At 35.2% G+C, this 130,965-nt stretch overlaps 4 protein-coding genes, 6 long non-coding RNA genes and 2 pseudogenes across 10 annotated transcripts; 11 read left to right on the top strand and 1 right to left on the bottom strand.

Annotated features, from left to right (window-relative positions):
• Positions 1-10,388: 10,388 nt before the first annotated feature.
• Positions 10,389-20,331, top strand: LOC137741824 (probable leucine-rich repeat receptor-like serine/threonine-protein kinase At3g14840). Its single transcript, XM_068481540.1, has 24 exons — positions 10,389-10,699; positions 11,082-11,259; positions 12,790-12,861; positions 13,010-13,078; positions 13,357-13,428; positions 13,531-13,602; positions 13,751-13,822; positions 13,934-14,005; positions 14,093-14,164; positions 14,250-14,321; positions 14,404-14,475; positions 14,691-14,762; positions 15,114-15,167; positions 15,795-15,854; positions 15,941-15,976; positions 16,116-16,156; positions 16,261-16,649; positions 16,820-17,015; positions 17,548-17,709; positions 18,060-18,178; positions 18,301-18,511; positions 18,629-18,866; positions 19,145-19,295; positions 19,434-20,331. The coding sequence occupies exons 1-24, from the start codon at positions 10,597-10,599 to the stop codon at positions 19,827-19,829; spliced, it is 3,051 nt and encodes a 1,016-aa protein (XP_068337641.1). The 5' UTR covers positions 10,389-10,596; the 3' UTR covers positions 19,830-20,331.
• Positions 20,332-22,640: 2,309 nt separating this feature from the next.
• Positions 22,641-51,763, top strand: LOC137741890 (probable leucine-rich repeat receptor-like serine/threonine-protein kinase At3g14840; annotated as a pseudogene).
• Positions 38,027-38,726, bottom strand: LOC137741830 (uncharacterized). Its single transcript, XR_011069339.1, has 3 exons — positions 38,662-38,726; positions 38,456-38,572; positions 38,027-38,132 (listed from the first exon to the last, which is right to left on the bottom strand). It is a non-coding gene; the product is annotated as an uncharacterized lncRNA (long non-coding RNA).
• Positions 51,764-54,121: 2,358 nt separating the features above from the next.
• On the top strand, positions 54,122-71,455 carry LOC137741887 (probable leucine-rich repeat receptor-like serine/threonine-protein kinase At3g14840; annotated as a pseudogene).
• Positions 71,456-82,710: 11,255 nt separating this feature from the next.
• On the top strand, positions 82,711-83,466 carry LOC137741838 (uncharacterized). Its single transcript, XR_011069347.1, has 3 exons — positions 82,711-82,764; positions 82,919-82,987; positions 83,273-83,466. It is a non-coding gene; the product is annotated as an uncharacterized lncRNA (long non-coding RNA).
• Positions 83,467-83,481: 15 nt separating this feature from the next.
• On the top strand, positions 83,482-84,223 carry LOC137741837 (uncharacterized). Its single transcript, XR_011069346.1, has 4 exons — positions 83,482-83,504; positions 83,652-83,723; positions 83,835-84,065; positions 84,151-84,223. It is a non-coding gene; the product is annotated as an uncharacterized lncRNA (long non-coding RNA).
• An 82-nt stretch (positions 84,224-84,305) lies between these two features.
• Positions 84,306-87,726, top strand: LOC137741886 (probable leucine-rich repeat receptor-like serine/threonine-protein kinase At3g14840). The gene is made up of 8 exons (XM_068481587.1): positions 84,306-84,376; positions 84,593-84,664; positions 85,049-85,105; positions 85,736-85,795; positions 85,882-85,917; positions 86,056-86,096; positions 86,200-86,585; positions 86,741-87,726. Exons 1-8 carry the CDS (start codon positions 84,306-84,308, stop codon positions 86,954-86,956), a joined length of 939 nt encoding a protein of 312 aa, XP_068337688.1. The 3' UTR covers positions 86,957-87,726.
• A 6,450-nt stretch (positions 87,727-94,176) lies between these two features.
• On the top strand, positions 94,177-95,024 carry LOC137741836 (uncharacterized). Its single transcript, XR_011069345.1, has 3 exons — positions 94,177-94,212; positions 94,568-94,686; positions 94,814-95,024. It is a non-coding gene; the product is annotated as an uncharacterized lncRNA (long non-coding RNA).
• Positions 95,025-95,136: 112 nt separating this feature from the next.
• Positions 95,137-96,569, top strand: LOC137741885 (probable leucine-rich repeat receptor-like serine/threonine-protein kinase At3g14840; the record flags this gene model as incomplete). Its single annotated transcript, XM_068481586.1, has 3 exons — positions 95,137-95,381; positions 95,659-95,809; positions 95,948-96,569. Coding segments are annotated over 3 exons (792 nt in total), but the record flags the coding sequence as incomplete, so codon positions are not given.
• Positions 96,570-109,073: 12,504 nt separating this feature from the next.
• On the top strand, positions 109,074-120,318 carry LOC137741825 (probable leucine-rich repeat receptor-like serine/threonine-protein kinase At3g14840). The gene is made up of 24 exons (XM_068481541.1): positions 109,074-109,389; positions 109,767-109,947; positions 111,540-111,611; positions 111,759-111,827; positions 112,106-112,177; positions 112,280-112,351; positions 112,499-112,570; positions 112,682-112,753; positions 112,841-112,912; positions 112,998-113,069; positions 113,154-113,225; positions 113,441-113,512; positions 113,897-113,953; positions 114,624-114,683; positions 114,770-114,805; positions 114,944-114,984; positions 115,088-115,473; positions 115,629-115,824; positions 117,824-117,964; positions 118,320-118,438; positions 118,565-118,775; positions 118,893-119,130; positions 119,408-119,558; positions 119,697-120,318. Exons 1-24 carry the CDS (start codon positions 109,287-109,289, stop codon positions 120,090-120,092), a joined length of 3,033 nt encoding a protein of 1,010 aa, XP_068337642.1. The 5' UTR covers positions 109,074-109,286; the 3' UTR covers positions 120,093-120,318.
• Positions 120,319-122,170: 1,852 nt separating this feature from the next.
• Positions 122,171-123,584, top strand: LOC137741833 (uncharacterized). The gene is made up of 4 exons (XR_011069341.1): positions 122,171-122,294; positions 122,406-122,809; positions 122,944-123,100; positions 123,293-123,584. It is a non-coding gene; the product is annotated as an uncharacterized lncRNA (long non-coding RNA).
• Positions 123,585-124,761: 1,177 nt separating this feature from the next.
• LOC137741829 (uncharacterized) lies at positions 124,762-126,228 on the top strand. The gene is made up of 4 exons (XR_011069338.1): positions 124,762-124,951; positions 125,160-125,272; positions 125,599-125,709; positions 125,903-126,228. It is a non-coding gene; the product is annotated as an uncharacterized lncRNA (long non-coding RNA).
• Positions 126,229-130,965: the final 4,737 nt, after the last annotated feature.

The following is a 130,965-nucleotide window of genomic DNA, read 5'->3' as shown; positions in this document are numbered from 1 at the left end:
TGTGTACTCTTATGAGAGAATCGTTAAGAGAAGAGACACTGCATGTGCTTATAAGTAAGTTGGGTTACTTCTGTGAGATGGTCTCGGAACCTGATGATTGTGGACTTCTTGGATCTCAGCGGAATAGGGCTTGTAAGCCTATAATGTATGACCAACATTAGCATGGTCTGTTAAGGGTAGAACAATTATATTGAGTTCAAAATACATATGGCCTGCTCTAATAAGTTAGGATATAAAGGGAATTTTAACGAAAAGCTCTTGGTACTGTTCATTTTAACGAAAAACCACATTTTTACACTAAAAAGTCAATCCTAATACTATTCACTTTACCCTTTATTTTATCATTATTGTTAAAACTCAAAGTTTTCAAACTTTTTTCATTAGTTTTCCTTATTTTATATCCTGACAGAGATGTGCCCTCGTAATCATATGAAGTCAGTTTAATGTAATTATATAATTGATCATTACAATTGTGGATAATTACGAAAGAGTATAATAAATATACACTGAGTTACGCATAGTCCTAAATCAGTACTTAGTCCTGAAAATGCCAATAAGACAGACCAGAAGATTCAACTTCTCGTCGTCGTCATATCAGATTAACCTATTAAACCACCGTTACCAACACCTCCACAATTTGCAGAGAAATTCCCAATGAATGCTTAAACAAAACAGATCCATCAAGGATCTTACCATGTAAGGTAGACCAACCGCAAATATGTTGAAAGAACAAAATCAATGACAAAATCCAGCGTATCAGAAGGTAAATTTGGAAAGTTTCTGACCAAACTCGCCTGATCCAAAGCCCTATAACCTAGGGAGAAGACAAAACCTTGCAAAAGAGGCAATGAAGAACAAGCCTAGCACAAGAAGGCTAGGGGGTAAAATTTTATATAGAAGAAATTAATATTTTAATGAACAATGCATGATTATATTTTTTACCATCTCCAACTGAGGGCCAAATGGTCATAGGGCTCGTTTTAGCACTGTCACAAAAAAACGGTCTCTAACTGAGGGCCAAGGGGCCATAGTATGGAATGTGAAGAATTGAAATAAAATGAGGTAATATAATATGAAATTGTGAAAAATATGTAAGAAATAATGTAGGAAAAAAAAGAGTGGGCTGGACAAAGCGAAAAGAACAAGAAAAAAAAAAAAAAAAGTAAGTGGGCTAGCCAGCAGGCTAGCTGGTCTAAGGTCATCCGGTTGGCTCTTTGGCCTTTTTTTTGTCCCTTGTGGGCCATAAGTTCTTTGACTTAGCCTTCGATTAGAGATGATTTTCGGACTATTTTCGATCCTTTGATTCTCTAGATCCTTCAGTGGAGATGGTCTAAGGTCATCCTAGTTAACCCGTTTTGCTCTTTGGTCTGAAGTTTCCCTTTAATTTCTTGCTCTATGATTCCATCCCTGTCATCACTGGAAAGTAATTTTGGCTTTTGGGAATAAAGTTAGAAAATTCACAGGTTTAGAATTACGGGGATGAATTTAAAATGTGTGAATCTGTCAGACGATCACATGGCTCTTTACGCAAGTTAAATATGATTCTATTATTATTATTTCTTGGCATGATAATTTACTTGTGATATTTGTTGGATTAATTCCCAGTTATGGCATCCCATAACTCCTATCCCAGGTGTCAGCTCAAAACCGTCGGCTTGACCTGCGGATTCAATTCGAAGTCAAAAACATCATGCTTCAACGCATTAACTGGTTGATTTGGAGACCAAAGATGTTGGACCAAAAGGGCAAGGATTGTCTGCCTTTTCATTTTCAGTATTTTTCAGTACTTTTCTGTTTTATGTGGTTACGGTTAAATCATGTTAATATTTTATATTATTTTTTTATAAAGATAATAAGACAACAATAAATAGTAATATAAAATATTAATATGACTTAATCATGATCACACAAATAAAAAGACATAGGAAAGCACCGAAAGTGAGAGGACATATAATCCTTGTCCGGACCAAAAAGTTGTTAATGATGGAAAACAGATGAAAGCTGTAACCTTTTATGTGGTCTAGGCAAACAACTTTTCGTAGGTACGTGTTTGCATGCAGACATGAGAATAAAATAATTAATTGCTGGTGACTAGAAACAGTGTTCTACCACAAGTACGGATTTATTTCATCAAAATTACCAGATCAAGGAATTCATTTAGGTCTTTGAAATTTTATCTAACGAAAAAAAATTATTACATCTTTTAAGAAATCAAAACAGGTGAATCATTAAATGAAATTTTAAAAGCTTAAATTACTTAATTCGATAACCTTGATAGAAGATATCCGAATATGATCACTTTTCCAAAAGTACCATGGAAAATGAAAGGACGAAAAATTCCATGATGAAAAGTATTCATGCTCCTGAGTGGATGCTGACCTGGGATTTTCCACACGTAATATTGTTTGGAGAAAACTGCACGCATCCGAGTTATTTCCACATGCATTCATTGCATTCGTACAGGTTTAGATCCTATATCACGATATAAAAGCAAACAAAGAAACAAATCAAAGTTAAAAAGTGTAAACGAATAATTGCAGAAAAATATCCCAAAATCGTGTGGTACATTACAATAAAACAAAAAAGAAGTTATCGTGACATTCCATTCTTACAAAATTTTCAAATCGATTATTTTGTATATATCGTAACAGACAATTTCAACGTTTATAGTCGAAAAGAATAGTCATAATAAGTTTTTTCAAACCAGAAGATATCTCTTTATAAACCAAAAGGGTAATGCTAGGGAGACCAAAATTTTAAACCAAATTTACAAACCAAATGATATATCATCAATAAAAAATAAGCATGTTAATCGACGTATAATTAATAATCCAATTATCTACAACCACATCATTTGGTTTGCAAATTTAGTTTAAAATACATATGACTTGCTCTAATAAGTCAGGATATAAAGGGAACTTTAACGAAAAGCTCTCAGTACTGTTCACTTTAACGAAAAACTACATTTTTACACTAAAAAGTAAATTTTGGTACTATTCAATTTACCCTTTATTTTGTCTTTATCATTAAAACTCAAAATTTTCAAATTTTTTTTGTTAGTTTTCTTTATTTTATATCCTGATAGAGATGTGCCTTCGTAATCATATGAGGTCAGTTTAATGTAATTATATAACTGATCATTACAATTGTGGATAATTACAAAAGAGTATAATAAATATGGATGTGCCTTCGTAATCATATGAGGTCTGTTTAATGTAATTATATAATTGATCATTACAATTGTGGATAATTACAAAAGAGTATAATAAATATGGAGGCAGACTCTCTGCCCTCCCATTTCCAATGCCCACCTATACCCTCTTGTTTATGTGGTCATGGTTAAGTCACGTCAATATTTTATATTATTATTCATTTTTATCTTATTATCTCTATAAAAAAAATAATATAAAATATTAACGTGAGTTAACCGTGATCACACAAAACAGAAGGGCACGAAAAATGGGAGGACAGAGAATCTTCCTCCAATAAATATACACTGAGTTGCACATAGTCCTAAATCAGTACTTAGTCCTGAAAACGCCAATAAGACAGACCAGAAGATTCAACTTCTCGTCCTTGTCATATCAGATCAGCTTATTAAGCCACCGTTACCAACACCTCCACAATTTGCAGAGAAATTCCCATGTAACAAAACAGATCCATCAAGGATCTTACCATGTAAGGTAGACCAACCGCAAATATGTTGAAAGAACAAAATCAATGACAAAATCCAGCGTATCAGAAGGTAAATTTGGAAAGTTTCTGACCAAACTCGCCTGATCCAAAGCCCTATAACCTAGGGAGAAGACAAAACCTTGCAAAAGAGGCAATGAAGAACAAGCCTAGCACAAGAAGGCTAGGGAGTAAAAGCTCTCCACATAAATACGGGAGACAGGCCCTATAGACCTAGGGCTCCTTGTCAAAATTAGGCTTGGGTGAGTGGTTTTTCGAAGGGACAAGGATTGTTTGCCCTTCCACTTTCGGTGTCTTTCCGTGCTTTTCTGTTTTGTGTGGTCACGGTTAAGCCACGTCAACATTTTATATTATTTTTTTATAGAGATAATAAGACAAAAATAAATAGTAATATAAAATGTTGACGTGACTTAACCGTGACCACACAAACAGGAGGGCACGGGAGGGCACCGAAAGTGGGAGGGTAGACGATCCTTGTCCTTTTTGAAGGGATTGAACATTGAAGCACAGATGGTCATGAAATTATCATAAAATTTTATATGGAAGAGATTAGAAAAACGTTATATGAGCATCACAAAAACATGTGAGAGTCGAGAGTAATCCTTACTTGGTTTAAGTCATTTACAAAATTTTTTTACATGTCTTTTACAATGCTTATACGGTGGTTTTGTAATCTCTCATATCTAGCATTTTATAATTCATTTTTTACTAATTTGGTCTTTAAGTTCACAGGGCTAGAATCTTTCCCCCAAACATAGCTCAAAGGACTCACACCCTCCAAAATATAGACAACAATACAACAATTGACATAAGTATTTGTGTTGTAGTGAATTATTATCACATGCGCTGATGCAGATATTAATATGTAGATAAATTATGGGAAGTGAATTCTATATGCTTCTTTTCGTTGCACTCTCTTTTCATTTTTTTTTATTTTTTATATTTGAATTGAATTTAGAAGAATTCAGAAAACAAAGTAGCCCAAAAATGATCTATGTGAAAATTATTTCTATAAACTCTGTACACATACGCACACAAAACAATTAATGACGTTCCATACCAAGTTATACAGTCAACCAACTGATAAACTGGAAAAAAATGATTATAATGATCGCATCCAATTCCTATCAATGACTTTATACTTGGAGAACTAAATATTAATAGTATATACAAATTATCTTAGTATTGTTTTTTTTTGTAGGATCGTATATGTTTTTAATTATAATTTTTTTTTTAAATTTTTTTACGATGATGATATATGAATGATGAATTGAAATATAGGTGATTCAGATCTTTGAAAAAAAAATTATGAAATGAAAACCACAAAAAGTTGTGTCAAAATACACACACACACACATTTAAGGATGTGTAGCACTAGGTATACATGGCATTAGGTATATTTATTTTTTTCATATTAATAAATTTCCTTCGTACCTCGAAGTTTTCTTAAAAAAAAAAAAAAAAAAAAAGGGCAGAAGGCCACTTGTGATGAGTGCTTAATTCTAAAATTTAGTATTTCTCTCAAACATTTGACTATTACTTTATTCATGGAATGCTGATCAAAGTACAATTAAATTGTATCACTTAGAATCATAACTCTTGGCTTATAGTATGAAAACAAAAATACAGAACATTTGTATATTGCTTGCAAGCAATTAGCTTCAGTTGGTCAACTCCGGCAACTTGATTAAGAAAGCATGTACATAGAGCTGCGCAATTACCATGTCCACATATCCTGATCAGGAAATTTCTCATGCTTGACTTAGTTGAAAATAGCAGATAAGTCAAGAGTGTATTTTAAATTACTGTTACTTAATTATTTTAATTACCAGTGGGTGTACTTTAAATTATGCTTGATTAATTATTCTAAATTTCATAATCATGGAAAACTAATAGCTTATTATATACTGTTGTCAAAATCGTGAGTTCGGCTGTTGGAAAGGTTTTTTAATTAAGCTGACTATGAGCTGCAAATAATATGCGTTTGCCACAAATCGGTGTATTGAGCAAATAATACTAGTTATTTCAACAACAAAAAAACAGTTACAACTAATTATTTTTTATCGTCGTTTGTTAGTTACAAATATAGTTCAGGTCCCGTGACCTCGTAATATTTTTATGAAAATTTTCATTTCCTTTGTCAACTAAAAAAAAAAAGCTCTTTGTTTTTGTTGTTAAAAAACGGCTTTCCAATATTATAGAATTCCCACTTGATCAAACAATTGAGATAATTATTCAACAAAAAAACAAAAAAAAAAAAAACAATTGCGATAATTATAATCCATCCATATCAACTATTTGCAGTTTTACTTGAAAAAAATTATTCCACATACGTCTCAGTCATCCATTTATGATCACATGACTAAAATTTCACATACGTCTCAATCAACCATTTATGTAAAAATTGACTAAAATGGAAAATTCTCATATATTAAAATCTTTAAATTGGATCCTTATGAAAGAGTGTCACCTGGGTGTGTGTGCATATCTTTAGCTGCAACTGGCCGGCCACCGGTATCGGTCAAAAAACCTACTAGAATTTGTCTTTGATTAGTATTTTGCATGGACTATGTTCGAGAGAGCTCCCAAACTTGACCTCGGCAGGCGTTCACTGTTTACTGTTTACATAGTCCATACAAATTTTTGTGCTGATTATCTGAACTACATATTAATAAAACTCTCATTGTCAACTAAAAGTTTATGAAATTATCATTCTAACCCTTTAATTAAAACTGAATATTTATAAGAAATGTGGGCAGTAATATAATTTCACACAACCATTTTTTTTTTCTTTTCAAAATCTCACCTATATGTGATTCTAACATATTTTTAATTAAAAAATAAAAAATAAAACTATCTCCCCATCCCACGCTCTCTCTCCGTCTTTCCCTCTCTCCTTCCATTTTAAATACAAAAAATACAAAATTTTCACACATTTTGTGTGTGACTATATGCTAGTATTCCACAATATGATCCAATACTTTTTGGTAATTTAGGTCATGATAATTAATTCAATAACTCCCGCCTTATACCTATATAGCGAAAGTAATATAAGGGGCAGATTTGTGTCACCATATTTCTACACAACTTTTGATACTTGTTTTTGTGGGGTTCATTTCGTAATGTATTTCAAGGATCCAAACTGTCTATCTTTTAAGTTTTTCTTCAAATATCATGTCTACGAAAAATCACCTAAATATGAAATCATATGATCGTTGAATATCTTAACAGTTTTATATTTGGTTAATTTTTTTGCAAAGAATGATCTATGAATAATTTTTTTTAAAATAAACAGTTCAGATCGTTAAAAGTACTTTACGTAGTGGAAGCCACAAAACGGTTGTCAAAAATTGTGTAAAAAATGGTGTCACAAATTCAGTCCAAATATATATGTTATAGTTTTTATTTGATAATGAATATCTACCCTTTTAATTACATTTTATTTTATGTAGTATGTAAGAATGATTATGCTATTTACACACTTCTTTTTATTTTTTACACACTTATTAATTTTTATCATTCGATGTTCTTCAATTAATTCGATCTAATGGCAGAAAGTTAAAAAAGTGTATAAAAAATAAAATAAACGTGTGTAAATAACAAACCCCATCTGAGAAACCATTAACGGACTGGTCTGTAATTCTAAATTTACAAGTTTTTACTCCCAAAATGAGGCAGAGCTTCGTAATTTTCAATTTTTTAAGTTTCTGATTGACTTGGGGCTGCGGTACGTACGGAATACAGTGCTTGATCTCAGCTGAATAGTCAATTGATCGTATTCATTCACCAACCAATCAACCTTTGCTTTTGATTGAGTGTTAGTGAAGAAGTCCAAGTCCAATAAGATTAATTTCGAACGACATTTTTGGATCAGATTTCTCTGCTCTCTCAATTCTCATACATTTCTATTCTTTTTTATTTGTGTGATCACAATTAAATAAAATTAATATTTTATATTATTATTATTTTTTATCTTATTATTTCTATAAAAAATTTAATATAAAATGTTAATATAATTTAATCGTGATCACACAAAACAGAAGAGGATAAAAGTGTATGGACGGGAACGGCAGAAAAGCCAGATCCCATTTATTTAGCCTTCTGTCACTCTGTGCCATTCATTTGCTCGATGTAGACGTGCACTTAATTTCATGCACGGTTTTTTTTTAAGTTTTTCTTTTTTATTTCTTTTATAACATTATGTAAGTGTCGGATTGTCTGAACAAAATGACTTTTTTCTTTAATTTATTGTGTCGCTGGTTTAAATGCTCTGATCTTTATAGTGTAATTTAGATTATTAATAAAAGGATTGATTGTAATAAAAATATATATATATATATATATATATATATATATTCTCAAAACGGAAAAAGGGTTATTTTTTTCGTTTTCAGATGGCGTTGGACACAATTTATTTCTTAGAAACTTGACATGAACAGCACTGTTAAGCTAATAGATAAATTTGAGACACAAATATGGATTTCTTTTCTAATAAGTTCATCACTTAGACATTCTAAATAATTAACATTTAAATAGGTGGCCAAATTATATCCTAAAAATATTGATTGTATTAAATACATGTAAATATTGTAGTCAAATTCATATTTTTATCACAGATGATCCTTGAAATTGATAAACACATCAAAATGATATCCGAAATTGAAAATTGATCAAAGTCATCTATAAATATGGAGATTGTTGTTGGTGGCTGAGTTCAAGGAAGAAGGAGAAGATGAGAGCAATTCCGCCCCTAAAAAAATGCACTAGCACCCAGCCTATTTAATTCACTCGATGAACAGTGATAGACCCCAATGAACAGTAACAGGCCAAATGCATCTCCACCCCTAACAAAAAATAGCCTAATCAATTTTATTAAAGTATTATTTTTTTATTATAAAATAATAAAAAAAATAATTTTATTTTTAATTTCTGACTTTATAAAATAATAATATTAATAATAATATTATTATTAGTAAAAGGGTTCTTCAGATCCATGGGACCAAATTGCCAGCTGCAGATTCCTTCCACACCTCTTCCTTGTCCCCACCGCCATCCACCCCTACACTTCCCCTTCCAATCCCACCATCGTCGCCTTCTTGTCCTTCAAATCCCAAGCATACCTCAACAACAAGCTCCACTACACCCTCAACGAGCTTCGACTACTGAATCTCCACACCAAATCCCACACCGTTGTCCTCCCGTCCTTCTCCTTCTATGGCTCTTTTTCCCTTCGTCAACCTGCGTCATGTAGGCCGTCCCATGGGTCTGTCGATTCTGGGCCGATCTTTTGCCTAGCTTGGGCTGGAGGGTTTTAGCTGGGTGTCGGGCTATCAAGCCCCAGTGGAACTGCTCTGAGGATTTTTAGTTTGTTGTTTTTCTTCTTTTTACCTTTTTAAACGTTTGAAACACTTTCTTTAGTCCATGTGTCATCATATTATTGATGTGCATAATCTTATGTATGTCACATCAGCTCATAAATTTTTTTTTTTAACAGAATTCAGACAGAAGACGACATTGATTTGCAACACACATATTTAGAGACGATAATATTCAATTTTCAACTTCAGATATCATTTTGATGTGGTGGGTGTAAGATCCCACATCGACCAACGAAAAGGGAGTGATGTGCCTTATATGTACATGTTCCCTTCCCTATAGCACGAGACCTTTTGGGAACTCACTAGCTTCGAATTCCATCAAAACTTCGAAGTTAAGCGAGTTTGGGTTAGAGCAATCCCAGGATGGGTGACCCACTAGGAAGTTGCTCGTGAGTTCCCAGAAACAAAACCGTGATGAAATGGTAAGTCCAAAGCGGACAATATCATGCTACGACGGAGTCGGTCTGGGATGTGACAGAATGGTATCAGAGCCACTATGCCATTAAGTACGAATGTGCCAGCGAGGATGCGGGGCCGGTCTGGGATGTGATAGAATGGTATCAGAGCTACTCTATCGTTCGATACGGATGTGCTGGCGAGGACACCAGGTTCCCCTTAAGTGGGGTGGATTGTAAGATCCCACATTGACCAACGGAGATGGGATGATGTGCCTTATATGTACATGCTCCATTCCCTATAGCATGAGGCCTTTTGGGAACTCACTGGCTTCGGATTCTATCGGAACTTTGAAGTTAAGCGAGTTTGGGCGAGAGCAATCCCATGATGGGTGACCCACTGGGAAGTTGCTCGTGAGTTCCTAGAAACAAAACCGTGAGGGAATAGTAAACCCAAAACGAACAATATCGTGCTACGGCGGAGCCAGTCTGGGATGTGACAATGGGTCAGTTTCAGAAACCACTTATAATAAAATTTTAATATAATATAATAACGTAAGTTTAACAAGTCACTACCCGTGAAACCAGTCTTTTTAACATGTTACTAAAATGTCTATCTATTGTCAAACGATAATATAATTATATTAAATTTAACTAAATTATGGCAAGCGGAATTCAAACTTGGTGCATGATAAAACACAATGACGTAACTAGCTTGGCTAAACTCAAATCTTCTATTTTAAATTAATTCTTTTACAAGTAATTTATGTAAATGTATCTTTAATTATATAAATAATTAAATAAAAATAAATAGAGTAAGTGGTTGGGAATAATTTTTTTTCCTTTCTTGTTTGGTCTTTGGTTTTAAGGGCAAGTAAGGTAAGACAAGTCATTGACTTCTGTTTCTGTCCTTCGAGGTCCACTCCTTCCCTCCTCTCAAGTGAATAAAAAGCTGTAATTCAGACTCATTCTCCTCACAAATCTTTCTTTCTTCGCTACTCTCACAAATTTTCAGACATACAATCCAACAAAGTCCAAAACCTCTCAATATATTCCATCCAGCTAGCTGCGCAAACTGATCCTTTTGTCTCTGGTTTTCTCTTCAAATGTGAAAGACTTTGCCTAGAAAAATGATGACTATGTTCTTCCCTCGACTTCTTCCTCATTCTCTTTTCTTTGTAGCTTGCTTTGTAACTTTTGCCTTTGGAGCTGCTCGATTGCCAAATGATGAAGGTACGAGTAATTCACCTCAATATCTCTATGTCAAATATCTTCCTTTGTTTCATTCTATAAATGATAGTTTTAAGTTTGTTTGATAATTTTTTAATTTTCAATTCTTTTTGAGTTTTCAAAATTTGGTTTGGGTTGATTTTGATTCTTAGTTTACATTCTTCCGAGAAGTGAAAACAGTTACCAAGGAACTAAAAATTAAAAATTAAAAATTAAAATGGTTATCAAATGAACCTTAGGGAAACAGATATTTGCGTAAACTTGGTAGAAACTTTCAATCATATGAGGTGCACTCTGTAGTTCTGGTCTATGCATCAAATTTATTTTTTTACTATTTTGTTGAGCACGATGTTAATTTGTTGCCTTTTATTTTGCGTATATGCAGTGCAAACTTTGGAAGCCATAGCAAAGACATTGGGGAAGAAGGGCTGGGATTTCAGTGGAGACCCAGATCCATGCAGCGGCCAACTTCCATGGACTAATTCAAGCGCAGGTGAAGGATTTGAGAATGCCATCAACTGTACCTGCTCCGACAAAAACTCCGTCTGCCATATTACCAGCATGTAAACCTCTCTCTCTCTCTCTCTCTCTCTCTCAAAAACAAACATTTAATATATTATTATATTAAAAAAAAATCGTTTTATTTATTTATTTATGACCCCACGTCTATTTACTATAAGTATCAATCAAATTCACTAAATGTCCCCAAACCTAACCCCATGCCCATGAAACCTTCTAAATAAAGTAGGAATTATAAGGCCTAGTGTGGGCCTCAGCGAGTTGTCTATTGGCAACTTGGCACGTCGTATTCACTCAATCAACCTTATGTCGGCCAAGTAGCTAGGAGAGATTTTTTAATGCTTTGAGAATACGGTCCGGTACATTAAGTATTATAATATAAGTAGTTAGATACATGAAATTTTTTTTTACCACTTGAATTATAACACTTAGTATATCGAACATTTTTCCTAACACATTGAAAATTTTGCCTAGGTTCGTGGCGTAAAAATTTTGAAGCTCTTATTGTGTATGTGAAGTAAGTAAATGTTGCTACTGTTTAGAGATATGAAAAGTGACTAGTGCTCATCTTTTTCTCTTCGTGCACATTGTTAAATTCTGTTTTTGACGAAACAAGGGGCATGAATAAAAATAAATTGAATCAAATTTCTTAGAACTATAAACTATTCTTGACGTGCAAGTCAGGATTGAAAATTTCGATTTCGACCAATTCAGTTTTTGTTGGAACAAAATTATGATGAAAATTGGTATACATCTTAAAATTCCCAAATGGGCTTTGGCCGCCTTACACTAGAACGGGCTTAGCCGTCCGTACACTAGTTGGGTTTCCATCTCCCAATACTTTACCCCTCCAGATTTTTTATTTTTTCTTCAACCCGCAACCAATTGGAAGTTTTTCTTGATCTAATAAGAACTTCTTGTGCCTTGAAATTCAAGAAAATGCAAAATGACTAATCTATTTCTCTTATTGAATGAACAATGAAACATTCAACCCTACCATGTACAGCAATTCAACTTATCTGCAAAATCGAGTTATGGGATGTGGCCAATTTGCTCAATTTCTATAACAATGTGTTTCTGATCTGGTTATGAGCCAGCATAGATGCTCCATGGCATGCTGAGTTGTTAGGACTTGGTATTACCGCTGTGCTGTATTTAGGCTTGATTCTTGCATACTTGATCAACGTATAATTGTACATAGTCACCATGATTCTTGCATACTTATTATACACATACAACTTTGTATCGACCAAGTTATTAGTCACAAAGTTAATGAAAGAATGATTCACAGTGTGCTTGTAACAAATACACATTTACCGTTTGTGTAATTCCTCAAGTTTTATTCTTTCTAAAGAACATTGGACATTTTCCTTCGGTTCTAAAGAAGAAAACCAGTTCCTTCTTCCTATTTAATTCCCCGACCAAAAGTAAGCATTTTCTATGATAAATTAGTGTTTTACCTGTTTGGTCTCATTTCTGTGGCAGCTTTTCCTTTTAGTCACAATATAGATGCGTAATGGATATCTGTTAATTTGCAATTAATCTTTGAAACTCTGTTTTCCAATGAAACACAGAGTTCAAAAAGCCCAAGATTTGCAAGGAACACTCCCAGTAGAGCTGGTAAATCTCACCTATCTTCAAGTAATGTAAGCACATTTTAACCCCTCCAAGTTTACATTATTTAAAATAAAATAACTACGTGTCATGTAAATGGTTTATTCTAATTTCATATTTAGCTTACCTTTATTTATGTTGTTAATGAGACAATAACTGGTTTCTTTCTTTCTCCTTCAGCGACCTCACCCGCAACTACCTGAGCGGTACCATCCCTCCAGAATGGAGCTCTCTTCCACTTCTGAACATGTACTGTCTTCTCTCAAACTGCATGCATTTTTGTGTTTGATGTTCATGTCATGTTCTTATTGCTTTATTTGGTCACTCCAATGTTCTTCAGCCATTTCTTTCTTAAACTATGAATCTACTACATTGGGTTTTGTTCATGATGATGGGCTTCCGTGGTCATGAGGCATTTGAATCATAAATATTGAATCGAACACATGAGGGTGTATTGACGAACATGTTAATGTTATTGATCCACTTGCTTGATAAAAGTGATCTTAAGACTACAGTTTTTGATGCAGATCCCTTCTTGGAAATCGTTTGACAGGTTCTATCCCCAAAGAGCTCGGAAAAATCACCACTCTGCAGAGTTTGTGAGTGTTGATTGCGCATTTGTTTCTTGCTTACCCCATTTGATTCTATGATGATCCTAAATGATGTTTTTTTAATCAATGGAATTGAATTTGTTTGTATAGGGATATCAGTTTCAATAATTTCTCTGGACCTCTCCCTCGGGAGCTTGGATCTTGGGCCAACATAAAAAGAATGTAAGATCCCTATTCAAATTTTACCGTGTTAAAAAGTATTTGGTTTATTTGGAATTTTCTTTCTTGTAGACAAATTCTGGATGTTTTCACCAGTAAATCATCTACTTCTTTATCATTGATATAATTGTTATATCTATTTCATACTTAGGCTGCTTTCCTCAAACAACTTTTCTGGGGAGTTGCCAGAAACATTTGCAATGCTTACCACAATAAAGGACTTGTAAGCTTCTGTGGTTCTTTCTTCTTAAAGGTTTCCTGATCACTTGTACATTCTTTTTACTGCTTTCTGATACTAATTCGTAGTATTTTCCCTTTTCTAATCATTATGCAGTCGGGTTAGTGACAGTCACTTTTCCGGGCAGATACCTGATTTTATTAAGAACTGGACAAATCTTGAAAAACTGTGAGTGTTTTTCTTTTGTGTGTCATCTTTCTGCTATTTGATTCTGAATTTTATCTCTAACTCATATGTTATGACTCGTTGAAACAGAGTGATTCAGGCTAGCGGTTTGACAGGGCCAATTCCTTCTGGCATTTCTCTTTTGACAAAGTTAACTGACTTGTTAGTATATCCCGTCTCTATTTTTAAATACAAAACGATTAGCGAAATGCGTAGTTTATGTTCATGGGCCAATTTTAACATGCAGGAGAATCACTGACTTGAGTGGACCTGAATCACCCATTCCTTCGCTTGATAAGATGAAAAACATGAAGACACTGTGAGTTAATGGTTCCATGACACACAATTTCTGTCCGTACCAGAAGTCTTCTGTAAACTCAAAGCTTTGGTGTCTGTTGCAGGATGTTGAGGAATTGCAACCTTACTGGACAGCTACCTCCATATCTTGGGCAAATGACTAAATTGAAAACTTTGTAAGTACAAATGTATTCGTCCCTATTTTTTCCGACTTCAGAAAAAAAAAATTCTTCTAGATGTGATTCTACTAATTTAAGGATTGTTAAATTGACTTAGACGATGTTGGAGGGACATTATGTTTCTGTATTTATTAAGAGAACATCTCTTTCAGATGACATTTCCCTCTCTGCAGAGAGCATATCTAAACTGCATTTGCTATTTGTTTGTGCAGAGACCTCAGCTTTAACCAGCTGACCGGAGAAATTCCAAGCAGCTTCGCTAGTCTAGCAAAAGCGGATTATATGTACGCAATTGGAATGACCAATCTAGTCTTTCTTATATGAAATTCACTCAGACATTCTTCAATGGTTTTGTTACACCCCAGCCTGACAAGCTGGAAGTATTTCCAATCACAATTACTATAATTATGAGTCACGGGTTAAACTGCAATAAAACTTAGTTTATTCATTAGAGTCATTACTACTCATGCAATTGACTGACACAAGGTGATCACCCTTAGATGTGTCTTTCAGATGGAAGTAATGATCTAATGCACCCAGAGTTCGCAAACTCAAATTTTCAAACCTTTACAAAGAAATTCCTAAGAACAAACCCTATATTCTTTACTGAGTTTTTCTGTATTCATTATTTTTAGATTCTTAACTGGAAACTTACTGACTGGACCTGAACCTGCTGGGCTGGAAAACGTGTAAGCTTCTCTTCCAAATGTTACTCTTTTGTTACTAAGGAAATTTATGCTGTTTTTTTTACTAAGATGGATATAAAACTATTATATCAAAAACTTCATTCGAACCATGTTAATGCCTACCTCTTTCTCCTCACCCTTGTTTCCTTTTGTTCTCACATACTACATCTGGACAAGAATTTGTTAGTGCTTCTTTGATTCTGGTTTATGAAACCTCAATGAATAAGAGGATTGGAGAAGATGATTAATACTGAAAATGAAAGGATGAAGAAAATCACACAGAGAATGTATGTCCTCGCTGCTCTGCAGAATGCAGCAGAGGAAAATCCTTCTTAATTCGACATTCTCTCACTCTCTCTCTGTCTCACACACAAGTCGTGCAAAGAGAATATTACCATTAGCGAAACACAGCTGGATCCTTAGACATCACAAAGTTATCTCAGCCACACATCTAACTATTTTCTAGGATCATCACACATGGCATTATTTGCCTTACATCTTTGAACCTCACACTTGGCAATATTACAACTCAAGTGAATACACAATTAAGCTATTAACTTATTTCACTTATTCTAATCAGCTAGAGAATTACAATTCAATAGAATTTGCATCATAGCTCTTTTTGTGCAGTGATCTTTCATATAACAACCTCGCCATAGGGGATGGAAGTTGTAAATCACGAGGCGGCATGTAAGAATGTCTTCATTAGCTTGAAGTTAATCTGTTTGTGTTATGTGGAGAAAAGCTTAACTTTTCATTTGTGTTAATTTCTGCAGTAACTTGTTTGCAAGCTCGTCAAAAGGCAATAGTTCGTAAGTTCAAATTAATTGTCTCAAAGCATGCACGTATAAATTTACTTCGGTTTCCAAAGGTGTATTCTGTACTATTTTTTTTCAACTTCTTCTCATTTATGATTGCTGACATTTTCTGTACCCTGAATTACTCTATCAGGAGAACTGTTTCATGTTTCACAACTGCACAGTGTCCATCATGTAGGCCGAGTTTCTACACAAATGATTACCTTTCTCTTTTCGGTTCATTCTTTTTTAGTTTTCATCCTCAACTCCTACTAATCTCCACTTTCTTTTTTTCATAGATTTGCACTACTCTCTCCGTATAAATTGTGGTGGGAATGAATTTACTATCCCTGGAGAGACAAATACATCATATGATGGTGATACAGATTTAGCTGGACCTTCATCATTTTACCAGAGCACAAGAAATTGGGCATTAAGCAGCACTGGTTACTTCCCTGATGACGACAAAGATACGGACACCCTTATAGCTAATAATAAAACCAGACTCTATATGGCCAATCCTCAACTGTACATGAACGCACGCCTTTCTCCCATCTCTCTAACTTACTTTGGGTTTTGTCTGAGAAATGGAAACTACACTGTAAACCTCCATTTTGCAGAGATAATGTTTGAAAATGGCCGAACATATAAAAGCACGGGAAGGCGCATATTCAATATTTACATTCAGGTAACTAATTGCATCCACTTCCATGTATACCAGTAAATTATTCTAATTTTCAACAAGCATTGTTTATATTTTGGTCCATTTGGATGTTAACTTTCACATTTATGATCATGAAATGTTAAGCAACTAAATTAGTGTGTGTGTGTGTGTATATATATATATATATATTGCAGGAAAAACTAGTGAAGAAGGACTTCAATATCATGGATGAAGCCCATGAGTTTGGTGATGTAGTCATAAAGAGCTTTACTGCTCTTGTAACTAATAATACATTGGAGATTCGTTTATATTGGGCTGGGAAAGGGACGACAGGCATCCCTGTTAGAGGAGTCTATGGTCCACTTATTTCAGCTATTTCAGTAGACCCAAGTAAGTTTTCACTGATCTGAGCTTCGTCTAATTACTATGCTTCGACCATATGCATTGATATATCTACTAAATTAAGAGATCCGACTTCAGTTCTGCAAGGTTCTTCTTCTTCAATATTTCCTTTCCCTTGTATTTTTGCATAAATGCTTCTATTTTTTTTTGTGTTTTACATAGTTTGAGCCAAGAGTTGAAGAAATACTCTCTTAAATTTTCTTATCGCATAATATGCCGTTTTTTTTTTTCTAGGTGACAGGTTTGCGCTTTTAAATACGACAAAATTCAACTTCAAGGATTTTTAACTATTTACATGAAAACTAACCATTTCACTTGAGGAAACATATAATATTTACAACCATCCAAAGAAAGTTGGTTCGAGGGATTACTTCATTTACTCTCTACTTCTTTAAGGATGCCCCAAAGACCGGGTTCAATCTTCTGTTTACGTGTGCATTAAATAGTTGGTTGAATAATCCACTCTCATATCAATTACATTTACATTTATTCTAATTTAAGCTAATCTTTCTTTTGGCAGACTTTGATCCCCCGCCAGAACCTAGCACATCAACTGGTGGAGGTGGCGTGCCTGTAGGTGCCATGGTTGGAATTGTGGTTGGAGGAGTCTTCATTGCACTACTGATATTTGGTATTCTTTGGAAGAGAGGCCTCCTAGGACAACAAAAGACACTGGAGGATGGTATTAGTTTGCAGTTTATCCTTTTATACTGGTTTTTCCTTTTTTGTTTCTGCATTAGTTTTTCTTATCGAACTTTTTTATTAACTAAGAACAATATTTATGCTATTTTGTATGGTTCACATGCATATTGACGTGCACACACAATGACAGTAATTATTTGGATATTGAGCTTGCACTTTGATGTTGCTATAATGTATTTATCGTCCAAACTCATGATGCAGAGTGTCTGCCTATAGATCCAGTTACTAGTTGAGTTCAAGAATCAGGCACAAAATATTAAGAACTACGAATTCTATCCTTCTGAAAGTTTTCTTAGACACAATATCTTATGAGTTTTACTTGTTATGCAGATTTGAAGGGTGTGGACTTGCAAACTGGTAAATTTACCTTCAAGCAGCTCAAAGATGCCACAAGCAACTTTGACAAAACCAATAAGATTGGTGAAGGTGGTTTTGGATCTGTTTATAAGGTATTCTTTGGAGCCAATATTTATTTATGTATTACATTTTTTTCTAATTTGATACTGTCTGTCCTAATGAAAGTTAATTTGCTCCATAATGATGCGAATTAGACTATCTTTCTCAAATGCAGGGCATTCTAGCAGATGGCACCGTAATAGCTGTTAAGCAGCTTTCTTCCAAATCAAAGCAAGGGAATCGTGAATTTGTTAATGAGATTGGCATGATTTCTGCTCTACAACACCCTCATCTTGTCAAGCTCCATGGATGTTGTATTGAAGGAAATCAACTATTGCTTGTTTATGAGTACCTGGAAAATAATAGCGTCGCTCATGCTTTGTTCAGTAAATATCAGTCTCGTTTGCCAAAAGTTCATTTCATTCATACAGTGGGCATAAAAGATCTTCTACACTAAAAATATGTCCTTTACAACTAACTTTGTTTAATTTGGCAAATTGAAGGGGAAAAAGAAAGTCATTTGAAGTTGGATTGGCCAACAAGGCACAAGATTTGTATTGGTACAGCAAGAGGTTTGGCTTATCTTCATGAGGAATCAAGATTGAAGGTAGTTCATAGAGACATCAAGGCTACTAATGTTCTGCTTGATAAAAATCTTAACCCGAAAATATCTGACTTTGGATTGGCCAAGCTGGATGATGAGGATAATACACACATTAGCACTCGTATCGCTGGAACTTAGTGAGTCCCTACACCTTTATTTATCTTCTTATTCTCTTGTTTTAATCTTATTCCACCCTGAAAAAAAGAAGATAGAGCAAAAGGAAAGTCTCTAACTTACATAATTTTCAACCTAACCAAATCCTTCTTGTTCAAGAAATTTGAAGGGCAAATTTGTTCTTTCAATATAGTTGTATTACTGATTATCTCTCTAACTATTGGAAGTATTCAGTTAGCAATATTTTTACTAATTATTTTAGCTCAATATGGGTTTATGATATGATTTCATGATATTCCAGTGGATATATGGCACCCGAATATGCAATGCGGGGTTATCTGACTGATAAAGCAGATGTCTATAGTTTTGGTATTCTCGTATTGGAAATTGTTAGCGGGAGAAACAACACAACTTACCGGAAAAAGGAAGAAAGCTTTTATCTTCTTGATTGGGTAACATGAATCTATTGCTTCCTAATTTAACTTCAAATTTTCTTAATATGCCTTATATGTGTGAAAGTACATTTGAATCGATGAAGTTTAATCCAAGGACAGAATTTATGTTGCTTTTGTTACTTCCATTTTTTGTAGGCACGACTTCTAAAAGATCAAGGGAATTTGATGGACCTAGTTGATCCAAGGTTGGGATCAGACTTTAATAAAGAGGAGATGATTGTTGCAATCAATGTGGCTCTCCTTTGTTGCAATGTTACTTCGACAATTAGGCCTACCATGTCTTCGGTTGTGAGCATGCTCGAAGGAAAGGTTGTTGTTCAGGAGTCGGTCTCGAATCCAAATGCCAAGAGTATTGAGATCGATGCAATGAGGAAACATTTTCAATCTAGTTTCGGAAGGGGCACGAGTGAGAAACAGATAGAAACGGGGTCAATTGAAGGGCCATGGACTGCTTCGTCTGCGTCTGCTCACGATTTGTATCCGGTCAATCCTAATTCAGATTACTGGGAGAACAGAACCGAGAGAACTTGAGTTGCACAGTTATCAGTTTGACTCAACCTTAGCACTCTCAAACATATCAACTAATAAATCATTTGTATTTCCTCTATAACTATTTGTTGGTGTGAATCAACCATATAGTTTAGGAATGTGATCACGTGATTGATTCCTTGTATAATTGGGTTCTTATTTCCTATTTTATAGGACCTCTTGTACCACGATCATTGGGCATGGTACTAAGAGGAGAGGGTTATAATATGTGGATGATGTGGTACCTGGCTGAGTCAACCAAGTCCGTAGTGGTCACAGTAACAAGATCAAGCAAATTTGGCTATGACATCGTCTACTAGGACATGCATCCTTTGGTTATTTAAAAAAATTACTTCTATCTTTATTTAATGGAATTACTTTTGTCTTTATTTACTTGCGTTTCAGACTCTAATGTTCAGTGTAATGATTGCATTATGACAAAAAGTCATCGTACTTCTTATCATTTGAGTTTCAATAAAAGAACAGTGCCTTTTGAGTTACTTCATTCAGATGTTTGGGGCCTTCACCAATAGCGACGCACCATGGTATTCGTTAGTATGTTACTTTTTTCGATGATTGCACCATAATGACTTGGCTCTATATTATGAAACAAAAGAGTGATGTTGGGCAAATCTTTCAACAATTTTATCGCATGATTGGAAGTCAAATTTCTCTTCTGTCTTATCAAAGTTTTTCAAACTAATAATGGTGGAAAATATCTTAATTCGAAGCTACCACAATTTTTCACAACGCACAACATACTTCATGAGACTACTTGTCCTCAAACTCCCCAACAAAACAATGTGGAAGAACGCAAGAACAGACATATCTTGGAAACTACACGAGCTCTTCTCATTAAGGCTCATGCCATTCCTGCTTATTGGGTAGATGCAGTTACGTATTTCGTTTATCTCCTTAATCGAATGCCTTCTCGAGTTCATGACTTTCGAACTCCCATGGAAGTCTTGACAGATCACGTTACTTTACCATCCTCTCCAATTATCACCTCGCATATTTGGGTGTGTGGCCTAAGTGTATCTTTACAAGAATCAATGAAGTAAATTGAATTTGTGTGCCATTCATTGTGTCTTTTTGAAGTTTAATAGCCAACAAAAGGAATACTGGTGCTACCATCCACCCACTAAACAATTTTATGTCACCATGACGTCATGTTTTCCGAAACAGAGATGTTCTTCATCACTGATCAAACCCATTCTACCCTTCAGGGGGAGTTGCGTAGTACAAATGAAGAATACAGTGGGTTTGATGTCCTACTTGAACGGGAAAGCTCAGGTAGCCCATCTGATGGATCTGGGCCCAACAACAATTCTGGAGAGACTGAGATGGCAGATTGAGATTTCAGCAATAATTCAGGCTGAGTTTCAAGAGCAGTGGGCCATGACATCAGTTCATGCAAGCCAGCATGCAGCCCAGTAAGAAATGGGCCACGATACCACTAGTCAAACAGGCCAAATTCCAATGGCCTCTGACCTTGACTCACGTGACACACCTAAGCAACAATATGCAATGTGCCTACACAATTTATGCAGGCAGAAGAAATTAATCGGTCTTCGAGCGATACTGAGACCATGCAAATGAAAAATAACCCTCATCCTTCTCCACCAGTACACGCTTATATCCATGCAAATATTTAAGAGGTACGTTCTCACACTTCAGGTATGGTTGAAAATTCTTATATTTTACCCCTAGGCAATATCGTGGGAAACTACCTGATAGGTTTTCTCTTGATGGAAAAGTGAGATGTGTGATTGCACAGTATGTGTCCACTTATCAAGCAGGCAGAAGAAATTAATTGGTCTTTGAGCGGTACCGCAGAAGAAATTAATTGGTCTTTGAGCGGTACCGAGACCATGCAAATGAAAAATAACCCTCATGCTTCTCCGCCAGTACACGCTTATATCCTTGCAGATATTTAAGAGGTATGTTCTCACACTTCGGGTATGGTTGAAAATTCTTATAATTTACCCATAGGCAAAATCGTTGGAAACTACTTGATAGGTTTTCTCCTGATGGAAAATTGAGATGTGTGATTGCACAATATGTGTCCACTTATCAACTATAACCCAAGTACCAAGCTTTGGTGAATCAAATGGTTGAGATTAAAATTCCAACAAAAATGGAAGAGGCCTTGCAAGATCCTCGTTGGACAGAAGCCATGGAAGTATAAATGGAAGCTTTACAGAAGAATGGAATGTGGAATGTGGTACCACTACCACGAGGGAAGAGAATGGTGGGATATAACTGGGTATTCACCATAAAGCACAAAGTAGATGGATCGATTGATAGATCAAGGCAAGATTGGTAGTAAAAAGGTACACGCAGACATTTGGGGTTGACTACTAGGAAAGTTTTGCCACTGTAGAAAAAATGAATATTATTCGAGTTCTTTTGTCCTTAATTGTTTACTTAGATTGGTTGTTGAAACAGTTTGATGTGAAAAATACTTTTTTACATAGAGACCTAGAAGAAGTAAACATGGATTTTTCACCGGGACATGAAGTGCCAAATAGAGCAGGAAAAGTGTGTAGACTTTGAAAGGCTTTCTTTGGACTAAAACAGTCACCAAGAGCGTGGTTTGGAAGATTCACCGAAGCAATGAAGAAGTATGGCTATAGACAGGGAAATGCATATCACACCCTGTTTATCAAACGCATGGGAGGTAAAGTTACTTTATTGATAATCTATGTGGATCATATGGTAGTCACCGGTGACGATACAGAATAGGTACAAAGGTTGTAGGAGTATCTCTCTTTAGATTTTGAGATGAAAGATCTAGGGGGCTTGAAAGACTTCATGGGCATTGAAGTTACTCGTTCTTGTGATGGTATTTATTTGTCTCAGCGGAAGTATGTTCTTGATCTTCTTTCTAAAATTGGAATGTTGGCTTGTAAACCAGTGGAAACTCCTATTGTGCAGAACGATCATCTGGAAATCTACCAGGATCAAATTCCTACCAATAAAGAAAGATATCAAAGATTGGTAGGACGGTTGATTTATGTGTCGCTTACACGGCAAGATATTGCTTATGCAATTAGTATTGTTAATCGGTTTATGCATTCTCCTAATGAAGATCACATGGCAATTATGATGCGTATACTGAGTTATCTTAAAGGAGCACCAGGTAGAAGATTACTCTTCAAGAAGCATGAACATATGAAGGTAAATGGGTATACTGATGCTGATTGGGCAGGAAACATTACTGATCGTCGCTTTACATCAGGCTACTTTACATTCATGGTAGGAATTCTAGTAACTTGGAAGAGCAAGAAGCAAAATATGGTGGCTAGATCCACGGCAACAAAGGAGTATAGGGGGATGGTACATGGAAGCTGTGAATTGTTATGGCTCAAGATTCTCTTTAATGAGATCAGGTTTAAACCTCAGGGGGGGTTATGTTGTTATACTATTACAATCAAGTAGCTAGGGAAATAACCAATAATCCAGTGCAACATGACCGTACAAAGCATGTGGAGGTAAATAGACACTTCATCAAAGAAATTAGGGTTAAACTCTGTTTACTACTCTTATGTTTCATGGTTTTCAACATTTAGTACATCAAGTTTTTTTCATCCCAGAGTCATACCTAAAGTGTTAATTTTGGGACAGTCTTATACATCCGTTAGTCAAACGGTTAGTTCTCCTGTTAAGTGATGATGTGGCGCCCATGTGGACAATGATTGGGTGCCATGTGTCATTAAAATATTAAAATAATTAATTAAAAAAAAATCATCCCTTCTCCCCCTGCCCCCAACCTAGAAAAAGAAGGGAAAAAAAAAAAAAAAAACCGAATCTGCAACCCAGAAGAAGGAGGAGGAAGAAGAAGAAGAAAAAAAAAAACAACAGAAAAACCGAATCTGCAACCCAGAAGAAGAAGAAGAAGAAGAAGGAAAAAAAATAAAAAAAACAGCAGCCCAAACCCAGTTCGTCCCCCCTCACCCCACGTTTCGAATCTGCAACCCAGAAGAAGAAAATGAAGAAGAAGAAGAAGAAAAAGAAGAAGAAAAAAAAAAAAAAAAAAAAAAAACAGAATCTGCAACCCAGAAGAAGAAGAAGAAAAAAACAGCAACCCAAACCCAGCTCCTCCCCCCTCCCCGGGCCCCCGGCGGCCCACTTGCCTTCCCCCCTTCCTTGCAATCGCGAACGCGAACCCAGACCATGAACTAGGTTTTTTTTTTCCTTCTTCTTCTGGGTTCTTGTTCTTGGGTTGGGGGCGCGAGGGGAAGAAGGGATGGGGTTTTTTTTTATAATTTTTTTAATTTTTATAATTTAATTAATTATTTTAATATTTTTTTAATGACACGTGGCGCCCAGTCATTGTCTACGTGGGCGCCACGTTATCATTTAACGGGAGAACTAACAGTTTGACCAACGGATGTATGAGACTATCCCAAAATTAACACTTTAGGTATGACTTTGAGATGAAAAAAACTTGATGTACCAAATGTTGAAAACCACAAAACATGAGGGTAGTAAACAGAGTTTAACCCAAGAAATTAAATCCTTAAAACAGACAATCAAGAAATTAAATCACATATCAGCTTCATCCAAATACAAAAATTAATTGAACAAGAATTTAAATAAAGCAATGAATCAACTTCTTCCTCTTACGATGAAGAACCAAGAGAAAACAACCATGAAGAAAATGATAAAGGTTCAACCAAAAATTTAATCTTAAGTTTACTTAACAAAATTAGAATCAGAAAATGGTATTCAAAAGTTAAAATAAGCATTGAAGATTTTCAGTTAGAAATAATTGACCTAATCGATTTAGGAGCAGATTTGAGTTGTATTCAGGAATGAATAATTCCAACCAAATACTTTCACAAATCAACTGAAATCCTTAGTGCAGCCAATCATTCCCCAATGCAATTAAATTATGAAATACCAAAAGCACGCATTTGTCAAGACAATGTTTATTTTAAAACGTCATTTGTTTTGATTAAAAAGTATCAGACCATATCATTTTGGGGCTTCCTTTTATAGCCCTACTGTATCATTTTATAGTACACTATGATAGAATTTCTACCATTGCTATGGGTCAAGAAGTAAAATTTAAGTTCTTTTATAGAACAAAACTCAAAAATATAAACTAGAAAAACAATATTTAAAAAACAATCAACGTAATTGAAAGAAAAATACAACATATCAGTTATTTAAAAGAATAAATAAATTACAAAAGAATTGAAGAACAATTAAACAATAGACACTTACAACAAAGAATTAATTCTTTTCAACAAAAACTTGTTGGAGAAATATGTTCAGACATTCCTAATACCTTTTGGCACAGGAAACAACATATAGTCAAACTTCCTTACATCAAAAACTTCGATGAAAGGAAAATACCCACAAAAGCTAGACCAATCCAAATGAGTCAAGAAACTATGAAATTTTGTAAAAATGAAATTACTAAATTACTCAATAAAGGAATAATTAGGAAAAGTAAGTCACCTTGGTCATGCCTTGTTTTTTATGTCTAGAAAAATGCTGAATTAGAATGAGGTGCTCCAAGATTAATCATTAATTATAAACCATTGAATGAAGTCTTAGAATGGATAAGGTATCTAGTCCTCAATAAAAGAGATTTAATAAAAAGATTAAGTCAAGCAGTAATCTTTTCAAAATTTGACATGAAATTGGGCTTCTGGCAAATTCAAATTCATGAAGATGATAAATACAAAACAACATTTGTCACTCCCTTCGGCCATTCGGAATGGAATGTAGTGTCATTCGGCCTGAAAAACGCACCCAATGAATTTCAAAACATAATGAATGAAATATTCGACCAATACAGTCACTTTTCCATTGTCTACGTAGATGATGTTCTCATTTATTCAAAGTCAATTGATGAATATTAGAAACATTTAAACATGTTCACCAAAATAATTAAGTCAAGCATATTAGTTTCATCCACAAAAATAAAATTGTTCCATACCAACATAAGATTTTTAGGATACAACATCCATCAGTCAACAATCTAACCCATAGACAGAGTCATCCAGTTTGCAGATAAATTCCCAGACGAAATCGCTGAAAAAACCCAACTTCAGAGATTTCTAGGATTGTTAAATTATGTTGCAGAATTCTACCCAAAATTGAGAAAACAATTCAAACCATTATTTGATAGGCTCAAGACTAATCCCCCATCTTGGTCTCTTATTCATACTTCCATAGTCAAACAAATCAAATCTCATGTCAAAACATTACCCTGTCTTGGTATTTCTATAGCCAACTCATTAAAAATTGTTGAAACTGATGCCTCTGATATTGGTTATGGGGGTATTCTTAAACAGTCAACTCATCATGATTCTTCTGAACAAATTGTTCGGTTTCATTCAGAAGTCTAGAATCCAGTTCAAAGTAATTATAATACTATTAAAAAATAAATACTATCTATAGTACTATGCATATCAAAATTTCAAGATGATTTGTTAAACCAAATTTTTTTAGTAATAGTCGATTGCAAAAGCGCAAAACATGTTTTACAAAAAGATGTTCAAAACATGGCATCAAAACAAATTTTTGCACGATGGCAGTTAATATTAAGTATTTTTTATTTCGAAGTCAAATACGTAAAAGGCAGTCAAAATTGCATTCTTGATTTCCTAACAAGAGAGTTTCTGCAGAGAAAAAAAGTCAGGATGAAGTCCTAATCAAATGAGGCTTCCTGCCTCTTTCAACCTAATAAAAAAAGAATCAGGCCTTGTACCTTACTCAGCTAGCAGTTCAGTAAACCGTTTCACTCCTTTAGGTTCTACCGTAGGGAATTTTCGACCAAATTATCAGTCAACCTTAGTCAAACCTTATGATCCCATCAAAACCTTTGTAAAACCATCTCAACTAATGATCAACAGTCAAACCTCCCCTTACATTCCAAAATCATCTAGTGAATATTTGTTCAGTTACCCTCCAAATCTTATTCCAAACCTAACACCAGCAAAGTAGCCAAATTATGGTTTCTCCCAAATTTCTACTACTAACCAGAAGAGTCATACAAAACCCTTGGATTTTACAAAAGCATTATCTTTGGAACCGAGTTAATGACCATTAAGCCTATCACCAGTCACACAGATGAAAACATCCTTTATCATAATTTACACATTGGAAAAATCATGTCAGAAAAGAAAATCCCTCTTTTACAAACACAAGTCCCTTCACACCCAACCATCCAATATTCAATACAATTATTATAATTACATCAATGCATGGACCAACATTTTACTCTATCAGAAAGATGATTTTAGTCACTCATGATTTATCAACTTTGACAAGAAATTTCAACCAATATTCCCATCTTGGTTATCCAAGTGGTGGTCAGTTCATGACCTAACAACCAGTCTCATCCCAGAATCGCTCATGCACAGAATCAACAATTTTCAGTCAAGGTTTAAGATGAGTTAGTTTAACAAGAAAATACATATTCTTTTAATTTTCATGGCCAAATATAAAGTTCCATGGATTTTAAAATAGGGGTATGAAGCAGATAATGAAGAAGTCCATAAAGTCAGATCAGTTAAATGGTGGGATAAATTCAACCAACAAAGAATCATTGAACAAGTTCTTAGTGAATTTCCCATTAAACCACAACCAGTTATCGAAACACAGTTATCATCAGACATCTCTCCATCCTCCTTAATCAAAGGAAAGTCAATGTCTTCCAAGTCATCAAAATCAAAGCACAAAACTGCAGAAATTAAAGACCTTGGACATAAACTTTTCGCTCAAGAGGCATAGTTACAGTCACAAGCAGCCTAGTTACAATTACAGTTAAAATCTGAAGACGTAGAAGATGAAACTTCCTCCGAATCTTCAGATGCATCTTCACAGCATCCAGTAAAGTCAATTAGTCAAAGCACCAGGTAGGCTAACTACCAAGATTCTCAAGACCCCTTTGCATAAAGCCATGTGAATCATCAAGTCAAGCCATGTGAACACAGTAAGTCACTATGTCAGTCACCATGTGAAAATTCAGTCATCATTTGAAGTCACCATGTGAAGCATTCAGTCATTATTTGCACGAAAAAGCAAGGATCCAATCAGTTAGCAAGAATCACTCATCACGTTCTACAGTAAAAGCATCAATTATTCCTACAAGTTCACTATTCATCAATAGAAAAAGCAAGTCATCTTCTATCCCGTGCTTCAACAGTAAAGAACTCAATCATTCAAGTCTTATTTTCCAAGTCTATAGAAGGCAGACTTTAAAGACAAAGAAACCAAGTTAATTTCCACATCTTTTCCTCAGTTCAAATTTTCTTTGAGTTTGCACTGTATTCAAAGAAATCAAATATTGTAAACACTTTCATTCTAGAAAAAAGAATAAGGATGCCTACAAGCACCACCATCCAGTTCTTTCAGTAAATTTTGTCAGTCAATTGTAAGTCATCAAGTAAGTTTTGCAATAAAACTTATTTTCAAATTATATCTCCATCATTATTTTAAATTCATTATTTCTAGTATTAATATTTTTATAACAACTGATTTCAATTGGTATAGAATCCTCGATCACGATTTAATGAATTGACTAAGAGTGAGGATTTTATGCCAATTGAAATAAATTGTTATGAAAATATTCATAATGGAAATAGTGATTTGACTAAGAATGAGGATAAATTCAACCAAATGGTGGGGTAAATTCAACCAACAAAGAATCATTAAACAGACTCTTAGTGAATTTCTCATTGAACCATAACCAGTTATCGAAACACAGTCATTATCAGACATCTTTGCATCCTCCTCACTCAAAGGCAAGTCAAAGTCTTCCAAGTCATTAAAATCAAAGCACAAAGCTACCAAAAATTAAGGACCTTAGACAGAAACTTCTCGCTCAAGCGGCACAGTTACATTCACAAGCAGCCAAGTTACAATTACAGTTAAAATCTGAAGACGAAGAAGATGAAACTTCCTCTGAATCTTCAAATGCATCTTCGCAGCAACTAGTAAAGCCAATTAGTCAAAGCACCAGATGGGCCGACTACCAAGGTTCTCAAGACTCTTTTGCATAAAGCTATGTGAATCATCAAGTCAAGCCATATGAACACAGTAAGTCACTATGTGAAAATTCAATCACCATTTGAAACATTCAATCATTATTAGCATGGAAAAGCAAGGATCCAATCAGTCATCAAGAATCACTCAGCACATTCTATAGTAAAAGTAGCAATTATTCCTACAAGTTTACTATTCATCAACAGTAAAGGAAAGTCATCTTCCATCCTGTGCTTCAACAATAAAGAACTCAATCACTCAAGTCTCATTTTCCAAGTCATAAAAGGAAGACTCTAAAGACAAAAAAAGCAAGTTAATTTCCACATCTTTTCCTCAGTTCAAATTTTCTTTGAGTTCACACTGTATTCAAAGAAAACAAATATTGTAAACACTTTCATTCTAGAAAAAAGAAGAAGGATGCATATGAGCACCACCATCCAGTTCTTTAAAAAAAATTTGTCAGTTAATTGCAAGTCATCAAGTAAGTTTTGTAATAAAACTTATTTTAAAATTATATCTCCATCATTATTTTAAATTCGTTATTTCCATTATGAATATTTTCCTAATAACTTATTTCAATTGGCATAGAATCCTCATTCTCAGTCAATTCATTAATATCTTAAATTCAAAGTAAATACTGATGAAGACTTCATGTCTTTCGTTTTATTCATTTACCACAATTGGTTCCATTGTTTATGTTATAGTTTTTATTTATAATGAATATCTATCCTTTTAATTGCATTTTATTTTCAGTAGTATTTAAGAAATTGTGTGCTATCCACATAAGTTTTATTCATATGCCAACCAACCGAGCTTTGCTTTTGATTGGGTGAAAGTGAAGAAGTCAAAGTCGTGTAAGATTAATTTCGAACTACATTTATTTAGCCTTCTGTCACGCCGTGCTAGTCATTTGCTCTAGCTAAATGTAGACATGCACTTAATTTCGTGCACGACTTTTTTTTAAAAGTTTTTCCTTTTTTTTTTTTGAGAAACTTTGGTGGTACAAGATAATTTTATTGATATCAAAAAAAAAAGTTATACTTAGTCAAGGAAGACATAAACCTTACTCTCATAAAACAATAAAACTAAAATACAAGAAAAGAGGGAGGACATAAATCTTACCATTCTTGAAAAAGAAAATACAGGAAAAGAGGGGGAATATAAATCTTACCTCTCTTAGAAAAGAAAATACAAGTAATAGAGGAGGACATTGAGTCAATTCCATCTAAAATAAAGCCTAAAAAGTTACTTGCCAGATAAGCTGCAAAATAGAAAGGAAAACCCAACAGGATTAGGTAAAAAAGAAAATCACACATCAAGAAGAGAAGATAAACATGTAAGCCGGCATGCCTAAGAAGTTTGAATGCAGAAAATGAAGAATCTCTATAGGAGAAGTTGCATGCCAAACAAGAGAAGACGAGAGAAGCCCTAAATTGGCTAATTTTAAGGGTCTGATTGTCTGATGAATATGACTTTTCTCTTTAATCTATTGTGTCTTCAGTTAATACATTTCGGTCTTCCTAGTGTGGCTTAGATTATTAATAATAACATCGATTGTAATAAAATAAAAAAAAAATCTCAAAACAGAAAAAGGGTTATATTTTTCGTTTTCAGATGGTGTTGGACACAATTTATTTCTTAACAACTTGACATGAACATCACTGTTAAGCTAATAGATAAATTTGAGACACAAACATGGATTTCTTTTCTAATAAGTTCATCACTTAGACATTCTACATAATTAACATTTAAATAGGCGGCCAAATTATATCTAAAGATATTGATTGTATTAAATACATGTAACTATTGTAATCAAATTTATATTTTTATCACAAATAATTCTTGAAATTGACCAACGCATCAAAATAATACCTGAAATTAAATATTATTTACGGAATTCAGACAGAATACTACATTAATTTGCAACACCTATATTTAGGAAAGATATTATTCATTTTTCAATTTCAAATATCATCTCAATTTCAGAAATCACTTATGATAAAAACTCAATATAATATAATAACTTAAGTTTAACAAGTCACTGCTCGCGAAACCAATCTTTTTAACATGTTACTAAGGTGTAAATTTAACTAAATTACGGCAAGCAAAATTCAAAATTGGTGCAGAGTAAAACACACGACGTAACTAGCTTGACTATACTCAAATATTCTATTTTAAATTAATTCTTTTACGAGTAATTTATGTAAATGTATCTTTAATTATATAAATAATTAAATAAAATAAATAGAGTAAATGGTTGGGTAATCAAAAATTTTCCTTTCTTGTTTGGTCTTTGGTTTTAAGGGCAAGTAAGGTAACACAAGTCATTGACTTCCGTTTGTGTCCTTCGAGGTCCACTCCCTCCTCCCCACAAGCGAATAAAAAGCTGCAATTCAGACTCAATTCTCCTCACAAATCTTTCTTTTACAAATTTTCATACATACAATCGAACAAATTCCAAAACCTCTCAACGTATTCCATCCAGCTAGCTGCACAAACTGATCATTTTGTCTCTGGTTTTCTCTTCAAATGTAAAAGACGTTGCATAGAAAAATGATGAATATGTTCTTCCCTTGACTTCTTCCTCATTCTCTTTTCTTTGTAGCTTCCCTTGTAACTTTTGCCTTTGGAGCTGCTTGATTGCCAAATGATGAAGGTACGAGTAATTCACCTCAATATCTCTATGTCAAATATCTTCCTTAGTTTCCTTTGTTTCATTCTATAAATGATAGTTTTAAGTTCGTTTGATAATCTTTTGTTGGGGAAAAACTTAGAGTACACAACTCTAACACAAGTGTTGGAGAGACAATACAAGTAAACAAATTACTTGTATTATACAAACAAAATATTACAACACAAACTATCAAAGACACTCTTGAGAAGCTATGACACTCACTCACTTTCTAGAGACAAACTCTAGAGCACTCACACTCTTGCAAGACTACTTACAAGGCTTCCCACTCTCTTACTTAGCTCTTCTTAATTGATTGGTTGCTTGTTGATTTGTTGATACAAATGGTGTGGATGCCTTCTCCTTTTATAGGCATGGATGGAACCTTGGAGAAGCATGGACACACCATGCTAGAGATATCTAGATAATTCCACTAACTTCCTAAGCTAGAATTATCTACACTAATCTTGCATGTTGGTGGAAACCTCACCATTCTTCTAGACTCTTCCACCAACTTAAGAAACAACATTCTAGTCATTTCTACAAAGTACTACTTTAACTTGGATAATCTAGCTAACCAACCTTAGTGAATGTTCTAGAATTCTTTATTCTAGATTTGTGTAGGTCCTTTAATGAGATGGGGTTGATTTCTTTAACATCTTTTAGTTTTCAATTTTTTAGATTTTTCAAAATTTGGTTTGGGTTGACTTCGGTTTTCAATTTACATTTTTCTGAGAAGTGAAAACAATTACCAATGAACTAAAAATTAAAAAATGAAAATTAAAATGATTATCAAATGGACCTTAGGTAAACAGATTTGTGTGAACTTAAGAGAAATTTTCAATCATATGATGCTGAGGTGCACTCTGTAGTTCTTGTCTAAGCATCAAATTTTGTTTTTACTATTTTGTTGAGCACGATGTTAATTTGTTGCATTTTATTCTGCGTATATGCAGTGCAAACTTTGAAAGACATAACAAAGACACTGGGGAAGACGGACTGGAATTTCAGTGGAGACGCAGATCCATGCAGCCGCCAACTTCCATGGACTGATCCAAGCCCACCCAAAGGATGTGAGTATGCCATCAGCTGTAATTGCTCCTATGAACACTCCACTGTCTGCCATATTACCAGCATGTAAACCTCTCTCTCTCTCTCTCTCAAAAACAAACATGCCCGAATTAGAACTGTTTTCAGGGTGTTCAGAACATGGGATGATATATCACCTGTCACTATATAAATGATGAGTCACTTGTGTTAAAAAATTAACACAATTTGAAAAATAAAACTTCCTTCAACTTATGTAACGACACGTGGTATACTTTCCGTGCACAATGAAAAGTTTCTCTACATCTCACAAGCGAATACAAATAATCTTATAGGGATTATGTGATTTAAATTGATGTGCATTTATTGGTGCCGCCCCCAACAAAAGTTTTTCCGGAATATTATTAGATCGCTGGGGATATTTTCTTCGATTAGAATTAAGTAATTAAAATGCTACTTGTTTTTCAATTAACAGGAAGGCAAATTCGGATTTGGTACGTCTTTTAAATCTAATAAGAGAAGTACCATTAGACTATCAACTAGTTAATAGAATGCTATTGGTGCTAACTTTTTTTGTTGAGACGTTTTGATATAGACGCCTTATTTTTCAATTTCGTTGATTAAACGTTTGTACTTTTTAAAATTTGATTAAACATTTTTTGTACAATTTTCTTAGAGGCATGTTTGATTATATTGCTACATTTGATTATATAGTACATTTTGTTTTCTGGTACATTTATAATTGAAACGTACCAAAAGTCGGTATGTTTGTTTTTAAATGTACCATAACTTTTAAAAAGATTTTTTTATATAACTATACGTAAAATTTTAATTAAAAATAATGAAGTTTTTTTTTTATGAAAGTATTAATGATTTTTTAATGAAAAAAGAGACTAATTAAGTATAATAACAAAAATAAAAAGTTATTTTTTAGTGATAATGATGAATTACTTAAACTAATATTTTCAATAAAGTCACGAATTTAAAATTTCTAGATTGTAAGAAATTAGTTGTTAGATAGCTTAAGTGGACATATATATTAAATAAATGCTGAGTTGACAATTGATCAAACATCTTATTCAAATTTTGTAAAAGAACAGACGTGTAATCAAAACAAGTTGAAAAAATTGGAGGAAATTCTATTTTCTTTGTTTTCAATTTATTTGACACATAACATGCACATGAGATTATTGCGTTAATAAACACCAATTTAAGTACTTAACGTGGTAAAGTGACATAAGTTGGAAAATAAATGTTGGGTAAAGTGAACAATACCAAGATTGACTTTTTAGTGTAAAAATATGGTTCGTACAACAAAGATTGTAAAAATGTTATTATCCCTCACACATGATCAAAGTTTTTGAGTTTTTATTGTATTATGACACTTAATAAATCAGATTTGTTCGAGCATAATTATTGTATTAAAAACCATTTGTATTATGACCCTTTAGTGAACCATATTTGTTTTTTTTTTTTTTTCTCGACTTAGTTAAGGGTATCCCAATGGCTTCCTAGGCCCAAGGACTAATCCCTCCGGCGCATGTGAAATGCTCCAACTGTGCATTGCAGCACAGTGCCCAAATTTTGTCCCCTGCGCACAAATTTTGTCCCCTGCGCACAAATTTTGTCCTAGCTTTGGGCGGGCGCCCGGGGGGGGGGGGGGGGGGTTAAAAATTTTAATGCTCTTATTGTATATGTAAAACAAGTAAATGTTGCTATTGTTTAGAGCTATGAAAAGTGATGATTGCTCGCATTTTTCTCTTCATGCACACTATTGATTTCTGGCCCTTGATGAATGCCATGAATAAAACCAAATTATGCAATAATCATTTTCGTAAAGCTATAAGCATTCTTGACATGCAAGTTGAATTGAAAATTTTGATTTTGACCAACTCTGTTTTGTCGGTTTACGAACAAAAATAGGAAGAAAATTGGAATGTATCTTAAAATTAGGTCGCCTTTGCTGTCCTTACATAGTTACTAACTAGCAAAAATGTTTGCGCTTCGCGGCGGGGACTTCTAGAATGATCTTGTACCATCTGATTTCTTTTGCTATTCCAATAGTTCTTTTTGGCATCATGTGCAAAACCAAATTGAATGCTAGGAAGAAAAAATGAAAACACCTGCATAAATTAAATTTGAGTAAACTGCCGATTTGTCCCCTAAACTATCATCAAACTTTCGATTTTCCCTCTGAACTTTTTAATTGGAAAATTAAGGACTTAAACTTATTTTTTTGGCCGATTTCCCCCTACCGTTAGTTTTTCATAAATTTCATCCAACTTAACGTTAATTCTTATCATGTGCAAACCACGTAACTCTCATTTGTAGACAAAAGCGTCACTTCACTAGACCTTCAGACACAAAAGCTATAGAATCACACATATTTGCGTAGGTTTATATTTTAGAAATCTAAGGTTTTCAATTATTTTAAAGAATGAAGTGACCAAACTACCCGCACATGTTGTGCACATGCTTCCATTTAATAGAAATTTGGATGGAATGAATGAAAAATTAATAGCAAGGGGCAAATCGGCTAAAAAAAATTAGTTTTAAGTCCTTAACTTTCCACTTAAAAAGTTTAGGGGGGAAATCGAAAATTGGGTGATAGTTCAGGGAGTAAATCAGCAGTTTACTCAATTAAATTTTCCATCACCCCTATATTGTAATTAAATAAAGCAAATACACAGTAATCATCTCACAATTACAGAAGTATGGGCTTTCAAATTCCACAATTATTTAACAACTACCATGCATAATTCTTAAAAAATGAGTACAAAATTAACCTCTTTTGAACAATGAAGGAAGAAAGATGAAAGCTTAAGCCAAGGAATATAACTATGTTGAACACAATTATTTGCCATTAATTACACAAATCCAATTCCATATATATAGCCAGATAGAAGCTTTATCCTAGAGAGAAACCATACCCAAATGACTATCTAATCTCTAGACTGAGTGTGAATTTAGAGCATGAAAGGGAAGTGAGTTCCTTGGTTCCCATATTGTAGAGACTAAATCTCAAAATTTTGCCAAGCATTACAGGAAACCATGGAAAGAATACAAATGACCACAAAGATGGCAAAACAATTAACCACAGGTGGTGTTTATATGCCTACTGAGAGAAAAAAGCTTTTGAAAGTGAAAAAACGTATTTATATAAAACAAGCATGTAGCTTTAGCTTAAGGTTGCACACCATCTAAAAGAGCCTTTTGTATCCATTCCAATTAGGCTTTTTAACCAAAATGGTCCATGAGATTTGCATAACACATCACTTTAGTCATTGAAATTGTTCACCATCCATTATTTTAATCATTCTGTTAAAAACTCTGTTAAGTGTTCCGAAGCTTTTGGTCGGAAGTTTGGGTAATTTTCAAAGCTTCGTAACTTAATTGTTTCTTAACCAAATTCGACCTATAATATATCAAAATGAAAATAGGAAACTATAGAACAAGATTATACCTATTTGGAAGTCCAATGGTTGTTGGAGATGATCGAAAAATAGCTTGAAAGGTAATTGTTTTGTAGAAAAATTGGAAAACTCGCTGGAAACTGATTAAACTTTAAACATTCATAACTTCTTCAATACTCAAAGAAATTGAGTGATTCAAAAACAAAAATCATACTTCTCGACGAGACAATGAGAATGATGCATTTCTCGACGGCTAACTCGCCTTAGTTTGGCCAGAAAACAGCTCGAAAGTGGCTGCATTTGTCTCGAGTTAACCGTGGTTTGGCCAAAACCCTACAAATCACCAGAGTTGAACGCCGATCACTGTCACCGATCTCCATCTCATTCCAAAGCCAAAACCCTTTTAAGAAAACCCAATTTCTGTCGCCAATCACCCTTGCTGAGTGATGATTCACATACTTCCTCATACTTGTTTATGGGTTCCTATCCAACAAAATTTCGGCTTGGTACCCAAAAACTGTATCAGCTCACGAACCCAGAGAGTTTTATCATTTTCAGAACAAAACCCACATATATTCTGAAGATTCTATAAAAGAGGAGCAAGGAGGTTTACGGAACCCAAAACGCCATTTTAATGAGCAAATGAATATCTAAATTGGGGTTAACAATTTTCAGCAATAAAAAACATGTCCTTCGATCGAAGTTGCATAAATTACAGAACTTTGGGATTAAGGAGGAATAAAATGCCCAAATTCCAATCAAGAAAAATTTAAAAAATTGTATGTAAATTTAAACTTTATCTGTAGATTGGCAGTAGCAAAAGTATACTAGATCCAACGGAAGCCACGTGAGAGAACTGGATGCCCAGCCTTTGACAAGTTATCGAGTGAGTTTAGGGATCTAGGTTTTGTGTTTGCCGTTGAATTTTGGAATGATCTGGAGAAATTTGGGTTTTAGGGTTCTAAGGATTTGAGTGAACCGAAATTGATTTGGATGAGCAACTTTTGGTTTCGATTCGCGGTGGAGCAAGGATGAAGAGGTGGAGGAGGAAGGAATGAAAGGGTGAGAAAATTTGGATAGGCAGTATTCGGTTTCGATTCGAAGTAGAGCAAGGATGAAGCGATGCGGAGGAAGGAAGCGGTGTAGACTGCAGAGAAACCTCATTAGCACGCCACGCGTTCAAAATGGTCTTTCATCTTTTTACTGTACCAACTTGAAATACAGAAAGGAGAGGGCAATTGAAGAGGGGTATTTTCGTCTTTACATTGTCGCTTATGAACAATGTTATTTCCACTGCACTTTGGTCGTATTTGGTACGCGGGACGGGACGGAACAGAGTGGGACGAGACGTTCCGTCCCACGTTTGGTGCGCCTAAAATGAGTGGAACACGCTGTTCCACGGAACAAGTTTTGGATGATTTTTTGTTCCACACCCCCACCCTGGAACGGGTTGTTCCATGTCTGTGGGACATAAATTTCCAAAATTTTAAGACAAAAATGCCCCTTGTCTTTTTCAAAATTTACATAAAAAATCATATAACAAACCCTAAAAACTATCCCTCTTCTTCTCAGCCGTCGTGTTCCTCCCTCTGCATCTTCCCTTTCCTCCTCATCTTCTTCCCTGTAGCCTCTTCACCTCTGCATCTTCCGTGTAGCAGCTCTGCGAACCTTTCTCCTCATCCTCTTCCGTAGCATCTTCAGCTCTGCATCTCCGTTCCAGGTTCGATCTGTTTTCGTGTAGCTCTCGGTCTCTCTTTCTTCGATTGTTCAAATATTTTTTATTTGTTCTCTGTTTATTTGTTCTCTTTTTATTTGTTCTCTGTTTGTGTTTGATATTTTGTATCAACTAGAGTGCAGCAAAATACTAACTGATCTTTCGAAAAAAAAAAAAAAAAATAGCTTGCAGCTGATTGTACGATAATCTCAAACTGTAAAATGTATAAAACATAAAAATATTTAGGTGGGGCTTACCACCGATGGTTGTCTAATTGGAAGCCAATCGTAGCTTCAAGCCAGGACTATATTGTCTAGTGAAATAAGATAGGTAGAAAGAAAAAACTAACCTCCAACTTCCATGTCCACCACACCCCCGAAGAGCAAAGCTCGCTTCTTATGAACACACATAGAGAACCCAGCACGAGGTCCAGGAGGCATCCCACTTTTCTTCACCTATAATATGAGTTTACAGTTACTGAAAAAAATCTCAAACTTACAAGCTGCTAAATGTAAGTTGCTATTCATCATTAAATATGCATGCAAGGAAACTAGAAATAGAGTAATCAGTGTACAAAAGCTTCAGAGTGATCAACACAAAACCACAGCATAGCTTCCACAATGTAAAACCTGCATACATGTTCTTCTACCCAAAAGTAGTATAACAGGTACTTTTACACAGCAGAATATTCAACATCCGAGTATGGGAGGGTAAGTGTCAGACAATCATGTCATGTTCCATTCACAGTAATAAAAGAAAACTGTGGCGAAGTAAGAACCTTGTTCCATTCCCAAGTCCTAGGATCAAGGGACCACAAGTCTGAATGAACAATTCCCTTCTCGGAGCCAGTTTTATCAGATGAAACTTCTTTGGAATAGCCACCATATAAGAAAATCTGCCATGTCAAAAAGAGACCACAAGGTCAAATCTTTGAGGAAGTCAAGACATGATATGCATATAATGAAATTGTTCTGAATCACTCACTTCATCTTGGTACACAAAAAACTGAAAACCACTTCGGGCACTTGGCCACAAGGAACCAGGCCTAGTTTTTTTGGCGATTTCTCATTTGGATATGGTAAATTTTTTTCTTTGGTTTCTGTTTCCGCTTTCAATCTGTCTTTCTGGACGATCAGTTTGGTCAATTTGGTGTTTCTTGGATGCCTTTGTGTTCTTGATTGTTGAGTTGTATGGTTCTGATTTTGTTTCTTGAGTAAATACATATCAATCTGTAATTTTTATTTTGTGAAATGGGGAAAAAAGGGGATTTTTGGGCATCAGGGTTTTGGTACTTTGATCTGATTTAGGTTTTCTCCTTTGAGGTGCTTTTCTTGCTTTCTGGGCAACAGGGTTGTTGTTCCTGTGGGTGTTTGCTTGAAAGATAAAGCTTTCTCCTTTCTATCTCATAGGAAAGGTAAGCAATTTGGGTTTTGTTGACTTTATCATATTTGTATGGATATTGATTTGAAGTGAGTGAGCTGGTTTTGTTAATGCCTTTAGGTCTTAGTGGATTTCAGGATTTAGCTGTTCATCGCTCGTGTTTTAGAGGTTTCAAAAGTTATAATAGGCTAGCTTTTGCACTTCTCTTGACTTTTTGTCGTCTTCGTTCGTTGAACGCGCTGTCGTGTTTGTCTTAAGTTTTAGCTTGAAGTAATCATGCCTGTAATTGGATTGTAATGACTAATGATTTTTGTCTTTGTGAACATTTCTTTCAAACATATCTTGTTTCCAGAGCTGTATTGATTTATATTTTTGTAAATATAGCAATTGGAGAAAAACAGGCCCAATCTCGTTTGCAGCTTTCCAAACCATTGATCCCCTAACTGACACTCAGACAACCCTTAGAAAGCCAAAACAGTTTCGTGATGTCATGCTTAAATCATCTGAACTATGCCTTTATCAGGAAACTAAGTGGTCTGCTTTAGTTTTGCAAAGGAAAGTTAGGAAATGAGAATGTAGAAAAAATAGGGTACACGAAAAAAATGAGGGGAGAGGACTTAATTGTTGCATGTTTGAAATCAAGTCAAACTTGATCTGTGAAGTTAGGGGAGAGGACTTCAGTTGTAATTGTAAGGGACATATACAGGATTGGATTGATAGTTATGAGGAATTTATGCTGCACAATGCTTTATGGAGGTAATGTCATATCCAATATAATCATATTACTTTGGAACCTTCATAATCAATCAAACTATATCGTTCGATTGATTGGCTTTTGGTATCCAGACTCTTGCACGGGCCAAACAGTTTTTGCAAAATATGTTCATATCTTAGTCACGTATGTGGTCTCAGTTATTCTTAATCTCTACCAACCTACTTGCCCGCTGTCTGCATTACAGTTTCTATGTTATTGTTGGCAATCAAATGCTAATAATACTCTATTTAACTTTTGAGAGGCAAGGGTTTGTGCCTCGTGGTTGTTTATTAGTCTTCTATTTTTCATTATGAGACATGACTGATCTTACTTCTACTTTCCTAATTTTTCATATTAAATGTTAGTTTGTTATTGCAGGTATATCCACTTACAACTTGCCATATTCTAGCCCTCTAATTAGTGCAGTTGGGAATTTTGTGGCACATAAATAAGGTGAGTTGCTGGTTCCCTTTTGGTAGCCAACGTTTCTTGAGGACTTCATTCCTTTTTTTCTTATGGGTAATGTTCTGTCTCTGTACATAAAAATTTGTTCTTTTGGTTTTCATCATTGCTTAACTATAATAAAATATAACATGATAGTTATATGGACTAGTATGGTCCGGTCCATACACTGGCACTGGATCATATGGCTCAATGGTTTTAGGCTAAGAAAGCAACGTCCATAAACATTATATATTATTACTTCCTTTTAATTTCAATGACTTACTTCATTAGTCTAAACCAAACCCTCCAAGTGAACTATTTTGCGTTGCATAGTTTGTTGGGCCTTGCTTTTTATTATACATTATATTATCATTATTACCAAGTCCAAGTATCTAAAATGAATTTAGCGTACGTTGATACTCCAGTCATTCATGTGTTGTTTTTTTGCATGTGAAGGTATGGATGAATATGAGACTCAATTCTTTGTTCTTTTGAACGTTTGGATTATAATGGCACAAGTCTTTACTATGAATGCACAATTGTTGAGGTATAGACAACAACAAAGGAGACAACGGGAAATAGCTAGTTTAGAGCAAGGGACATTTGTTAGACTTCATGTTAGGAGAGAGGAAATAAATCGTATCACGCGATTGAGTGATACTAACTGTTTGTGGGAGCTACGAATGGATAGGAATGCATTTGCAGTTTTATGTGATTTACTACAAACTCGTGGTGGATTGGTAGATGATGGTCATGCTTTATGAGAAAAAATGTGTTGTTGTGGATAATGACGAAATACTACAGGAGTGGGTGAAGGTAAATTTTTTTTCTTCTTATTCTTTATCAATTAGTTGCTTTGAAAGTCTTAACCTTGATTTCTTTGGGTTCTTATTGTAGAAACATCCCAATACATCTTGCAAACCAAATAAGCCATTCCCGTTGTATCCACGGCTATGTACGGTGTTTGGGAGAGACCGAGCCACGGGTAGCATTGCTGAATCAGCGGCAGATGCAATTGAAAATATGGGTTTGGAAAGTGAGGATTGTGAGACTTCTGAGATACCTCCGCTTTCACCTACCCCATCTCCTTCTGTTGCTACATCTAGTGCTTCTCAACCTGTTAGGAAGAGGAAGAGGAGCAGGAATGATGGTGATGCAAATATTGTATCTGTTATCAGTGAAGGTTGGAATAAAGCTGTTACTGAAATGAAGAAATTAGGTGAAAGTTTTACTTTTAGAGAAGCAAAAGCTAGACTACCTTCTGAGCTTCAGGCCATGGGTCTCCCATACGATCAAGTGTTAAGAATTTCAATGAAGTTAGTGAAAGATACCGATCTGATGGGTATTTGGACCACCTTGGATGACTCACAGAAGCCAGATTTCATTAAAGTGTTTATGGAGAGCCTTTGAGGTTTTAGTGTTTGTGGTTTTAGTATGGGGAACTTTATCAACTTCTAAGTGTTTTCATTATTACTTTAGCAAGACATTATTTGTTTTTTAAGTCAGGACGAATGTTTGATTTCGGATATTTCATGTTTAAGTTATGCATATTTCATTTTCTTTGTTTAAGTTCTAAATGTTTAAACCCTAAAATGTTTACGATATGCATGATCATTAAACTTATATATTTTTCAACATTTGTCATGTGCTCTTATGTGGTTTGCCTTGTTCCTGCAATGGGGAATATTTAGAGGGGTGTCCTTCTAAACAAGGCCAATTCTAATGTTTGTAGAACCTAAACTCCCTGAACAACAACCCACAATTGAAAGGACCAAAATTAGGGACTAAAAATTGAATTGGGATGTGGGTTTTGCAATTTGCACAATAAAATTTGACGGGTTTGTGGTGAAAATTCGAATGGAGGTGTAGAAAACGGGAAAAATTACAAATTTTAAAGGGGTTTGCATGTGAAACACAACATATACCTATTAAAATTTGGACCAAGAAAAACAAATAATGGATAATAGTGTTCAAATTTGAACAACTTATTAAAAAAAAATAAAAAAAAATAAAAAAAAAGAGTCATGTCCCATTCCGCCCATAAAATTGTACCAAACAACAGCGGAACATGGGTACCAAACGCTACCTTTAGTATATATAACTAACAAAGAATACCCCGCGCGATGCTGCGAGATTGAAAATCATACAAAAATTTTGTATCTATACTTGATATGTATTACATACTATCTACATACAAAAGATTTGATAGTCCTATTAAAAGTCATACAAAATCTATAATCTAATTGAAATACATACTATTTACATACGAAATCTATAATGTGACTAAGATACATACGCTTCATATATGCGTACCCCTCTTGACTTTGAACCCATTTTGCATATTTTACAAAATTTCTAGATTAAATTAAATATAAAATCCAACTTATTAATTAATATTATCAAAATCGCAAAAATAAAGAGTAAAAGGGTCGAAGGGGAGAGTAGGAGAAGAGTCAAATACTAATAAATAAAAAGAAAAAAATGAAAATAAAATCAATATTAAGATTACGTAAGTGCTGATTTGGAAATTAAAGCAAAGGCCCTTGACCTTCGATGACATATTAAATACCTACTTGAGTACAAAAATAGAAAGAAAAGAGGCATACAATATAGTAACTCTAGCTTGGGCTAATTCATTCATATACTAAGTGGCAAGCAGCTCTTTATTACAATAGTAGAAATGAGTTGAGTCCTTACATGATGACGTGGGTTCGAATCCTGTTATTGACTAATCTAACAAAATCTATCGTTTGACCAAAAAAAAAAAAAAATCATATACTAAGTGTTAAAGAGGTTAATATTTTTATTGGAACTAAGACTCTTGTTTTAAACAAAAGAAGAAAACACGAGGCAAATAGAAAAACATAAAGTGGAGTATTTACATCAGGCCAAGAATCGATAATGAGCTCTGCAATTCATTGGCTATATCTAATTCCACATCAATTTGTTCCTTCTCAGTTGGCCGCTGAAACCAACCATTCCAAATTAATTATAAGAAATCAATAGGAAGGCTAGTAATTTATTGTCAAAGTTCACTGTATATAGATTTTTTTCAGAAATAATTCACCGTATGTAGATTTCTTCAGAAATACGATAAAATACAATTACATTAAATCTAAGGGTTCAATTGCAAACTCAAGCATTTCCTTGTAAATAATAACTAATAATAACTCATGACAAAAATTTACAGAACACACAAAGTAGAAACATTAGTACATAATTAGACATGAAAATGACAGAAAATGCCGGATTAAGCCATCTAAAATTAGAATAAGTCATTCAGTACTACAGTCTGGTGGTATTCCTTTTCACTTGGAAGTGAGAGGTCTTAGATTTGAATCCCATGGATAACGAATTCGATACCAAATTAGGTTGTCTATTGTGTGGCTTAGCCAAACTCCCCATCTCCTTAATGTAAAAATACGATGTACTCAAAAACAAAAAAACAGAAAATTAATACCACCATAGCGAAATACTACAGAATAATCTAATTATTTATGCATTTGGCAAGTCAAAATAAGAAAACCGTTCGTACATTAATTAAAAAACTTGGGCAACAAATTACTTCTGTTATTTGCCAACAAATTACTTCTCTTATTCCATGGTTGGTTTTATATACGCTAGACAACAAATTACTTCTGTTATTTGCCAACTATCCTCAACCCTCAACCTTGTAATGTAAATCAAGCTGGTTTCACATCTACCAATAGAAAACCAAAATATCAATGTTTGGGAAGTTACTGTATTTGAAATGTCAGGAGTATCTGGGGTAAGTACAAAGTAGAACTTGCATCATACTTTCAAATGCTGCTTTAGCTTCTTCACTCCTTTCTTTTGTTCACGAACTTTCTCCTTGACGAACTCCTGAGATAGAACCAAAAAGGAAAATCTGTCACAACTGGTGCAAGTAAAGGGGAAGGAGGCAGAGACGAGTTACTACCATCTTTAGTACAATTTAGCTTACATTCATCCTTCAGGTCTGCAGATACTACACTGTTCTTATGAACAGTGATTCAGTTTTTTTTTCAGTTTTAGTATATATTGAATTTGTGATCCACCAGTGGGTATAAAGCCAACGTAATTCTGATATCTCTAGACCCTAGTGGGGTTTCCATTTTCCCAAATCCTTGACCCTCTAGAGTTTTAATTTTTCTTCAACCAGCTACCAATTGGAAGTTTCTCTTGGTCTAGTAAGACCTTGTTGTGCCTTGAAATTCAAGAAATGCAGAAAGACTAATCCATTTCTTTTATTGAATGACCAATGAAACATCAATTACAACCTACCATGTACCGCAATTCAAGTTAAGCTTATCTACAAAATCGAGTTCATGAGATGTGACCAATTTACTCAATTACTACAGCAATGTGTTTTTGAGCTGGCCATGAGCCAGCAATGCTGAGTTGTTAGGACTTGGTATTACTGCTGTGCTGTATTTAGGCTTGATTCTTGCATACTTGATCAACGTACATTATTTCACAGTCACCATGATTCTTTCATACTTCTTATACACGACCAACTCTGTATCGACCCAGTTATTAGTTACAAAGTCAATGAAAGAATGATTCACAGTATGCTTGTAACAAATACACATTTACCGTTTGTGTGATTCCTTAAGTTTTATTCTTTCTAAAGAACATTGGATATTTTCCTTCGATTTTAAAGTAAGAAAACCAGTTCCTTCTTCCTATTTAATTCCCTGACCAAAAGTAAGTATTTTCGGTGATAAGTAAGTGTTTTACCTGTTTGGTCACATTTATGTGGCAGCTATTCCTTTTAGTCATAGGATAGATGCGTAATGAATATCTGTTAATTTGCAACTAATCTTTGAAACCCTGTTTTCCGATGAAACACAGAATTCTAAAATCCCAAGATTTGCAAGGAACACTCCCACTAGAGCTGGTAAATCTCACCTATCTTCAAGAAATGTAAGCACATTTTTACCCCTCCAAGTTTACATTATTTAAAGTAAAAAAGAAAATAACATTGTGTCGTGTATTTGGTTTATTCTAATTTCATATATAGCTTACCTTTATGTTTGTTGTCAATGAGACAATAACTGGTTTCTTTCTTTCTCCTTCAGCGACCTCACCCGCAACTACTTGAGCGGTACCATCCCTCCAGAATGGAGCTCTCTTCCACTTGTGAACATGTTCTGCCTTCTCTCACACTGCATACATTTTTGTGTTTGATGCTCATGTCATGTTCTTGTTACTTTATTTGGTCACTCCAATATTCTTCAGCCATTTCTTTCTTAAACTATGAATCTACTACATTGGGTTTTGTTCATGATAATGAGCTTCCGTGGTCATGAGGTGTTTGAATCATAAATATTGAATCGAACACATGGCGTTCATTGCCTTTGTATTGACGAACATGTTAATGTTATTGAGCCTCTTGCTTGATAAAGGTGATCTTAAGACTATAGTTTTTGATGCAGAACCCTTTTTGGAAATCGTTTGATGGGTTCTATCCCCAAAGAGCTCGGAGACATCACCACCCTGAAGAATTTGTGAGTGTTGATTGCGCATTTGTTTCTTGCTTATCCCATTTGATTCTATGGAGATCCTTAATGATGTTTTTTCTAATCAATAGAATTGAATTTGTTTGTATAGGGACATCAGCTTCAATAATTTCTCTGGACGTCTCCCTCAGGAGCTTGGATCTTGGGCCAACATAGAAAGAATGTAAGAGTCCTATTCAAATTTTCACGTGTTAAAAAGTATTTGGTTTATTTGGAATTTTCTTTCTTGTAGACAAATTCTGGATGTTTTCACCAATAAATCATCTACTTCTTTATCATTGATATATTGTTATATCTGTTTCATACTTAGGCTAATTTCCTCCAACAACTTTACTGGGGAGTTGCCTGAAACATTTGCAATGCTTACCAAAATAAAGGACTTGTAAGCTTCTGTGGTTATTTCTTCTTAAAGGTTTCCTGAGCACTTATACAATTTTTTTTACTGCTTTCTGATACTAACTGGTAGTATTTTCCCTTTTCCAATCATTATGCAGTCGGGTAAGTGACAGTCACTTTTCCGGGCAGATACCTGATTTTATTGAGAAGTGGACAAGTCTTAAAAGACTGTGAGTGTTTTTCTTTTGTGTGTCATCTTTCTGCTATTTGATTTTGAAATTATCACTAATTGATATGTTATGACTCGTTGAAACAGATTGATTCAGGCTAGCGGTTTGACAGGGCCAATTCCTTCTGGCATTTCTCTTTTGACAAGCTTAAATGACTTGTTAGTATATCTCGTCTCTATTTATAAATACAAAATAATTAGTGAAATGCAAAGTTTATGTTCATGGTCAATTTTAACATGCAGGAGAATCACTGACTTGAGTGGACCTGAATCACCCATTCCTTTGCTCGATAAGATGAAAAACATGAAGACACTGTGAGTTAATGGTTCCATGACACAAAATTTTCGTCTGTACCAGAAGTCTTCTATAAACTCAAAGCTTTGGTGTTTCTGTTGCAGGATGTTGAGGAGTTGCAACCTTGTTGGACGGCTACCTCCATATCTTGGGCAAATGGCTAAATTGGAAACTTTGTAAGTACAAATGTATTCGTCCCTATTTTTTTCTTACTTCAGATAAAAAAATTTCTTCTAGATGTGATTCTACTAATTTAAGGATTATTAAAGTGACTTAGATGATGTTGGAGGGACATTAAGTTTCTGTATTTATTAAGAGAATATCTCTTTCAGATGACATTTCCCTCTCTGTAGAGAGCATATATAAACTGCATTTGCTATTTGTTTGTGCAGAGACCTCAGCTTTAACAAGCTGACCGGAGAAATTCCAAGCAGCTTTGCAAGTCTAGCAAAAGTGGATTATATGTAAGCAATTGGAATAACCAATCTAGTCTTTCTTATATGAAATTCACGCAGACGTTCTTCAATGGTTTTGTTACACCCAGTCTGACAAGCTGGAAGTATTTCCAATCACTATTACTGAGTCACGGGTTATACTGCAATAAAATTTAGTTTATTCATTAAAGTCATTACTACTCATGCAATTAAGTGACATAAGGTGATCACCCTTAGATGTGTCCTTCAGATGGAAGTACTGGTAACTGATCTAATGCACTCAGAGTTGGCAAACTCAAATTTCCAAACCTTTACAAAGTTCCTAAGAACAAACACTATATTCTTTACTGAGCTTTCTGTATTCATTATTTTTAGATTCTTAACTGGAAACTTGCTAACTGGACCCGTACCTACCTGGCCGAAAGACGTCGTGTAAGCTTCCTTCTGGAATTTTTTACTAAAATAGATATAAAACTATGATATAAAAACTTTATTCCAGCCATGTTGATGCCTACCTCTTTCTCCTTACCCTTATTTCCTTTTGTACTCACATACTACATATGGAAAACAATTTGCATCATAGCTCTTTTTGTGCAGTGATCTTTCATATAACAACCTCACCATAGGGGATGGAGGTTGTCTACCACCAGGCGGCATGTAAGAATGTTTTCATTAGCTTGAAGTTTCTGTTTGTCTCTTGTGGTGCAAGCTTAACTTTTCATGTGTGCTAATTTCTGCAGGAACTTGTTTGCAAGCTCGTCAAAGGACAATAGTTCGTAAGTTCAAATTAATCGTCTCAAAGCATGCACCTATAAATTTACTTCGGTTTCCAACGGTGTATTCTGTACTATTTTTTTCCAACTTCTTCTCATTTATGATTGCTGACATTTTCTGGACTCTGAATTACTCTATCAGGAGAATTGTTTCATGTTTCAGAACTGCACAATGTCCACCATGTAAGCCGAGTTTCTACACAAATGATTACCTTTCTCTTTTCGGTTCATTCTTTTTTAGTTTTCCTCCTCAACTCCTACTAATCTCCACTTTCTTTTTTCATAGATTTGTACTACTCTCTCCGTATAAATTGTGGTGGGAAAGAATTTACTGTCCCTGGAGAGACAAATACATCATATGATGGTGACACAGATTCAGCTGGACCTTCATCATTTTACCAGAGCACAACAAATTGGGCATTAAGCAACACTGGTTACTTCACTGATGACGACCAAACTACAGACAACCTTATAGTGAATAATGGAACTAGACTCTATATGGCCAATCCTCAACTGTACATGAAGGCACGCCTTTCTCCCATCTCTCTAACTTATTTTGGGTTTTGTCTGGGAAATGGAAACTACACTGTAAACCTCCATTTTGCAGAGATAATGTTTGAAAATGGCCCAACATATAAAAGCATGGGAAGGCGCATATTCGACATTTACATTCAGGTAACTAATCGCATCCACTTCCATGTATACCAGTGAATTATTCTAATTTTCAACAAGCATTGTTTATATTTTAGTCGATTTGAATGTTAACTTTCACATTTATGATCATGAAATGTTGAGCAACTAATTAGTATATATACTGCAGGGAAAACTAGTGAGGAAGGACTTCAATATCATGGATGAAGCTGATGTGTTTGGTGATGTAGTCATAAAGAACTTTACTGCTCCTGTAACTAATAATACATTGGAGATTCGTTTATATTGGGCTGGGAAAGGGACGACAGGCGTCCCTGTTAGAGGAATCTTTGGTCCACTTATTTCAGCTATTTCAGTAGACTCAAGTAAGTTTTCAATGATCTGAACTTCGTCGAATTACTATGCATCAACCATATGCATTGATATATCTACAAAATTAAGAGATCTGAATTCAGTTCTGCAAGGTTCTTCTTCAAAATTTCCTTTCCCTTGTATTTTCACAAAAATGCTTCTGTGCTTTTCTCCTGTTTTACATAGTTTGGGCCAAGAATTGAAGAAATACTCTTAAATTTTCTTATCACATAATATGCTGTTTTTTCCTAGGTGACCGGTATGCGCTTTTAAATACAACAAAATTCTACATCGAGGATGTTTAACTAATTACATGAAAACTATCCAGTTCACTTAAAGAAACATATAATATTTGCAACCATCCAAAGAAATTTTGTTCGAGGGATTACTTTATATACTATCTACTTATTTAAGGATGACCCAAAGACCACGTTCAATCTTCTGTTTCTATGTGCATTAGATAGCTGGTTGAATAATCCACTCTCATATCAATTACATTTACATTTACTATTATTTAAGCTATATTCTTTCTTCCGACAGACTTTGATCCCCCGCCAAAACCTGTAAGTGACACATCAACTGGTAGAAGTGGTGTGCTTGGAGGTGGAAGTGGCGTGCCTGTAGGTGGAAGTGGCATGCATGTAGGTGCCGTGGTTGGAATTGTGGTTGGAGGAGTCTTCATTATACTACTGATATTTGGTATTCTTTGGAAGAGAGGCCTCCTAGGGCAACAAAAGACATTGGAGGATGGTATTAATTTGCAGTTTATTGTTATACTGGTTTTTCCTTTTTGTTTCTTCATTACTTTTTCTCATCGAGCTTTTTTCGTAACTAATTAGGTACAATGTTTACACTATTTTGCATGGTTCTCCTGCATATTGATGCGCACCACAAAGACGGTAATTATTTAGATATTGAGATTTCCGGCACTTTGATGTTGCTGTAATATATTTATCGTCCAAACTCATGATGCAAAGTGTCTGCCTATAGATCAAGTTACTAGTTAAATTAATCACGCACAAAATATTAAGAACTAAGAATGCTATCGTTCTGAAAGTTTTCTTAGACACAATTCTTATGAGTTTTACTTGTCATACAGATTTGAAGGGCGTGGACCTGCAAACGGGTAAATTTACCTTCAAGCAACTCAAAGATGCCGCAAGTAACTTTAACAAAGCCAATAAGATTGGTGAAGGTGGTTTTGGTTCTGTTTATAAGGTATTCTTCGGAGCAAATAATTTATTTATTGATTACCTTTTTTTTTCTAATTTGATACTGTCCATTCTAATGAAAGTTAATTTGCTCCATAGTGATGCAAATTTGACAATCTTTCTTAAATGTAGGGCGTTCTAGGAGATGGCACCGTAATAGCTATTAAGCAGCTTTCTTCCAAATCAAAGCAAGGGAATCGTGAATTTGTTAATGAGATTGGCATGATTTCTGCTCTGCAACACCCTCATCTTGTCAAGCTCCATGGATGTTGTATTGAAGGAAATCAATTATTGCTTGTCTATGAGTATCTGAGAAAATAATAGTGTCGCTCATACTTTCTTCAATAAATATTAGTCTCGTTTGCCAAAAGTTCATTTCATCATACAGTGGCATAAAAGATCTTATGCACTAAAAATATGTCCCTTACAACTAACCTTGTTTAATTTGGTAAATTGAAGGGGCAGAAGAAAGTCATTTGAAGTTGGATTGGCCAACAAGGCACAAGATTTGTATTGGTACAACAAGAGGTTTGGCTTATCTTCATGAGGAATCAAGATTGAAGGTCGTTCATAGAGACATCAAGGCTACTAATGTTCTGCTTGATAAAAATCTTAACCCGAAAATATCTGACTTTGGATTGGCCAAGCTTGATGAAGAGGATAATACTCATATTAGCACTTGTATTGCTGGAACTTAGTGAGTCCCTAAACTTTTATTTATCTTCTTATTCTCTTGTTTTGATCTTCTTCCACCCTTAAAAAAGAAGATAGAGCAACGGAAAGTCTATAACTTACATAATTTTCAACCTAACCAAATCTTTGTTGTTCAATAAATTTCAAGGGCAGATTTGTTCTTTGAATATAGTTGTATTGATGTGTATCTCTCTAACTATTGGATTCATCTTAAGTAGTCAATTAGCAATATTTTTAATAATTATTTTAGCTAAATCTGGGTTAATGATATGATTCATGATATTGTAGTGGATACATGGCGCCCGAATATGCAATGCGGGGTTATCTGACTGATAAAGCAGATGTCTATAGTTTTGGTATTCTCGTTTTGGAAATTGTTAGCGGGAGAAACAACACAACTTACCGGAAAAAGGAAGAAAGCTTTTATCTTCTTGATTGGGTAACATGAATCTACTAGCTACTTCCTAATTTAACTTCAAATTTTCTTAATATACCTTATATGTGTGAAAGTACATTTGAATCGGTGAAGTTTGGTCCAAAGACAGAATTTATATTGCTTTTGTTACTTCCATTTTTTGTAGGCACGACTTCTAAAAAAGCATGGGAATTTGATGGACCTAGTTGATCCAAGGTTGGAATCAGACTTTAACAAAGAGGAGATGACTGTTGCAATCAATGTGGCTCTCCTTTGTTGCAATGTTACTTCGACAGCTAGGCCTACCATGTCTTCGGTTGTGAGCATGCTCGAAGGAAGGGCTGTTGTTCAAGAGTTGGTCTCGGATCCAAAAGCCGAGAGTATTGAGATCGATGCAATGAGGAAACATTTTCAATCTAGTTTGGAAGGGGCACGAGCGAGAAATGGATAGAAATGGGGTCAATTGAAGGGCCATGGACTGCTTCGTCTGCATCTGCTCACGATCTGTATCCCATCAATCCTGATTCAGATTAATGGGAGAACAGAAGCGAGAGAACTTGAGCTGCACAGTTATCAGTTTGACACAACCTTAGCACGCTCAAACATATCAGCTAATAAATTTATACTTTAATACCTAGATTGGATCAAGTGTTTCGATCAACTTCCTTCAAAATAAAAATTGATCATAATCTTGGCTGCTAAGTTTGCAACACAGGGTAGAGTTTTAGTCAGAGGAAAATGGAATATGTTATTTGGCAGCTAAATTTTGGTATTTGAATGTTTTCGTGCTTATACTGCTGAGTATAAAATAATGGCTCCTGCTGTTACTAAAATTAAAGTAATGCACTTAGTACTTGTTTGTTACTGCTTAAATTATATATATAAAGACGGGTATCATAAAAAGCTTTCAACTTCATAATTTTATTATCACAAATCGTCACTAACATTTTAAAAAGTCAGCTATGTTGAGGCAAGTTCCATCGTACTACAAATACAAAAACTTTGAAGGAGGGGAATAGAGTAAGTTGGTTGAACACTATACTATTTTGGCTACGTGGTTGTTTGTGAAGAGAGTAGGTAATGTACACCAAAATTGAAAAGGAAGGGAATACAACAAGTTGGTTGATAGAAGGAACTTAATTTAGTAAAATCGGAAATCATTTACGGAGTATTTTCTACGAAAAATATAGCTAATATATAAGGCAAGCAAGATTCAAAGAATGTGCATGAAAAGAAAAGTGATACATGACGTAAATCATTGCCTAAAAGATAAACAAATTGCCAAGTTTTCTTAAATTTAGTTTTGGAAGTTCTGAAGTTTACTTCAATTGCATTGATTTTGATTGTTGTAGAATATAGGTATATATAACTACAAGAATCCCTACTACATAGCTAATTGGTACAAAGTAATTAAGTAATCAGCCTGTGATGCTCTCCCTTATTAAGAACATCCAACTTGCCTAATAAAGATTTAAAATGTCCCTTTCCCAAAACTTTAGTGAAAATGTCGGCAAGTTGTGACATGGATGGAACATAATAACTTGTGACAACTTTTCCTTCCATGATTTTATTTCGGACATAGTGACAATCAATCTCAATGTGTTGTGTACGTTCATGGAGTATTGAATTTGCGACAATGTGAAGAGCAGCTTGATTATCACAAAACAAAGTTGCAGCCCCCTTGTTGCAAAGTTGTATATCATGAAATAGATTTTGTAGCCAAGCCAACTTGCAACAGGCTGCTGCCATGGATTCATACTCTTATTCGGCAGAGGACAAAGAGAATGTCTTTTGATGTTTGCTTTTCCATGACACAAGAGAGTCTCCAAGAAAAATATAATAATTAGTGGTGGACCGTTGAGTGGTTGGGCACCCTGCGCTATCTAAGTTAAGTATGCTTTCAACTTCAAATCATTTTCTGAAGAAAAAATAATATCTTGTTCAGGTGGCGAAATTTTTAGTTGTGACGAGAACACAAGTGGTATATCACGTGTTTTAATAGAAGTGGTGACAAATTTTATTTTTTAAGTTATTAACTTTTTAACACACATATCTCACAATTTGTATAGTAACACATGGTGTAGCATCCCGTATACCGGTCACACTGAAAAATCTCTCGTTCGGGTGTCCATTTTAAGTATCTCAAAATGTGCAATGCAGCCTCGTAGTGTGATTTTTGAGGTGCTTGCATGAATCTACTCAACAAGTGGAGCAACTATATGATATCTGGCAGGATAATAGTGGTATAAATTAGATGACCAATCAATCTCCTATATTTAGCATGATCATTGAGCATTACACCCTCATCAAAAAGCAATTTGAGATTTTTCTCAATAGAGAAAGTGCTAGGTCGTGATCCTAAAAATCCCATATCATCGAGAATATCCAACAAATATTTCCTTTGCGAAATAAAAATCTCCTTTTTTGAACTCACCACTTCTATGCTTAAAAAGTATTTTAAATTACCAAGATCTTTGATGTAGAACTTGGTATTTAAAAAATGTTTTAGGCTATTAATTGCAGTTGAATCATTTCCTGTAATCAAAATATCGTCACCATAAATAAGGAGTGCAATAGTTTAGTGAAAAGCGAATAATCTATCACTTTGGATTGAACATAATCAGCAAACCTAATAGCTTGCGAAGACTTGAAAAACCATTGTCGAAGGACTTGCTTTAAACCATAAAGCGATTTATTGAGGCGACATACCAAATTCTCTCCATGTCAGTAAAGATTAGAAGGTGGGGCCATGATTCTTGCATACTTCTTATAGACGACCAACTCTATATCGACCTAGTTATTGGTTACAAAGTCAATGAAATAATGATTCAAAATGTGCTTGTAACAAATACACATTTACCATTTGTGTAATTGGCAGCTTTTCCTTTTAGTCATAGGATAGATGCGTACTGGATATCTATTAATTTGCAACTAATCTTTGAAACCCTGTTTTCCAATGAAACACAGAATTCTAAATTCCCAAGATCTGCAAGGAACACTCCCACTAGAGCTGGTAAATCTCACCTATCTTCCAGAAATGTAAGCACATTTTTACCCCTCCAAGTTTACATTATTTAAAGTAAAAAGAAAATAACTTTATGCCGTGTATTTGGTTTATTCTAATTTCATATATAGCTTACCTTTATGTCCATTGTCAATGAGACAATAACTGGTTTCTTTCTTTCTCCTTCAGCGACCTCACCCGCAACTACCTGAGTGGTACCATCCCTCCAGAATGGAGCTCTTTTCCACTTGTGAACATGTACTGTCTTCTCTCACACTGCATACATTTTTGTGTTTGATGCTCATGTCATGTTCTTGTTACTTTATTTGGTCACTCCAATGTTCTTCAGCCATTTCTTTCTTAAACTATGAATCTACTACAGTGGGTTTTGTTCATGATAATGAGCTTACGTGGTCATGAGGTGTTTGAATCATAAATATTGAATCGAACACACGGGGTTCATTGCCTTCGTAAGGACGAACATGTTAATGTTATTGAGCCTCTTGCTTGATAAAAGTGATCATAGGACTATAGTTTTTGATGCAGAACCCTTTTTGGAAATCGTTTGACAGGTTCTATCCCCAAAGAGCTCGGAGACATCACCACCCTGAAGAGTTTGTGAGTGTGATTGCGCATTTGTTTCTTGCTTATCCCATTTGTTTCTATGGAGATCCTTAATGATGTTTTTTTAATCAATGAATTGAATTTCATTGTATAGGGACATCAGTTTCAATAATTTCTGTGGACGTCTCCCTCAGGAGCTTGGATCTTGGGCCAACATAGAAAGAATGTAAGAGTCCTATTCAAATTTTACCGTGTGAAAAAGTATTTGGTTTATTTGGAATTTTCTTTCTTATACACAAATTCTGGATGTTTTCACCAGTAAATCATCTACTTCTTTATCATTGATATATTATTATATCTGTTTCATAATTAGGCTACTTTCCTCAAACAACTTTACTGGGGAGTTGCCAGAAACATTTGCAATGCTTACCAAAATAAAGGACTTGTAAGCTTTTTTGGTAGTTTCTTCTTAAAGGTTTACCGAGCACTTAACACTTTTTTCTTTTTATTGCTTTATGATACTAACTGGTAGTATTTTCCCTTTTCCAATCAATATGCAGTCGGGTTAGTGACAGTCACTTTTCCGGGCAGATACCTGATTTTATTGAGAACTGGACAAGTCTTAAAAAACTGTGAGTGTTTTTCTTTTGTGTGTCACCTTTCTGCTATTTGACTCTGAATATTATCACTAATTAATATGTTATGACTCGTTGAAATAGATTGATTCAAGCTAGCGGTTTGGCAGGGCCAATTCCTTCTGGCATTTCTCTTTTGACAAGCTTAACTTATTTGTAAGTATATCTCGTCTTTATTTATAGAAACAAAACGATTAGCAAATATGCGAAGTTTATGTTCATAGTCAATTTTAACATGCAGGAGAATCACTGACTTGAGTGGACCTGAATCACCCATTCCTTCGCTCAATAAGATGAAAAACATGAAGACACTGAGTTAATGGTTCCATGACACAAAATTTCCGTCAGTACCGGAAGTCTTCTATAAACTCAAAGCTTTGGTGTTTCTGTTGCAGGATGTTGTGCAGTTGCAACCTTGTTGGACGGCTAGCTCCAAATCTTGGGCAAATGGCTAAATTGGAAACTTTGTAAGTACAAATGTATTCGTCCCTATTTTTTTCTGATTTCAGATAAAAAAAATTTCTTCTAGATGTGATTCTACTAACTTAAGGATTATTAAAGTGACTTAGATGATGTTGGAGGGACATTAAGTTTCTGTATTTATTAAGAGAACACCTCTTAACTGGAAACTTGCTGACTGGACCCGTACCTACCTGGCCAAAAGACGCCGGGTAAGCTTCTCTTCGAAATGCTACTTTTTAGTTTCTTAGTAACGAAATTGATGCTGTTTTTTACTAAAATTAATATAAAACTATGATATAAAAACTTCATTCCAGCCATGTTAATGCCTACCTCTTTCTGCTTACCCTTATTTCCTTTTGTATTCACTTACTGCATATGGAAAACAATTTGCATCATAGCTCTTTTTGTGCAGTGATCTTTCAAATAACAACCTCACCATAGGGGATGGAGGTTGTCTACCACCAGGCGGCATGTAAGAATGTTTTCATTAGCTTGAAGTTTATGTTTGTGTCTTGTGGTGCAAGCTTAACTTTTCATGTTTGCTAATTTCTGCAGGAACTTGTTTGCAAGCTCGTCAAAGGACAATAGTTCCTAAGTTCAAATTAATCGTCTCAAAGCATGCACCGATAAATTTACTTCGGTTTCCAACGATGTATTCTGTACTATTTTTTCCGACTTCTTCTCATTTATGATTGCTGACATTTTCTGTACCCTGAATTACTCTATCAGGAGAATTGTTTCATGTTTCAGAACTGCACAATGTCCACCATGTAGGCCGAGTTTCTACACACCTTTCTCTTTTCGGTTCATTCTGTTTTAGTTTTCCTCCTCAACTCCTACTAATCTCCACTTTCTTTTTTCATAGATTTGTACTACTCTCTCCGTATAAATTGTGGTGGGAAAGAATTTACTGTCCCTGGAGAGACAAATACATCATATGATGGTGACACAGATTCAGCTGGACCTTCATCATTTTACCAGAGCACAACAAATTGGGCATTAAGCAACACTGGTTACTTCACTGATGACGACCAAACTACGGACACCCTTATAGCTAATAATAAAACTAGACTCTATATGCCCAATCCTCAACTGTACATGAATGCACGCCTTTCTCCCATCTCTCTCACTTATTTTGGGTTTTGTCTGGGAAATGGAAACTACATTGTAAACCTCCATTTTGCAGAGATAATGTTTAGAAATGGCAGAACACATAAAAGCTTGGGAAGGCGCATATTCGATATTTACATTCAGGTAACTAATCGCATCCACTGCCATGTATACAATTGAATTATTCTAATTTTCAACAAGCATTGTTTATATTTCGGTTGATTTGAATGTTGTTGAGTTTTTAAGTGTTTGTTTGTATTATCTTTCATAGAGAAACAACAACACAAGAATACAAGATATATAGGGTAAGGTGTGATCAACACACTGATCACCCTTGAATCACTCCTACACGGCAGCTCCATAAAACAGAGAGCATAAAGAAGGTAAGGCAAAAAGTTTCTAACCACCCTAGAAGTATGGGAAAGACGATACAAGATCTAACTAGAAGTAAGGTTACAACTACACCCTAATCATCCACCTAACCAATGGCTCCGGATACCCACTCTTGACTTTTATTAGATGATATGGGATGACTGATGCTGTATATGACTGATACTGATGGCATATGGAATACCCACTCTTGACACTTCCCCTTAAGCTAGGTCCAGAATGTTGATGGAATCAAGCTTGGATAGAAGACACTTAAACTGATTTGGAGGTAATGGTTTGGTGAAAATGTCAGCTAACTGATCAGCACTTCTTGTGTAGAGAGTTTGAATCACTTAAGTTTGCACTTGAGCACGGACAAAGTGGCAATCAACCTCAATATGTTTTGTTCGTTCGTGGAACACTGGATTGGAAGCTATGTGCATTACAGCTTGATTATCACAGTACATTGACATAGGTTGCTTTGTTTGAAACCCCAAATCACTCAACAGACCCTTAAGCCATATTAATTCACATGTTATGGATGCCATCGATCTATACTCAACTTTTGCACTCGAGCTTACAATGACACTTTGCTTTTTACTCTTCCATGTTACCAGATTTCCTCCCACAAACGTGTAATAACCTGAGGTAAACTTTCGATCTATTTGGTTTCCTGCCCAATCAGCATCACAGTAACCAATAACTTGAGTGCTATCATTCCTCTTCATGAGAATTCCTCTTCCAATCGATCCTTTGAGATATCGAAGTACTCTCTTAACGAAGTTGAAGTGTTCTATTGTAGGTGCATGCATGAATTGACTAGCTAAATAAATTAACTTACCAACAACCCGTTGGTAGTAACCGATATTAGGTAGAGGTTTGCCTTCCAAGTTGAGCTTAAGCTTGCTATCAAGGGGAGTTTGAACTGGCTTGGCATCCTTCATGTTTGATTCCGTGAGAAGATCGAGGATATATTTCCTTTGGTTAAGAAATAGCCCTTTACTTGATGAGGCCATTTTTATCCCCATAAAATATTTTAACCTTCCAAGATCTTTGATGGAGAACTTCTGTTGTAAAGAGACCTTGAGGTTTGCGATTTCATCAGCATTGTCCCCAATGATTATTAAATCATCAACATAGATCAACACAACAAGTTTGCCAACCACTCATGTTCGAACAAACATGGATGAGTCTGCATGACTTCTTTGAAAACCAACTTCTTAAAAAACCGAGCTGAGCTTGGCATACTAGGCTCTTGGGGATTGTTTTAATCCATAAATGGATTTGTACAATCTCTACACCATGCCAGGCTCATTGTATTGAGGATGTCCCGGTGGAAGTTTCATGTAAACCTCTTCTTCAAGGTCACCATGTAAGAATGCATTCTTCACATCCATTTGGTATAAAGCCCATCCTTATTCACAGCAACAGACAATAACACCCTCACAATGTTCATCTTGGCAACTGGAGCGAATGTTTCCTTGTAGTCTGATAGGGATTTTACCACCTGCAAAAGTAGGGATAAAAATACTTAAAAATACTTGCAAGAGAACAAGGTAGTTGTAGTATGAACGGCTCAAGTAAGGTCGTTTTCCGTAGGGATTGAATGAATAATTTATATAAATATCAAAGCTTAATTAATTATTTGAAAACAAAGATTGGAAGAGGTTGATTTTGAATTTAAAAATAATAAAAACGAATTTAATTAAAAAGGTTACATAAATTAGCAAAGTAAAGAAAACAAAGGAAAACGTTTTGAAAACCAAATTGTAAAAGCCTAGGGTTCCGCCGTCCCCTTAACAATCCTACGTAATTCTTCTAATTCCTTATGAATTACACATGCATATTTTGAAAGTTAGGTTTTCCTAAAGTATGCCCTACTTGGAACCCCTAACATAGATCGTATATCTAACATGCAACTCGTCCGTGGCGTCCAAATCGAATGTGAACATACAAGACTCATTTTGTAAAAACCTTTTAAAAAACCATATAACTCCTAAGACGTGTCGTCCATCCTAAGTAGTTACACAGGTTAACCACAAGAAGCTTTAGTCAATTTTAGGGACAACCCTCCGCCAAAATTGCATCAAATTACTTTTCTAATTATCCTAATGGTCGCGAATCACTAAGACAAATAGATAGTTTATAGCACAATGATTAACAATCCAAAACTTGCATGCATAAATTCATAAGAAATTAAATAAAAACCACATATTCATGCTAAGGCTCAAGGCATCACCCTAGCAAACGAAACTAGTTACTAACAACCATAAAACGAAATATTATTAAAAACATGGATACAAAACACCTTAAAAATAAACTTGAATCTTCAAGGCTCTCTAAAGCCAAAGTATTGCGTTCTCCCCCTCTCACCTAATGGCTAAAAAGCCTTATTTATACGACAACAAAATACAATCCTACCTTGAAAAGGTCTTAGAAGAAAACTAGGAAACATAATTAAATGATAAAACAGAAAATAAAAGGTTTCCTATTTGAACTAGAATTCGGAGTTCTCATAAAATCACACTTTTGACTCTTTTGTAAGCCAAAGACGTCCTATTTGGTCCTAAAATGTCTCTTTTGTAAGCTAAAGACGTCCCCTACAAATCCTCAGAAGTAATCTTCCTCAAAATACGCCATCTTAACTTTCAAAATACCCAAAACGTCCAAAAACGTCAATCTGGGAAAGCTGCGCGCTGGGCCTTTATTTCATTGCCACGAGTCAAATGACTTGGTAGAAAAATCTGGAATTTTGACACACTCATCTTGAAAGGTACACGAACATCCTCCAATTAGAATCACTCCAAAATTCATCACTTTTTGTTTCAGAGGAAGTTGAATGTCCTACATTGAAAATACATAACAAAATATCAAAATTCTACCAAAATATACTAAGAATAGGGTAAAATATATAATATGAAATCGACTCATCATAGTCCACGGCATATGTTTGAGTGAATCCTCTAGCCACCATCCTACCTTTGTGCCTTTCAATCTATCCATCTGAGTGGAATTTGATCTTGTAGATCCACTTACTACCAACTGCCCTTTTTCCTGATGGAAGTCTAACTACACTCCAGGTGTTGTGATTAATGAGAGCATGAAGCTCTTCCTCCATGGCATTTCTCCACACTTCTTGATAGTTTGCTTCTTGAAATGTTTGAGGCTCGCAGTGATTGGTGATGGTGTTCAAATAGGCAGCATAAGATTTTGAAACTTTCTGGTAGGACATGAAACCATTGATTGGATGCCTTGCTGAATAAGTCACATAATCTTGAAGCCTTGTAGGAGGATGCCTAGCACGCATTGGATTTCTTTTGCCTTGAAACTGTTGTGTTTCTTTTGTTGAGCTTTCTGGCTCTTCATGAGGAGATTCTTCATTATGCATTTGTTGGTCAGGATTGTGATTACTATCTTGAGTTTCATCAACTGCAGCAGGAGAATTAAGAGGTTGTATCTCGAAAGATAGTTCCTCATTCCTTGGTAAGGGAAAAAACGCAAAACATGACTCCCCCTGTTACTGATCTTCAGACAACTTGTTGAAAAAAAAGGTTAGTTTCATCAAATCGTACATCCCTTGAAACTACAACTCTCTTTAACTCGGGACTATAGCACTTGTAACCTTTTTGAGTAGATGAGTAAGCAAGAAACATGCATTTGTTAGCCCTAGGGTCCAGTTTATCCCTATGTTGTGGTTGAATATGAATATAGCATGTGCATCCAAAGACTTTAAGATGTGACAGACTAGTCCCTTCCTTTTAACACTTCTATTGGAGATTTGAACTCCAAGACTCGACTTGGTAATCTGTTTATGATATATGCAACTGTCTTGACCCCTTGGGACCAAAATCTTTTTGGTACTTTCATGTGCAACATTAGAGCTCTTGTTTTTTCAAGTAGATCACAATTCTTTCTCTCGGCTAGACCATTTTGTTGTGGAGTACCAACACAGTTGGTTTGATGCAAAATTTCATTACTGCTTAAATATTGTTTCATGATGTGTGACATATATTCCGAGCCATTATCAGATCTCAAAGTTTGGATGTGGGAATTGAAATGATTTTTGACAAGATTATGAAAGTCTATGAATGCCTCAACAACTTCACTCTTAAGTTTCAAAAGGTATAACCAAGTAACTCTCGAGAAATCATCTATGAAAGTTACAAAGTACTTATACCCATCAAAAGATTCAAAAAATGGCCCCCATACATCTGAATGTACAAGTTCAAAAACTTGTTTAGTTCTATTTGAGGATAAACCAAAAGGTAATGTTTGAGCCCAAAATAATATTGTTGGGCCGAGTATAGGTTTATGCACGGCCCAAAGATGTTTCAAATAAACTATGGGCTACTTGGTGATCCCGAGCCATTCAACAAGGATGGTCGAGTCCTATCGCAAGAATGAGTAGTTTGCATAAGCAAAAGGGTCGAAGAAGTCCTAGTGCAATTCGGATTCTCGACCAACAATGTATATAGCCTTAAAAAGGGGGTGAGTTCAAAGTCCTAATAGGGGTAGGATTGGTCGAAGTAGAGTCAGAATAGAACAAGGAGTCCCAATCCAGATATAATTTTAACTCGATCTCAAGGAGGATTTGGTGCTATAAATACAAGACATCATGCAACAATTAGAGGACCTTCAATTCAACATATAACTGCCATACGCAAAACCTCTCAAACATCTTGAGATTTTTATTTTCTTTTTCCTGCCGGCACATCATCAGTTTGGATAAATAGCACTGTGAAGGCAACTGGCGAACACCTTCAGTTTGGATAAACAGCACTGTTGCCGTAGAATCAGTCGACCAATGAGAACCTTCAGTTTGGATAAACAGCACTGCGTCGAGGCCGACTGGTTACCTATCCAAGTCTCGATCGAGAAAGGTTTCCGAATCTTTATTGGCAGAGGTCATCTTATTAGCCTTCTCGGCGAAGTAAGGTGTTACGAGTTACGACATTCGGATCATTGAACGCCGAGTGGTTTTATGATTAGATACTCACAAGTTAGTTTCAGAGTTTGGCATTCTGACGGCCGAACCACATTCACCATCAAGACATACATCACCTTTGAATACTTATGTCCACACAGTGTGGTGTCGATTCGATGTGCTTATACTCTCACGAATATAATCACTGTGATCGAATCCGGCGCCGACGATTTGTGAACTTCGCAGAACTAACAGCCTTGTCTTCAAGCTTGAGAATCCAAAGGTAGAGATTTGTTCCTTCCTCGACCGCAGTCGCAAGATAAAGAAGTTAGCAATGCGCTTAATGCAACATCAACAAATTTTACTCCTCGGCCGACGAGTTGGCACGCCCCGCATTCAACCGAATGACGTAGTTAGCTTATTAGTTACTCGGCCTGCGCGCCACGTAGGTTTTGTAATTTTTAGGGTCAACAGGTAACCTAGTGGATTTACAAAAATGACATGTATCACACTGATCACTTCTTTACACAGATTTGGAAACAATCTTGACAAAATAAGCTCGGAATGATGAGCTAATCTTTGATGCCACAAGGTTTGGTCTTGACTTAGGTTAGACTTGACTTAAAATCCCTTGAGAAATGATGCCTCCTTGGATAGGTAATAGAGACCATCTAAGAAAAAATCTTCACCAATCTTCTTCTTGGTGACACAGTCCTGAAAAATGACAGTATAAGGGGAGAAAGTAACTGAACAGTTTAATGCACGTGTGATTTTTCCAACTGAGAAAAGTTGAAAAGGAAATGAAGGAACGTACAAAGCTTTAGAATCTATATTGTCAGACACGAGATATAGTTTTCCCATTCCTAACACTTTAGCTCCCTCCCCATTAGCAACTGAAACATGTGAAGGTGTAGGAAGTTTTTTAAAATCACGGAGCTTGTAAACTTGGTTTGTCATGTGATATGTGGCACCGGAATCTATAACCCACAAATCATGCAATTGATTTATATTTAGAGCAGTTTTGAAAGCTGCCAGTATACCTTGCAAGTTGTCTTGAGTGACCTTTTTCGAGTCAGCCAGAAAACCTACAAACTTTCCCGTCATTGCAGTTAAGTTGCCATTACTAGAGGTACCAGCTTCATCACTCCCAGAAACTTCCTTCTTCAGTTGAAGGTACGCAGCAAACTCGTTTAGAAGCACAGAACTCAACCTTTGATTTGGATTTATATCAATCTCCAATTGATTTTGATGATTGGCTCCAAGTGAGCTATCAACATCGAACTCAAGGATGGGGTTTCCATCAACCTTGAAAGAAAGCTTGAAGAATAAAGCAACGAGTATCACAGAGACAGGTTATTCCTGCTCTGATACCATGTTGAGTTTTAAGTGTTTGTATTATCTTTCATAGAGAAACAACAACACAAGAATACAAGATATATAGGGCAAGGTGTGATCAACACACTGATCACCCTTGAATCACTCCTACACAGCAGCTCCATAAAACAGGGAGTAGAAAGAAGGTAAGGCAAAAAGTTTCTAACCACCCTAGAAGTATAGGAAAGAAGATGCAAGATCTAACTAGAAGTAAGGTGACTACTACACCCTAATCATCCACCTAAACAATAGCTCTGGATACCCACTCTTGACTTTTATTAGACGATATGGGGTGACTTGTAACAACCCGTCCCGCTATTTACGTAAGAAAATGGGTATTTTTGTATTTTCACTAAGTTTGGAGGATACCTTCCTTTTTAAAATTGTTTTTGAACCTTATTTGGTGAGCCCAAGGGGCCCACCCCCTGTTTTTGTTCCCCCGGTTCCTTCCCTTTCCCTCTTCTTTTGTTTTTTTATTTTTGAAAAGTCTCTCTCTCTCTCTTTCTCTTTGTCTTCCTCTCCCTCCCTCCGAGTAGAACACACACACACACACCCATGCCCACACCTATAACTCTTTTCTAACCCCCGTGGTTGTGTTTTGGACGTCAAACCATGAAGAAACCACCTCGGAGACATTTCCCAGTTTTCCGGCGAGCACCGCCCCTTTCGAGGAAATTTCCGGCCAAACCACGGCGATTTGGCCGGCGTACGAGGTATCAATCTCTTCGTCTCGCTGAGTGCTACAACTTTCCTTTTTGTTTCACCCAATTTCATTGAGTATTGAAGAAGTTATACTCATTTGAATCTTACCCAGTTTCCGGCGACCTCAGTGACTTTCGAGGTGTTTTCCAGCCAAACCACGGCGAGTTAGACGTCGTGTGAGGTACTATTCTCTTCGTCTCTTCGAGAGCTATGATTTTTGTTTTTGAATCACTTGATTTCGTCGAGTATTAACAAAGTTATGGACGTTCGAAGTTTGTCTAAATTTCGGCCGAATTTCGGCCTTCTTCTCTGGCGTGAAACCCAGCCCAAGAAAACACCCAGGCCTTCGGGCCATCTCCCACACCCACGGGCTTAGAGCCTGTTTGGTTTCTGGCCCAATACCCTCACCCTTTCTATTTTTTTATTTTTAGTTTTGTTTCTTTTAAAAACCCAAAAGGCCTTAGGGCCTTGGTTGCAGCCCAAACCCATTTTTCCCCTTTTTAATTAGGCCTTAGGGCCTGTTAGCCCAAAACCCATCACCCTTTCTGTTGTGGGCCTTTGGGCCGTATGGGTTCAAGCCCAACCCAACCCACTTAAAAACCTAACCCAATTATCCTAACCCAAACCCTTTAGGCCAAACCCGGATCCAACCCAAGTCCAAACCCTTTAACCCAACATGGATCCAAGCCCAGACCCGTTTGACCCGTTGACCCGGACCCGGTCTGACCGGTGACCCGGTCAACGGTCAGCGTTGACTTTAATTTTACCGGTCAACGGTCAACGTTGACTTTTGAGTTTTCGTGCGGGAACCCTCCTAGGCTAATTTCGACGTTCTGAACCTGTTTCCGATGTCCGTTTTCCCAAATTCAATCGTTTGAGTAGAGTTTGACTAAATGTACCGTTTATGTGCTTAGGGGTGATTATCTGTGGCGTTTCCTTCTTCGCTAGATGGCGTGGCTTTTCGACGGCGAAGTACTGTGAATGGATCCCTTCTAAAAATGCATGTTTTGATAGTATAAATGCATACATGAAAAGCATGATTTGATAATTATGTTTTATGAAACGTTTTACGAGATAACATGCTTACTGAGGCTAATTTGAATTATTACTATTTTTCCTATAACCCATGTTCTTATAGAATATTTAATGGATGACGATATGATATTTAGAATATGTTTAGAACACTTATAGTATAGATGATGGATGACTTTATACTATGAAGTTGATTTTCAATATATGTATGTTCACTGGTTTTGTACTTACCTAGTGGTCATTTCCGCTACGGGACGTAGGGATAGATCCGGTCCGTCCCGGGCGACGGTTTGGTGTTGACATAGGGCCTGGAGTGTGTTTTCCTCTGACTGTCTGCTCAGAGACGGGGAGCCGACAAGGGGCCTGAAGTGCATTTTCCTTTGACTGTCTGCTCAGAGACGGAGAGCCGACACGGGGCCTGAAGAGTTATATCGGACATTCACTAGTGTTTATTATTTATTCGAATTATGATTTGAGACATTGCACGACATGCTAGGTTTCGGAAAACCTATGTTTATCATTATATATGTGTTTTCATAAAACCTGGGGGTTAGTATGTTGATAACTGTTTTATTATATATATATCAACTTGGTCCACTCATGTTTGTTTTGCGCCCCCTTCAGGACTTAGAATCGAGGCATACAATCCCGACGTCCAGGCACTTCCGCATCGGCATCTTCGAGTCCTCTCGGTGTAGGACCCACTCCTTTGTTTCATTCAATTTTATATTATTTTCTTCTAATGTTCTAGATTAGAGGTGTGCTCTGAACACGGTCCTTATTTGCATATTCATTATTCTTTTATATTTATAAACCTTATTTATCCTTTGTTTTCAGTATTTGCACTCAATAAATGGCTTTCGTCACCCTCAGGTGTCGGCCAGCACGTGCCTACCTTGGTATTCAGGAAATATCGGGGTCTGGGCGTGTCATGACTGATGCTGCATATGACTGATACTAATGATGCATATGGAATACCCACTCTTGACAAATGTTGACTTTCACATTTATGATCATGAAATGTTAAGCAACTAAATTAGTACACACACACACACACACACATATATATATTGCAGGGAAAACTAGTGAAGGACTTCAATATCATGGATGAAGCCCGTGTGTTTGGTGATATGAAATGTTAAGCCACTAAATTAGTACACACACACACACACACACACACACACAAACACACAAACATATATATATATATATATATATATATATATATATATGTATGTATATATTGCAGGGAAAACTAGTGAAGGACTTCAATATCATGGATGAAGCCCGTGTGTTTGGTGATGTAGTCATAAAGAACTTTACTGCTCCTATAACTAATAATACATTGGAGATTCGTTTATATTGGGCTGGGAAAGGGACGACAGACGTCCTTGTTAAAGGAATCTATGGTCTACTTATTTCAGCTATTTCAGTAGACCCAAGTAAGTTTTCATTGATCTGAATTTCGTCTAATTACTATGCGTCGACCATATGCATTGATATATCTACTAAATTAAGAGATCCGAATTCAGTTCTGCAAGGTTCTTCTTCAATATTTCCTTTCCCTTGTATTTTCACAAAAATGCTTCTGTGCTTTTCTACTGTTTTACATGGTTTGGGCCAAGACTTGAAGAAATACTCTTAAATTTTCTTATCACATAATATGCTGTTTTTTTTTTCTTTTCCAGGTGACGGGTATGCACTCTTGAATACAACAAAATTCTACTTCGAGGATTTTTAACTATTTTCACAGATTTGCACTACTCTCTCCATATAAATTGTGGTGGGAAACAATTTACTGTCCCTGGAGAGAAAGATACAGTATATGATGATGACACATTTCAAGCTGGACCTTCATCATTTTACCAGAGCAGCACAAATTGGACATTAAGCAGCACCGGTTGGTTCATTGATGTTGAACGCCCTTATGACACCTTTATAGGGACTAATGGAACTAGACTCTCTATGGCCAATCCTCAACTGTACATGAACGCACGCCTTTCTCCCATCTCTCTAACTTATTTTGGGTTTTGTCTGGGAAATGGAAACTACACTGTAGACCTCTATTTTGCAGAGATAATGTTTAGAAATGGCAAAACATATAAAAGCTTGGGAAGGCGCATATTGGACATTTACATTCAGGTAAGTATCGCATCCACTTCCATGTATACCAGTGAATTATTCTAATTTTCAACAAGCATTGTTTATATTTTGGACGATTTGATGTTAACTTTCACATTTATGATCATGAAATGTTAAGCAACTAAATTAGTATATATACGTACATATATATATATTGCAGGGAAAACTAGTGAAGAAGGACTTCAATAGCATGGATGAAGCTAGTGTGTTTGGTGATGTAGTCATAAAGAACTTTACTGCTCCTGTGACTAATAATACATTGGAGATTCGTTTCTATTGGGCCGAGAAAGGGACGACGGCCATCCCTGTTAAAGGAGTCTATGGTCCACTTATTTCTGCTATTTCAGTAGACCCAAGTTAGTTTCCACTGATCTTAGCTTCGTCTAATTACTATGCGTCGACCATATGCATTGATATATCTACTAAATTAAGAGACCCGACTTCAGTTCTGCAAGGTTCTTCTTCTTCAATATTTCCTTTCCCTTGTAATTTCACAAAAATGCTTCTGCGTGTTTCTCCTGTTTTACATGGTTTGGGCCAAGAATTGAAGAAATACTCTTAAATTTTCTTATCACATGATATGCTGTTGTTTTTTTTCCAGGTGACGGGTATGCACTCTTGAATACAACAAAATTCTACTTCGACGATTTTTAACTATTAAAACTATCCAGTTCACTTAAGGAAACATATAATATTTACAACCATCCAAAGAAAGTTTGTTCGAGGGATTACTTCATATACTATCTACTTATTTAAGGATGCTCCAAAGACCGGGTTCAATCTTCTCTTTCTGTGTGCATTAGATAGCTGGTTGAATAATCCACTCTCATATCAATTACATTTACATTTACTCTAATTTAAGCTATATTCTTTCTTCCAATAGACTTTCATCCCCTGCCAAAACCTGTAAGTGACGCCTCAACTGGTAGAAGTGGCGTGCCTGTAGGTGGAAGTGAAGTGCATGTAGGTGCCGTGGTTGGAATTGTGGTTGGAGGAGTCTTCATTATACTACCGATATTTGGTATTCTTTGGAAGAGAGGCCTCCTAGGGCAACAAAAGACATTGGAGGATGGTATTAATTTGCAGTTTATTCTGTTATATTGGTTTTTCCTTTATGTTTCTCCATTACTTTTTCTCATCGAGCTTTTTTCGTAACTAATTAAGTACAATATTTACGCTATTTTGCATGGTTCTCCTGCGTATTGACATGCACCACAAAGACAGTAATTATTTATATATTGAGCTTTCCGTCACTTTGATGTTGCTGTAATATATTTATCGTCCAAACTCATGATGCAAAGTGTCTACCTATAGATCATGTTACTAGTTAAATTCTAGAATCAGGCACCAAATATCAAGAACTAAGAATGATATCATTCTGGAAATTTTCTTAGACACAATTTCTTATGAGTTTTACTTGTTACACAGATTTGAAGGGTGTGGACCTGCAAACTGGTAAATTTACCTTCAAGCAATTCAAAGATGCCACAAGTAACTTTAACAAAGCCAATAAGATTGGTGAAGTTGGTTTTGGTTCTGTTTACTAGCAGTGTCGAAGCTATGATTTGCCAGGGGAGGGGCGAAATTCAAAAGAATGCAAGGTTCAATCGAAACGGTTGCTTTCACATTGGAGAGTGCAAAGTTTTAAGTCAATATTCATAGCAAAAAATAGTTTTTCTAACAAAGCGGTTGTAAGCAATAATATCAAAGCCAATATAAGAAGCTTAAATTGGCTACGATTAGATCCTCTTAAAACATTAGGTGCTAGTCAAATAACGGACTGTCACCTAGTAGCTAGGTGTCTAGGCGAGATCTAGGCAGGAGCTTAGATGGATTTAAATTATCGTAAAATAAGCATTAAACAATATTTACATTGTTTTTAAAAAGTAATACAATATTTATAAATAATGTGAGAGTTTAAGATAAACACAATGAGAGTCTTAAAAAAGAAAATAAAAATACATACAAGAATAAAAAAAATTAATAATAAATGAAAGAAATGGGTTAATAAACCACAAAAAAAAAGGTGGGGCCAGATGCAAACCATGTAACCAACCCCTTTAAACCCAATACCAAATTTAAAACAATCTCAACTTTTGCTATCTTCATAACCAAACGCAAACCAAGCCCTTTAAACCAAATACCAAACGGAACTCTTCTTGTCCGATGTCTGCTAATCTCCATGCCATGGCTATGGTTTCTTCTTCAGCCCATCTTCTTTCCTCCATCTTCTCTCCCCCCTCGCGCGCGCACCTTAACCTCTCTCCTCCGTCTTCGTCATTCCTCTGCAAATCCAACCAAATTATCGCCCTTCCTCTACAAATTCAACCAAGACAGCGGAGGGGCTGAACCAACACTCCTAGGCGTGTTTTCCAACGAGGGGAGGGGCGGCCGCCACTCCTCACCCTCACGTAGCTTCGCCACTGTTTACTAGGTACTCTTCGAAGCAAATAATTTATTTGTTGATTACATTTTTTTTTCTTTCTAATTTGATATTGTCCGTTCTAATGAAAGTTAATTTTCTCCATAATGATGTGAATTTGACTATCTTTCTCAAATGTAGGGCGTTCAAGCAGATGGCACCATAATAGCTATTAAGCGGCTTTCTTCCAAATCAAAGCAAGGGAATCATGAATTTGTTAATGAGATTGGCATGATTTCTGCTCTACGAAGTAAATCAATTATTGCTTATCCATGAGTACCTGGAAAATAATAACGTCGCTCATACTTTCTTCAGTAAATATTAGTCTTGTTTGCCAAAAGATCATTTCATCAGACAGTGGCATAAAAGGACTTATGCACTAAAACTATGTCCCTTACAACTAACTTTGTTTAATTTGACAAAGTGAAGGGGTAGAAGAAAGTCATTTGAAGTTGGATTGGCCAACAAGGCACAAGATTTGTATTGGTACATCAAAAGGTTAATTTGACTTATCTTCATGAGGAATCAAGATTGAAGGTCGTTCATAGAGACATCAAGGCTACTAATATTATACTTGATAAAAATCTTAACCCGAAAATATCTGACTTTGGATTGGCCAAGCTTGATGAAGAGGATAATACACACATTAGCACCCGTATTGTTGGAACTTAGTGAGTCCCTAAACTTTTATTTATCTTCTTATTCTCTTGTTTTGGTCTTCTTCCACCCTTAAAAAGAAGATAGAGCAATGGAAAGTCTATAACTTACACAAGTTTCAACCTAACCAAATCTTTGTTGTTCAAGAAATTTCAAGGGCAAATTTGTTTAGCTAAATCTGGGTTAATGATATGATTTCATGATATTGCAGGGGATATATGGTGTCTGAATATGCAATGCGGGGTTATCTGACTGATAAAGCAAATGTCTATAGTTTTGGTATTCTTGTATTGGAAATTGTTAGCAGAAGAAACAACACAACTTACTGGAAAAATGAAGAAAGCTTTTATCTTCTTGATTGGGTAACATGAATCTACTACTTCCTAATTTAACTTCAATTTTTCTTAATATACCTTATATGTGTGAAAGTACATTTGAATCGGTGAAGTTTAATCCAAAGACAGAATTTATATTGCTTTTGTTACTTCCATCTTTTGTAGGCACGACTTCTAAAAGAGCAAGGGAATTTGATGGACCTCATTGATCCAAGGTTGGAATCAGACTTTAACAAAGAGGAGATGACTGTTGCAATCAATGTGGCTCTCCTTTGTTGCAATGTTACTTCGACAGCTAGGCCTACCATGTCTTCGGTTGTAAGCATGCTCGAAGGAAAGGCTGTTGTTCAGGAGTTGGTCTTGGATCCAAATGCCGAGAGTATTGAGATCGACACATTAAGGAAACATAAATCTAGTTTTGGAAGGGGCACATGCGAGAAACAGATAGAAACAGGGTCAACTGAAGGGCCATGGACTGCTTCGTCTGCGTCTACTCACGATCTGTATCCCATCAATCCTGATTCAAATTACTGGGAGAATAGATGCAAGAGAACTTGAGCTGCACGGTTAGCAGTTCAACTTGTTGGATAGTGGCCAAATTAGTTCCTTGTTTTGTGGCTTTTTCAAAGCCATGTTTTGTGGTTTTTTCAAAGCAATGTTTTGTGGCTTTTTCAAAGCCATGTTTTGTGGCTTTTTCAAAGCCATAATTATTTGGCATAAGAAGGGGCACGGGTGAGAGAGAGTTGAAGAGAGCAAGGAAGAGATGTAAAGCATCCAAAGAGATGGTGAGAGCATTTGGCTCTACCATGGGTAAGGGTGAGAGAAATCAAGAGAGCTAGAGTGAAAGATCTCTTGTGAAAGAATTCTTGGGGTAGAGTGAGGCTCTTGGGAAAATTCTGTGAGTGGGTGTACAAGGGATATGGGATTGGGTTATGTCGATTTAACTCATGTATACTTGTACTGTTATTCTCATAGTGAAGAGCAATATCTCTTCGGGGACGTAGGCAGTTTTTTGCCGAACCTCGTAAATTTCTCTGTGTCTTTATTTCTTGTATTTTATTTTGTTCAACTGTGTGTGATTTTGGTGAGGTTGTAATCTGAATCTCGGTTCTGCACTAACGAACGGGCCAAGGCACAACAATTGGTATCAGAGCATCGTTGGGGGCTTTGGTTCGTTGGAGGTCCAGATTTGTTGTTCACCATGGAATTTTCAGTTGAGCAGTTTAAAGGGAGAGGCGGTTTTGCTCTTGGTAAAGGAGAGTAATGGAAGCCTGAAGAAATGGAAGCCGTGTTTAGGGATGCTTGGATCAACTGCGAAAGTTGATGTTGAGGAAGAAGACAAAGGCCTCTTTCTTCTTACCTCACTTTCAGATTTGTACGAGAACCTTGTGAAACTTTACTGCAAGGAAAGAAACAGTAAGTTTGGAGCAGGTGCAAGCTTCTTTGGTGTAGAATGATACACACAAGAGACCATGGATGATGGTGGGCACAAGACTACTTAAGCTATTCAAGGTTGAAATCGTGGAAGAAAATTGGAAAGAGGATCTGAGAGAGACAGCAGGTTCGGATCTGGTTCCGGAGGCAAGAGTCCACAATGCTACGGGTGCAAGGCCGGGTTAGCAAGTTTGTGGTGGAAGACTTTGAGTATGCCCTCTATGTACTCGAAGCAACACTTCTCCTGGTGATGTTTAGTCTCAAGTGTTGCAAGGGTTTTGCAGCAGGTGGAGCTATGGGATTCACAGGTGATGAGATGGTCCTGAAGAATGAGAAGTGTGAGGAATGTTTGTCTGGCTCGACGGGTGTTGCTGGAAATGGGTGCACTGACAAGTTTCCAAGTTGCAGACAATGAAGAGGAGGAAAACCTGCTGGAAGAGACGAGGATGTGTCGAGATCCTGTCTGAAGCTAAATGTTTTTTGCTTGCAGCAGCTGCACATGCATTGGCAGTGACTGAATCGGAACAGGACCAACGAGGTTGATTCAGAGTGTGCATACTGGTACGTAAGGCCAATGGACTTTGGTACAATTTGGCCAAGGTGGAGATTGTTGGATAGTGGCCAAATTAGTTCCTTGTTTTGTGGCTTTTTCAAAGCCATGTTTTGTGGCTTTTTCAAAGCCATGTTTTGTGGTTTTTTCAAAGCAATGTTTTGTGGCTTTTTCAAAGCCATGTTTTGTGGCTTTTTCAAAGCCATAATTATTTGGCATAAGAAGGGGCACGGGTGAGAAAGAGTTGAAGAGAGCAAGGAAGAGATGTAAAGCATCCAAAGAGATGGTGAGAGCATTTGGCTCTACCATGGGTAAGGGTGAGAGAAATCAAGAGAGCTAGAGTGAAAGATCTCTTGTGAAAGAATTCTTGGGGTAGAGTGAGGCTCTTGGGAAAATTCTGTGAGTGGGTGTACAAGGGATATGGGATTGGGTTATGTCGATTTAACTCATGTATACTTGTACTGTTATTCTCATAGTGAAGAGCAATATCTCTCCGGGGACATAGGCAGTTTTTTGCCGAACCTCGTAAATTTCTCTGTGTCTTTATTTCTTGTATTTTATTTTGTTCAACTGTGTGTGATTTTGGTGAGGTTGTAATCTGAATCTCGGTTCTGCACTAACGAACGGGCCAAGGCACAACACAACTCAACCTTACCACACTCAAACATATCAGCTAATAAATCATTTGTATTTCGTCTATAACTATTTCCTTTTTTCTTTTTGATAATATAGTAGAAAGCAGAATTGAAGAAGTTTCTACAGCATGGTAATTGTAAATTGTGAAATCAGCTCTTTTCAGTTTTTTAAAGCTCATATTGTGTATGTAAAACTAGTTTGTTACTGCTTAAATTACAAAAAAAGCGGGTATCATAAAAAGCTTCTAGCTTCAGAATTTTATATATTACAAATCGTCACTAAAGTTTAAAAAAGTCAGCTAAGTTCAGGCAAGTTCCATCATACTAATTACAAACACAAAAATTGAAAAGGAGGGGAATAGAGTAAGTTGGTTGAACACTATACTATTTTTGCTATGTGGTTGTTTGTGAAGAGAGTAGATAATGTACACGAAAATCGGAAAGGATGGGAATAGGATAAGTTGATTAAGAGAAGGAACTTAAATTTAGTAAAATCGGAATGACGTAGGAGAGCTAGGGGCATTGGCTTGGGGTGATTCGAAATGAGAGAGGTGACTTTGTGGTAGCAACGGCAATAAAAATTCGAGGAGTCTGCTCGGCCATGCTGGCTGAGATCATGGCGGCTCGGGCAGCAGTGGTTTTTGCTTATAACCTGTCGGCAACTGACTTGGAATTGCAGGGGGATGCAATTCTTGTTATCAATGCCCTTCAAGGGGATTTGGCAACTCCATGTAATGGTGCCTTTGGGCATATTGTGAATGATACCCGACATATTTTGAAGTCTTTTCCGCATTGGAAGGTCATGTTTGGTCGTACGGCAGGCGAACAAGATTGCTCATCGTCTTGCAAGATTGAGATTAACATTGGATGGTCAAATTTTTTTATTTGAAGAACCTCCAGATGTAATTTTTAATTTTCTTTTTGAGGATATCATTACTACTTAATTTTCTTTATCGAGATCCATTTTAGCACCATATTCTCTTTGATGGTACGTTTTCTTTATTTTTTCAATGAATATCGTACTTAATTTCAAAAAAATATATATTTAGTAAAATTGGAAATCATTTGTGGAGGATTTTTCTATATCAATATATTGCTAATATATAAGGTAATGCAAGATTCAAAGGATATGCATGAAGGGAAAAATGATACGTGATGTAAATTATTGTATAAAAGAGGGAACCGGATCCCCTCCGTACCATTAAAAACTGAGTCTGCTGAGCAGATGATCCAAACCATTGAAACTTGATTAAACGGCTACAATTATTATAACTTTTAGAGGTCCTCCTGTTTGTAGCCGTTTGATCAAATTTCAACGGCACAGATCGTCTGCTCAGCAGGCTCATTTTTTAATGGTCTGGAGAGGATCCGGTTCCTAAAAGAGAAACAAATTGCCAAGTTTTCTTAAATTTAGTTTTGGAAGTTCTGAAATTTTCTTATTCATATACCAACCAACCTTTCCTTTTGATTGAGTGTTAGTGAAGAAGTCCAAGTCGTGTAAGATTAATTTCGAACTACATTTATTTAGCCTTCTGTCACACTGTGCCATTCATTGCTTTAGCTAAATGTAGACATGCACTTAATTTCAAGCACAACTTTTTTAAAGTTTTTTCTTTTTATTTCTTTTATATCATTATGTCAGCGTCGGATTATCTGATGAATATGACTTTTCTCTTTGACATAGCATTTGTTTTAGCTAAATGTAGACATGCACTTAATTTCATGTCCGACTTTTTTAAAGTTTTTCGTTTTTATTTCTTTTATATCGTTATATGACTTTTCTCTTTGACATAGCATTTGATGGTAATAAAACAAGGGTAAATTATAATTTATTCTTTCAAGTACGAGGGTTAATTATAACTTCATATAACATTTTTAAAACATTTTAATTTTACATATTTAGTTATATTTCTTTTCAGTTTCAAACATCTGTTAAAAAATCTGTTAATTTCATATATTTAGTTATATTTCTTTTTAGTTTCAAACATCTGTTAAAAAATCCGTTAAGTTAACTGTTGATGTGGCAAATATATAGTCAGCATTAATGCTAATTTGGATGCCAACTTTGCACCCTGTGAATAAAAAATAATGAAAAAAGAATTAATTAATAAAAAAAAAATTTAGATTATAATTAAAAACTAAAAAAATTGAAAAGAGGATATGGGCAAAGCTTGCCCCTATAACCCCATCTCTTCCTCGACTCCATCCCTTCTCCTCTGCGCTTGTCTGCAACCAAGAATTTGATTCTTGGTTTGGGAAGCTTCTTCCGTCGCTGCCTCTTCCTCGATTCGACTCCATCCCCATCTGCCTATTCGTCTCCAACAAGTCCATCAACGACATCCTTACCGGCTCTGCCGTTCCCGACGCCATCTCTCCCGACGACACGTCCTTTCCCGACGACACGTCCTTTCCTGTTTCTTCTCCCCGCTTATCGGCTTCTTCCGTCACAGATGATGCCGCCGCGGCATGCTACAGCTTCCTGTACTGACAACGATCTCTCCTCGTTCAATGCTGCCGTCAATCACCGTCCTAACGAGTCTTTCGCGACCTTATCGGCCGCGAACCGCATGGAGCTCCAGCACTAGAACATCGAGGCAGGGGGTTGTCCACATCCACCTCGTTGGTCGGAATCGAGGTGTTGGGGCTGAATCGGGTGGAGCCCCGCCGCCAGACCTGCCTCTCGCCCTACTGAGTCATGTCGAGATCGAACTCGGGAGTGACGGAACGGACCCAGCTGCGAGTGAGTTGTGAGATCGTGGGTTCTGGTGGTGGTGATTGGAAGCGTATAGGAGTTTGAGCCGATGTAGAGGAATGGGTTACTTGGGATGACGGCCAAAAAAAAAAAAAAATTCCTTCACCAAGCTGCCCAGATCCTCCCTTCAAATTTTTAAGTTTTTAATTATAAAAAAAAAAATTGATTTTTTATTAAATTATATTTTTTATTATTTTTTATTCACAAGGTGCAAAGTTGACATTCATGTCAGCACAAATGTGGACCTTACATTTGTCACATCATTACTTAACGGTTAACTTAACGGATTTTTCAACGGATGTATGAAACTAAAAAGAAATGTAACTAAGTATATGAAATTGAAATGTTTTAAAGATATTGTATAAGATTGCAATTGACCCCATACTTGAGAGGTAAAATGTAATTTACCTTAAAAAATAATATATTCTAAAAAACGGAAAAAGGATTATATTTTCGTTTTCAGATGATGTTGGACACAATTTATTTGTTAACAACTTGACATGAACACCACTGTTAAGCTAATAGATAAATTTGAGGCACAAACGTGGATTTCTTTTCTAATAAGTTCATCACTTAGACATTCTACATAATTAACATTTAAATAGGTGGCCAAATTATATCCTAAAATATTGATTGTATTAAAAACATGTAAGTATTGTAGTCAAATTCATATTTTTATCATAAATACTCCTTGAAATTGACTAACGCATGAAAATGATCCTGAAATTGAAACTTGATCAATGTCGTTTATGAATATGGAGATTGTTGTTTGGTGGCTGGGTTCAAAGAAGAAGGAGAAGATGAGGATTGTTAGTTTGTTGTTTTTCTTCTTTGTACGTTTTTAAATCTTTGAAACACTTTCTTTAATCCATGTGTCAACATATTATTGGAATGTAGAGTTTTATGTGTTTCATATCAGCATATAATATAATTTTTTTTTTTTACAAAATTCAGACAGAAGACGATATTATTCAATTTTCAACTTCAGATACATCTTGATGTGGTGGGTCAATCTCAGAAACCACTTATGATAAAAACTCAATATAATATAATAACTTAAGTTTAACAAGTCACTATCGGCAAAACCAATCTTTCTAACATGTTACTAAGGAGTCTATTCATTGACCAATCTTTGTAACATGTTACCAAGGAGTCTATTCATTGTCAAATGATAAGATAATTATATTAAATTTAACTAAATTACGGCAAGCAGAATTCAAACTTGGTGCAGGAAAAAACACACTAGCGTAATTAGCTTGGCTAAACTTAAATCTTCTATTTTAAATTAATTCTTTTACAAGTAATTTATGTAAATGTATCTTTAATTATATAAATAATTAAATAAAAATAAATAGAGTCAGTGGTTGGGAATATATTTTTTTTTTTTCCCTTCTTGTTTGGTCTTTGGTTTTAAGGGCAAGTAAGGTAACACAAGTCATTGACTTCCGTTTGTGTCCTTCGAGGTCCACTCCTTCCCCTCAAGCGAATAAAAAGCTGTAATTCAGACTCATTCTCCTCACAAATCTCTCGTTCTTCGCCACTCTCACAATTTTTCATACATACAACCCAGCAAATTCAAAACCACTCAACATATTCCATCCAGCTAGCTGCACAATTAAACTGATCATTTTGTCTCTGGTTTTCTCTTCAAATGTGAAAGACTTTGCTTAGAGAAATGATGAATATGTTCTTCCCTCGACTTCTTCCTCATTCTCTTTTCTTTGTAGCTTGCTTTATAAATTTTTCCTTTGGAGCTACTCGATTGCCAAATGATGAAGGTACGAGTAATTCACCTCAATATCTCTATGTCAAAATCTTTCTTAGTTTCCCTTGTTTCATTCTATAAATGATAGTTTTAAGTTCGTTTGATAATCTTTTAGTTTTCAATTTTTTTGAGTTTCCAAAATTTGGTTTGGGTTGATTCTGGCTTTCAGTTTACAATTTTCGGAGAAGTGAAAACAGTTACCAATGAACTAAAAATTAAAAACTGAAATTTAAAATGGTTATCAAATGGACCTTAGGTAAAAAGATATTTGTGTGAACTTAGTTGAAATTTTCAATCATATGATGCTAAGGCGCACTCTGTAGTTCTTGTCTATGCATCCAAAAGAAAAAAATTCTATTTGTTGAGCACGATGTTAATTTGTTGCATTTCATTTTGCGTATATGTAGTGCAAACTTTGAAAGACATAGCAAAGACACTGGGGAAGACGAACTGGGATTTCAGTGGAGACGCAGATCCATGCAGCGGCCAACTTCCGTGGACTGATCTAAGCTTACCCAAAGCAGTTCAGAATGCCATCAGCTGTAATTGCTCCTATGAAAGTTCCACTGTCTGCCATATTACCAACATGTAAACCCCTCTCTCTCTCAAAAACAAACATGCCCGACTTAGAACTTAGTGAGATTTTTCAGTGTGCCCAAAATATGAAATAATATACCACTTGTCACTATATAAATAGTGAGTTACTTGTGTTAAAAAATTAACACAATTTGAAAAATAAAACATCCTTCCATTTATACAACAACACGTGGTATACTTCTGAACATAATGAAAAATTTCTCTACATCTCATAAGCTAATACCAAAAAGTAATGCTATAGAGACTAAATTCTGATCACTAAATTTGCAAACTAAATGATGTATCACAAATAGAAATAAGCACGTTTATTGACGTTTAAGTAATAATTCAATCATCAACTTTCATGTTCTTTAGTTTTCAAAATTATGTCTCCAAATTTAAACTACCTAGCATTACCCCATACCAAATAATCTTATTGGGTTTTTGTGATTTAAATTGATGTGCATTTATTGGTGCCGCCCCCAGCAAAAGTTTTACCGGAATATTTTTAGATCGCTGGGGATATTTTCTTCGATTAGAATTACGTAATTAAAATGCTACTTGTTTTTCGATTGACGGGGAGGCAGATTCGGATTTGGTACATCCTTTAAATTTAATAAGAGAAGTACCATTAGACTATCAACTAGTTAGTAGAATGGTAATGGTGCTAACTTTTTTTGTTGACACCTCATTTTTCATTTTCTTTGATTAAACTTTTGTTCTTTTTTTTAAGAATTTGATTTAACATTTTTTATACAATTTTATTAGAAGCATGTTTGATTTTATTGGTTCAGTTAATTATATAGTACATTTTGTTTCCTAGTACATTTAAAATCGAAAAGTACCAAAAGTTGGTATGTTTGTTTTTAAATGTACCATAACTTTTAAAAAGATTTTTCATATAACAATACGTAAATTTTTAATAAAAATAATGAATTTTTTTATGAAAGTATTAATTATTTATTTTTTAATGAAAGAAGAGACTAATTAAATATAATAACAGAAATACAAAGTTAATTTTTTTAGTGATAATGATGAATTACTTAAACTAATACTTTTAACAAAGTCGTCATTCAGTACTACGGTCTGGTGGTATTCCTCTTCACTTGGAAGTGAGAGGTCTTAGGTTTGAATTTCGTGGATGGCGAATTCGATACCAAATTTAAAATAAAAAAAAATTAATAAAGCCATGAATTTAAAATTCCTAGATAAAAAATGGAGGAAATTCTAAATTCTTGGTTTTCAATTTATTTGACACGTAACATGCACATTAGATTATTGCGTTAATAAACACTAATTTAAGTACTTAATGTGATAAAGAGACATAAGTTGGAAAATAAACGTTGGGTTATATAGAATTGTCATTGATTAACTTATTTCTTAAGGCATTAAAAATTGCTCATTATATTTTTCTTTTCTGGATAAACAGTTTGGTCGTTGTGTTTTGAACGAGTTCCATCTCATGCAATATTTAGAAATATTAAGAGAAAAATAAAGAAAAAGTTGAGAAAATAACTTGACTAAGCAAAAGCAACGTACAGATTAGGCGCCTTTTGTTGTGAAAGGTTGAAAAGGACAGGATCAAAGTTTTTCGGTCTTTGTTATACGAATCACATTAAAGAAAGAAAAAAAAAAACAAGAAAGATGTCTACATGAAGACTTTTTTAGGCCAATGCATCTGAATGAGCAGAAATTTTTTTTAGGTACTCGGTATTCAAGTAAGTAATTTAAGTGTTATAAATGAGTGAAGACATAAAAAAAAATATCATTTTTCTCATTTATATTATGATATGTGATGTACTGCTTGAAAAAAATCTCTTCTTAATGAGCATTTTCTCCTACAAAGAAATTTTTTTTTTTTTTGGTCAAGTGATAGATTTTGTTAGGTTAGATGTTAAATTAGTCATCGATAGGATTTGAACACACGTTGTCATGCAAAGGCTCAACACTTTTACATCACTGTAGTAAAGGACCACTTGCCTCCTACATAGAAAATTAACTATGCATGTAGACTAAGTGAGACAAATAACTTGCATTGAACGAGTTAAATATCATAAAATTTTACATTTAATCATATATAAATACGTGTAAATTTTTGTTAACGTGGTATATAATATTATATCAAAAATATTAAAAATAATAGATTTGTTTGATATAAACTGATTACAAGTGTGCGAGGAGAGATTTTTTTTTTTTTTTTTTAAAAAAAAAAGAAAACGGGATTAGCTGGTCATTTTATCACGACAGTTTACCTTTTCGAGAGTTGAAAAAATTCATAAAGATAGCAAGGAGAGATGTTGATTAGATGGTTGGAATTCGGTTTTGTGGACCCCATGTCTATTTGATATATGTATCAATCAATTTTTCTTTTCTTGTTTCCGTTGAAAAGTACCAATCAATTTTTCATTACACATCCCCCAACTCGGGCCTGTTATTTGAGCCCGCCCTCTCACTCGGGCCTCTCAGCCCAATCGCTTGCATGAGCTGAAACAAGAAGAGGGAGGCAATTTGATGAAATGGTTGCCAGTCCACTACCCACGGTGGAGTTGCTCTAATCTAACCCCGTGCCCATGAAACCTCCAAAATAAAGTAGGAATTATAAGGCTTAGTGTGGGCCTCATCGAGTTGCCTATTGGCAAGTTGGCACGTCATATTCAATCATTCAACCTTATGTCGGGCAAGGTAGCTAGCTAGGCCTATTGATTTCAATTGGATTTGAGGGATGTTAGTTTAATAGCAAAGTCGAGCTCGTTTGTTTCTTTTGATTTTCTCACGCCCCGACCTTAGCTTTGAAGAGATTTTTTAGTGTGCTAAGAATACGAGTCCGCACATCAAGTATCATAATATAAGTGGTTAAGTACTTGAAAATAAATTTACAACCACTTGTATTATGACACTTAGTGAACCAGTTTTGTTCTCTACACACAAAATTTCTTCTAGCTTTGGGGTGTAAAAATTTTAAAGCTTTTATTATGTATGTAAAACGCTACCATTTAGAGCTATGAAAAGTGATTATCACTCATCTTTTTCTCTTCATGCACCCTATTGATTTCTAGCCTTGACGAATCAAGGGACATGAATAAAACCAAATTATGCAATAATCATTTTCATAAAGCTATAAGTTATTCTTGACATGCAAGTTGGATTGAAAATTTCGATTTCAACCAATTCTGTTTTTGTCGGGTTACAAACAAAAATATGAAGAAAAATGGAACGGATCTTAAAATTAAGCCGCCTTTGCCATCGTTACATAGTTACTAATTTGTGATCCATCATTGGTTATAAAGCCAACATAATTCTGATATCTCTAGACCCTAGTGGGGTTTCCATTTTCCCAAATCCTTTACCCTCTAGATTTTTAATTTTTCTTCAACCGGCAACCAATTGGAAGTTTTTCTTGGTCTAATAAGACCTTTGTTGTGCCTTGAAATTCAAGAAATGCAGAAAGACTAATCCATTTCCTTTATTGAATGACCAATGAAACAGCAATTACAACCTACCGTGGACCGCAATTCAAGTTAAGCTCATCTGCAGAATCGAGTTCATGGGATGTGACCAGTTTGCTCAATTACGACAGCAATGTGTTTTTGAGCTGGTCATGAGCCAGCATAGACGTTCTGTGGCATGCTGCGTTGTTAGAACTTGGTATTACTGCTGTACTGTATTTAGGCATGATTCTTGCATACTTGATTGACGTACAACATTTCGCAGCCACCATGATTCTTGCATACTTCTTGTACACGAACAACTTTGTATCGGCCTAGTTATTAGTTACAAAGTCGATGAAAGAATGATTCACAGTGTGCTTGTAACAAATACACATTTAATGTTTGTGTAATTCCTCAAGTTTTATTCTTTCTAAAGAACATTGGACATTTTCCTTCGGTTTTAAAGTAAAAAAACCAATTCCTTCTTCCTATTTAATTCCATGACCAAAAGTAAGTATTTTCTGTGATAAATTAGTGTTTTAACTGTTTGGTCTCATTTTATGGCAGCTTTTCTTTTAGTCACAGTATAGATGCGTAATGGATATCTGTTAATTTGCAACTGATCTTTGAAACCATGTTTTCCGATGAAACACAGAATTCTAAGATCCCAAGATTTGCAAGGAACACTCCCAGTAGAGCTGGTAAATCTCACCTATCTTCAAGAAATGTAAGCATATTTTTACCCCTCCAAGTTTACATTATTAAAAGTAAAAAGAAAATAAATATGTGTCGTGTAAATGGTTTATTCTAATTTCATACATAGCTTACCTTTATTTCTGTTGTCAATGAGACAGTAACTGGTTTCTTTCCTTCTCCTTCAGCGACCTCAACCGCAACTACCTGAGCGGTACCATCCCTCCAGAATGGAGCTCTCTTCCACTTCTGAACATGTACTGTCTTCTCTCAAACTGCATGCATTTTTGTGTTTGATGTTCATGTCATGTTCTTATTGCTTTATTTGGTCATTCCAATGTTCTTCAGCCATTTCTTTCTTAAACTATGAATCTACTACATTGAGTTTTTTTCATGATGGGCTTCCGTGGTCATGAGGCGCTTGAATCATATATATTGAATCGAACACATGGGGTTCATTGCCTTCGTATTGACGAACATGTTAATGTTATTGAGCCTCTTGCTTGATAAAAGTGATCTTAAGACTACAGTTTTTGAAGCAGATCCCTTCTTGGAAATCGTTTGACGGGTTCTATCCCCAAAGAGCTTGGAGACATCACCACCCTGAAGAGTTTGTGAGTGTTAATTGAGCATTTGTTTCTTGCTTACCCCATTTGATTCTGTGGAGATCCTTAATGATGTTTTTTTAATCAATGGAATTGAATTTATTTGTATAGTGACATCAGTTTCAATAATTTCTCTGGAGCTTGGATCTTGGGCCAACATAGAAAGAATGTAAGAGTCCTATTCAAATTTTACCGTGTTAAAAAGTATTTGGTTTATTTGGAATTTTCTTTCTTGTAGAAAAATTCTGGATGTTTTCACCAGTAAATCATCTACTTCTTTATCATTGATATATTGTTATGTCTATTTTATACTTAGGCTGCTTTCCTCAAACAACTTTACTGGGGAGTTGCCAGAAACATTTGCAATGCTTACCAAAATAAAGGACTTGTAAGCTTCTGTGGTTTTTCCTTCTTAAAGGTTTCCTGAGCACTTATACATTTTTTTCACTGCTTTCTGTTACTAATTCGAAGTATTTTCCCTTTTCCAATCATTATGCAGTCGGGTTTGTGACAGTCACTTTTCCGGACAGATACCTGATTTTATTGAGAACTGGACAAATCTTGAAAAACTGTGAGTGTTTTTCTTTTGTGTGTCATCTTTCTGCTATTTGATTTTGAATTTTATCTCTAATTCATATGTTATGACTCGTTGAAACAGATTGATTCAGGCTAGCGGTTTAACAGGGCCAATTCCTTCTGGCATTTCTCTTTTGACAAACTTAGTTGACTTGTTAGTATATCCCGTCTCTATTTTTAAATACAAAACGATTAGCGAAATGCGTAGTTTATGTTCATGGGCCAATTTTAACATGCAGGAGAATCACTGACTTGAGTGGACCTGAATCACCCATTCCTTCGCTTGATAAGATGAAAAACATGAAGACACTGTGAGTTAATGGTTCCATGACACACAATTTCTGTCCGTACCAGAAGTCTTCTGTAAACTCAAAGCTTTGGTGTATGTTGCAGGATGTTGAGAAATTGCAACCTTACTGGACAGCTACCTCTATATCTTGGGCAAATGACTAAATTGACAACTTTGTAAGTACAAATGTATTCGTCCCTATTTTTTCCGACATCAGATAAAAAAAAATTCTTCTGGATGTGATTCTACTAATTTAAGGATTGTTAAAGTGACTTAGACAATGTTGGAGGGACATTATGTTTTTGTATTTATTAAGGGAACATCTCTTTCAGATGACATTTCCCTCTCTGCAGAGAGCATGTCTAAACTGCATTTGCTATTTGTTTGTGCAGAGACCTCAGCTTTAACAAGCTGACCGGAAATATTCCAGACAGCTTTTCTAGTCTAGCAAATGTGGATTATATGTAAGCAATTGGAATGACCAATATAGTCTTTCTTACATGAAATTCACGCAGACATTCTTCAATGGTCTTGTTACCCTCCAGCCTGACAAGCTGGAAGTATTTCAAATCACGATTACTATAATTATGAGTCACAGGCTATACTGCAATGAAAATGAAAACGGCTCTTCTGCTCAGAAATGAAATGTTTAGTTTATTCATTAGAGTCATTAATACTCATGCAATTAACTGACATAAGGTGATCACCCTTAGGTGTGTCTTTCAAATGGAAGTAATGATCTAATGCACCCAGAGTTGGCAAACTCAAATTTTCAAACCTTTACAAAGAAATTCCTAAGAACAAACACTATATTCTTTACTGAGTTTTTCTGTATTCATTATTTTTAGATTCTTAACTGGAAACTTGCTGACTGGACGTGTACCTACTTGGACGAAAGACAGTGTGTAAGCTTCTCTTCCAAATGCTACTCTTTAGTTACTAAGGAAATTTATGCTGTTTTTTTTTTTTTTTTTACACTAAGATAGATATAAAACTATTATATTAAAAACTTCATTCGAACCATGTTAATGCCTACCTCTTTCTCCTCACCCTTGTTTCCTTTTGTACTGACATACTACATCTGGAAAAGAATTTGTTAGTGCTTCTTTGATTCTGGTTTATGAAACCTCAATGAATATGAGGAGAGGAAGGTGATTAATAATGAAAATGAAAGGATGAAGAAAATCACACAGAATGTAGGTCCTTGCTGCTCTGCAGAATGCAGTCAAGGAAAATCCTTCTTAATTTGACATTCTCTCACTCCCTCTCTCTCACACAAGTCGTGCAAAGAGAATATTACCATTAGCAAAACACAGCCGGATCCTTGGACATCACAAAGTGATCTCAACCACACATCTAACTATATTCTAGGATCATCACACATGGCATTATTTGCCTCACATCTTTGAACCTCACACTTGGCAGTGTTACAACTCAAGTGAATGCACAGTTAAGCTCGTAACTTATTTCACTAAGTCTAATCAGCTAGAGAATTACAATTCAACAGAATTTGCATCATAGCTCTTTTTGTGCAGTGATCTTTCATATAACAACCTCACCATAGGGGATCCAAATTGTCAACCACGAGGCGGCCTGTAAGAATGTCTTCATTAGCTTGAAGTTAATCTGTTTGTGTTATGTGGAGAAAAGCTTAACTTTTCATTTGTGTTAATTTCTGCAGTAACTTGTTTACAAGCTCGTCAAAAGGCAATAGTTCGTAAGTTCAAATTAATCGTCTCAAAGCATGCACCTATAAATTTACTTTGGTATCCAACGGTGTATTATGTACTAATTTTTTTTGCAACTTCTCATTTATGATTGCTGACAATTTCTGTTCCTTGAATTATTCTATTAGGACAACTGCTTCATGTTTAAAAACTTCAGAGTGTCCAAAACGTAAGCCGAGTTTCTACACAAATAATTACCTTTATTTTCTCGGTTCATTCTTTTTTAGTTTTCCTCCTCAATGCCTACTAATCTCCATTTTCTTTTTTCATAGATTTGTACTCTCTCCATATAAATTGTGGTGGGAAACAAGTTACTGTCCCTGGAGAGAAAGATACAGTATATGATGGTGACACATTTCAAGCTGGACCTTCATCATTTTACCAGAGCACAACAAATTGGGCATTAAGCAGCACCGGTTACTTCCCTGATGACGACCAAACTGCGGACACCTTTATATCGACTAATGAAACTAGACTCTCTATGACCGATCCTCAACTGTACATGAACGCTCGCCTTTCTCCCATCTCTCTAACTTATTTTGGGTTTTGTCTGGGAAATGGAAACTACACTGTAAGCCTCCATTTTGCAGAGATAATGTTTAGAAATGGCTCAACATATAAAAGCTTGGGAAGGCGCATATTCAATATTTACATTCAGGTAACTAATCGCATCCACTTCCATGTATACCAGTGAATTATTCTAATTTTCAACAAGCATTGTTTATATTTTGGTCGATTTGAATGTTAACTTTCACATTTATAATCATGAAATTTAAGCAACTAAATTAGTATATATACATGTATGTATTGCAGGGAAAACTAGAGGAGGAGGACTTCAATATCATGGATGAAGCCCGTGAGTTTGGTGATGTAGTCATAAAGAACTTTACTACTCTTGTAACTAATAATACATTGGAGATTCGTTTATATTGGGCCGGGAAAGGGACGATAGGCATCCCTCTTAGAGGAGTTTATGGTCTTTTTATTTCAGCTATTTCAGTAAACCCAAGTAAGTTTTCACTAATCTGAGCTTCGTCTAATTACTATGTGTTGATCATATGCATTGATATATCTACTAAATTAAGAGATCCGACTTCAGTTCTGCAGGGTTCTTCTTCTTCAATATTTCCTTTCCCTTGTATTTCCGCATAAACTAGAAGCAATCATTTGCTGAAGTATAAAGAAAATCTTAACAAAAAAGTGTAGTTCGAAAAATAAATGAAACCCAAAATTTCTTGATAAAAACTAAAAACTTGAAAGCTTAAGAAAACCCCATGAATCCAACAAAGAAAAGATGCAAACTTTTGCATTGGCAAACCATTCATAAACCAAAAATGATATCTTAAATGAAAGCCATGAATCCAACTGAAAAACGCCCAAATTTAAACGAATCAGGACAAACAAAATATCAAACACGATTTATTGTCTCTCTTTGAATTTTAAATCACATGATATATTATCGTCTTAACATTTCATAAACTCATGCATTACATAAAAAATGATATCTATGTTAAAATTACTTGGACTGCTTTATCATGGTTTAAGAAAGCAACCCCAAATCATAGTATCTACATATTCCTTCAGATTATCTAAAACACTAAAACAAAATCCTCACTTCTCACTAAATGTTTAAGATACATGAGCCCATACAAACCGCTTCACCGTTCACCTATACCCTCAGTGCTATAAATCCAAATAAAAAAACCAATAAATAAAACTGGTTGCGAACCAACACACACCAACAAAATAAAGATACGCTTGAATTGTTAATCAAATCAACACACACAAAAAAAAAAAAACAAAATAGCGCGAGAAACAACAGCAAGCATACCCAGCAGCCGCAAGCAGAGGCACATCCTGTCACACATACACACATTGAAATTGAATGCACTTTCATACATGTGTTGTCATAAGGATGCAAATTAATTGCTGCATCTCGTGTTTATTCATTTTTATTCTATAATAAAATATAAATCACATACATACTCCAAAAACAAAAAAGAGAATGCTGGAAAGGAGAAATTAGAAAATCATATTGAAGAGCCTTCCATTGTACATTAATGATCAAACTAATTAATGATCAAACTAATGATCCTGCTCTTGCATTGCTGGTTCTACACAATACACAAAATCCCAATAAATAAATAATAAAAAAAATTCACCAACAAATAAAAAAAAAATCATCTTTTTCAATCACTTTCTCATCCAAATAGAACACATACTGAAAAACGATTAATCACCTGTATGGGGGAACAGCCTGCTGATACCCTTCATGGCCAAAGCCGACACAATCTCCTATAATTTCCTCATACTTCGTTTTTCTTTGACAATTTACAAATGCAAAATTTGGATGATGCAGTGGAAGATCATGCTACAAATTCATACTCAAAACTCACAAAAAGAAAATCTGAACAGAAAAACCATTTGTAAATTGAAATCCTTACTATAATCCTTGGTTTTTTTACACAAAAATAAAAATAAAAATAAAAAAACAGAATCCTAGATTTTTTTTTAGAGAGAGAACTGGAATTGCACAGCTAACCCTCGTTCAGGAGAAGTGGTGGTATTCTTCAGTCTCTCTCTTTCTCTCTCTCCAACCCTCTCTGCAAGCTGACGGCTCTCTCTATCTTTTCATAGGTTTTTTAGAGAGACAAAATTACCCTCCTATCTTTTCATAATTACCCTCCAACCCAGCCCCAAATCAGATGGCTTTCTTGCAAATAAGGTGAAATCAAGGGGCATTTTCTTGACTGTAGCCATGAACATGCCAAACCCCCTCCAACTTTAGAATAGATAATGTTTCTGTGTTTTTCGTGTTTTACTCCACGTAGTTTGAGACAAGACTTGAAGAAATACTCTCTTAAATTTTCTTATCGCATAATATGCTGTATTTTTTTTTTCTAGGTAACATGTTAACGCTTTTAAATACAACAAAATTCAACTTCAAGGATTTTTAATATTTACATGGAAACTAACCATTTCACTTGAGGAAACATTAAAAATTTACAACCATCCAAAGAAAGTTTGTTCGAGGGATTACTTCATATTTAAGGATGCCTCAAAGACCGGGTTCAATCTTCTGTTTCTATGTGCATTAGATACTTGGTTGAATAATCCACTCTCATATCAATTACATTTACATTTATTCTAATTTAAGCTACTCCTTCTTCTGGCAGACTTTGTTCCCCCGACAGAATCTTCTATGCCTGTAGGTGCCGTGGTTGGAATTGTTGGTATTTTACAGTTTACTAACTCAATACCAAAATATGTGGGTGATAAGTTTACAAACTCTATCACACCTCTTGCACTTTGCACTCTCAAATAAAATTGGACAAAGAAAGAAATAGAGAAAGGAGGGAAGCAACAAGCTTTGGCAAAACACTTGGACTTTGATATATGAAAAAGGTTTACAAACTATTGGAATAAGAAAGCTTACAAGCTTCTTCACAATTGGAAGTGGGATTTGGATGGGATGATTTACAATGCTTAAGAGCTTGGGTATTTATAGCAAACCAAATGATTAAACTAAGATTATTTATTACCACACAAAACACATTAATTGCACCTAATAATTTTTATTCAACCATACCTAACATTGCCTAACTTTCCATGCCTAACTTTGACATTGATTTTCAACAATAGCAACCTGTTTTGATTTGAATTTCCAACACACCTCCTCAAATCAAAACGCCTTCATTCCTAGCATTTCACGCAGTAGCCGGAATGTTTCAATTGGCAATGGCTTTGTGAAGATGTCTGCCACTTGTTCCTTGGTGTGACAGTAGACAAGTTCAATTGTCTTTTGCTTCACATGGTCCCTTAGAAAATGGAACCTGGTATCAATGTGCTTGCTCCTTCCATGTTGAACAGGATTCTTTGCAAGTTTGATTGCAGACACGTTATCTACGTGAATCACAGTCGATTCCACTTGTGGATGACACACTGACTTCAACAGATTTCTTAACCAAATTGCCTCACACACGGTTGAGGCTACAGCAAAATACTCGGCTTCACATGATGACAAAGCAACAATTGATTGCTTCTTTGAAGTCCATGAGAAAGCTGTTGATCCTAGAAAAAACACATAGCCAGTTGTGCTTTTCCTTTCATCTTGGTCACCTCCCCAATCACTATCTGAATAACCAAATAATTTTGCATCTTCACCAAAATTATAAAATAGACCATAGTTTAGAGTACCTCTTATGTACCTTAAAATTCTCTCGGCGGCCAGCCAATGAGACTCCCTTGGTGTTTCCATGTATCGACTCACGAGTCCAACACCATAAACTATATCAGGTCTTGTGATTGTAAGGTACCTTAGGCTTCCAACGAGGCTTTTGTACACTGTTGAGTTTACAAACTCACCCTCTCCTTCTTTGGACAGCTTCAATCCAGTTGCGACTGGGGTATTGACAGTGTTGCACTTGTCCATATTGAACTTCTTCAATATGTCTCTCATGTACCTTTGTTGAGAGATGTAGATACCATCACTTTCTTGCTTCACTTCTATGCCAAGAAAGTATGACATTAATCCATTGTCAGTCATCTCGAATTCACTGAACATGGATTGCTTGAACTCATGGAACATTGCCTCATTGTTTCCTGTAAACAATAAATCATCTACATAGAGACAAATAATTAAGAACTCCCCTTTTTCACCATTCTTCATGTAAACTGAATGCTCGTATGGACATTTCTGAAATCCATTTTGGTGAAGGTAGTTGTCGATCCTTGAGTTCCAAGCTCGTGGTGCTTGCTTGAGGCCGTACAAAGCCTTCTTCAAACGATACACCTTATCTTCTTCTCCTTGTACTTGGAAGCCTTCCGGTTGTTCCACGTACACTTCTTCCTCAAGTACTCCATTAAGGAAGGCTGACTTGACATCTAGTTGATAAATTTTCCATTTATGATGTGCGGCAAGAGAGATTAGCAATCTTACCGTGTCAAGTCTCACAACTGGAGCATAGACTTCATCATAGTCCACTCCATACTTCTGTTTGTAGCCCTTTGCTACAAGCCTTGATTTGTATCGATCCACACTCCCATCTGCAGTGCGTTTGATCTTGTAAACCCACTTGACACCAATAGCCTTCTGATTTGGTGGGAGCTTTGTCAGCTCCCAAGTGTCATTCTTCTCGATGGCATGGATCTCTTCTTCCATGGCTTTCTTCCAACAATCTTCCTCCACAGCTTCATTGAATGAGAAAGGCTCGTGGTCTGCATACAAGCAAAAAAGGTTGGTTTCTTCTTCTTCTTCTTGTCCATAAATCTCTGTGAGACTCCTTAACCTCACTGGAGTTGAGGAGCTGCTTTCCTCACTAGATGTAGGACCACTCCTTGCAATTCTGTGTACTGGAGTTGTTGTGATTGTTTGAGCAGGCTGTTGCTCAATCGGTGGTACAACTTCTGGTTCTTCAAAATTAGTGGAGACGATCTTCTCTTTACTGACTTCTTTGTTGTTCCACGTCCATGTCTCTTCCTCACTGAAGATGACATCTCTACTAACCACTAGTTTGCCAGTTAGTGGGTTGTAGAGCTTGTATGCCTTGGACTCTTCACTATAGCCCACAAACACACACTTCTCACCTCTATCATCAAGTTTCCTCCTCTTGGCTTCTGGAACTTGAGCATATGCAACACACCCAAAAATTCTTAGGTGTGTAACATTCGGCTTGTATCCACTCCAAGCCTCTTGTGGTGTCATCCTCTTGACACTCTTTGTTGGACATCGATTCAACAAATAAATCGAACAAGCTACAGCTTCTGCCCATAACTCTTTTGGCAAATTCTTCTCCTTAAGCATGGACCTTGTCATGTCAAGGATGGTTCGATTCTTTCTTTCGGCTATCCCATTTTGCTGTGGGGTATAGGCAGCAGTAAGTTGATGCCTAATTCCTTGCTCCTTGCAGTATGCTTGGAAAGCATTGGAGGTGTACTCTCCAGCTCTATCTGATCTCACAGCCACAAGCTTGTGGTTACTTTCTGCCTCTGTGAGTGCCTTGAACTCCTTGAAAATTTTTAGGGCAGCTGACTTCTCCTTGAGAAAATAGACCCAAGTCTTTCTACTGAAATCATCAATGAAGGTAATAAAATACCTATTACCTCCATAAGACATGGGATCCAATGGACCACATATATCTGTGTGCACCAACTGCAGTGGTGCCTTTGCTCTCCATGTATCACCAACAGGGAACGATAGTCGTGCTTGCTTGCCAAGCACACAACCTTCACATACTTGGCGTGTGGCTTCAATCTGGGGTAGACCACGAACCATTCCTCCACTTGACAGCAACTTTAGGCCATTGAAATTAAGATGGCCAAATCGAAGATGCCATTTCCATGACTCATCTTCCATTACACCGATGTTGCAACTTCCAATCTTTGTGTTCAAATTCAACGGAAACATCCGGTTCTTTGACATTCGAACACGTGCAATAAGCTTTCTCCTTGCATTCCTGAGAGTGAGAAGCATGTTCTCCATATGTATAATGTACCCTTTCTGGAGCAGTTGACCAATGCTCAGAATGTTGCTCTTCATACCTGGTATGTAGTAGGTATCGGAGATGTATTCTTCTCTTCCATCCTTCTGGATGATCTTGATCTTCCCTTTGCCTTCAACTGGAAACTTTGAGGAGTCACCAAGACTTACAGATCCATAGGCCCCTTTTTTGAGTTCGGCAAAAAACTCCTTCTTTCCACACATGTGATTGCTTGCACCAGAGTCCAAATACCAAACATCTTGTTGGCTACTGGAATCATGGTGTGCTAGTAAGACTGTAAGTTCTTCATCAGTATTTCCACTTGATTCTGCCATGTTGACATGCTCACCATTTTTATGTGAACATTCATTGGCATAATGTCCATATTGCTTACAGTTGTGACACTGGATATGCGTCTTTCCTCGAGTAGATCTCCACTCCTGAGACTGACCTTGATTTTGTGCATAGCCTCGACTTCTTCCTCGGGCTCGTCCTCGGCTACGGTTGGATGAGCTCCCACGACGTGAGTTCCACTGCCCACGACCTTTATTTGGTTTGTCAATATTCAACTTTGACTCCAAAGCTTGCTCTAGCGTTGTGGGGCTTGCATTCTTCTGAATGCGTTGCTCGTGAACTAGGAGGGATCCTAGTAGCTCTTCTGCGCTCATCACCTCCAAATCCTTGGATTCCTCAATGGCAGTCACCACATGCTCAAACTTAGATGTGAGTGACCGGAGTATCTTCTCCACAACTCGTACTTCATCGAGTCTCTCGCCATTTCTCCTCATCTGATTTACTATCACAATGAGCCTTGAGTGATAGTCGGAGATGCTCTCCCCTTCATTCATATGAGCAGTTTCAAAATCTGCTCGAAGTGATTGTAACCTCACTTTCTTGACTCGATCTACTCCTTTGTAGATTGTACCGAGTGTATCCCATACTTGCTTGCTCGTTGTTGCTTCTGCAACCTTCTCGAACGTTGAATCTTCCAAACCCTGGTATAGAAGATACAGCGCCTTTTGGTCCTTCTTTCGTAAGTCCTTGAGAGTGTTCCTTTGATCCGCAGTATATACGGCTTCTTGCTCGGCAGTGGGTACAACATACCCACTACTGACAACTTCCCATAGCTCCTGTGATCCAAACAATGCTTTGAATTGGATGCACCATCTTTCATAATTTTCTTTCTTCAATGTGGGAACTTGGAGTTGCACTAAGTTGGACGCCATAACTGCTGCACCTGCCAGAATGGTATTCTGGCTCTGATACCAATTGTTGGTATTTTACAGTTTACTAACTCAATACCAAAATATGTGGGTGATAAGTTTACAAACTCTATCACACCTCTTGCACTTTGCACTCTCAAATAAAATTGGACAAAGAAAGAAATAGAGAAAGGAGGGAAGCAACAAGCTTTGGCAAAACACTTGGACTTTGATATATGAAAAAGGTTTACAAACTATTGGAATAAGAAAGCTTACAAGCTTCTTCACAATTGGAAGTGGGATTTGGATGGGATGATTTACAATGCTTGAGAGCTTGGGTATTTATAGCAAACCAAATGATTAAACTAAGATTTATTACCACACAAAACACATTAATTGCACCTAATAATTTTTATTCAACCATACCTAACATTGCCTAACTTTCCATGCCTAACTTTGACATTGATTTTCAACAATAGCAACCTGTTTTGATTTGAATTTCCAACAGGAATTGTGGTTGGAGGAGTCTTCATTGTCCTACAGATATTTGGTATTCTTTGGAAGAGAGGAGGCCTCCTAGGACAAAAAAAGACATTGGAGGATGGTATTAATTTGCAGTTTATTCTGTTGTACTGGTTTTTCCTTTTTGTTTCTCCATTACTTTTTCTTATCGAACTTTTTTCTTGACTAGGAACAATATTTGAGCTATTTTTTGCATGGTTCTTATGCACATTGACGTGCATACACAAAGACAGTAATTATTTAGATATTGAGCTTTCCGGCACTTTGATGTTGCTATAATATATTTATCGTCCAGACTCATGATGTAGAGTATCTACCTATGGAGACAATTACTAGTTAAATTCTAGAATCATGCACAAAATATTAAGAACTAAGAATGCTATTGTTCTCAAAGTTTTCTTCGACACAATTTCTTATGAGTTTTACTTGTTATACAGATTTGAAGGGTGTGGACCTGCAAACTGGTAAATTTACCTTCAAGCAACTCAAAGATGCCACAAGCAACTTTGACAAAGCCAATAAGATTGGTGAAGGTGGTTTTGGTTCTGTTTATAAGGTATTCTTCGGAGCCAATATTTATTTATTTATTACATTTTTTTTTTCTACTTTGATATTGTCTGTTCTAATGAAAGTTAATTTGCTCCATATAGTGATGAGAGTTTGACTATCTTTCTCAAATGTAGGGCGTTCTAGCCAATGGAACCGTAATAGCTGTTAAGCAGCTTTCTTCCAAATCAAAGCAAGGGAATTGTGAATTTGTTAATGAGATTGGCATGATTTCTGCTTTGCAACACCCTCATCTTGTCAGGCTCCACGGATTTTGTATCGAAGGAAATCAACTATCGCTTGTCTATGAGTACCTGGAAAATAATAGCGTCGCTCATGCTTTGTTCAGTAAATATCAATCTCGTTTGCCAAAAGTTCATTTCATTCATATATAGTGGGCATAAAAGATCTTATGCACTTAAAATATGTCCTTTACAACTAACTTTGTTTAATTTGGCAAATTGAAGGGGAAAAAGAAAGTCATTTGAAATTGGATTGGCCAACAAGGCACAAGATTTGCATTGGTACAGCAAGAGGTTTGGCTTATCTTCATGAGGAATCAAGATTGAAGGTCGTTCATAGAGACATCAAGGCTACTAATGTTCTGCTTGATAAAAATCTTAACCCGAAAATATCTGATTTTGGATTGGCCAAACTTGATGAAGAGGATAATACACACATTAGCACTCGTATTGCTGGAACTTAGTGAGTCCCTACACTTTTATTTATCTTCTTATTCTCTTGTTTTAATCTTTTTCCACCTTGAAAAAGGAAGATAGAGCAAAAGGAAAGTCTCTAACTTACATAATTTTCAACCTAACCAAATCCTTGTTGTTCAAGAAATTTGAAGGGCAGATATGTTCTTGCAATATAGTTGTATTACTGATTATCTCTCTAACTACTGGAAGTATTCAATTAGCAATATTTTTACTAATTATTTTAGCTCAATATGGGTTAATGATATGATTTCATGATATTGCAGTGAATATATGGCGCCCGAATATGCAATGCGGGGTTATCTGACTGATAAAGCAGATGTCTATAGTTTTGGTATTCTTGTATTGGAAATTGTTAGTGGGAGAAACAACACAACTTACCGGAAAAAGGAAGAAAGCTTTTATCTTCTTGATTGGGTAACATGAATCTACTACTTCCTAATTTAACTTCAAATTTTCTTAATATGCCTTATATGTGTGAAAGTACATTTGAATCGATGAAGTTTAATCCAAAGACAGAATTTATATTGCTTTTGTTACTTCCATTTTTTGTAGGCACGACTTCTAAAAGATCAGGGGAATTTGATGGACCTAGTTGATCCAATGTTGGGATCAGACTTTAATAAAGAGGAGATGATTGTTGCAATCAATGTGGCTCTCCTTTGTTGCAATGTTACTTCGACAGCTAGGCCTACCATGTCTTCGGTTGTGAGCATGCTCGAAGGAAAGACTGTTGTTCATGAGTTGGTCTCGAATCCAAATGCCGAGAGTATTAAGATTGATGCAATGAGGAAACATTTTCAATCTAGTTTTGGAAGGGGCACGAGCGAGAAACAGATAGAAATGGGGTCAACTGAAGGGCCATGGACTGCTTCGTCTGCGTCTGCTCACGATCTGTATCCTGTCAATCCTGATTCAGATTACTGGGAGAACAGAAGCGAGAGAACTTGAGCTGCACGGTTATCAGTTTGACTCAACCTTAGCACACTCAAACATATCAACTAATTAATCATTTGTATTTCCTTTATAACTATTTGTTGGTGTGAATCAACCATATAGTTTGGGAATGTGATCATATGATTGATTCCTTGTATAATTGGGATTCGTATTTCCTATTTTATAGGACCTCTTGTACCACGATCATTGGGAGTGGTACTAAGAGGAGAGGGTTATATTATGTGGATGAAGTGGTAACGGGCCGAGTCAACCAAGTCTGCAGTGGTCACAATAACAATATCAAGTAAATTTGGCTATGACATCGTCACTTAGGACATGCATCCTTCGTTATTTAGAAAAAAAAATTACTTTTGTCTTTATTTAATGGCATTTCAAACTCTGATTTTCAATATAATGATTGCATTCTTGCAAAAAGTCATCGTACTTCTTATCATTTGAGTTTCAATAAAAAAATAGTGCCTTTTGAGTTAATTCATTCAGATATTTGGGGCCTTCACCAATAGCAACTCACCATGGTAATTGTTAGTATGTTACGTTTGTCGATGATTGCACTGGAATGACTTGGCTCTATATTATGAAACAAAAGAGTGATGTTGGGCAAATCTTTCAATTGTTTTATCGTATGATTGGAAGTCAAATTTCCCTTTTGTCCTGTCAAAGTTCTTTTAGGGTTTAATAGCCAACTACCATGCACCCATAAGCAATTTTATGTCATCATGGATGTCACTTTTTTCGAAACAGAGATGTTCGTCATCACTAATCAAACCCACTCTACTCTTCAGGGGGAGTTGCGTAGTACAAATGAAGAATACGGTGGGTTTGATGTCCCACTTGAACGGGACAGCTCAGGACAGCTCAAGCAGCCCATCTGATGGATCTGGGCCCAACAACAGTTCTGGACAGACTGAGATGGCAGATTTAGATTTCAGCAATAATTCAAGCTGAGTTTCAAGAGGAGTGAGCCACGACATCAATTCATGCAAGCCAGCATGCAGCCCAGTAATGGACCATAGCACACCGATCCAAATAAGCCCAGAAATGGGCCACGATACCACTAGTCAAACAGGGCAAATTCCAACCCACCTTTGCTTTTGATTTGAGTGTTGGTGAAGAAGTCCAAGTCGTGTAAGATTAATTTCGAACTACGTTTATTTTGCCGTCTGTCACTCTGTGCCATTCGTTTGCTTAATGTGGACGTGCACTTAATTTCATGCATGGTTTTTTTTTTTTTTTTTGAAGTTTTTCCTTATGATTTCTTTTATATCTTTATGTAAGTGTCGAATTGTCTGAAGAATATGACTTTTTTCTTTAATTTATTGTGTTGCCGGTTTAAACGCTCCGATCTTTATATTGTAACTTAGATTATTAATAATAAGATCAATTGTAATAAATAAATATATATATATATATATATATATATATTCTCAAATCAGAAAAAGGGCTATTTTTTTCGTTTTCAGATGGCGTTGGACACAATTTATTTCTTAGAAATTTGACATGAACAACACAGTTAAGCTAATAGATAAATTTGAGACACAAATATGGATTTCTTTTCTAATAAGTTCGTCATATAGACATTCTACATAATTAACATTTAAATAGGTGGCCAAATTATATCGTAAAGATGTTGATATATTAAATACATGTAAATATTGTAGTCAAATTCATATTTTTATCACAGATGGTCCATGAAATTGACAAATGCATCAAAATGATACCTGAAATTGAAAATTGATCAATGTCGTCTGTGAATATGGAGATTATTGTTGGTGGCTGAGTTCAAAGAAGAAGGAGAAGATGAGGATTGTTAGTTTGTTGTTTTTCTTCATTTTACCTTTTAAAATTTTTGAAACACTTTCTTTAATCCATGTGTCATCAGATTATTAGAGTGCAGAGTCTTATGTGTGTCACATCAACACATAATAGATTTTTTTAACAGAATTTAGATAGAAGACAATATTGATTTGCAACACCCATATTCAGGGATAGAATTTAGATAGAACACAATTTGCAGAGAAATTCCCATGTAACAAAACAGATTCATCAAGGATCTTACCATGTAAGGTACACCAACCGCAAATATGTTGAAAGAAGAAAATCAATGACAAAATCCAGCGTATCAGAAGGTAAATTTGGAAAGTTTCTGACCAAACTCGCCTGATCCAAAGCCCTATAACCTAGGGAGAAGACAAAACCTTGCAAAAGAGGCAATGAAGAACAAGCCTAGCACAAGAAGGCTAGGGAGTAAAAGCTCTCCACATAAATACGGGAGACAGGCCCTATAGTCCTAGGACTCCTTGTCAAAATTAGGCTTGGGTGAGTGGTTTTTCGAAGGGACAAGGATCGTCTACCCTCCCGTGTCCTCTTGTTTGTGTGGTCACGATTAAACCACGTCAATATTTTATATGAAAGAGATTAGAAAAGCATTATATGAGCATCACAAAAACATGTGAGAGTCGAGAGTGATTTTTAAATCCTTACTTGGTTTAAGTCATTTACAAATTTTTTTTACATGTCTTTTACAATGTTTATACGGTGTTTTTGTAATCTCTCATATCTAGCATTTTATAATTCATTTTTTACTAATTTGGTCTTTAAGTTCACAGGGCTAGAATCCTTCCCCCAAACATAGCTCAAAGGACTCACGCCCTCCAAAATATAGACAACAATACAACAATTGACATAAGTTTTTGTGTTGTAGTGAATTATTATTACATGCGCCGATGCAGATATTAATATGTAGATAAATTATGGGAAGTGAATTCTATATGCTTCTTTTCGTTGCACTCTCTTTTCATTTTTTATTTATTTGAATTGAATTTAGAAGAATTCAGAAAACAAAGTAGCCCAAAAATGATCTATGTGAAAATTATTTCTATAAACTCTGTACACATACGCACACAAAACAATTAATGATGTTCCATACCAAGTTATACAGTCAACCAACTGATAAACTGGAAAAAAATGATTATAATGATCGCATCCAATTCCTATCAATGACTTTATACTTGGAGAACTAAATATTAATATTATATACAAATTATCTTAGTATTGTTTTTTTTGTAGGATCATATATGTTTTTAATTATAAATTTTTTTTTAAATTTTTTTACAATGATGATATATGAATGATGAATTGAAATATAGGTGATTCAAATCTTTGAAAAAAAAATTATGAAATGAAAACCACAAAAAGTTGTGTCAAAATACACACACACACACACATTTAAGGATGTGTAGCACTAGGTGTACATGGCATCAGGTATACTTATTTTTTTTCATATTAATAAATTTCTTTCGTACCTCGAAGTTTTCTAAAAAAAAAAAAAAAGAAAAAAAAGAAAGGATACTATTAACCATGAAATTGATTAGCTGAAGAAAATACAAAGGATACTACTAAGCTTACTAAAACAAGGTATTTTTCTCCTAATTAAAAGCTTCACATCCATCTATAATAGAGATATGCGGTAATACAACTATACTGAAAGCAAAATTACATCAAGATAAGTTAAAATATAGACTCACAAAGTTCTAGCAACATGGGTATTTATGTGTGTTTTAACCTATTCATCAAGTTTGGCCAATCAAAAATCAGATATCTTTGGATTAAGATTTCCAAGTAGCATATTAAGTAGCATTGATATCTTTATAAATGACCTTCAAACTTATTCCTCATGGAGTTAGGCGAAACCTTTCGCTATACCAACACAGATCTTATGCCTTCGTTGGCCAATCTAATAACGGGCTTAACCTCGAAATGTGCTTGCCTATAATTGTTGGGTCAGCTTGGCTCGCCTATTCTCAAGTACAATTGTAATCCTATTTTTGGATGAAGCAACTTCAAAATTGAATACTAAAGTTAATATTGTATCGTGATGTACACATGACACTAGTATTTATATTCTATTTTATGTCTTCGTGTTGTGCTAGAAATTGGTTAAGAGAGGCTGAAATGGAATTAACATGCTCATTGAGTGAAAGGTTCACTTCGAGAAAAAGTGAAAATCTAATAGAGAATCACTTCCAGTAAACTTGAATCTAAAAGGGTATAGACAAATATGCATATTTTTGCTCTAAATTTACATCTTACATTAAACCTATTCTTTATGAATGTTTTCTTTAAAGGTGTTGGATGAGCATAACTAATTTAAATAAAGCACGACATGACATGATGCCGTTTAAATAAAACTTGACATAACACAATCCCTTAGAATGAGTAGCTAGAGTCGGCTTAATATTTAGGTGCAATGGGCTAGGGTTGCACGATAGGATGTGGGTGTTACCCATCTAACCCTAACAACACTTTGATTGCCACTTAGTACTACGATCTAGTGGTATTTCTCTTCACTTGTAAGTGAGAAGTCTTAAGTTTAATTCTCGCTAAAAACAAATTTGAATCACATTTTTGCAAACCCCTTATTCTAGATAATAGTGTTTGTTTAAAAAAAAAAAAAAAGGAAAAAAAATACTTTGATTAGAACTCATTGACATGTTGTAGGGCAGCATTACAAATTAACATATATAATTCATAAGATCATTAATTCCACCCTTATCTTTAGTCGTGTTGTTGAAAATCTTTTTAGAGAAAAATAAAATCTTGATCACACAAGTTATCCAAATATCGATATTCTATCAATTTGAGATAATTGAAGCTCTAAGATCATCTTCAACTGAAGGAGGGCAAGATGACTCGTTTTAGCCCTTTGGTCATTCAAGAAATTAATATTTTAATGAACAGTGCATGACTATATTTCTTACCATCTCCAACTGAGGGCCAAAGCGCCATAGTGCTTGTTGTAGCACTGTCACAAAAAACCGTCTCCAACCGAAGGTCAAAAGATTATAGTATGGAATGTGAAGAATTGAAATAAAATGAGATAAGATAATATGAAATTGTGAAAAATATGTGAGAAATGATGTAGGAAAAAAAAGAGTGGGCTGAGACAAACTCTAAAGTGGGCTGGGCAAAGGGAAAATAACAAAAAAAAAAAATAATAATAATAATAATAATAATAAGTGGCCAACCAACAGATGGCCAACCAGCTAGCCCTTTAGCGCTTTTTTTGTCCTGTGAGGTTCTTTGACCTAGTCCTCGATTAGAGATAATTTTCGAACTATTTTCAGTTCTCTGATTATCTAAATCCTTTGGTGAAGATGGTCTAAGGTCATCCTAGTTAGCCCGTTTTGCTCTTTGGACTGAAGTTTCCCTTTATTTTCTTGCTCTATGATTGGATCCCTGTCATCACTGGAAAGTAATTTTGGCTTTTGCGAATAAAGTTAGAAAATTCACCGGGTTTGGAATTACGGGGATGAATTTAAAATGTGTGAATGTGTCAGACGACCACATGGCTCTTTACGCAAGTTGAATATGATTATATTATTATTATTTCTTGGCACGATAATTTACTTGTTATATTGTTGTATTAATTCCCAGTTATGGCATCCCATAACTCCTATCCTAGCTGTCACCTCAAAACCGTGGGCTTGACCTGCGGATTCAATTCGAAGTCAAAAACATCATGCTTCAACGCATTAACTGGTTGATATGGAGACCAAAGACGTTGGACCAAAAAGTTGTTAATAATGGAAACAGATGAAAGTGGTCTAGACAAACAACTTTTCGTAGGTACGTGTTTGCATGCAGACATGAGAATTAAGTAATTAATTGCTGGAAAATGAAAGGACGAAAAACTCCATGATGAAAAGTATTCATGCTCCTGAGTGGATGCTGACCTGGGATTTTCCACATGTAATATTGGTTGGAGAAAACTGCACGCATCCGAGTCATTTCCACATGGATTCATTGCATTCATACAGGTTTAGATCCTATATCACAATATAAAAGCAAACAAAGAAATAAATCAAAGTTAAAAAGTGTAAACGAATAATTGCAGAAAAATATCCTTAAATCGTGTGGTACATTACAATAAAAAAAAAAAAGAAGTTATCGGGACATTCCATTCTTACAAATTTTTCAAATCGATTATTTTTTATATATCGTAACAGACGATTTTAACGTTTATAGTTGAAAAGAATAGTCATAATAAGTTTTTTCAAACCAGAAGAAATCTCTTTATAAACCAAAAGGGTAATGCTAAGGAGACCAAAATTTTAAACCAAATTTACAAACCAAATGATGTATCACCAATAAAAAATAAGCATGTTAATCGACCCATAATTAATAATCTAATTATCTACAACCACATTATTTGGTTTGCAAATTTGGTTTAAAATACATATGGCTTGCTCTAATAAGTCAAGATATAAAGGGAATTTTAACGAAAAGCTCTCGATATTGTTCACTTTAACGAAAAACCATATTTTTACATTAAAAAGTCAATTTTGGTACTATTCAATTTACCATTGATTTTATCTTTATCATTAAAACTCAAATTTTTCAAATTTTTTTTATATTAGTTTTCGTTATTTTATATCCTGATAGAGATGTGCCTTCGTAATCATATGAGGTCAGTTTAATGTAATTATATAATTGATCATTACAATTGTGGATAATTACAAAAGAGTATAATAAATATGGATGTGCTTTCGTAATCATATGAGGTCAGTTTAATGTAATTATATAATTGATCATTACAATTGTGGATAATTACAAAAGAGTATAATAAATATAGAGGCAGATTCTCTGCCCTCTCACTTTCCATACCCACCTCTATCCTTCTGTTTGTATGGTCACGATTAAGTCACGTTAACATTTTATATTACTATTCCTTTTTGTCTTATTATCTTTATAAAAAAATATAAAATGTTGACGTGTCTTAACTGTGATCAACAAAAGGGCACGAAAAATGCGAGGGCAGAGAATCTGCCTCCAATAAATATACACTGAGTTGCACATAGTCCTAAATCAGTACTTAGTCCTGAAAACGCCAATAAGACATAGACCAGAAGATTCAACTTCTCGTCCTCGTCATATCAGATCAGCCTATTAAGCCACCGTTACCAACACCTCCACAATTTGCAGTGAAATTCCCATGTAACAAAACAGATCCATCAAGGATCTTACCATGTAAGGTACACCAACCGCAAATATGTTGAAAGAAGAAAATCAATGACAATCCAGCGTACCAGAAGGTAAATTTTGAAAGTTTCTGACCAAACTCGCCTGATCCAAAGCCCTATAACCTATGGAGAAGACAAAACCTTGCTAAAGAGGCAATGAAGAACAAGCCTAGCACAGGAAGGCTAGGGAGTAAAAGCTCTCCACATAAATACGGGAGACAGGCCCTATAGACCTAGGACTCTATAGACCTAGGACTCCTTGTCAAAATTAGACTTGGGTGAGTGGTTTTTCAAAGGGACAAGAGTTGTCTGCCTTTCCACTTTCGGTACCCTTCCGTGTTCTTCTGTTTTGTGCGATCACGGTTAAGCCACGTCAACATTTTATATTATTTTTTTATAGAGATAATAAGATAAAAATAAATAGTAATATAAAATGTTGACATGGCTTAACCTTAACCATACAAATAGGAAGACACGGGAGAGCACCCGAAGTGGGAGGGTAGACGATCCTTGTCCTTTTTGAAGGGATTGAATATTGAAGCACAGATGGTCATGAAATTATCATAAAATTTTATATGGAAGAGATTAGAAAAACGTTATATGAGCATCACAAAAACATGTGAGAGTCGAGAGTGATTTTTAAATCCTTACTTGGTTTAAGTCATTTACAAATTTTTTTTACATGTCTTTTACAATGCTTATACGGTGGTTTTGTAATCTTTCATATCTAGCATTTTATAATTCATTTTTTACTAATTTGGTCTTTAAGTTCACAGGGCTAGAATCCTTCCCCCAAACAAAGCTCAAAGGACTCACACCCTCCAAAATATAGACAACAATACAACAATTGACATAAGTATTTGTGTTGTAGTGAATTATTATCACATGCGCTGATGCAGATATTAATATGTAGATAAATTATAGGAAGTGAATTCTATATGCTTCTTTTCGTTGCACTCTCTTTTCATTTTTTTTTTTTTTTTATATTTGAATTGAATTTAGAAGAATTCAGAAAACAAAGTAGCCCAAAAATGATCTATGTGAAAATAATTTCTATAAACTCTGTGCACATATGCACACAAAACAATTAATGATGTTCCATACCAAGTTATACAGTCAACCAACTGATAAACTGGAAAAAATGATTATAATGATAGCATCCAATTCCTATCAATGACTTTATACTTGGAGAACTAAATATTAATATTATATACAAATTATCTTAGTATTGTTTTTTTTTTTGTAGGATCATATATGTTTTTAATTATAAATTATTATTATTATTTTTTTTACAATGATGATATATGAATGATGAATTGAAATATAGGTGATTCAGATCTTTAAAAAAAAAAATTATGAAATGAAAACCACAAAAAGTTGTGTCAAAATACACACACACACATTTAAGGATGTGTAGCACTAGGTGTACATGGCATCAGGTATATTTATTTTTTTCATATAGTCATGGAATGCTGATCAAAGTACAATGAAAACAAAAATACAGAACATTTGTATATTGCTTGCAAGCAATTAGCTTCAGTTAGTCAACTCCAGCAACTTGATCAAGAAAGCATGTGCATAGAGCTGCGCAATTACCATGTCCACATACCCTGATCAGGAAATTTCCCATGCTTGGCTTATTATATACCAGTGGGGTGACTTAATTATTTTAATTACGAGTGGGTGTACTTTAAATTAGGCCTGATTAATTATTTTAAATTTCATAATCATGGAAAACTAATAGCTTATTATATACTGTTGTCAAAATCGTGAGTTCGGTTGTTGGAAAGGTTTTTTAAAAAAGCTGACTATGAGCTGCAAATAATATGCGTCGACACTGTTTTGCCACAAATCGGTGTATTGAGCAAATAATACTAGTTACTTCCACAACAAAAAAACAGTTACAACTAATTATTTTTTATTGTCGTTTGTTAGTTACAAATATAGTTCAAGTCCCGTGACCTCGTAATATTTTTATGAAAATTTTCATTTCCTTTGTCAACTAAAAAAAAAAATCTCTTTGTTTTTGTTGTTAAAAATCGGCTTTCCAATATTATAGAATTCCCACTTGATCAAACAATTGAGATAATTATTCGACAAAAAAAAAAAAAAAAAAAACAGTTGCGATAATTATAATCCATCCATATCAACTATTTGCAGTTTTACTTAAAAACAATTATTCCACATACGTCTCAATCATCTATTTATGATCACATGATTAAATTTTCACATACGTCTCAATCAACCATTTATGAATTAAAATCTTTAAATTGGATCCTTATGAAAGGGTGTCACTTGGGTGTGTCTGCATATCTTTAGCTGCATCTGGGCGGCCACCGGTATCGGTCAAAAAACAGGTTTTCAAAATCTTTTTTATGATATTTTTCTTCTAGAATTTGTCTTTGATTAGTCTTTTGCATGGACTATGTTCGAGGGAGCTCCCAAATTTGACCTCGACAGGCGTTCACTGTTTAGTAATACATAGTCACTACAAATGTTTGTTCTGATTATCTGAACTATATATTAATAAAGCTCTCATTGTCAGCCAAAAATTTATGAAATTACCATTCTAATCCTTTAATTAAAACTGAATATTTATAAGAAATGTGGGCATTAATGTAATTTCACACAACTATTTTTTTTCTTTTCTTTTCAAAGTCTCACCTATATGTGATTCTAACATATTTTTAACTAAAAAATAAAAAATAAAGCTATCTCCCCATCCCACGCTCTCTCTTCGTCTTTTCCTCTCTCCTTCCATTTTAAATAAAAAAATACAAAATTTTCACACATTTTGTGTGTGGCTATATGCTAGTAATCCACAGTATGATCCAATACTTTTTGGTAATTTAGGTCATGATAATTAATTCAATAACTCCCGCCTTATACCTATACAGCGAAAGTAATATAAGGGGCAGATTTGTGTCACCATATTTCTACACAACTTTTGATACTTGTTTTTGTGGGGCTCATTTTGTAATGTATTTTAAGGATCCAAATTGTCTATTTTTTTAAGTTTTCCTTCAAATATCATGTCTACCAAAAATCACCTAAATATAAAATCATATGATCGTTGAATATCTTAACAGTTTTATATTTGGTTAATTTTTTGTAAAGAATGATCTATGAATAATTTTCTGAAAAATAAACAGTTCAGATCATTAAAAATACTTTACGTAGTGGAAGCCACAAAACGGTTGTCAAAAATTGTGTAAAAAATGGTGTCACAAATTCAGTCCAAATATATATGTTAGAGTTTTTATTTGATAATGAATATCTACCCTTTTAATTACATTTTATTTTCTGTAGTATGTAAGAATGATTATGCTATTTACACACTTCTTTTTACTTTTTACACACTTGTTAATTTTTATCATTCGATCTTCTTCAATTAATTCGATCTAATGGCAGAAAGTTAAAAAAGTCTATAAAAAGTAAAATAAAAGTGTGTAAATAACAAACCCCATCTGAGAAACCATTAATGGACTGGTCTGTAATTCTAAATCTACAAGTTTTTACTCCCAAAATGAGGCAGAGCTTCGTAATTTTTAATTTTTTTAAGTTTCTGATTGACTTGGGACTGCGGTACGTACGGAATACAGTGCTTGATCTCAGCTGAATAGTCAATTGATCGTATTCATTCACCAACCAATCAACCTTTGCTTTTGATTGAGTGTTAGTGAAGAAGTCCAAGTCCAATAAGATTAATTTCGAACGACATTTATTTGGACCAGATTTCTCTCCTCTTTCAATTCTCATACATTTCTATTCTTTTTTATTTGTGTAGTTATAATTAAATAAAATTAATATTTTATATTATTATTATTATTTCTTTTATTATTTTTATAAAAAATTTAATATAAAATGTTAACGTGATTTAATCGTGATCACACAAAACAGAAAATGACAGAAATGTATGGACGGGAACGGCAGAAAAGCCAGATCCCATTTATTTAGCCTTCTGTCACTCTGTGCCATTCATTTGCTTGATGTAGACGTGCACTTAATTTCATGCACGGTTTTTTTGAAGTTTTTCTTTTTTATTTCTTTTATAAATTATGTAAGTGTCGGATTGTCTGAACAAAATGACTTTTTTCTTTAATTTATTGTGTCGCTGGTTTAAATGCTCTGATAATTATAGTGTAATTTAGATTATTAATAAAAGGATTGATTGTAATAATATATATATATATATATATATATTCTCAAAACGGAAAAAGGGTTATTTTTTTCGTTTTCAGATGGCGTTGGGCACAATTTATTTCTTAGAAACTTGACATGAACAGCACTGTTAAGCTAATGGATAAATTTGAGACACAAATATGGATTTCTTTTCTAATAAGTTCATCACTTAGACATTCTAAATAATTAACATTTAAATAGGTGGCCAAATTATATCCTAAAAATATTGATTGTATTAAATACATGTAAATATTGTAGTCAAATTCATATTTTTATCATAGATGATCCTTGAAATTGACAAACACATCAAAATGATATCCGAAATTGAAAACAGAAGACGACATTGATTTGCAAGACACATATTTAGAGACGATATTATTCAATTTTCAACTTCAGATATCATTTTGATGCGGTGGGTGTAAGATCCCACATCGACCAACGAAAAGGGAGTGATGTGCCTTATATGTACATGTTCCCTTCCCTATAGTACGAGGCCTTTTGGGAACTCACTAGCTTCGAATTCCATCAAAACTTCGAAGTTAAGCGAGTTTGGGTTAGAGCAATCTCATGATGGGTGACCCACTGGGAAGTTGCTCGTGAGTTCCCAGAAACAAAACCGTGATGAAATGGTAAGTCCAAAGCGGACAATATCATGCTACGGCGGAGCCAGTCTGGGATGTGACAGAATGGTATCAGAGCCACTATGCCGTTCAGTACGAATGTGCCAGAGAGGATGCCGGGTCGGTCTGGGATGTGATAGAATGGTATCAGAGCTACTCTATTGTTCGATACGGATGTGCTGGCGAGGACGCCAGGTTCCCCTTAAGTGGGGTGGATTGTAAGATCCCACATTGACCAACAGAGATGGGATGATGTGCCTTATATGTACATGCTCCATTTCCTATAGCATGAAGCCTTTTGGGAACTCACTGGCTTCGGATTCTATCGGAACTTTGAAGTTAAGCGAGTTTGGGCGAGAGCAATCCCATGATGGGTGACCCACTGGGAAGTTGCTCGTGAGTTCCCAGAAACAAAACCGTGAGGGAATGGTAAACCCAAAACGAACAATATCGTGCTACGGCGGAGCCAGTCTGGGATGTGACAATGGGTCAGTTTCAGAAACCACTTATAATAAAATTTTAATATAATGTAATAACGTAAGTTTAACAAGTCACTACCCGTGAAACCAGTCTTTTTAACATGTTACTAAAACGTCTATCTATTGTCAAACGATAATATAATTATATTAAATTTAACTAAATTATGGCAAGCGGAATTCAAACTTGGTGCATGATAAAACACAATGACGTACCTAGCTTGGCTAAACTCAAATCTTCTATTTTAAATTAATTCTTTTACAAGTAATTTATGTAAATGTATCTTTAATTATATAAATAATTAAATAAAAATAAATAGAGTAAGTGGTTGGGAATAATTTTTTTTCTTTCCTTTCTTGTTTGGTCTTTGGTTTTAAGGGCAAGTAAGGTAAGACAAGTCATTGACTTCTGTTTCTGTCCTTCGAGGTCCACTCCTTCCCTCCCCTCAAGTGAATAAAAAGCTGTAATTCAGACTCATTCTCCTCACAAATCTTTCTTTCTTCGCTACTCTCACAAATTTTCAGACATACAATCCAACAAAGTCCAAAACCTCTCAATATATTCCATCCAGCTAGCTGCGCAAACTGATCCTTTTGTCTCTGGTTTTCTCTTCAAATGTGAAAGACTTTGCCTAGAAAAATGATGAATATGTTCTTCCCTCGACTTCTTCCTCATTCTCTTTTCTTTGTAGCTTGCTTTGTAACTTTTGCCTTTGGAGCTACTCGATTGCCAAATCATGAAGGTACGAGTAATTCACCTCAATATCTCTATGTCAAATATCTTCCTTTGTTTCATTCTATAAATGTTTAAGTTCGTTTGATAATTTTTTAATTTTCAATTCTTTTTGAGTTTTCAAATTTTGGTTTGGGTTGATTTTGATTCTCAGTTTACATTCTTTCGAGAAGTGAAAACAGTTACCAATGAACTAAAAATTAAAAATTAAAAATTAAAATGGTTATCAAATGAACCTTAGGTAAACAGATATTTGCGTGAACTTGGTAGAAACTTTCAATCATATAAGGTGCACTCTGTAGTTCTTGTCTATGCATCAAAATTTTTTTTTTACTATTTTGTTGAGCACGATGTTAATTTGTTGCCTTTTATTTTGCGTATATGCAGTGCAAACTTTGGAAGCCATAGCAAAGACATTGGGGAAGAAGGGCTGGGATTTCAGTGGAGACCCAGATCCATGCAGCGGCCAACTTCCATGGACTAATTCAAGCGCAGCCGAAGGATTTGAGAATGCCATCAACTGTACTTGCTCCGACAAAAACTCCACTGTCTGCCATATTACCAGCATGTAAACCTCTCTCTCTCTCTCTCTCTCTCTCTCTCTCTCTCTCTCAAAAACAAACATTTAATATATTATTATATTAAAAAAAAATTCGTTTTATTTATTTATTTATGACCCCACGTCTATTTGCTATAAGTATCAATCAAATTCACTAAATGTCCCCATACCTAACCCCATGCCCATGAAACCTCCAAAATAAAGTAGGAATTATAAGGCCTAGTGTGGGCCTCAGCGAGTTGTCTATTGGCAACTTGGCACGTCGTATTCACTCAATAAAACTTATGTCGGCCAAGTAGCTAGGCCAATTGATTCTAGTTGGATTTGAGGGATGTTAGTTTAATAGCACAGTCGAGCTCGTTTGTTTCTTTGTGATTTTCTCACGCCCCGACCCTAGCTTCGGAGAGATTTTTTAATGCTTTGAGAATATGGTCCGGTACATTAAGTATTATAATATAAGTAGTTGGATACATGAAATTTTTTTTGTACCACTTGAATTATAACACTTAGTATATCGAACATTTTTCCTAACACACTGAAAATTTTGCCGAGGTTCGTGGCGTAAAAATTTTGAAGCTCTTATTGTGTATGTGAAGTAAGTAAATGTTGCTATTGTTTAGAGATATGAAAAGTGACTAGCGCTCATCTTTTTCTCTTCGTGCACATTGTTAAATTCTGTTTTTGACGAAACAAGGGGCAAGAATAAAAATAAATTGAATCAAATTTCTTAGAACTATAAACTATTCTTGACGTGCAAGTCAGGATTGAAAATTTCGATTTCGACCAATTCAGTTTTTGTTGGAACAAAATTATGATGAAAATTGGTATACATCTTAAAATTCCCAAATGGGCTTTGGCCGCCTTACACTAGAACGGGCTTAGCCGTCCGTACACTAGTTGGGTTTCCATCTCCCAATACTTTACCCCTCCAGATTTTTTATTTTTTCTTCAACCCGCAACCAATTGGAAGTTTTTCTTGATCTAATAAGAACTTCTTGTGCCTTGAAATTCAAGAAACGTTCAACCCTACCATGTACATCAATTCAACTTATGTGCAAAATCGAGTTATGGGCCAATTTGCTCAATTTCTATAACAATGTGTTTCTGATCTGGTTATGAGCCAGCATAGATGCTCCATGGCATGCTGAGTTGTTAGGACTTGGTATTACCGCTGTGCTGTATTTAGGCTTGATTCTTGCATACTTGATCAACGTATAATTGTACATAGTCACCATGATTCTTGCATACTTATTATGCACATACAACTCTGCATCGACAAAGTTATTAGTTACAAAGTTAATGAAAGAATGATTCACAGTGTGCTTGTAACAAATACACATTTACCGTTTGTGTAATTCCTCAAGTTTTATTCTTTCCAAAGAACATTGGACATTTTCCTTCGGTTCTAAAGAAGAAAACCAGTTCCTTCTTCCTATTTAATTCCCCGACCAAAAGTAAGCATTTTCTATGATAAATTAGTGTTTTACCTGTTTGGTCTCATTTCTGTGGCAGCTTTTCCTTTTAGTCACAATATAGATGCGTAATGGATATCTATTAATTTGCAATTAATCTTTGAAACTCTGTTTTCCAATGAAACACAGAGTTCAAAAAGCCCAAGATTTGCAAGGAACACTCCCAGTAGAGCTGGTAAATCTCACCTATCTTCAAGTAATGTAAGCACATTTTAACCCCTCCAAGTTTACATTATTTAAAATAAAATAACTATGTGTCGTGTAAATGGTTTATTCTAATTTCATATTTAGCTTGCCTTATTTATGTTGTTAATGAGACAATAACTGGTTTCTTTCTTTCTCCTTCAGCGACCTCACCCGCAACTACTTGAGCGGTACCATCCCTCCAGAATGGAGCTCTCTTCCACTTCTGAACATGTACTGTCTTCTCTCAAACCGCATACATTTTTGTGTTTGATGTTCATGTCATGTTCTTATTGCTTTATTTGGTCACTCCATTGTTCTTCAGCCATTTCTTTCTTAAACTATGAATCTACTACATTGGGTTTTGTTCATGATGATGGGCTTCCGTGGTCATGAGGCATTTGAATCATAAATATTTAATCGAACACATGGGGGTGTATTGACGAACATGTTAATGTTATTGATCCACTTGCTTGATAAAAGTGATCTTAAGACTACAGTTTTTGATGCAGATCCCTTGTTGGAAATCGTTTGACAGGTTCTATCCCCAAAGAGCTCGGAAAAATCACCACTCTGCAGAGTTTGTGAGTGTTGATTGCGCATTTGTTTCTTGCTTACCCCATTTGATTCTATGATGATCCTAAATGATGTTTTTTTAATCAATGGAATTGAATTTGTTTGTATAGGGACATCGGTATGAATAATTTCTCTGGACCTCTCCCTCGGGAGCTTGGATCTTGGGCCAACATAGAAAGATTGTAAGAGCCCTATTCAAATTTTACCGTGTTTAAAATTATTTGGTTTATTTGCAATTTTCTTTCTTGTAGACAAATTCTGGATGTTTTCACCAGTAAATCATCTACTTCTTTATCATTGATATATTGTTATATCTGTTTCATACTTAGCCTGCTTTCCTCAAACAACTTTAGCGGGGAGTTGCCAAAAACATTTGCAAAGCTTACCAAAATAAAGGACTTGTAAGCTTCTGTGGTTCTTTCTTCTTAAAGGTTTCCTGAGCACTCATACAATTTTTTTATTGCTTTCTGATACTAATTCGTAGTATTTTCCCTTTTCCAATCATTATGCAGTCGGGTTAGTGACAGTCACTTTTCTGGGCAGATACCTGATTTTATTGGGAACTGGACAAATCTTGAAAAACTGTGAGTGTTTTTCTTTTGTGTATCATATTTCTGCTATTTGATTCTGAATATTATCACTAATTCATATGTTATGACTCATTGAAACAGATTGATTCAGGCTAGCGGTTTGACAGGGCCAATTCCTTCTGGCATTTCTCTTTTGACAAACTTAACTGACTTGTTAGTATATCTCGTCTCTGTTTATAAATACAAAACGATTAGTGAAATGCGAAGTTTATGTTCATGGCCCAATTTTAACATGCAGGAGAATCACTGACTTGAGTGGACCTGAATCACCCATTCCAAAGCTCGATAAGATGAAAAACATGAAGACACTGTGAGTTAATGGTTCCATGACACAAAATTTCCGTCTGTACCGGAAGTCTTCTATAAACTCAAAGCTTTGGTGTTTCTGTTGCAGGATGTTGAGAAGTTGCAACCTTACTGGACAGTTACCTCCATTTCTTGAGAAAATGAAAAAATTGAAAACTTTGTAAGCACAAATGTCTTAGTCCCTATTTTTTCCGTTGTCAAATAAAAAAATTTCTTCTAGATGTGATTCTACTAATTCAAGGATTATTGACGTGACTTAGACGATGTTGGGCGGATTTTATGCTTCTGTATTTATTAAGAGAACATCTCTTTCAGAAGTCATTTCCCTCTCTGCAGGGAGCACATCTAAATTGCATTTGCTATTTGTTTGTGCAGAGACCTCAGCTTTAACAAGCTGACCGGAGATATTCCAGACAGCTTTTCTAGTCTAGCAAAAGTGGATTATATGTAAGCAATTGGAATGACCAATCTAGTCTTTCTTACATGAAATTCATGCAGACATTCTTCAATGGTCTTGTTACCCCACAGCCTGACAAGCTGGAAGTATTTCAAATCACGATTACTATAATTATGAGTCACAGGCTATACTGCAATGAAAATGAAAACGGCTCTTCTGCTCAGAAATGAAATGTTTAGTTTATTCATTAGAGTCATTAATACTCATGCAATTAACTGACATAAGGTGATCACCCTTAGGTGTCTCTTTCAAATGGAAGTAATGATCTAATGCACCCAGCGTTGGCAAACTCAAATTTTCAAACCTTTACAAAGAAATTCCAAAGAACAAACACTATATTCTTTACTGAGTTTTTCTGTGTTCATTATTTTTAGATTCTTAACTGGAAACTTGCTGACTGGACGTGTACCTACTTGGACGAAAGACAATGTGTAAGCTTCTCTTCCAAATGCTACTCTTTAGTTACTAAGGAAATTTACGCTGTTCTTTTTTTTTATTTTTTTTTATTTTTTTTTATTTTTTTTTATTTTTTATTTTTACTAAGATAGATATAAAACTATTATATCAAAAACTTCATTCGAACCATGTTAATGCCTACCTCTTTCTCCTCACCCTTGTTTCCTTTTGTACTGACATACTACATCTGGAAAAGAATTTGTTAGTGCTTCTTTGATTCTGGTTTATGAAACCTCAATGAATATGAGGACTGGGAGGAAGATGATTAATAATGAAAATGAAAGGATGAAGAAAATCACACAGAATGTAGGTCCTCGCTGCTCTGCAGAATGCAGTCGAGGAAAATCCTTCTTAATTTGACATTCTCTCGCTCTCTCTCTCTCTCACAAGTCGTGCAAAGAGAATATTACCATTAGCAAAACACAGCCGGATCCTTGGACATCACAAAGTGATCTCAACCACACATCTAACTATTTTCTAGGATCATCACACATGGCATTATTTACCTTACATCTTTGAACCTCACACTTGGCAGTGTTACAACTCAAGTGAATGCACACTTAAGCTCATAACTTATTTCACTAATTCTAATCAGCTAGAGAATTACAATTCAACAGAATTTGCATCATAGCTCTTTTTGTGCAGTGATCTTTCATATAACAACCTCACCATAGGGGATACAACTTGTCAACCACGAGGCGGCCTGTAAGAATGTCTTCATTAGCTTGAAGTTAATCTGTTTGTGTTATGTGGAGAAAAGCTTAACTTTTCATTTGTGTTAATTTCTGCAGTAACTTGTTTACAAGCTCGTCAAAAGGCAATAGTTCGTAAGTTCAAATTAATCGTCTCAAAGCATGCACCTATAAATTTAATTTGGTATCCAACGGTGTATTATGTACTAATTTTTTTTGCAACTTCTCATTTATGATTGCTGACAATTTCTGTTCCTTGAATTATTCTATTAGGACAACTGCTTCATGTTTGAAAACTTCAGAGTGTCCAAAACGTAAGCCGAGTTTCTACACAAATAATTACCTTTATTTTCTCGGTTCATTCTTTTTTAGTTTTCCTCCTCAATGCCTACTAATCTCCATTTTCTTTTTTCATAGATTTGTACTCTCTCCATATAAATTGTGGTGGGAAACAAGTTACTGTCCCTGGAGAGAAAGATACAGTATATCATGGTGACACATTTCAAGCTGGACCTTCATCATTTTACCAGAGCACAACAAATTGGGCATTAAGCAGCACCGGTTACTTCCCTGATGACGACCAAACTGCGGACACCTTTATATCGACTAATGAAACTAGACTCTCTATGACCGATCCTCAACTGTACATGAACGCTCGCCTTTCTCCCATCTCTCTAACTTATTTTGGGTTTTGTCTGGGAAATGGAAACTACACTGTAAGCCTCCATTTTGCAGAGATAATGTTTAGAAATGGCTCAACATATAAAAGCTTGGGAAGGCGCATATTCAATATTTACATTCAGGTAACTAATCGCATCCACTTCCATGTATACCAGTGAAATATTCTAATTTTCAACAAGCATTGTTTATATTTTGGTCGATTTGAATGTTAACTTTCACATTTATAATCATGAAATTTAAGCAACTAAATTAGTATATATACATGTATGTATTGCAGGGAAAACTAGAGGAGGAGGACTTCAATATCATGGATGAAGCCCGTGAGTTTGGTGATGTAGTCATAAAGAACTTTACTACTCTTGTAACTAATAATACATTGGAGATTCGTTTATATTGGGCCGGGAAAGGGACGACAGGCATCCCTCTTAGAGGAGTCTATGGTCCTCTTATTTCAGCTATTTCAGTAAACCCAAGTAAGTTTTCACTAATTTGAGCTTCGTCTAATTACTATGCGTTGATCATATGCATTGATATATCTACTAAATTAAGAGATCCGACTTCAGTTCTGCAGGGTTCTTCTTCTTCAATATTTCCTTTCCCTTGTATTTCCGCATAAACTAGAAAAATAGCCCGCACTTCCCTGCGGGTTTTGAACAACCTGAAAATTTACAGGTAAAGAAGCAATCATTTACTGAAGTATAAAGAAAATCTTAACAAAAAAGTGTAGTTCGAAAAATAAATGACACCCAAAATTTCTCGATAAAAACTAAAAACTTGAAAGCATAAGAAAACCCCATGAATCCAACAAAGAAAAGATGCAAACTTTTGCATTGGCAAACCATTCATAAACCAAAAATGATATCTTAAATGAAACCCATGAATCCAACTGAAAAACGCCCAAATTTAAACGAATCAAGACAAACAAAATATCAAACACGGTTCATTGTCTCTCTTTGAATTTTAAATCACATGATATATTATCGTCTTAACATTTCATAAACTCATGCATTACATAAAAAATGATATCTATGTTAAAATTACTTGGACTGCTTTATCATGGTTTAAGAAAGTAACCCCAAATCATAGTATCTACATATTCCTTCAGATTATCTAAAACACTAAAACAAAATCCTCACTTCTCACTACATGTTTAAGATACATGAGCCCATACAAACCGCTTCACCGTTCACCTATACCCTCAGTGCTATAAATCCAAATAAAAAAACCAATAAATAAAACTGGCTGCGAACCAACGCACACCAACAAAATAAAGATACGCTTGAATTGTTAATCAAATCAACACACACAAAAAAAAAAATAATAGCGCGAGAAACAACAGCAAGCATACCCAATAGCGGCAAGCAGGCACATCCTGTCACACATGCACACATTGAAATTGAATGCACTTTCATACATGTGTTGTCATAAGGATGCAAATTAATTGCTGCATCTTGTGTTTATTAATTTTTATTCTATAATCAAATATAAATCACATACATACTCCATAAACCAAAAAGAGAATGCTGGAAAGGAGAAATTAGAAAATCATATTGAAGAGCCTTCCATAGTACATTAATGATAAAACTAATGAATGTGATTTGAGAAACAAACCTCTTTTCGGGTGTGACTGATCAGATCCTGCTCTTGCATTGCTAGTTCTACACAATACACAAAACTCACAAAAAGAAAATCTGAACAGAAAAACCATTTGTAAATTGAAAACCTTACTATAATCCTTGGTTTTTTTTACACAAAAATAAATATAAAAATAAAAAAACAGAATCCTAGGCTTTTTTTTAGAGAGAGAACTGGAATTGCACAGCTAACCCTCGTTCAGGAGAAGTGGTGGTATTCTTCAGGCTCTCTCTTTCTCTCTCTCCATCCCTCTCTGCAAGCTGATGGCTCTCTCTATCTTTTCATAGGTTTTTTTTGGAGAGACAAAATTACCCTCCTATCTTTTCATAATTACCCTCCAAGCCAGCCCCAAATCAGATGACTTTCTTGCAAATAAGGTGAAATCAAGGGGCATTTTCTTGGCTGTAGCCATGAACATGCCAATTCCCCTCCAACTTTAGAATAGATAATGCTTCTGTGTTTTTCGTGTTTTACTTCACGTAGTTTGAGACAAAACTTGAAGAAATACTTTCTTAAGTTTTCTTATCGCATAATATGCTGTTCTTTTTCTAGGTAATATGTTGACGCTTTTAAATACAACAAAATTCAACTTCAAGGATTTTTAATATTTACATGGAAACTAACCATTTCACTTGAGGAAACATTAAAAATTTACAACCATCCAAAGAAAGTTTGTTCGAGGGATTACTTCATATACTATCAAATTATTTAAGGATACGTCAAAGACCCGGTTCAATCTTCTATTTCTATGTGCATTAGATAGTTGGTTGAATAATCCACTCTCATATCAATTACATTTACATTTATTCTAATTTAAGCTACTCCTTCTTCTGGCAGACTTTGTTCCCCCGACAGAATCTTCTATGCCTGTAGGTGCCGTGGTTGGAATTGTGGTTGGAGGAGTCTTCATTGTCCTACTGATATTTGGTATTCTTTGGAAGAGAGGCCTCCTAGGACAAAAAAAGACATTGGAGGATGGTATTAATTTGCAGTTTATTCTGTTGTACTGGTTTTTCCTTTTTGTTTCTCCATTACTTTTTCTTATCGAACTTTTTTCGTGACTAGGAACAATATTTGTGCTATTTTTTGCATGGTTCTTATGCACATTGACGTGCATACACAAAGACAGTAATTATTTAGATATTGAGCTTTCCGGCACTTTGATGTTGCTATAATATATTTGTCGTCCAGACTCATGATGTAGAGTATCTACCTATGGATCCAATGACTAGTTAAATTCTAGAATCATGCACAAAATATTAAGAAATAAGAATGCTATTGTTCTCAAAGTTTTCTTCGACACAATTTCTTATGATTTTTACTTGTTATACAGATTTGAAGGGTGTGGACCTGCAAACTGGTAAATTTACCTTCAAGCAACTCAAAGATGCCACAAGCAACTTTGACAAAGCCAATAAGATTGGTGAAGGTGGTTTTGGTTCTGTTTATAAGGTATTCTTCGGAGCCAATATTTATTTACTTATTACATTTTTTTTTCTACTTTGATACTGTCCGTTCTAATGAAAGTTAATTTGCTCCATATAGTGATGAGAGTTTGACTATCTTTCTCAAATGTAGGGCGTTCTAGCTAATGGAACCGTAATAGCTGTTAAGCAGCTTTCTTCCAAATCAAAGCAAGGGAATCGTGAATTTGTTAATGAGATTGGCATGATTTCTGCTTTGCAACACCCTCATCTTGTCAGGCTCCACGGATGTTGTATTGAAGGAAATCAACTATTGCTTGTCTATGAGTACCTGGAAAATAATAGCGTCGCTCATGCTTTGTTCAGTAAATATCAATCTCGTTTGCCAAAAGTTCATTTCATTCATATAGTGGGCATAAAAGATCTTATGCACTAAAAATATGTCCTTTACAACTAACTTTGTTTAATTTGGCAAATTGAAGGGGAAAAAGAAAGTCATTTGAAGTTGGATTGGCCAACAAGGCACAAGATTTGCATTGGTACAGCAAGAGGTTTGGCTTATCTTCATGAGGAATCAAGATTGAAGGTCGTTCATAGAGACATCAAGGCTACTAATGTTCTGCTTGATAAAAATCTTAACCCGAAAATATCTGATTTTGGATTGGCCAAACTTGATGAAGAGGATAATACACACATTAGCACTCGTATTGCTGGAACTTAGTGAGTCCCTACACTTTTATTTATCTTCTTATTCTCTTGTTTTAATCTTTTTCCACCTTGAAAAAGGAAGATAGAGCAAAAGGAAAGTCTCTAACTTACATAATTTTCAACCTAACCAAATCCTTGTTGTTCAAGAAATTTGAAGGGCAGATATGTTCTTGCAATATAGTTGTATTACTGATTATCTCTCTAACTACTGGAAGTATTCAATTAGCAATATTTTTACTAATTATTTTAGCTCAATTTGGGTTAATGATATGATTTCATGATATTGCAGTGGATATATGGCGCCCGAATATGCAATGCGGGGTTATCTGACTGATAAAGCAGATGTCTATAGTTTTGGTATTCTTGTATTGGAAATTGTTAGTGGGAGAAACAACACAACTTACCGGAAAAAGGAAGAAAGCTTTTATCTTCTTGATTGGGTAACATGAATCTACTACTTCCTAATTTAACTTCAAATTTTCTTAATATGCCTTATATGTGTAAAAGTACATTTGAATTGATGAGGTTTAATCCAAAGACAGAATTTATATTGCTTTTGTTACTTCCATTTTTTGTAGGCACGACTTCTAAAAGATCAGGGGGATTTGATGGACCTAGTTGATCCAAGGTTGGGATCAGACTTTAATAAAGAGGAGATGATTGTTGCAATCAATGTGGCTCTCCTTTGTTGCAATGTTACTTCGACAGCTAGGCCTACCATGTCTTCGGTTGTGAGCATGCTTGAAGGAAAGACTATTGTTCATGAGTCGGTCTTGAATCCAAATGCTGAGAGTATTAAGATTGATGCAATGAGGAAACATTTTCAATCTAGTTTTGGAAGGGGCACGGGCGAGAAACAGATAGAAATGGGGTTAACTGAAGGGCCATGGACTGCTTCGTCTGCGTCTGCTCACGATCTGTATCCCGTCAATCCTGATTCAGATTACTGGGAGAACAGAAGCGAGAAAACTTGAGCTGCACGGTTATCAGTTTGACTCAATCTTAGCACACTTAAACATATCAGCTAATTAATCATTTGTATTTCCTTTATAACTATTTGTTGGTGTGAATCAACCATATAGTTTGGGAATGTGATCATATGATTGATTCCTTGTATAATTGGGATTCTTATTTCCTATTTTATAGGACCTCTTGTACCGCGATCATTGGGAGTGGTACTAAGAGGAGAGGGTTATATTATGTGGATGAAGTGGTAACGGGCCGAGTCAACCAAGTCTACAGTGGTCACAATAACAATATCAAGCAAATTTGGCTATGACATTGTCAATTAGGACATGCATCCTTCGTTATTTAGAAAAAAATTACTTTTGTCTTTATTTAATGGCGTTTGAAACTCTGATTTTCAATGTAATGATTGCATTCTTGCAAAAAGTCATCGTACTTCTTATCATTTGAGTTTCAATAAAAGAATAGTGCCTTCTGAGTTAATTCATTCAGATATTTGAGGCCTTCACCAATAGTAACTCACCATGGTATTCGTTAGTATGTTACGTTTGTCGATAATTGCACTGGAATGACTTGGCTCTATATTATGAAACAAAAGAGTGGTGTTGGGCAAATCTTTCAACTGTTTTATCGCATGATTGGAAGTCAAATTTCCCTTTTGTCCTATCAAAGTTCTTTTAGGGTTTTATAGCCAAGTACCATCCACCCATAAGCAATTTTATGTGACCATGAATGTCACGTTTTTCAAAACAGAGATGTTCGTCATCACTAATCAAACCCACTCTACTCTTCAGGGGGAGTTGCGTAGTACAAATGAAGAATACAGTGGGTTTGATGTCCCACTTGAACGGGACAGCTCAGGCAGCCCATCTGATGGATCTGGGCCCAACAACAGTTCTGGAGAGATTGAGATGGCAGATTTAGATTTCAGCAATAATTCAGGTTGAGTTTCAAGAGGAGTGGGCCACGACATCAATTCATGCAAGCCAGCATGCAGCCCAGTAATGGACCATAGCACACCGATCCAAATAAGCCCAGAAATGGGCCACGATACCACTAGTCAAACAGGGCAAATTCCAACCAACCTTTGCTTTTGATTTGAGTGTTGGTGAAGAAGTCCAAATTGTGTAAGATTAATTTTGAACTATGTTTATTTTGCCGTCTGTCGTCTGTGAATATGGAGATTGTTGTCGGTGGATGAGTTCAAAGAAGAAGGAGAAGATGAGGATTGTTAGTTTGTTGTTTTTCTTCTTTTTACCTTTTAAAATTTTTGAAACACTTTCTTTAATCCATGTGTCATCAGATTATTGGAGTGCAGAGTCTTATGTGTGTGACATCAACACATAATAGATTTTTTTAACATAATTTAGATAGAAGACAACATTGATTTGCAACATCCAGGGACAAAATTTAGATAGAACACAATTTGCAGAGAAATTCCCATTTAACAAAACAGATCCATCAAGGATCTTACCATGTAAAGTAGACCAACCGCAAATATGTTGAAAGAAGAAAATCAATGACAAAATCCAGCGTATCAGAAGGTAAATTTGGAAAGTTTCTGACCAAACTCGCTTGATCCAAAGCCCTATAACCTAGGGAGAAGACAAAACCTTGCAAAAGAGGCAATGAAGAACAAGCCTAGCACAAGAAGGCTAGGGAGTAAAAGCTCTCCACATAAATACGGGAGACAGGCCCTATAGTCCTAGGACTCCTTGTCAAAATTAGGCTTGGGTGAGTGGTTTTTCGAAGGGACAAGGATCGTCTACCCTCCCGTTTCCGGTGTCCTCCCGTGCCCTTCTATTTGTGTAGTCACGGTTAAGCCACGTCAATATTTTATATGAAAGAGATTAGAAAAGCGTTATATGAGCATCACAAAAACATGTGAGAGTCGAGAGTGATTTTTAAATCCTTACTTGGTTTAAGTCATTTACAAATTTTTTTTACATGTCTTTTACAATGCTTATACGGTGTTTTTGTAATCTCTCATATCTAGCATTTTATAATTCAGTTTTTACTAATTTGGTCTTCAAGTTTACATATTGGCTGTTTTTGTTATTTCATGCTACGTATTGTAATTGGGAGATTAATCTGTTAATTTGTGTTTATGTAGAAATTGGAAGAAGCAAATAACATGTATGCTTTTAGCACCACCACCTACATTGGATTCCAATGAACTGTATCTGAAGAAACATCTGAAAAATTCAAAGGTATGCATAGTAATCAGTTGCATTTGTGTTTTGCAGCTCATGGAATGCTTTTTGCAAGCTTAGATTCAACTGATGAAAGTTCTTATTGCTGTGGTTGTGTTGTGGTTGCAGCTTATGGAATGATTTTAAAAAAATCAGGCCATAATCAGTTTGTACAGGAATACCAGGAAATCAGGGATTAGGATTAATCTCCCTGTTAACATGTGGCCAGTAACATGTCCAGCGCAAGCTTTGAATGCACCTGATGACTTGCCTAAGAATGTCACACAGACTTTGAATCAGGGCTCAATTCCCATGAGCATGGATTTTCATCCTTCACAGCAGACTCTGCTTCTTGGGTTGTATTCTTTAAGTAGCTCCTTATATTTATTTGTATACCTTCGGCTCTACAGTTTTTCCCTAGATGCTTGCTTCTCATAATTGACTGTTGATTGATCTCTGTATATGCTTCAGTTGGTACCAATATAGGGGACATAGGGCTGTGGGAAGTTAGATCTAGGAAGATCCTCTGCATGGTAGTTAATAGATACTTTTCTATTTGAAAGTTCTTATTGTTGTGGTTGCTGTGTATTTACTTAGATTAATTATAAATTAGAGGTGGTTAAAAATTCGAAATTTTATTGATGCATGTTTTCTTCTTTCTTCCCAGTTATCAATTTGTTGTCTGAGGAGAATAGCTGAATAGATCAGATAGTACATGAAGAAAATCATTTTGGTAACGAAGAAGAAAGAAGAGTGAAGTAATGAGATATGAAGAGAACTTTGCCGCTAAGATTAAAATAGAGATTGTAGTGAGCAAAGTCTAGGTATAAAGAGTTTGAGTTACATAATTGTTAATGGCTTTGTACCTTTCTAATTTTGTAAACCGTTAATACTATCTTAAAATTTAAATTATGAATCCTTATAATTGAAATGTCAATGATTCGAAGCTCATGACTGAATTATTACAGTTTTGTAAGATTTATTGATTACTTTTTTTTTCGAACTGTCTCTCGCAGCGGAATCACCGCCATCAACAGCTATGGTTGCGCAGTTCGTCGTCGTCCAGTATTCCTCCAAAATTCCACTATCTCTCTTTGCTCTCTCCTACTCAGTGCGTCTCTATTCTTCCAGGTCCACCAATATCTATATCCCAAACAACTCCTTATATGTATCTATTTGTTAGAGAAAGCTTTTGCCTTTTGGGTTCAATTTTATCTGCTGTCTGCATTGGATTTGATGTCTTCTTGGTCCTTATGTTTTTATCCGGCAATCGAGCTTGCATTATCACTTGAGAAATTAGCAAATGAAAGCTGCTTCACTTGCACACTGTAAAACATTCATTGTTATTGTATGATGTCTTTTTAATATAAGATGATTGGGCTTAGGTGATTATATTTTGTACCATCGATTGGTTCATGTTGTGAATTAACAATCTTACTATACTATGTTCATCCTTGAATTTACGACTAACAGGTTGCTGAGAAGAACAAAGATGTGCAATTCATAGATTTTGTTGAAATCGAGTTTTTGGCTGAGCAGGTCAGTCTTGATCTCTTCCCTTATTTTTCCATTAGTTGGAAAGGTTGTACAGGGACGCTTGCATGATTTTTGATGTTCTGCTTTTACCTTTGTAGGTGGAAGCCTATCAGAAAATATCTGAATATTTTGCTCAACTAAGGACACTTCACAAAGGGCACGATAGGAACCCATAATTCAATTTCATTGTCATCTTTATCATACGTTTAGTGTTCATCTTTTGAATATAACATTACTTATCTGATTTCATTTTCTGTTCCTTACTTGAGTTTCTCAAAACCTAATGCAAACAACTAATATGGCTAAAATTAGTCCCTCATGTATTTTCCTCATCTGAATTGGGGTTTTTAAAGTTTATCAAGAAATTTGATCTGGGATTCTGAATTTTTTTTTTTACAACTCAGAAATTTGTGGAGTTATTCTTAGGTTTTATCAAGATGTTTGATCTAGGTTTCATATATTTTTTGACTCACATTGTTTTTTAGCATTTTTTTTTCTGTGCAATGAAAGATTTCTGTTTTCTTTTGATTTATGGGCCTACATCAAGCTTCTGCCTTTCAATGCTGATGAAATACTGATGGAAATGAGTTTCTTGCCAAGGCTCACAAGGCACTGAAATTCCCCTGCAAAGCCGACTTACAAAGTGGGCCCTATGGACTTCAGTTTTCAGAGGCTTTTCTCTGTTATCTTAAAAGCACAGTGGAAGAAAAGGGATCAGGCTGTGTCCATCCATTTGTAGTTTTGCAGAATTGTATTCAAGTTAATCATTCTAAAGACAATTTAGAAGAAGATGCAACTAACAAAGATGATGGCTACAAAATCCTCCTCGCAACATGGTCCAGAGAATCTCAAAGATTAACAAAGATGACAACTACACCACTTTTTCTCTTTTCCTTTTCTTATAACAAACAATGACCATTGAGTTTTTTTTTCTTTTTGAAAAATAAAGTTGGCCTGTCAATCTAAAAAAAAAGATCCGGATTGTTAGTCATTTATATATTTTCTTTTAACCACTAAGAACAACAACAAAAAAGTAATCTTTATTGTTTTGTTAGTGTGAAATGGTATCTTTAGATTTTCATGAAGTAGTGTTTTGCTTCCATGACTCAGAGGGTGGATATGGCGGCGGACAAGGACAGGCAAGTAATTGGTCTCACTATCTGCCGTTTTGGCTTAGCCAATGTCCATATATCTTTGTTTAACTCAGTAATGTTAGTTGTGATAGCTTGACTAGGCTTATACAACATTACTTATCTACTCTATTCGATAGTGCTTTGCATTATTTTCCTTACAATTGATAGCGTGTTCTTTGATTTACAATTGATAGCGCGTTCTTTGATTTCCCAGATGCCACATCTTGCAACAACTTATGCTGCAGTTAATGCACTTATAACTCCTTGGTGGTGAGGCGAACTCTACAAATTTTTGCAGCAAATGAAACTTCCAAGCGGTGGCTTCAGGTTAGATATCACATTCATTTGTGTGGTTCTATAGTTTGAGGACATATATGTACAAGGATCATATGATTACCTTTGATATACTTTTACCATGAATTACTTCTTGAATGCATGATGGTGGAGAAATGTACTTCTGTTATTCATCTATTTTGAGGAAAATTGACAACACAATCATTTTATCTATTTTGATGGGCCCATTTTGATAAAAATGGGATTGCTGAAGCTAAGAAAGCTACTGATGCACATATGCTATCGCTAATTTTTTGTGTTTGATTTGTGATTTTGAAAATAATGGTTATTTCTAAGTGTGTGTTACTGTTTGGTTTAAGGCTTCTAAATCTAAGGTAGCTGCTAAGAATGGCCCAATTGCTGCTACAAAGAAGGAAGAAGTCTCAGCTGAAAGCTCAGATGAGAGTAGCGATGATTCGGAAGATGATGATGTGAGTTTTTGGTTTTCCAATCTGGTGCCATAATTTTTTTTTTTCCGTTGGGGTTGTTGCATGGGGCATTCACCTGAAGATTGAGTCACTCATATCTGTATAATCGAGATACATTGTGTTGTGTATTTATTCTTTGTTAGATTGAGAAAGATACCTTTTGGTCGATAGTGATCCTCAACTTTTGTGTCCACAGGAAACCCCTGCAAAGGTTACTACGCAAAAAGCCTGCACAGTTGCAAAGAAAGGCTCATCAGTGGCTGTTAAGAAGGCAGACACTAGCAGCTCTGGATCTAAAACGAGCTCTGAATCTGAAGATGAGGTGTGTGCTCATGCTTAAATATTTGTATCATCTGAAGGATATTCCTTTGATGATTGTTGAATCCTAATCTTTCTGAGCATGGTTAGGAAGTTATGAAAAAAGTAGAAAGGATGTTCCCTTGATGATTGTTCAGAGAAGAATTCTGGTGATGGTTCATAGGAAGTGAAGGTTTATATTTTTTTTTAAATTCCATTTGGAATGTGTTGCAATAATATCAGTCTTTGAGAGATCAAATGAATAACACCTGCTTCTTTGCCTCTTTCTACATGTTTTATACAGTTTCAAAACCCGCAGCACCGCGCGGGCAAGCTTGCTAGTTATTTCTATAAACTCTGTACACACACGCACACAAAACAATTAATGATGTTCCATACCAAGTTATACAGTCAACCAACTGATAAACTGGAAAAAATGATTATAATGACAACATCCAATTCCTATCAATGACTTTATATTTGGAGAACTAAATATTAATATTATATACAAATTATCTTAGTATTGTTTTTTTGTAGGATCATATATGTTTTTAATTATAAATGATTTATTTTAATTTTTTTACGATGATGATATATGAATGATGAATTGAAATATAGATGATTCAGATCTTTAAAAAAAATAAATTATGAAATGAAAACCACAAAAAGTTGTGTCAAAATACACACACACATTCAAGGATGTGTAGCACTAGGTATACATGGCATTAGGTATATTTATTTTTTTCATATTAATAAATTTCTTTCGTACCTCGAAGTTTTCTTAAAAAAAAAAAAAACGGCAGAAGGCCACTTGTGATGAGTGCTTAATTCTAAAATTTAGTATTTCTCTCAAACATTTGACTATTACTTTAGTCATGGAATGCTGATCAAAGTACAATTAAATAGTATCACTTAGAACCATAACTCTTGGCTTATAGTATGAAAACAAAAATACAGAACATTTGTATATTGCTTGCAAGCAATTAGCTTCAGTTAGTCAACTCCAGCAACTTGATTAAGAAAGCATGTATATAGACCTGCGCAATTACCATGTCCACATATCCACATATGCTGATCAGGAAATTTCCCATGCTTGGCTTAGTTGAAAATAGCAGATAAGTCAAGAGCGTATTTTAAATTACTGTTACTTAATTATTTTAATTACCAGTGGGTGTACTTTAAATTATGCTTGATTAATTATTTTAAATTTCATAATCATGCAAAACTAATAGCTTATTATATACTGTTGTCAAAATCGTGAGTTCGGCTGTTGGAAAGGTTTTTTAATTAAGCTGACTATGAGCTGCAAATAATACCAGTTACTTCAACAACAAAAAAAACAATTACAACTAATTATTTTTTATTGTCGTTTGTTAATAACAAATATAGCTCGGGTCCCGTGATCTCGTAATATTTTTATGAAAATTTTCATTTCCCTTGTCAACTAAAAAAAAAGCTCCTTGTTTTTGTTGTTAAAAAACGGCTTTCCAATATTAGAGAATTCCCACTTGATCAAACAATTGAGATAATTATTCAACAAAAAAAAACAGTTGCGATAATTATAAAGGAAAACTAATGAAAATGGTTTGAAAATTTTGAATTTTAACGATAAAGACAAAATAAAAGGTAAAATGAATAGTACCAAAATTGACTTTTTAATATAAAAATATGATTTTTCGTTAAAATGAGCAGTACCGAAACCTTTTTATTAAAGTTCTCTAATTATAACTCATCCATCTCAACTATTTGCAGTTTTACTTAAAAAAAATTATTCCACATACGTCTCAATCAACCATTTATGTTAAAACTGACTAGAATGGAAAATTCTCATATATTAAAGTCTTTAAATTGGATCCTTATGAAAGAGTGTTACTTGGGTGTGTATGCATATCTTTAGCTGCATCTGGCCGGCCACCGGTAAACAGGTTTTCAAAATCTTTTTTATGATATTTTTCTACTAGAATTTGTCTTTGATTAGTATTTTGCATGGACTATGTTTGAGGGAGCTCCCAAACTTGACCTTGAATTTTCGTGCTGATTATCTGAACTACATATTAATAAAACTCTCATTATTAATAAAAAGTTTATAAATTTACCATTCTAACCCTTTAATTAAAATTGAATATATATAAGAAATGTGGACAGTAATGTAATTTCACACAACCAATTTTTTTTTTCTTTCAAAATCTCACATATATGTGATTCTAAGATATTTCTAATTAAAAAAATAAAAAATAAAGCTCTCTCCTCTCTCTCCCCATCCCACGCTCTCTCTCCTTCCATTTTAAATACAAAAAATACAAAATTTTCACAAATTTTGTGTGTGGCCATATGCTAGTATTCCATAGTATGATCCAATACTCTTTGGTAATTTAGGTCATGACAATCAATTCAATAACTCCTGCCTTATACCTATATAGCGAAAAGTAATATAAGGCCATTTCCAACCGAGGGCTGGCCAGAGGGTTCGTTTTAGCCCTCTGGTCCTCCAAGATTCTCCAAGATATTAATATTTTAATGAACAGTATAGGGCCATATTTGCCTCTGTCTCCAATCGAGAGCCAGAGAGCCAGAGGGCTCGTTTTAGCTCTGCCACAAAAAACGGTCTCCAATCGAGGGCTAAATGGCCAAACATAATTTATTATTTAAATTTAAAAACTACAACAACTTAAATTTAAAAACAACAACTTAAATTTAAAAACTACAACTTATATTTAAAAATTACAACTAAAATTTAAAAACGACAAATTAAATTTAAAAACTACAAATTAGTTTGACAATTCCCCCTCACACTATCTTCCGACACCCATCTATAAGCCTTGCAAAGAACTTATCTTCTTTTCGGGTCCAAGCCCTACCTTTCATTGTAGAAGAGGCCATTTCAAAATTATTAAAAAAATTGAAGGATAGATTTTTGAAAGAGGAAGGTAAATATGAGAATTGAAATGGTAGGAATGGTGAAAATTTTGTGAGGAATGGTTTAGATTTATAGGAAAAACAAATAGAATTTTTCTTTTTTTGTTTTTTTTTTTTTTAAAAAGGCCCAAAAAACCCTAAAAAAAAAAAAAATTAATATAATCCTGTTGGTTATAACCGACAGGAATACATTTGTATTAAATAATATAAACGTATTCTTGTCGGTTATAACCGACAGGATTTCCAGTTTTTCTGGCCAGCCTTCCAGCCCTCTAGCCCTCTTTGATTCCGTGGGGCCCTCTGAGATTTCACAGCCCTCTGGCCTAGCTCTCAGTTGGAGACGGTTTTCAGGCTATTTTTAGCCCTCTGGCCCTCTGGACCTTTCGGTTGGAGATGGCCTAAGGGGCAGATTTGTGTCACCATATTTTTACACAACTTTTGATACTTGTTTTTGTGGAGCTCATTTCGTAATGTATTTCAAGGATCCAAACTGTTTATCTTTTAGGTTTTCCTTCAAATATCATGTCTACCAAAAATCACCTAACTATGAGATCATATGATCGTTGAATGTCTTAATGGTTTTATATTTGGTTAGTTTTTTGCAAGAATAATCTATGAATAATTTTCTCAAAAATAAAAAATTTAGATCGTTAAAAGTACTTTACGTAGTGGAAGCCACAAAATGGTTGTAAAAAATTGTGTAAAAAAATGGGGTCACAAATTCGGTCCAAATATATATGTTATAGTTTTTATTTTATAATGAATATCTACCCTTTTAATTACATTTTGTTTTCAGTAGTATCTAAGAAGGGTTATGATATCTACATAGTTCTTTTTACTTAGCACACACCCTTATTAATTTTTATCTCTTGATCTTCTTTGATTTATCCTATTTGATGATTGAAAATTAAAAAAATACGTAAAAAGTAAAAAAACTTATGTAGACCCTATCTGAGAAACCATTATCGGACGGGCCTGTAATTCTAAATTTACAAGTTTTTTCTAGGAGACGAAGCTTCTTAATTTTTAATTTTTTGAGTTTCTGATTGACTTGGGGTTGCGGTACGTACGGAATATAGTGCTTGATCTCAGCTGAATAGTCCATTGATCGTCTTCATATACCAACCAACCTTTGTTTTTGATTGAGTCTTAGTGAAGAAGTCCAAGTCGTGTAAGATTAATTTCGAACTACATTTATTTAACCTTCTGTCACTGTGCCATTCATTTGCTTAATGTAGACGTGCAATTAATTTCATGCACCTTTTTTTTTATTTTTTTTATTTTTTTATTTTAAGTATTTCCTTTTTATTTCTTTTATAATATTATGTAAGTGTCGGATTGTCTAAAGAATATGACTTTTTTCTTTAATTTAGGGAAATTTTATTTAAACCCATTTAGCCTATTTATACACCCAACTTACTCTTTGCACTCATTTGATTTTTAACTAAACTATTAATATCTATTTAAACCCAAATTTAATACCTAATATACCCCCTAAACCCAATTCAATATGTAGATTTATTTTTATACCCATTGAATTTTTAAGTCAGAAGTTGCTGCTTCAACAAATGCAAATTGTGGTGACTGCGACTTCTCTCGTGTTGCTGATGCTCAACAATGCCGCTGCGAATACGGTGTTGTATATGTATTGCTGGGGTGTGAATGGTGAGCTTGCCATGGAAATTGCAGAGGAGTTTGCTAGGGAGTATGTGAGCTTGCCCTTCGACAACGAAAAAGTCCCTCATGTTGTTTCGGTTGCACATGCTTGACGAGGAGCTTGAGGTTAGTCAGTCACCTATGTGATGGCTAGTTCATCAGCGTCAAACTTTATTTGTAAATAGACTTGTAAATACAAATGATGTTGCTTTATTTTCGTGTTTTGATGACTGTGGCCGCAATTAAGCTCTCATCAGATCAGACAATACAAAAGTATATGCATCTCAGTTAAAAGTTCGAAACCAAACTCTTGAGAAAAAAACAATATAAAAACAGAAGCACCAAATGGAATCCAAGGTTCTTTGGAGTGCAGATGGACAGGGAAACCAA

This window comes from Pyrus communis, chromosome 8 (assembly GCF_963583255.1).
Source record: "Pyrus communis chromosome 8, drPyrComm1.1, whole genome shotgun sequence".
In the NCBI taxonomy this organism is placed as follows: Eukaryota; Viridiplantae; Streptophyta; class Magnoliopsida; order Rosales; family Rosaceae; genus Pyrus; species Pyrus communis.
The sequence above is the reverse complement of the archived record's forward strand: the minus strand, read 5'-3'. Positions and strand labels throughout refer to the sequence as shown.

What these genes read in the sequence shown, in the direction of transcription:
- LOC137741824 (XM_068481540.1), top strand. Translation starts at nt 10,597, where the DNA reads ATGATGACTATGTTCTTCCCTCGACTTCTTCCTCATTCTCTTTTCTTT. An exon ending in TCGTCAAAAGGCAATAGTTC is followed by an intron (nt 15,977 to 16,115) that starts GTAAGTTCAAAT and finishes TTACTCTATCAG; the next exon opens with GAGAACTGTTTCATGTTTCA. An exon ending in ACTCGTATCGCTGGAACTTA is followed by an intron (nt 18,867 to 19,144) that starts GTGAGTCCCTAC and finishes ATGATATTCCAG; the next exon opens with TGGATATATGGCACCCGAAT.
- LOC137741825 (XM_068481541.1), top strand. Translation starts at nt 109,287, where the DNA reads ATGATGAATATGTTCTTCCCTCGACTTCTTCCTCATTCTCTTTTCTTT. An exon ending in ATGAAAAAATTGAAAACTTT is followed by an intron (nt 113,226 to 113,440) that starts GTAAGCACAAAT and finishes TTGTTTGTGCAG; the next exon opens with AGACCTCAGCTTTAACAAGC. An exon ending in AACTTCAGAGTGTCCAAAAC is followed by an intron (nt 114,985 to 115,087) that starts GTAAGCCGAGTT and finishes CTTTTTTCATAG; the next exon opens with ATTTGTACTCTCTCCATATA.
- LOC137741886 (XM_068481587.1), top strand. Translation starts at nt 84,306, where the DNA reads ATGTTGAGAAATTGCAACCTTACTGGACAGCTACCTCTATATCTTGGG. An exon ending in ATGACTAAATTGACAACTTT is followed by an intron (nt 84,377 to 84,592) that starts GTAAGTACAAAT and finishes TTGTTTGTGCAG; the next exon opens with AGACCTCAGCTTTAACAAGC. An exon ending in AACTTCAGAGTGTCCAAAAC is followed by an intron (nt 86,097 to 86,199) that starts GTAAGCCGAGTT and finishes CTTTTTTCATAG; the next exon opens with ATTTGTACTCTCTCCATATA.